General features: G+C 42.9%; 5 protein-coding genes across 10 annotated transcripts; 1 reads left to right on the top strand and 4 right to left on the bottom strand.

The window, feature by feature from the left end:
• Positions 1-2,364: 2,364 nt before the first annotated feature.
• Positions 2,365-10,692, bottom strand: LOC129812836 (adenylosuccinate synthetase isozyme 1 C-like). Its single transcript, XM_055864750.1, has 13 exons — positions 10,372-10,692; positions 8,430-8,532; positions 8,276-8,338; positions 8,130-8,180; positions 7,912-7,978; positions 7,393-7,500; positions 7,136-7,217; positions 6,922-7,048; positions 6,644-6,798; positions 5,104-5,228; positions 4,847-4,944; positions 4,538-4,687; positions 2,365-4,132 (listed from the first exon to the last, which is right to left on the bottom strand). The coding sequence occupies exons 1-13, from the start codon at positions 10,567-10,569 to the stop codon at positions 4,080-4,082; spliced, it is 1,380 nt and encodes a 459-aa protein (XP_055720725.1). The 5' UTR covers positions 10,570-10,692; the 3' UTR covers positions 2,365-4,079.
• Positions 10,693-10,767: 75 nt separating this feature from the next.
• On the bottom strand, positions 10,768-37,302 carry LOC129812834 (inverted formin-2-like). 6 transcript variants are annotated; one of them, XM_055864744.1, is made up of 23 exons: positions 36,894-37,241; positions 28,990-29,401; positions 27,453-27,568; positions 26,808-26,967; positions 22,593-22,626; positions 22,200-22,341; positions 21,931-22,063; positions 21,268-21,759; positions 20,951-21,093; positions 20,776-20,837; positions 20,582-20,684; positions 20,359-20,444; positions 20,059-20,159; positions 19,685-19,755; positions 19,483-19,590; positions 19,255-19,325; positions 19,023-19,143; positions 18,703-18,867; positions 18,469-18,571; positions 16,553-16,705; positions 15,464-16,228; positions 15,089-15,142; positions 10,768-14,397 (listed from the first exon to the last, which is right to left on the bottom strand). In XM_055864744.1, exons 2-22 carry the CDS (start codon positions 29,384-29,386, stop codon positions 15,090-15,092), a joined length of 3,579 nt encoding a protein of 1,192 aa, XP_055720719.1. In that variant the 5' UTR covers positions 29,387-29,401; positions 36,894-37,241; the 3' UTR covers positions 10,768-14,397; position 15,089. The 6 variants fall into 6 exon arrangements, with proteins under 6 accessions (XP_055720719.1, XP_055720720.1, XP_055720722.1 ...); XM_055864745.1 differs by lacking the exon at positions 15,089-15,142 and having other exon boundaries at positions 36,894-37,236; XM_055864746.1 differs by lacking the exons at positions 10,768-14,397; positions 15,089-15,142; positions 15,464-16,228; positions 16,553-16,705 and having other exon boundaries at positions 18,482-18,867; positions 36,894-37,277.
• Positions 37,303-39,289: 1,987 nt separating this feature from the next.
• On the top strand, positions 39,290-91,950 carry LOC129812837 (dnaJ homolog subfamily C member 17-like). The gene is made up of 11 exons (XM_055864751.1): positions 39,290-39,511; positions 49,521-49,590; positions 51,198-51,256; positions 51,390-51,477; positions 51,578-51,654; positions 52,874-53,000; positions 54,896-54,945; positions 57,255-57,332; positions 59,523-59,603; positions 60,190-60,327; positions 91,516-91,950. Exons 1-11 carry the CDS (start codon positions 39,428-39,430, stop codon positions 91,633-91,635), a joined length of 972 nt encoding a protein of 323 aa, XP_055720726.1. The 5' UTR covers positions 39,290-39,427; the 3' UTR covers positions 91,636-91,950.
• LOC129812838 (cdc42 effector protein 2) lies at positions 67,050-70,521 on the bottom strand. The gene is made up of 2 exons (XM_055864752.1): positions 70,155-70,521; positions 67,050-68,147 (listed from the first exon to the last, which is right to left on the bottom strand). Exon 2 carries the CDS (start codon positions 68,087-68,089, stop codon positions 67,466-67,468), a length of 624 nt encoding a protein of 207 aa, XP_055720727.1. The 5' UTR covers positions 68,090-68,147; positions 70,155-70,521; the 3' UTR covers positions 67,050-67,465.
• A 2,379-nt stretch (positions 91,951-94,329) lies between the features above and the next one.
• LOC129812839 (GTP cyclohydrolase 1 feedback regulatory protein-like) lies at positions 94,330-99,664 on the bottom strand. Its single transcript, XM_055864754.1, has 3 exons — positions 99,495-99,664; positions 95,644-95,738; positions 94,330-95,191 (listed from the first exon to the last, which is right to left on the bottom strand). The coding sequence occupies exons 1-3, from the start codon at positions 99,528-99,530 to the stop codon at positions 95,053-95,055; spliced, it is 270 nt and encodes an 89-aa protein (XP_055720729.1). The 5' UTR covers positions 99,531-99,664; the 3' UTR covers positions 94,330-95,052.
• Positions 99,665-125,993: the final 26,329 nt, after the last annotated feature.

Raw genomic sequence — 125,993 nt, forward strand, 5'->3', positions numbered from 1 at the left:
ATTAGGTATTTGTTGTGAAATTGTTAGATATTACTTGTTAGACATTGCTGCACTGTCGGAATGGGTTTTATCCATCTATTACTGTATTACTGCACTGTTGGAGCTAAAAACAGGCATTTTGCTGCACCTGCGATAACATCTGCAAATACACTATATATAAAATAGTATGTGGACACTCCTTCAAATTAGTGGATTCGGCTATGTCAGACACACCCATTGCTGACAGGTGCATAAATTGAGCACACAGCCGTGTAATCTCCATAGACAAACATTGGCAGTAGAATGGCCTTACTGAAGAGCTCAGTGACTTTCAATGTGGCACCATCATAGGATGGCACCTTTCCAACAAGTCAGTTCGTCCAATTTCTGCCCTGCTAGAGCTTCCCTTGTCAACTTTAAGTGCTGTCATTGTGAAGTGGAAACATCTAGGAGCAACAACGGCTCAGCCGCGAAGTGGTAGGCCGCATAAACTCTCAGAATGGGACTGAGTGCAGAAACGCAGTGCATAAAAATCATCTGTTCTCTGTTGCAACACTCCCTACCGAGTTCCAAACTGCCTCTGGGAGCAACTTCGTCGGGAGCTCCATGCACGAGCAGCCGGACACAAGCCTAAGGTCACCATGCGCAATGGCAAGCGTCGGCTGGACTTGTGTAAAGCTTGCCGCCATTGGACTCTGGAGCAGTGGAAACGCTTCTCTGGAGGGATGAATCATGCTTCACCATCTTGCAGAATCTAGGTTTGACGGATGCCAGGAGAACGCTATTTGCCCGAATGTATAGTGCCAACTGTAAAGTCTGGTAGAGGAGAAATAATGGTCTGGGGCTGTATTTCATGGTTCGGTCTAGGCCCTTAATTCCAGTGAAGGGAAATCTTAACGCTACAGCATACAATGACATTCTAGACAATCCTGTGCTTCCAACTTTGTGGCAACAGTTTTGGAAAGGCCCTTTCCTGTTTCAGCATGATAATGCTCCGTGCACAAAGCAAGGTCCATACAGAAATGGTTTGTCGATATTGTTGTGGAAGAATTTGACTGGCCTGCACAGAGCCCTGACCTCAACCCCATCGAACACCTTTGGGATGAATTGGAACGCCAACTGCGAGCTAGGCCTAATCGCCCAACATCAGTGCCGACCTCACTAATACTTTTATGGCTGAATGGAAGCAAGTCCCCACAGCAATGTTCCAAAATCTAGTGGAAAGCCTTCCCAGAATTAACGCCCATGATTTTGGAATGAAATGTTCGAAGAGCAGGTGTCCACACACCTTTGGTCATGTAGTGTATGTGTACCCAACCAATAAAATTTGATTTGTGTCACGCCCTTTGCTTTGTATGTTTCTATGTTTTGTTTGGTCAGGGTGTGATCTGAGTGAGCATTCTATGTTGTATGTCTAGTTTGTCTATTTCTATGTGTTTGGCCTGATATGGTTCTCAATCAGAGGCAGGTGTTTGTCGTTGTCTCTGATTGGGAACCATATTTAGGTAGCCTGTTTTGTGTTGTGGGTGATTGTTCCTGTTTCTGTGTTTGTTCGTTTATTTCGTTATTTTGTTTCAAGTATTCGTATTAAAATGGATACTCACCACGCTGCATCTTGGTCCGACATTTCTTACTCCTCATCAGAGAAGGACGAAGAATATCGTTACAATTTGAATTAGTCTTTTATCTACTGTATAGCGGTAAATTCTCACTTGGTTAAGAACACATCATATGTCGTCCATTTCTTATGATATGTTGCGTCCTTTTTTGTATGCAATTCTTAAGATCATACAATATGTTCCAAATTTGTCAGTGCTTAAGATCCCGGACAGCATCTTTAACAAGGATTACAATTATTTATCGCACTCTTTCACTCCTGAACTTGTTTATTATGCAAACAGACAACTTGGTGATACAAAATATATGTTGTCTGCGGGTGTAATAAATGTGTAAGGGAGTGAACTTTATTTTTAATAAGGGTTACATGGAAAAAATCGAACCTCTCTGAAATTACAATTGATGGCCCTCCCTTAACTCTACCTGAACGCTTGAAAAAAAGTGACCCTCCCCTAAACCCAAAATAATAATTAAAACAAAGTGGATAGCTGAAAACATGTCTACAATTTACCCTCACGTTTGGACAGACCAGCACCTTAGATATCCATTATTAGAAAATATTCTTTCTCCTGTAAGTCTTACATGGCAACGCAGGAGATTTGATAGCGTACAGGGCTGCGGGCCAGAAGGTTTGCAGACCACCGTGGACAAGAGAAGCGGTGGAAAGATCCCCTTCATAGTGAACACATTGCATGAATCTATCATCTTACTTGCAAGTCAGAGAAAAAAAATTGCCTTTTGTAAAAAATGTCATGCAATTCTACATCATTTTACATATTAGCAAAATCTTTTTTAATACACACAAATTACCAAAATTACAGGCTAAAAACAGACAGAGAGCTAAGCCTATGTGATCATTTTATGTTTCTCCAATGTCAAAACAGTGTGTCTTGTTTACAACGAAACTGTCCCTGTTTGCAAATAATAAAATCTGAGACATCAAGTTGTAGCCTGGTCTTGTAGACTAAACATAACATAGTAAATGTAAACCCGAGACACACAAATTAGTATGATATTTTATGTTCGGTATGGTTACATAAAACAGATGGTTAGTTACGGCAAAAATGAAAGTAGGGTGGTTGGGTAGGCTTATAACCTGAACGTCTAGCAATCCAAAGGTTGTGAGTTTGAATCTCAACATGGACAATTTTACCTAATTAGCAACTTTTTACCTAATTAGCCTAACTTTCCACCCAAGACAGAGTAAGCCTGCAGACACAGAAAAATTTAATCTTTACTGCCGTCTACTCTTCCCTAAAAGCTGTCTGGGATTAAATATCTTCTATTGTACAGAAAGTGAATAGCTTAATTGATAGTGACAGAATTACATTTCTTCCCAGGCATACATTTTTTGTCTCCTTGGCTATAGAAGGTTGCAGCTCAGGGTCTGAATGTCAAAGAAACTAAACAACTAAACAATGATATCCCCATATATAGTAGTACAAACCTATCAAAGTTGACCTCTGGTCCTCCTTCTCATCTTCAAGCTCTCCTTCTCAAGCTGAACAGAACATAGGTTATAGGCTAGTCTGCACTCAAGATAGTACATTTTTTGGACTAGGCCTAATATAAAATATATGTATATTATTTTTGCAAAAGACCTTTGACTCTCCTTTTAAACTGCCACCATAGTCCTACACTGCACAGCCATTGTTTAGGCAGCACACAAACACGTTTTTGATCAGCAAGAGCAGAGCATGCCGGGGCTCAGGGTTGGAAAATCCATTGCAGTGTGTAATGCAGCCTAGTTTTATTTACACCATCCCAGCAGCTTTCTTAGAAATATAACTTTGCTCTGTGCTTCTCCAAGCATGCAATTCATAGCCTATAGCCAATAAGCTATGGATCTTTTGATTGAGACCACACTAAATAGCGTATAGACGCACTTGATATTGCGCCACAAGCGGAGAATCAGGGTTGAGGGGCAGCATCGGGCACACATCGATATATAGCCTAACAAGCAACTCATTATAAAACACTGAGAAATATAGACATTTCATCAATTACAAATAACATGATCCTCCCCTGGACTAGATAAAAAAAAATACAAAGCCCTCTCCTTGACTGAAATTGAAAAAGCATTACCCTCCCCCATTTTCTCCAGGTACACATGATGTAAATTTTGATCCATCCCTAAAGAAGACCGAAAACATAAGGCAGTTAACATTACTCAGGAGGAAAAGTTATTGGATGTGTTTTTTCTTTCAGGGTTGCTGTGTGGCACAAGGTAAGATTTACACATGGCTCAGTCATACTGTAAGACTTTCTGGCAGACATCATTACAAGGCAATTTACTGATGCAACACAGATAGATGTAAAGTTACCAACGTTTCCACTCAACATTGTTTCAAGGCTACACGTATCTGTTGGCAACAGGTTTTTACAGAATATTAGATAGTTTGAGGGTTGTAAACATATGTCACATCAAGCCACATCTCGTCCATCCATGTGCATCCATCTTGGGGAGAGAAAAGGAAAAGACTCTAGAACATCTGGATCATGCACTCTCTGGACTTTCCGACGCCGACCCACTTAACTGTAGAGAAATTACAAAGGACATGTCAAAAAACACTCACAAATCCCAAAAACCTTTGCACTAGACTAGTATCATCCTTTCAGAATTGGGTACTTGTTATAATATAGCCAATACTGCCCCCCACTGGCACATTGAAGCCATGTCCCTTTACCAAGGCTCTTCAGTTTCCCATTTAGTGGTCAGTATGCTGGACTGTGGTATGGTTGTAGCTGGTAAAACTGGGTCACCTTCAGTAGGCATTCCACTGAAGAAAATATTTTGAAATGTGTTGAAATGGAATAGATACTACTATGGCCTATATGCCTATTTGTTCAATAAGAAGGCTTATTTTTGTTTTCAGTTTGTGCCCTACTGAAGATTAGCCTGCTGTCAGCAGGAACTCCCTGTATCCTGCATGTAACTTACTGGGTACTCCAATGTGGTTCTCCACAAAGCGGATGTAGTTCTGAGCCTTCTGGGGGAGATCATTCCACTTCCTGGCTGCAGACGTATCACTCTTCCAGCCTGGGAAGGTCTCATACTCTACCTCCACTTTGTGCAACAGCTCCATGTTAGCTATGTGAATGAAGGTAGACGATAATTAATCATCCGAAGAGAAATCAGATGTTTGTTGAGATAATACTTCATGAATGTCTCTCTTACAGTGTCGGCCTAGTCTGGTACAAGTAGGCCTACTTCTTAATCAATCAATACAGTTGAATGTAGAGAGCATACCTGGGAAATGGGGAATTCTTTTGCCATTGATTTTGTAGGCCACTCCTACTTTGATCTCATCCAGCACATCAAGGATGTCAAGTTTTGTCAAAGCAATGCTGTTAGGAAACAATGTTATTTGTTTAACACATTTGAGAAAAGAGAGGAAAACTACTACATGAATTACATTCAGACAAGCAGTCACAGGCAGAGACAGTACATTGAACCAGTCAGATAAAGACTTCCTAGAGGCTGATATTTTAGTCCTATCAACTCACGCAGTGAAGCCATTGATCATGTGGGCGTATCTCAGGATGACCAAGTCCAGCCAGCCACAGCGACGTTTCCTGCCTGTTGTCACGCCCACCTCATGACCTCTCGTCTGCAGCAGCTCACCTGTCGCCTGCACAAAACAGACTCAGTTATCTAGAATCAAATCAAACTTTATTTGCCACATGCGCCGAATACAACAAGTGTAGCGCTTACCGTGAAATGCTTACTTACAAGCCCTTAACCAACAGTGCAGTTCCAAGAAGAGTTAAGAAAATATTTACCAAATAAATAAATAATGAGGCCCTATACAGGGGGTACCGGTACCGAGTCAGTGTGGTACAGATTAGTTGAGGTAATTTGTACATGTAGGTATGGGTGAAGTGTAATAGTCTGGTGGCCATTTGATTAACTGTTCAGCAGTCTTATGGCTTGGGGGTAGAAGCTGTTAAGGAGCCTTTTGGTCCTAGACTTGGCGCTCCGGTACCGCTTGCTGTGTGGTAGCAGAGAAAACAGTCTATGACTTGGGTGACTGGAGTCTCTGACAATTCTATGGGCTTTCCTCTGACACTGCTTAATATTTAGGTCCTGGATGGCAGGAAGCTTGGCCCCAGTGATGTACTGGGCCGTACGCACTACCCTCTGTAGCGCCTTGCGGTCAGATGCCGAGCAGTTGCCATACCATGCACTGATGCAACCGGTCAGGATGCTCTCGATGGTGCAGCTGAAGAACCTTTTGAGGATCTGGGGACCCATGACAAAACTTTCCAGTCTCCTGAGGGGGAAAAGGTTTTGTCGTGCCTTCTTCACGACTATCTTAGTGTGTTTGGACCATGATAATTCGTTGGTGATGTGGACACCAAGGAACTTGAAACTCTCAACCCGCTCCACTGCGTCGAGATCACTTGGTTAATCAATAGTAATTTTTGGGTACTAATCCTAATGGTTTTCATTAATACAATTTTATAAAATGCTTAGTAAACCAATAGATTTACAGTTGGAGTGAGAGATCAAGCTGAAACATGTTGAACAGCAGCCCCATGGACAGTTCTCATGTTAGGTAACATAACCCCAGACCAGACAGTAAATCTATCTTGAACCCTGACTCTGGCCTAAATTTAGGCCTTGAACATGTGATCAGCATGATAGCTAAATAGTGTTTTAACAGGCCTCTCACACAATCTGACAGCTGGCCACAGAGGCAGCGCATTTTGAGACCAGGCTTCCTACATGTGTGAGGGTCATGTGACCTTAAACACTAGGCTTACTATACATATCCAACTCTACTTGTACCCCAAAAGAAAACAACATGTCTAAACAAACTGCAAGAGAGTGACTTAGGCACGGTAAATATCAAACTGCAAAATTCAGTATAACCTCTGCTAAGAGGCCTTCACCTTTATGGCACAGGTGATAGTGGACACTCTCACTCAAGGTCACTGGTTCAAGTCTTGCTCTGGCTGTGCCCCTTTAATCGTTACTCTCAGTAAGGAGATGCTACTGTAAGGCAAGAGTCAGAAATGTCCAGATAGAGGAAAGAGATCTTACATTGAGCTGTTCTGTGGGGAAGGCACCAATGCCTACCCTGGTGGTGTAGGCCTTTGATACACCATACACTTCACCAATATTCAGGGGAGGGATGCCAAGACCAGTGCATGCCCCACCAACAGTGCAGTTTGATGAGGTCACAAAAGGATATGTGCCTAAAGGGAAGAGAGAAAGTAGGACTTAAACTTACATACAGATGAGTTGTCCATTTAACCATCAAACTTTCCTGTCCATCTCATCATTGGCACGATCCTCAATGGGTCTATGACATGTCTTACCAAAGTCAATGTCGAGGAGGGCAGCATTGGCCCCTTCCACCAGAATTTTTTTGGGGGGTCCATGAAGAGCCTCATACATGTAGTAGACTCCATCCCGTACCATCGGCCGCAACCTCTCTCCATACTCCTGCACAATACAAGACAAACAACAGTCTCATAGATCTAATATATCCGTAGCCCATGACTATTCATTCAGAGGGGATTTACCACATACCTTCAGTTTTTTCAGCTGAGTATCAGTATCAACTGTCAGGGATGAGTACATGGACTGGTACTGCGCGACAAGGTTCTTGAATCTGAAAGAAATCCCCAAATCATCTCACTCTTTATTACTGCTCACTTCAGTGGGTCAATTTAGTTCAAGAGCAAAGTCTCAAGAGAGACACAATCATATACTGTTGGACTCTAAAAATGTTTGTTGTATGTGAGGTTTAGATGTTTATATTGTGTACTGTCTGTCAGTAAGCATACTTGGTAGAGAACTCTTTAAAGTCTCCCAGCAGGTCACAGACACGCAGTCCAATGCGAGATGCTTTGCTGGTATAGGTGGGTCCAATGCCTTTCTTGGTCGTTCCAATACTGTCATGAGGAAAACACCCGTTTTAGCGGAGGGGATTACAAAATAGAATCTGCAATTTTTCATCAGCTGTGGAAGTGATTATAATAATCATTTGGTGGGTGCTTATTTGTCCTATTTCACACATGTACAAGTGTGTTTTAATATGCATGAGTGAATTGGAAATGTGTTTTTTGCATATTCCATCTCCCCCTGAAAGTGGGGTCAAGTCCAGAGTCAGCCATTATCAATGCTCAAGGGCACATCGACAGATTGTTCACCTTGACGGCTTGGGATTCAACTAGCGACCTTTCGGTTACTGGCCCAACACTCTAACCGCTAGGTTACCTTCCACTTGACTGAAGTCTCTATTGACAGTGACACATTGTATTCCCGTCCCCTATGTAAGCAACCATTGCCTTCCCTACCCTTACATCTTTCCCTCTGTTGCTTGTCGCTGGGTCTCCTGAATTCCATCCACAACCTGGTGGAAATCAAACACTGTCGAAAAATCAAAGCAAAATAAATGTCCTCCTTTCTCTAAGCACAATACAAAGATATACATTATGCAGATAAACACACACTACTAAAATAGCACATATAATGTATATATCTTCGCTTCATTTGTGAAACCAGAAAAATACAAACATACCGAGGTGAGCTCTGTCAGAGACAACTAGTCTCTTCTCCCAACCTTTGAGACCTGGTCAGAGAATGGAGAACAAAAATTGACTGTAACGGTTTCCTCGAACTTGACAATTACAGTATTGACTGTTTTTCTAAAAATACTTGATTTACCTTTCTTCTCATTCTTCTCCGCCTCCTCAAACAATCCTGGTAGGTGTATGACTACGCCATTACCTACAATGGACCATATGCTGGATAAATGAGCACATATAGACAGTTGCCCATTAGGGTCAGTGTAAATGGTGATAAAGATAGAAACACTCACCAATGACACATATGCTTTTGGGGTTGATAATGCCACTGGGGAGAAGGTGGAAGTCATACTCTGTGCCTTCTACTACCACTGTGTGGCCTGCATTATTACCACCCTGGAAGATCAAAACAAGATTGTGTTTGGCAATCCAGGCACTTTCAACAAAGTCTAGTGGCATGATATCACCAAAGGACAGTTATTGAGTTGATTAATGTCTGTTACTTATAATGGGATAGCAAAATGTGGACATAAAACAACCAGGACATCCACTGGCCATACATCCAGAGCAAATTCATAATCCTATCTGAATCAGTGGATAATACAGTCTAAGCCCCCTCCCCTGTCAGCAAGCTACCCCCCTACCAACTATTTTAACATACTTGGCTGCCAGACCCTCCACTCCTTGCCCCCTGGCTAAGACCTGGCCTTCTCACATGTCAAGTCACCCTGGGAATGTGACCCTTCACCAGCAGTGGGTGGGGCTGGCTGAAGGAGTACACAGAGTGCTCAGTGATGTGACTTGTTGTCAATGGAGAATACAACACAACTGTGTAATGGCCTTTACACTGCAAGTGTCCCAAAATATTACTTCTGAGCAAGTTTATTTTTTCCTTGCTGGCCAAATAGAAACTTTGCCTATGAGTCTCTCTATCTATCTATCTCTCTCTCTCTCTCTCTCTCTCTCTCTCTCTCTCTCTCTCTCTCTCTCTCTCTCTCTCTCTCACCACCCCTCGAAAAACCTGGCTCCTCTCAAGGTTTCTTCTTAGGTTCCTGCCTTTCTATGGAGTTTTTCCCAGCCACTCTGCTTCTACAGAAGCGTGCATTGTGCATTGTATACTCTTTGGGGTTTTAGGCTGGCTATACGTATAAGCACTTTGTGACAACTGCTGAGGTAAAAAGGACTTTATAAAATACATTTGATTGATTATTGACATAATTTTCATTCAGGTTAGTCTCGGAGGAGAAAAGGTGCTATCTAGAACCAAAAAGTGTTCTTCGGCTGTCCCAAAATAGGAGAACCCTTTGAAGAACCCATTTTGGTTCCAGGTAGAACCCTTTCCACAGAGAGTTCTACATGGAACCCAAAATAGTTTTACCTGGAACCAAAAAGGGTTCTTCTATGGGGACAGCCGCAGAACCCTTTTGTAACCCTTTTTACTAAGAGTGTAGTTATAACACCCTCTTTATGTTAATAGACCTTTGTAATAATATGATTATTGATCCGTGTGATCTTATGCTACCTTTCCCTGTCATTACTGTGTGATTTTAGACTTTAATTTGTAAGAAATAGTTATCATTTTTCCATATTGTTGGTACTATGGTCTATTTGAGCAGTTTACTATAGGTCAGATAGAGAAAATGTACAGCTACAGTAGGTGATGTGTGAGGAATGGATTCCCCATTGAGAGAATATGCTTCCAAGTTCTTAATAATCATGTTACAAGTCTCAAAAAGGGACAATTAACCAGTTAATAGTATTCCAAGTTAAAAAGTTTCATTTCAACTCCAGTCAAGTCAACAATTCAAAATGGTGTTGAAGAACTGGTAATATCACCCTGTAACACCACTCTAAATACATGATTTAATTATTCAAAATAACATTTAAACTATTTTCCTGTATTGTTAAAATAGAAAACAAGATTTATCCTAAATTCCATTATAGCCTACTGAGGACATCGCATGAAACATTAATGTGCCAAAAAACGTTCTGAAACATTACTCCACTGGACAAAATAATAATAACAGTAAGCTATTTCAAGGTTTTTCCAATGCCTGCCACACACCTGTCACACGGTTGTAATGTACAGTGACAGTCACTGATTCCGATATGTTGAGACATTACTTTTCTAAAGACGCATCATGAATTTCACACAATCAACAATGCGTTATAACTTTTGTCAGTTCAAGCATGTCAAGGTTACATTAATATCGCATTATATGCACACGATATTACCTGACATCTGCAAACAAGGTCAGACTCAGTCGCCAGTAAATCGACGACTTTTCCTTTGCCTTCATCTCCCCATTGCGCACCGAGCACCACTGTCACTTTGTTCCCTGTGTCATTCCGTGGCCGCTTCAGCCCTTGGGTAGGGTTGGAGGGTGAATTTGTATAACTCTTGTGGTCTTTTGCTGACCAGCTCAACGACATGATGTTGCTTAGGCTGTCTGTCTGAAACAGACTAGAATGTTTCTAACGGTAGCATTGCCATATCAGTGTCTCCATGATGTCAGAGCAGGACGCACGAACGCAGTAGGCAGATCTCGAACCGCGCCTGGCAGCACTGTCGCCCAAGTCCACGTTTCCATAAAGACTTGTTTGATGTCAATAAAGAGAAAGGCAATCTCATAATGTGAATTCATTTTTTATTATATTCCAGAATCAACATTCGATACTAATTATGTTACAGTCTACTTGCTAACATGGCACCGTCTAAGCTATCACATTCCTAGAGATAGTAAACTTCCAGAGCTTAACTTACTTAAAATTGCACCATACATTTTTAATTGATGGCTTAAGTGTTCATATTTTATACTGTCTGTGTGTTTGTCCTACTGAAGAACACTGTCAGTCCTGAACGAATTGCCCTTCGGGGTTTAATACACGTGTATTGTATTGTATTGTAAATGATAATTGTAGAAATAAGTTAGTTATTGGTAACAGCAGGAAGAAGCTGCTATTTTTTTCCTATATGCCAAGTGTGGAATCAAAACGTTTCAAAAATGTTCACGACATTCACAAAAGACTGGAATACTATTTTCAGCACAACTGTTCCAACCAACACACTATCAAAGCTTATTGTGAAATAGACACGAATTTGGTTCCAACTGTGCTGGAGGTTATTTATAGCTTTGGAAATGAAGCCTGTGTTTTTATATTCAAACAAATACAAAACAATAACAAAATGTACATATACTTTTTATACTTCAATATAGAACACCTAAAGTGACAGAATGTTGACACAGCCTGGTCTCATGGACTAGACGTAACATAGTACATTTAAATCCAGGACACTCAAATTAGTATGGTATGGTTACATAAGACAGACGGTTACTTTGGTCAAAAACAGGATGGTATAACACAAACGTCTAGAAACCCAAGAGGTTTTGAGTTCTAATCTTATCACGGACAACTTTAGCATTTTAGCAACTTTTCAACTACTTACTACATTTTAGCTACTTTGCATGTTAGCTAGCCCTCCCCCTAACCATTTTAGCTAACCCTTCCACTAACCCTTACCTTATCCCTTTAACCTAACTCCTAAACTTCAACTTTACCCTAACCCTAACACCTAGCCTAGCTAATGTAAGCCAGCTAGCTAACGTTAGCCACCTAGACAGAATTTGTAACACATCATATGTTTCGCAGATTCGTAACATATTGTACATTTCGTAAATTTGTAACATATAATACAAAATTGTAATTTGTAAAATATCATACAAAATGGGTAATGGACATCTACAAATTAATACATACAGTATATCACAAAAGTGAGTACACCCCTCACATTTTTGTAAATATTTGAGTATATCTTTTCATGTGACAACACTGAAGAAATGACACTTTGCTACAATGTAAAGTAGTGAGTGTACAGCTTGTATAACAGTGTACATTTACTGTCCCCTCAAAATAACTCAACACACAGCCATTAATGTCTGAACCGCTGGCAACAAAAGTGAGTACACCCCTAAGTGAAAATGTCCAAATTGGGCCCAAAGTGTCAATATTTTGTGTAGCCACCATCATTTTTCAGCACTGCCTTAACCCTCTTGGGCATGGAGTTCACCAGAGCTTCACAGGTTGCCACTGGAGTCCTCTTCCACTCCTCAATGACGACATCACGGAGCTGGTGGATGTTAGAGACCTTGCACTCCTCCACCTTCCGTTTGAGGAGGCCCCACAGATGCTCAATAGGGTTTAGGTCTGGAGACATGCTTGGCCAGTCCATCACCTTTACCCTCCGCTTCATTACCAAGGCAGTGGTCGTCTCAGAGGTGTGTTTGTGGTCGTTATCATGTTGGAATACTGCCCTGCGGCCCAGTCTCCGAAGGGAGGGGATCATGCTCTGCTTCATTATGTCACAGTACATGTTGGCATTCATGGTTCCCTCAATGAATTGTAGCTCCCCAGTGCCGGCAGCACTCATGCAGCCCCAGACCATGACACTCCCACCACCATGCTTGACTGTAGGTAAGACACACTTGTCTTTGTACTCCTCACCTGGTTGCCGCCACACACGCTTGACACCATCTGAACCAAATAAGTTTATCTTGGTCTCATCAGACCACAGGACATGGTTCCAGTAATCCATGTCCTTGGTCTGCCTGTCTTCAGCAAACTGTTTGCGGGCTTTGTTGTGCATAATCTTTAGAAGAGGCTTCCTTCTGGGACGACAGCCATGCAGACCAATTTGATGCAGTGTACGGCGTATGGTCTGAGCACTGACAGGCTGACCCCCCACCCCTTCAACCTCTGCAGCAATGCTGGCAGCACTCATACGTCTATTTCCCAAAGACAACCTCTGGATATGACGCTGAGCACGTGCACTCAACTTCTTTGGTCGACCATGGCGAGGCCTGTTCTGAGTGGAACCTGTCCAGTTAAACCGCTGTATGGTCTTGGCCACCGTGCTGCAGCTCAGTTTCAGGGTCTTGCCAATCTTCTTATAGCCCAGGCCATCTTTATGTTGAGCAACAATTATTTTTTTCAGATCCTCAGAGAGTTCTTTGCCATGAGGTGCCATGTTGAACTTCCAGTGACCAGTCAGTATGAGGGAGTGTGAGAGCGATGACACCAAATTTAACACACCTGCTCCCCATTCACTCCTGAGACCTTGTAACACTAACGAGTCACATAACACCGGGGAGGGAAAATGGCTAATTGGGCCCAATTTGGACATTTTCACTTAGGGGTGTACTCACTTTTGTTGCCAGCGGTTTAGACATTAATGGCTGTGTGTTGAGTTATTTTGAGGGGACAGCAAATTTACACTGTTATACAAGCTGTACACTCACTACTTTACATTATAGCAAAGTGTCACTTCTTCAGTGTTGTCAGATGAAAAGATATACTCAAATATTTACAAAAATGTGAGGGGTGTACTCATTTTTGTGATATACTGTACATATGAAACATACAACAATAAATGGTGCTTCGGATTTACGTACAGAAAAATACGAAATGCTCTGAGACCAGGTTACAGCGACAGAGTAAATTTGCTGGGATTGAGGCTGTGCAGAGACTACAAACAGTAGCCTTGTGGAACACAACAGCCTCTTGGTAGAATACAAATCAACCTGGCCAGGGAACCATAGCAGTTTTTCCTGTTTATTTCACAAATGTTTCAAGAACTCAAAATTATCAAAGGAAGGTAGACCATGCTGATATCTTCCTGGAGGAATCAATTTAGTTCAATATAATGTAGTACTAAATCCTGGTCCTGGAGTGCCACAAATTTAACCGACCTGGAAGACCAGGTGTGATAAATTGGGGGCAATCACTAAATTGATCAATTAGCTCAGTTGGTCAGGGCTGTGTTGAGTACATAAAAACGTAACAGATCATTAAATTGAATGGAAACGATGCTGTACTGAACAACCAGTTGACAAACGGGGAGGGTTTGGTTGTGGGTTCAAACGCACAGCATCCCTTTAAATACATCACTTGTTGCTTCAAGCCACACCCCAGCACACTCACCGAATGGAGCAAACGGATCTCAAAGTCTGTTCAAGAAAGTACAAGAACATTTTGGAAAAACGTGTCGTTCAATACAAACCGTTCACAATGTAGCAACCGTTTAAGCGAACTGAACGCACCCCTGGTATGGTGCCTGGTTGGAACAAAATCCTGCAGTACCTGCGGCACTCCAGGAACAGGGTTGCCTACCCCTGATGTAGTCCATTACAATGTGTAGAAACCATGTATGGAAAAATCAACAACATTTTCTTTTCCCTCTTGACTTCCTTTTCCGGGAATTGCCTAGGGAGAGTAAAGAGTCAAATTAATAGATTGAAGGAATCAAATGACATACCAATGACTTAAAATAGTATGCAGATAATATCAAACAAAGTGGGAGACCAAAGACTGCATTTGGTGGATCTTGGCATTGAAGAGAATGAACAGTTTTATAATGTTTCTGATGAATACTATTATTTTGGAAATTAAATTACATTCAGTGCTGTTGGTTCCATCAATTTCAAGATCATTAAAGCTTTCAGCAAAGTCAGACTTACAAAGGACACAGTTTACAGGAAGCACAAAAAAGGCATTGCATTAGTAGTTTAACTCGGTTGTTGTGAAGGTGGACAGTTTAGTCACATAGGGGCATGGAGGAACAGAAAACAAGACAGCAAAACTCAACAACAAAAAAATTGTGCTGAGCAAGGTCTTCCCGGTGAGGCCATCACAAGTTGAAAAGCTCAGTATGACAGTGAAGTTTTTTACAGATTTTTTTTTTTACAGATTTTTTTTTACTGTTTTTTACTTTTTTACTGAAGATTTTTACTGAATAAGAGAGTGTTAAAAGCAGGACAAGACACAAATCAGGTCAAACCAGACCCTGTTTAGGCCAACACACGTCTGTTAATTAAAATCATGGCTTGGTGCTGATGGGTTGATTAAAATGTTCCTGCTTGCACCAGTTAGTTTTCAAACCAGTTGTTTGACCTACCTCACTGCAACACACACCCCTTTTTACATTTAGTATGTCCATTTCCAGTGTTACCTGGTGTTTTAGAGAGTCAAAGAAAAAAGACAACACGAAAAACAAACTACTTGATGATCATGACAGGACTCAAGGTGTTGTAAATGGGAGGCTTTTAAGATCGGTTTTCCAAAAATTGTACATTCATGCTAAAATGTTAAAGTTCACAACTAAAACAACAGCACGAAATGATCAGACACTGTATAAAACATGTAATGTAAAATGCAACAAAACCATATACCAAAAAAACTGGAGAAATCTCCCTATCAGACACTTCAGTAGACCACAGTGATCTGGATCACCCAGACACATGATCTTTATTAGAATGAATGAATACATTACCTTCAATACTCTTCTTTTTGTTTCTTGTAAAGAGCTTCTGCTGTTTTTTATCCTCTGGTTTTAGAGTTTCAGATGCAGAGGCAGGCAGAGCTTTGGATACTGATGAGAGCAGATCTTCAGAGTCCACTCCATCGGGCACATCGTACGCCGGTCCACTTTCCGCAGCACTGACCATAGGTACGTTGCCATTGGTGTTTGTGTTGCCATTGGTGTCTGTGCTGCCATTGGTGTCTGGGTGTCCATTAGTTATACCCTCATCCTGTGCCACCATCTTCACCATCATGTCATCCTCAGTCTCATCTTGTCCAAAAGTCTTTACCATCATGCTGCTGCTCTTACCTCCAACTTCATCTTGGCCAATGGTTTTTCCTATCAGGTTGCTTTCACCATTACTCTCTATCATCATGTCCATATCAGTGACAGGAAGTGTGCAGGCTCCATTAAGGTGACTCTCTCTATTGCTCTGTGGACATTCAGGCATCAAGTCCTCCGTTACCATCAGGTTGATTTCAGGCAGGTCTGCATCTGTGAAGGTAGAGATGCTTGGGGTGTTATTTAAGACACCCATTCCCGGGACCTCCTGTGTTGGTGAATTGGTTGTGGGAAGGCTGGAAAAAGCAGGGTTTTCTTGGGGTTTGCTGGGGCATTCGTTCATTCCTTCTCTTGGGGCCCTCTCCTCTGCCTGGGGTTGAGTTTGACTGGGAGCGCTGGAGGCTTCTGAGACAGAGGCTTTGGCTTCTTCTATTACAGGCTTGACACTTGACCCTGCAGTGGAGAAGGAGGTTCTGTTAATGTATGAAGACAGATAGGAAGAGCAGGTCTACTGTACCAGGCATTCCAAACATGTCATCATTCAAGCAGGCAATGTTTGAATCTAGCAAGTGGTGTTTCTTAAGAAAAGACACAAAGAAGCATGACCAAGCACACATTCTTGATGAAATTAAGCAAGTGTAATTGGTAGTTGTAGTGGCTGCACAAAATCACAAACGGAAGCACAGAGATGGAGCGGCAAAGCCTGTTTATGGTTCAATGCAGGAGAGTAGGAGTGGATTTGGAGACAGGATGGGGTCATAGTCGTCTTGTCCTTACCAGGCTGGCCCTTTTTCCTATTCATTTCACTAGAGGGGGGGCTTTCCGTATCGCACCTGGGCCGCGTCTTCCTGAGATGGAAGCCTTTCCGGATGTCAGCAAGAAGGTGGTCGATAATACAGCCATCGTCCTGTGGCGAGGGTCCTTTCCGGACTGGTGACAGAGGATAGAGAAAGAGACATATCAAGATACCACATGGCTCGTTATGCTGTATCATCTTAGTGTGAATACAAAACATAGTTGGACTCATATGACAGAGGAGATACAGTGCCTTGCAAAAGTTTACACCCCCTTGGCGTTTTTCCTATTTTGTTGCATTACAAGCTGTAATTTAAATTGATTTTTATTTGGATTTCATTTAATGGACGTACACAAAATAGTCCAAATTGGTGAAATGAAATGAAAAAAATGACTTGTTTCAAAAAATGTTTAAAAAGAAAAAAAAAAGAAAAGTGGTGTTCAGCCCCTTTGCTATGAAGCCCCTAAATAATATCTGGTGCAACCAATTACCTTCAGAAGTCACATAATTAGTTAAATAAAGTCCACCTGTGTGCAATCTAAGTGTCACATGATCTGTCACATGATCTCAGTATATATAGACCTGTTCTCAAAGGCCCCAAAGTCTGCAACACCACTAAGCAAGGGGCACCACCAAGCAATTGTCACTAAGAAGAACAAGGAGCTCTCCAAACAGGTCAGGGACAAAGTTGTGGAGAACAGATCAGGGTTGGGTTATAAAAAAATATCCCAAACTTTGAACATCTCACGGAGCACCATTAAATCCATTATTAAAAAATTTAAAGAATATGGCACCACAACAAACCTGCCAAGAGAGGGCCGCCCACCAAAATTCACAGACCAGGCAAGGAGGGCATTAATCAGAGAGGCAACAAAGAGACCAAAGATAACCCTGAAGGAGGTGCAAAGCTCCACAGCTTATCTGTCTATAGGACCATTTTAAGCCATACACTCCACAGAGCTGTGCTTTATGGAAGAGTGGGCAGAAAAAAGCCATTGCTTAAAGAAAAAAATAAGCAAACACGTTTGGTGTTCGCCAAAAGGCATGTGGGAGACTCCCCAAACATATGGAAGAAGGTACTCTGGTCAGATGAGACTGAAATGGAACTTTTTGACCATCAAGGAAAACGCTATGTCTGGTGCAAACCCAACACCACTCATGACCCCGAGAACGCCATCCCCACAGTGAAGCATGGTGGGGGCAGCATCATGCTGTGGGGAGGTTTTTCATCGGCATGGACTGGGAAACTGATCAGATTGAAGGAATGATGGATGGCGCTAAATACGGGGAAATTCTTGAGGGAAACCTGTTTCAGTCTTCCAGAGATTTGAGACTGGGACGGAGGTTCACCTTCCAGCAGGACAATGACCGCAAGCATACTGCTAAAGCAACACTCAAGTGGTTTAAGGGGAAACATGTAAATGTCTTGGAATGGCCTAGTCAAAGCCCAGACCTCAATCCAATTGAGAATCTGTGGTATGACTTAAAGATTGCTGTACACCAGCGGAACCCATCTAACTTGAAGGAGCTGGAGCAGTTTTACCTTGAAGAATGGGCAAAAATCCCAGTGGCTAGATGTGCCAAGCTAATAGAGACATACCCCAAGAGATTTGCAGCTGTAATTGCTGCAAAAGGCGGCTCTACAAAGTATTGACTTTGGGGGGGTGAATAGTTATGCACGCTCAAGTTTTCAGTTTTTTTGTCTTATTTCTTGTTTGTTTCACAATTAAAAATATTTTTCATCTTCAAAGTGGTAGGCATGTTGTGTAAATCAAATGATACAACCCCACCAAATTTTACATTTTCTATTTTAATTCCAGGTTGTAAGGCAACAAAATAGGAAAAATGCCAAGGGGGTGAACACTTTCGCAAGCCACTGTATATCATAAGAACTCACTTATTTTTCCATTCTCCCCCTTCTGTCTTTTGGATTCTTCCTCCTCAAGCTGCTTTTTCCTTTTCTCCACCTTCACAGCCTGCTCTTTTCTGGTTTTGTTTTCCTGTGGGTGTAAATGGGAAAATTGAGAAAGAGATTACACCAAGCTACTCCTTAGAAAATCTTTATCTTCAGTTTTCTAGTGATGGAAATCAGTATTCATTATTTGCAGTTATCTAAACTTGCTCCTCTAACTTTTAAGGCTTTGATGAAAAGTCCCCTAAAGGTCTTGATGGTGCCAAAAAGCTCCTCCAGGGAAAGATTGTTGACATCCTCACACAGGTAGAGGGCCAGGTCACCCTTCTTCCTCACAATCTCCAAAAAACTGTCCTCCAAATCTCGGCAGGCCTCCAGGTTTTTCTTGGGGAGGGAAACAAACAGTTGAACCATTGCCTCATTAAAGAACACATTTGTATAGTTGATTGACCTCCTCCAAAGAGTTTTAAAACAACCACAAACTTGTCAATATTGTGATGCATTGAACCACAATAGAATCTAATTCACTGGTTTCATACCTCAAATACCTCTGTGAACTGCTGCTTTACATCGTCCACAGAGTTATAGACTTTCTTTGATGCTTCTTTCACTCGATTGAGTAAGGCACTGGCCTCTGCCTGAATGGAGTCCAGGTTGATTCTGAAGGATAAAAATAAATATTCAAATGTTTTAGTATGTAATTGTATCATGTATGTATCAATTTCAGGGCTTATAATACATGTCTTTTTTTAAATAAAAAGGGTGTTATACCCAGCTGCTTTTTCACAAATCTCAATGTCGTCAGGGAGGTACAACAGCTCTGGGTGGTTCAGCTCTACTTCCTGTAAACAAAATGGTCAGTCATGAGTTTATTTATGATTTCCAACTTTGATTTGATTGTCCATGTGAAGTCTGTTTGGTTTATGTGAGGAGCACTGACCACACAGTTGTTTTTCTTCTCAGAAAAGCACGTCCTTATTTACAGTAGATTAGTGTTACCTCCAGAATGTGATGGAGCAGGGTAATGCGGCTCTTGTTGGCCTTAGTCTCAGTCAGCATCAGCAGGGAGCTGATCTTAAAGCCCTCAGCGTTTCCTGTGTGACATCCCTGTGAACAAACAGAATCAGGAGCTCTTCAGACTGCATAGTGCTGCATGTTTTTGGGTGAGTAGAATGCCATCCTTTGGAGAGTCCTTACTTACGTAGTTGAGGAAGTTTCCCACATCAAGGATGAGCCTGCAGAAACTGGGCATGAGAGTGCTCACTCTGAGACCTGGGGGGGACATTTTTTTAATGTTGAAATGTTCGACGCAAAATGTTTGACAAACCAACACAAAACAATGATTCGATAGACCTGCTTCTCCAACTTGAATAGATAAAACCTTTCCAGCACAAGCAACAATTTGGTCTACATAAAACAACATAGTTAGTCTCGCTCTGTTGATATTTCCAACAAACAAAATAGTTCATAATGAGCCTTACAGTGTCCTCTGATAGCTTTCACAAATATTGAATTGATGAATAGGGCAGTCAATGTAACATGAGTGTTTATACATGGAAGTTGGTGTTGACTTACACTGGCATGCAGCTTCAACCACCTCTGCTTTGGACTTGAGCATGTCCAGTACGGAGGCCGTCTCTTCACACAGCAACATGCAGTCTATCCTCAGCTGGTAACTGTGGGGAGACACGAGAGAAAGAGAGGGAGAGGGGATACGAAGTAGGGATGGTACAGCGAGGGAAGAAAAATGCCATAGGGAATTAAGCAAGACAATACAAGGAAGTGCCAAACAAAAACATACACCAGAATCATCTCCACATAAAGTATCCTGTGAGGTGCCAGAAATATTGAAGCGAGGAGAGGAATAGCAGTTACCATGGTACAGCCAGGATAGAGATGTAGAATCGGTCAACATTGGCCAACTTGTCTTTTTCACCCTGGAAGGATTTCAGGTTTTCTATCTAGATAGAGAAAGAAAAGAGAGTACTTCAGATCAGTCATTACCCTCAAATTGTTCAATGCTTAACTTATACAAAAAATTAAACATTACCCTGTTTTATATATGAAGATAAATGAGGAAAGTACTACTTATACCAACCTCATGTTTCTCAGGTAAGAGTTTAACAAGTTGCTTCAACACCTCCACATCAAACTTAGTCCGATCCCCATTCTGAATCAAGGACACAAACTCATCATGTGAGCTAGATAGAGGAGCATGGAGAAAAAACATCAGCTCAATGGGGTAAAAACAACATTGAAATCAATACCAACTTAAATGATCAATTACATTACCATTTGAATTGCTTGAGAAATATGTTCAAATTCAAGTTCTTCTTTACGTCAATAAAGGATATCTGTAGAGAGAAGAGGGGAACAAATATGGAGGTTGTTGTTTTAGGATTCATAATGAGCCATGTTTTTGATGTGCTCCAGATATGAGAGCTGTAGTGAGTGTTAACCAGTGCACCTCTTTAGGCTCCTTCTTGACAGGAGCAGCTGCCCCCTTGTCCTTGTGTTCGGTCACCGGGAGACAGAACAGCTGCTCAATGCTGGAGTAGTTGGGCTCCCGAGGAACGTCTTTCTGAGCAGAGGTCCACATGGAATGACCATCTGTGTGTTTGTGAAAGGAGGGAGAGAATAACCACAACACATCTGGAATGATCTAATACAATTATTCTCTATGCTGTACTATCAGACAATATTTTCCCCTCTGAAATAGAGCAGACTGCCTCTGTAAACAAAGGGGAGGTACATTAAAGAGAGATGCCAAGGTTATTCACTCACCAGTGACAGCTCTGAGCTTCTGCCAGTTGAGCTTCTTCATCCTCAGGGTGGGGCAGCGGCCTGCCTTGGAGGAGGCAGAACAGGCACACCCCAGGGATTGGCTACTTTGGGCCACCCCCATCCCACCCATGCCAGGAGGAGGTGGTGGTGGTGGAGGCATGCCTGACATAGCGGGGTTCGGTGGTGGTGGGCACCCTGGGGACACCCCCATCCCTGGTAGAGGCGGAGGTGGTGGGGGTACTCCACCTCCTGTGTGTGGTAGTGTCGGAGCGGGGGGTGGAGGAAGGGAAGGGGGTGGGGGTGGTGGAACAGAAGACACTTGGGAGGTTGTGGGGCATTTGGTCAGTCTTTCTTGGTCATTGTCCACCTTATCAGTCTGAACAGCCTTATCAATCTTCTTGGGTGGCAGACCATCCACAGCATGGACACCAGCAGTCCTGCGCTTGGAGAACACCAGGCGTTGCATAATCGTCTCACAGGAGTCCATTGGAGCTGGAGCACAGAATCATACACAAACACTGAAATCTACAGAATTTTGCCTACATGTAACCCCCCCAAAAATATTCTATGCATTTTTGCTCTTAGTCTACATTCACCCAGACTCCAGTCCTTTGCCCATAATGTCCCCTCTTAGGGGACAACTTATTGCCTCAGAGGACTCACAGTCTTGATCCAGCAGTATGGCCCTGTTAGTGAGGGCCTCCAGGGTCTGCCAGATGTCAGCCCTGTCGGGCCCCAGCAGCAGCAGGGCCTGTAGGATGGACAGCAGCTGGAGGGATGACGGTGACCTGCTCACCTGGAGGTGGACCAACACACAACCAAACCTTATTAAAGTGCATTTGTAATTCAATTGTTTACAAGACTTGCCATGATGTTAATTAAGAGAAGGTGGCCTGCAGTGTTATGGTAGTGCAGCTGACGGCTGTGCTCACTTTGTTGAAGAGGGTGGTGAACACCTCCTGGTGACTGCTCATGTCGATGCCTCCATAGACCCTCAACAGCTCCTCCTCATCCTCAACCATAGCCTCTTCAAACGCTTCACACTGAATGATCAAGTCCTCATCCTCCTCATCTCTGGAGGTCACACACACACACCAAGTAATTTATTCAAAAGGGCCTATTGAGCAAGTAGGCTACGTTTACATGTGTACTTCCCACTTGCACATCAAATCAACAAGTAAATTAACAAATGTTGAAGTAAATACAAGTTTTGTTGAATATTTCACTCAAATGTTATTGTGTTTGACCAATGCATTGGCATTTAATTTACCTGCAAATGACAAAAAAGTCACAATGAAATTGAGAAAGTCAGTCAAGGCACTCACCTCAGTTTGGGCAGTATATCAAGTAACTGTAATCCTGGAAAAAAGAAACAGTGCACTTAATAAGGCAGTGACAAAAACAAAGATCCACTTTCAAATGGATCAGTTTCGTACTTTGTACTATTAAAAAGTTGGAACACCACGGAATGTAAACATTAATTTGCGTGATGGGAATCAGCGTGTGATTTTGATCACAGGTGAGCGATTTAGGATATAATTAATCAATCCGCAGGGGAGCGGGGATGTGGAACAACTTCGAACAGATCACACATTTTCCGTGAATGCCAAATTCACAAAAGGATGCGAATGGCTACTTGACAGACTTCAGACCAGCTTCTGTTGTTGGCTTCTGATTGCAGCCAATTTGCCATCATAAAAAGGTAGGCAGGCCTACATCGAAGCCAGTTCCTGGACAATACTGTAACCTGTCAAGAACCATAATATTGTACATACAATGTTGACCGGACTACTATGCCCATATTTCTACAACAAATTCAGCACACATCTCTATAGGCCTAATCTTGATTTCCCAGATAAAACAGATTCTCCCAAAACAAAAAACGATTCAGGTACCACCATCTATGTCAAATACAAATGAATAGGCCTACTTTCAAACCTAAATATGTGAGGTTTGCCAAAGATTCAAGTGTTTAGGGACGAGATAGCCCAGTGAGCACCATTCCGACACCGAAGTTTGTGCAGTTGAAAAGATCTTAAAATTTGGTCTGTCCGTCCTGGCCTTTATTTCAGCGTCCACAGACGTCGTTTTTTGGTCTGTGGATGTAAAAAACTCAGGGCCAGGGCGGGGACGGACATAGACGTCAATAACTTATTTAGATTTGGTCCGGTTTGGACCGGAATTGATTTCAACCTCCTCAGACGCCCGGCCCGAACCGACCTCGATTTGGCCCGAACATAGACGTCTATGATTGGGTCAGATTTGGTCTGGTCCAGTCCAAACCAAATCTGAACCAATCATAGACGTCTATGATTCACAAGTACAGTAGAGTACAGTAAAGTAGAGTTTTTTTTCAGTACAGTAGAATACAGTAATGTACAGTAGAGTATAGTCCAGTACAATACAGTAGAGTACAGAATAGTAGAGCACATTAGAGTATAGTACAGTATTCTGTGTTCTACTGTACTGTACTCTATTTTACTGAACTCTAATGTACTGTAATATACTCTACTACACTGAACTAAACTCTGCTGTGCTCTACTGTATTGTGCTGCACTGTACTGTGCTGTCTCAACTTGTAATACATAGACGTTTGGTCCAGACTGACCAAATTTGGTCTTCTTTGAGGCGGGGTTCATTGGAATAATACCCAGCATGCTTTGAAAGTGTTCTTTTTTACATTTACATATTGGGCGGTTAGCAGATACTCTTACCCATAGCAATTTACAGTCAGTGCATTAAACTAGGGCAAATAAACAACCCCTATTCACAGTCATAGCAAGAAAAACGTGTCTGTAACCGTTATTGAGAATATTATTGTTGTTGAAGTGTTCTGTTTTTTTTTTTTATTGTTTAAGACTGTAATATCTAAGCATGGTCACTGCCTGTTCTAAAGCTTTTGAAACAGCTAAAATAGAAAAAGCTAAAGTGATAGAAGGGAGGAATAATAAACATTCCATTCTGCACTCTTCGGTTTGCTCCAGTTTCCTATTTTAATTGTAGTTAAAAATGTTATAGAATGCTTTCTTCATTGATATGTAGATACACAGTACCGGTCAAAAGTTTGGACACACCTACTCATTCAAGGTTTTTTTAAATGTATTTTTTATTATTTTCTACATTGTAGAATAATAGTGAAGACATCAAAACTATGAAATAACACATATGGAATCATGTAGTAACCAAAAATGTGTTAAACAAATCAAAATATATTTTATATTTGAGTTTCTTCAAAGTAGCCACTCTTTGTCTTGAGGACAGCTTTGCACACTCTTGGTATTCTCTCAACCAGCTTCACCTGGAATTATTTTCAAACAGTTTTGAAGAAGTTCCCACATATGCTGAGCACTTGTTGGCTGCTTTTCCTTCACGCTGTGGTCCAACTCATCCCAAACCATCTCAATTGGATTGAGGTCGGGTGATTGTGGAGGCCAGGTCATCTGATGCAGCACTCCGTCACTCTCCTTCTTGGTCAAATAGCCCGTACACAGCCTGGAGGTATGTTGGGTCATTGTTCTGTTGAAAAACAAATGATAGTCCCACTAAGCGCAAACCAGATGGGATGGCGTATCGCTGCAGAATGCTGTGGTAGACATGCTTGTTAAGTGTGCCTTGAATTCTAAATAAATCACTGACAGGGTCACCAGCAAAGCACCCCCACATCATCACACCTCCTCCTCCATTCTTCACGGTGGGAACCATACATGCGGAGATCATCCGTTCACCTACTCTGCGTCTCAAAAAGACACGGCGCTTCGAACCAAAAATCTGAAATTTGGACTCATCAGACCAAAGGACAGATTTCCAGCGGTCTAATGTCCATTGCTCGTGTCTCTTGGCCCAACCAAGTCTCTTCTTATTGGTGTCCTTTACTAGTGGTTTCTTTGCAGCATTTTGACCACGAAGGCCTGATTCACACAGTCTCCTCTAAACAGTTGATGTTAAGATGTGTCTGTTACTTGAACTCTGTGAAGCATTTATTTAGGCTGCAATTTCTGAGGCTGGTAACTCTAATGAACTTATCCTCTGCAGAGGTAACTCTGGGTCTTACTTTCCTGAGGCGGTCCTCATGAGAGCCAGTTTCATCATAGAGCTTGATGGTTTTTGCAACTGCACTTGAAGAAACTTTCAAAGTTCTTGACATTTTCAGGATTGACTGACCTTCATGTCCTCTTAAGGATCGGATCCTTTTTTTCAATTTTTGCCTAAAATGACATACCCAAATCTCACTGCCTGTAGCTCAGGGCCTGAAGCAAGGATATGCATAATTTTGATACCATTTGAAAGGAAAAACTTTGGAGTTTCTGGAAATGTGAAATTAATGTAGGAGAATTTAACACATTCGATCTGGTAAAATATTATACAAAGTCAAAAACATGCATTATTTTAAAAGCAAGAGAAAGGCCATAATGTACTATTCCAGGTTAGGCACAATTTCGATTTTGGCCACTAGATGGCAGCAGTGTATGTGCAAAGTTTTAGACTGATTCAATGAACCATTGCATTTCTGTTCAAAATGTTGTATCAAGACTGCCCAAATGCGCTTAATTGGTTTATTAATACATTTTCAAGTTCATAATTGTGCACTCTCCTCAAACAATATCATGACATTATTTCACTGTAATAGCTACTGTAAATTGGACAGTGCTGTTAGATTAACAAGAATTTAACCTTTCTGCCCATATCAGATGTGTCTATGTCCTGGGAAATGTTCTTGTTACTTACAACCTCATGCTAATCACATTAGCCTACATTTCCTCAACCGTCCTGAGGGGGGACACCGATCCTGTAGAGGTTAAAGTAATGATGGACTGTCGTTTCTCTTTGCTTATTTGAACTGTTCTTGCCATAATATGGTCTTTCACTACCTCATGAAGCTGGTTGAGAGAATGCCAAGAGTGTGCAAAGCTGTCATCAAGGCAACGGGTGGCTACTTTGAATAATCTCAAATATAATATATAAAATATTTGTTTAACACTTTTATGGTGACTACATGATTCCATATGTGTTATTTCATAGTTTTGATGTCTTCACAATTATTCTATAATGTAGAAAATAGTAAAAATAAAGAACAACCCTTGAATGAGTTGGTGTGTCCAAACTTTTGACTGGTACTGTATGTGAATTTATGTACGGTTGAAATTTGGCCATAGAAACAATGACGGGGGGAAAAAGTATTCTCAACGTCTGTAAAATAAGTATTTTTAACATACGTTAATGACGTCTTTTCAAAGTCCGGAAAATACATATTTTCAACGTCCGCAAAATACATATTTTCAACTTTCAATCAGAACTGTAAATTAACCTAATTTTCACCGTCATTTCACTCACTGGGAGGGGACAGATTGCAGGCAGGCATATAGCTAAAATGACACAGTGACAGATTAGTAATGGAAGTGTTGCCAAATGGCCTATTTTCATTCCCATTTGTCTGGTGTTTCTCAGTAGGGAAACTACCTTTTGTTATTAACAATGTGCCACTGTGTGACCTTGCAGATGAACTGAGTGGCTGAGTAGTGAAGATAAACAATGCGCTGTACCAATAAACTCCTTGCGCATCTTATCTCGCTGTCGCAGGGCATCTGTCCCAAAGATGATGGCGTTGATGACACTGAGGAGGGTGACCATGTAGGGCACATTGTCTGTGGCCTGCAGCTCGTTCATGATCACACTAAAGCGATACTGCTGGGTCTTCACACCCTGGGAGCCAAAGTAACACATTAGTCATTCTGTATGTCATTTCCTCCTGCTGTGTGAGGACAGCTTCTATCCCCATAATGCTCTAATATTGATCAGTGAGTAACATTTATCAAAGTATTGACAACTATGGACATTGCTAGATAATGCAAAGAGGTCACTTAAGCAGTTCAACACATGTACACTCGAGGGCATTTCTAGGTGCATATGGTTGTTCAGTAATGTCTGGGTTGATTAAAAACTACTTTAATTAGCCTATTTAATGAGATTCCTTTGAGCTGAAATAGCATGTTACAAAAAACTTGTCATATCTGATTTCAGTACATTTTCATCAAAAGCACACAGATTGTTACTTATAATTTTCCCCGAGCATTGTTAATTTTCTCTCATGATACTTCCTAAATCAGAACTAGGCCACTTATTCTGTAGGTGTATGGTACATAGCCTCTGTCCATCTGTGACAGCTTGTCTGGCTGTATGACACTTGCCTTGTAGTGGTCCAAGGCATCCATAGCCAGACGGTACCCATCAGAGGAGAACATGCTCAGGGCAGCAAGCAGCTCAAACACCTGCTTCTTCACCATGGTATTGGACGTGTCCAAGGCTGTGATAAGACAGATAATCACAGACATCAGTGTACACATGGTCATTGTCCTCATATTCCTTCCTACCTTTCCCCTTCTCCCTTGTCTGGTGTCCTCTCGGATGTTATGGCTCATCTTAAGACAACGTAACGTGAACTTACCTTTACAAAAAAGTGTTTTGTTTGTGATAAGTTTGTCAGTGTGTGTGAAGATGTTGCAATGCACTGTAACCTCCACACAGTATCCCCCTCCATACACTTTGTCTGACACAATGGCCTATATCTGACCTGAATTCTGTTGCCATGGTACTTCTTTGAAATTCCTAAATCTACTTAGGTATTTTGTGGGGTTGATTTTATATTGGATTACAATTATGTACAACTGAATACTAATTCTTAAGTATTATTCATATATACACACACACACACACACACACACACACACACACACACACACACACACACACACACACACACACACACACACACACACACACACACACACACACACACACACACACACACACACACACACTCAGTGGCCATTTTATTAGGTACACTACCTGTTCATGAAAATGTTTCGCTCCTACAGACAGTGAGTCACGTGGCCGTGGCTTGCTATATAAAGCAGGCAGACAGGCATTGTGACATTCAGTTACTGATTGAACGTTCGAATTGGCAAACCGAGTGACCTAAGCAACTTTGTGGTATGATTGTCAATGCCAGGCTCGCCATTTCCAGTATCTTAGAAATGGCCGGATCCTGGTCTTTCACGCACGACAGTGTCTAAGTCTAAGGTTTACCGAAAATGGTGCGACCAACAAAAAACATCCAGTCAGCATCAGTCCTGTAGGCGAAACAACTCGTTGATGAGAGGTCGAAGGAGAATGGCAAGAATCGTGCAAGCTAACAGGTGGGCCACAAACAGGCAAATAACGACGCAGTACAACAGTGGTGTGCAGAACGACATCTCGAAACGCACAATTCTTTTGTCCTTGTTATAGATGGGCTATTGCAGCAGACGACCACACCAGGTTCCACTCCTATCAGCTAAAAACAAGAAGAATCGGCTCCAGTGGGCTCGCGATCCCAAACACTGGACAATTGAGGAGTGGAAAAGCATCGCTTGGTCCGACGAATCCCAGTTCCTGTTGTGTCATGCTGATGGCAGAGTTAAGATTTGGCTTAAGCAGCATGAGTTCATGGCCCAATCCTGCCTGGTGGCGGTGGTGTAATGGTGTGGGGAATGTTTTCCTTGCACATGTTAGGTAACTTGATACCAACGTTTCCATGCCTCAAAGTACCTAATAAACTGACCACTGAGTGTATATATATACTGTGTATGTATAAGGCTAATTCGTGGAACCTCTCGTGGAAAGTGTGTGTGTCATGCCATAGCTTTAAAACACTGTATATCTCCTCAGTCCTAGATGCTGTCGAACCTTGGGAGAGTTTGCGGATGTAGCCCTCATTCTCCACGATAAAGTTGATCCCAGACGAGGAGTTCATGACAGCCCGGACACAGCTGACACAGGTGAGCTGCAGCAGGGCGTCTGCGATGCGGGAGCAGCCCCTCCCAGACAGCCTGTCCAGGGCCTCCAGCAACAGGTCCAGCCCACTCAGCTCCAGGAACTGGACCATCCAAGACTCCTCGCTGCCCTCCAGACGACGCTTCAGCCCAGAGTAGTTGACCACACTGGGCACCTGGAGCATGCGGATGCACAGCTCTGGGTCTGCACTCTCCAGGTTGGCCTCCAGCTGTGTGTCTGAGTCCTGGGAGGAGCCCAGATGGCCCCTCACCGCAGCCCACTTCCTCTTCTCGTCCGACTTCAATGACATGGCGATGGAAAGAGTCTGTGGAGGGAAGTTAAGGTAGTTTAATTAATTAATTGACATGGTGATGGGCAGAGGGTTTGTGGAGGGAAGGGAACGAGGTTCAATTCAGTGTCGTGGTGAGACTTTTGGTTTGCTGGACTGCAGTTTTGTTCGATAGAGTCTAATGTAAACATAAATCTGTTTTCTATAAAGTGCTGAAAGTGGTGGAGAGTTCATTATATTTTGATGGTCAAAATGTTATTGGGATGTTTTTTTGCAAACAAGCCAAATACTATTTGATGGGCCTTTGAATAAATATTATGTAGGATGATCAGTACCCATTATAATTGTATCAGGGATATCCTGGCTAAAGGATTCATGCCTTTATCACAACATAGCACATTCATAGGAAATGACAGCTCTGCACATTGGGGGACAAGTGAAAGTTATGTCAGCAGTCCTGTCATTACTAGTCCTGCCAAACATTCAAACATAATCCTGTAGTAAAAGGGAAGGGACTCGCTGTCAGCTAATCAACAGCAAACACAAAGACAGGCACATGACACTCAGTGTATCTTTATGGGAGATATATTATATTCTGTGTAAATACTTTATTTTCAATTACATCCAACTGTGAACAAGATTTTGAGTAGGGTTGCAAAGGGAGGGTATATTACTGGAGACTTGAGAAGTTTACCAGTAAACTACCAGCATTTTCGGTATCTTTGAAGAATTGTATGTAATCTATCACAAGACATCTAGCGGCCCTATTGGGATCAAACTGGTGGGAGCTGAGAAAAAAAGTAAATAGTTGGAAGAGTTGCAGAGTTCATTGAAAATTATGCCATTGTTGATTAGAAGCATTTTTTCACTAATTAGGCTATTTTCTCTTGAACTATATGGTCTATCTACTAGAAACTCATGGACAATATGGACACAGATATAAAAAAGGAATACCATATTAAAAGTGATTCAAGTATAAATTACCAAAAGTTACAATAGATTTAACTTTAGCAAATTACCAGTAGCTTTGCAACCCTAGTTTTGAGTAATATGCTGCAAAACAAAAGTATCATTGTGAAGCGAAAAATATCACCCAGGATATACTTTTAAACTCGGACAAAACAGAGATGCTTGTTCTAGGTCCCAAGAAACAAAGAGATCTTCTGTTAAATCTGACAATTCATCTTGATGGTTGTAAAGTTGTCTCAAATAAAACTGTGAAGGACCTCGGCGTTACTCTTGACCCTGATCTCTCTTTTGACGAACATATCAAGACTGTTTCAAGGACAGCTTTTTTCCATCTACGTAACATTGCAAAAATCAGAAATTTTCTGTCCAAAAATGATGCAGAAAAATTTATCCATGCATTTGTTACTTCTAGGTTAGACTACTGCAATGCTCTACTTTCCGGCTACCCGGATAAAGCACTAAATAAACTTCAGTTAGTGCTAAATACGGCTGCTAGAATCCTGACTAGAACCAAGAAATTTGATCATATTACTCCAGTGCTAGCTTCCCTACACTGGCTTCCTGTTAAGGCAAGGGCTGATTTCAAGGTTTTACTGTTAACCTATAAAGCGTTACATGGGCTTGCTCCTACCTATCTTTCCGAGTTGGTCCTGCCGTACATACCAATACGTACGCTACGGTCACAAGACGCAGGCCTCCTAATTGTCCCTAGAATTTCTCAGCAAACAGCGGGAGGCACGGCTTTCTCCTATAGATCTCCATTTTTATGGAACAGTCCGCCTACCCATGTGAGAGACGCAGACTCGGTCTCAACCTTTAAGTCTTTACTGAAGACTTATCTCTTCAGTAGGTCATATGATTGAGTGTAGTCTGCCCCAGGAGTGTGAAGGTGAACGGAAAGGCTCTGGAGCAACGAACCGCCCTTGCTGTCTCTGCCTGGCCGGTTCCCCTCTCTCCACTGGGATTCTCTGCCTCTAACCCTATTACAGGGGCTGAGTCACTGGCTTACTGGTGCTCTTTCATGCCGTCCCTGGGAGGGGTGCGTCACTTGAGTGGGTTGAGTTACTGACGTGATCTTCCTGTCTGGGTTGGCGCCCCCCCTTGGTTTGTGCTGTGGTGGAGATCTTTGTTGGCTATACTCGGCCTTGTCTCAGGATTATAAGTTGGTGGTTGAAGTTATCCCTCCAGTGGTGCGGGGGCTGTGCTTTGGCAAAGTGGGTGGGGTTATATCCTTCCTATTTGGCCCTGTCCGGGGGTATCTTCGGATGGGGCCACAGTGTCTCCTGACCGCTCCTGTCTCAGCCTCCAGTATTTATGCTGCAGTAGATTGTGTCGGGGGGCTAGGGTCAGTTGGTTATACCTGGAGTACTTCTCCTGTCTTATCCAGTGTCCTGTGTGAATTTAAGTATGCTTTCTCTAATTCTCTCGTTCTCTCTTTCTTTCTCTCTCTCTGAGAACCTGAGCCCTAGGACCATACGTCAGGACTACCGGGCATGACGACTCCCTGCTGTCCCCAGTCCACCTGGCCTTGCTGCTATTCCAGTTTCAACTATTCTGCCTGCGGTTACGGAACCCCTACCTGTCCCAGACCTGCTGTTTTCAACTCTTAATGATCGGCTATGAAAAGCCAACAGATTTATTCCTGATTATTATTTGACCATGCTTGTCATTTATGAACATTTTGAAAATCTTGGCTCTCTCTAACTTTCTCCTTCTCTCTTTCTTTCTCTCGGAGGACCTGAGCCCTTGGACCATACGTCGGGACTGCCGGGCATGGTGGCTCCTTGCTGTCCCCAGTCCGCCTGGCCTTGCTGCTGTTCCGGTTTCAGCTGTTCTGCCTGCGGTTATGGAACCGCCACCTGTCCCAGACCTGTTGTTTTTCAACTCTTAATGATCGGCTATGAAAAGCCAACTGAAAATTATCCATGATTATTATTTGACCATGCTTGTCACTTATGAACATTTTTGAACATCTTGGCATAGTTCTGTTATAATCTCCAACCGGCACAGCCAGAAGAGGACTGGCCACCCCTCATAGCCTGGTTCCTTTCTAGGTTTCTTCCTAGGTTTTGGCCTTTCTAGGGAGTTTTTCCTAGCCACCGTGCTTTTACACCTGCATTCTAGCTGTTTGGGGTTTTAGGCTGGGTCTCTGTACAGCACTTCGAGATATTAGCTGATGTACGAAGGGCTATATAAAATAAACTTGATTGATTGATTGAGGATATCCCTTAGCTCACCTGGTCTTTTAGCATAACTGGCTGAATTGGCACAAATGCACACATTGATCACACGACTGACCTTTTCTGGCATAACCTTAGCTCAGAACACTGTTCTATCTATCAACCTGTCCCACCCTCAACTACGCACAACATCCCTTGCAAGCTCCCACACTCACTCAGAAATAACAGTGTAGGGAATGAGCCTAAGAAAGGGGGACAAATCTATAAATACTTCATCTATAATCGCAGACATCTGATCAAATGAATAACTGTAGGGGTATAATTCTCCTCCCAAAATGAGTTACTTATTTCAATAACATTAGTTATTTCACACTTGGCAAGACTAACCTATACAGATGGCATTGGAAAGGCAAATACATATAAACAGCAAAACTGCAGCTCTGCACGCACTGCAGTACTATGGATGGTTCTAAGCCCCCGTCTGCCTCTCTCTATATCTACACAACACATGGCTTAGCTCAGGAATCCGGGCTATTTCAATTATGTTTCTGTGTGGTGTTTTATGTAAAAGTCTCATGAAACTCACTGAGCAGAATATCAAGAGAGTAAAAACTGGCTACTGATGACAAGATTCCACCACAGTGGTTATTTACATGGAACTAAAGTCAACTCTAAAATGTAACAAACTGTAAACTCCTTCAACTTTCCATTCAGTTCTCAAGTTCCCAATAATTCAACAGGCCGAAAAAGGAGCTGCTCTGTTCCAGACACATTTGGCAAATCATTTGTCGGGTTCAACTTTGGCGGGGCTGATTCTCTCTGACTTGGACTGCAAGTGCGACAGTGTTACCGAGCAAGCCAGGAAGACAATTTCCTTTCACAATAGGCTTTCTCATCCCCCATCAAAGAGCTCTGTTCATTAGCTACAGAATGGGAGGAATGTCTCCTGCTACACTGGCTGCTTTCTGACGACTAATGGGTTTTATACTCAGATTCGTACAAGGATTTACAATCTATTCATCTGCACAGAGTGATGTACTGTAAGGTCACTGGTGAATAGAACATTTTAGTCCAGGTGAATTCCACCACATTAGTCATGGACACAGTCATGGACACAGGGGAAGTACATTAAAAATGCATTGACATTAACATTAGGTAGCAGGACAGTCAGCAGGACTTTCCAACATGGGTCAGGCGCTTTTCAGTAGGAACTAAGGGAAGGACTTTCCTGAGACAGGAAACACAAGACAAACATGGTGTAACGGTTGTCTAATTCCTAAGGGTCGGACCAAAATGCAGCATATGTTGAATCCATAATGATTTATTTAAACAAAGCGACGAAACACGAAAACTCTTTAACAAACTACAAAACAAATAAACGACGTAGACTGACCTAAAACATGAGAACTTACAAATACACGAAGAACGCACAAACAGGTACAGACTACAAACAAACGCTACAGTCCCGTGTGGTACGAACATACATACAGACACGGAAGACAATCACCCACAAACAAACAGTGAGAACAGCCTACCTTAATATGGTTCTCAATCAGAGGAAACGTCAAACACCTGCCTCTAATTGAGAACCATATCAGGCAACACATTAAACCCAACATAGAAACACAACACATAGAATGCCCACCCCAACTCACGCCCTGACCAACTAAACACATACAAAACAACAGAAAACAGGTCAGGAACGTGACACATGGTGCCACAACAACATTAATTTTTAAAATGTAATTTCTCACACAATTCTGACCTGACCTCAGTTATAGAGAGAGAGAGCATCTGTTTATAAACAATCAGCTGGCTCTCAATGCAGGAACAACCATGGATCATCTGAATAAAAAGGATGAAAATGACATTCTTTATTAGCTTGTTGCTTCATGTTTCTACTTTAACCAATATTAACATGAGCTCAGTGACAGCTCCCACATACCACAACTCACATTGGCTTACTTACTGCATGTCAGGAATACACTCCTCCTGTACTCAAGGGAAGCTGCCTACATTCAAACAACCCAACCCACCAACCCACTGTTCTACTGTAAAAATAGAGTGCTATTATATAAGAAAGACGATTCCCATTTATTTTCTTGTAAGAACTCAGCCAACATATACAGTGTAGATATGTCTGCATTTGCCATGGATAGAGTCTCACAATCTATTAGTTTATTCTTACCACCTTCAGAGCAGGGGGATTTTGTGTAAGCCAAACAGAAGAGAGTAAATAAGCAGCAACATGTACTGGGGCTGGGATAAGAATTGAGCCAGATGAAGCCCAGTGTTTATGGAATCTTATTTGTTGTCCTTTAACTGGAATGCCAGACTTGGCCATGAGAGAGAGAGACCCATGATGCCTCAGAACTGTCTCTGAACAACATTGTTGCCTGCAGTTTAGCTGACTGTGTAACGCTCATCGGAAGGATGAGACCAAGGTGCAGCGTGATACGTGTTCATGATTCTTTATTAAATCCAAACTCCAACCATAACAACAAAAGACCAACGAACATCACGTTCCATAGGCTACGCAGAGCTAACAAAAAAACAAAACATCCCACAACCTAAGGTGGCAAAACAGGCTGCCTAAGTATGATTCCCAATCAGAGACAACGATAGACAGCTGTCCCTGATTGAGAACCATACCCGCCCAAAACATAGAAACACAAAACATAGAAATAAAGAACATAGAATGCCCACCCAAATCACACCCTGACCAAACCAAATAAAGACATAAAAAGGCTCTCTAAGGTCAGGGCGTGACAGACTGTCGTGTTTTTATAATGCAGACATAAGCCATAAGAAAATATTATTTAAAAACAGAGCTCCCTGGAACTCTTGTAAAAATCTTGAATTGTCATTGATAACATCTCACTTTCATTTCTAAACATTCAATTCAGCATAATTGTATCTGTAACTTATTTGCCCAAAACAGCCAATGTGTTGGCCATGTCCCTCTCTTCACATCTGGTATTCATTTTCTAGAACTAGTAGCCTGGTATGAATTCCTCGCTTCACTTGCTATCTTCATTGATGTTTCTTCTTTGAAGTGGTTGAATTTAAATCCTGTTGATGTTATTGACTGACAATGTTTTAAGACCTATAAGTTCAGACCTTTGAGTTCACCAGAGCAGATGTCTGACGGAACTATTAGGAATAATTTCTTATGGTCTTGATTCTGGTTTTTATAGTCTCAGATATTTGGCCATGGACTTTAAGACATTATGCCCATGTTGTTATGGCAATGCATTTGAGGGCTGCAGTATAGCCTAGTGAATACTGTTGCAATCCACAGCTATGAGGGTATGCTGTGAGTCACAAAGCCCTGAGGGGGTTGCTTTTTCTTAGTGGCAATTATACAGAGTGATATTTCAGAGCCCTCTCATCCTGGTTCTAATGATGACTTTGAGTGTGCCTTGCCTTGAACAATAAATCCGTAGAGGTACCATGCGATACTCCTGCACTCCTGCTTGGATGAACGGGCCCCCAGAGACTGATGTAAAGTATGAACAAAGTATGTAAATGTCTGCACTCACTACTAATTTACTAAAATGTAAAAAATACAAAAAAATAAGCAGAGACTAATGTAAACAGGGCTGAGGTCTCCAACATAATTTGGGCAGTGTATCCCAACCTTGTTACTGTTAAACAGTTCAATGCAACACACATGATGTTATTAGCTGGATGTGAATATGTAACAAATGTATTATATTTATAATAACTTTCATTTATATTCTATTAGACCACATCTGTCTGTGTTTCTGTCAACAGGGAGCAGCTGACTCCACTGATGTAACCTGTCCTGCATCACATACAAGCAGTCCTCCTTTCTATGGGAAATACTAAGAGAATGTTTGACAAATTCCAAAAAGATTAACATGCATTATGTCAGGATATTCACTCCTGTTGTAATAATATGTTATGATAAATAGGAGATAATGGGGATGTGATGCCAATAAAGATGAACTGCCATCTGTTGGATAAATGTTCAATAGGCCCACACAGGTAGTTCATGTTTTGTCAGTAGCCTTAGATGATTCTTTGGAAGAGATGTGAAACTATGTTTCTGCTTGATAATCATGTGAAGTACCCTACCCTAGTCCGGAGGATTCCAATGTTTTAGGACCGTCTTCATTTTGCGCTCCTGTCCGCTCCCATTTTTATGGTGCGAACGTAACGGGAAAACCTGTCACCGGTTTATAATGGCGAATTCCGATAACTCGTTTAGATTGCCTAATGGAATGATTGCCTTCAAAACACTCATTTCACTTTTAAGACATCGAAACAGGTCGTTGTCTGAAGTTCTCATAAATAGCCTACCGATGGGCTAAAATACATTTCCATTTAAACCGTTTCCAGTTGCGCTGCCTTACCTGAGGTTATGCCATAAATAACCACTTGAAGAATCGCGTCCCCCGATTGTGGCCAGATAACGAACGTCCCTTTCCAGCCTCCAAGCGCCGTTTTCTTTCGTACGTTACCAGGATACCTCTCTGCAGTGTATATAGTGGAAAAGGGATGGGGATGGTTAGGAAGATTTCAGTTTGGACCTGGACCTCCTTGCAGTTTACACATGAGTGTGACGATGTTGCAGGCACAGCTGGATGGCCCCTCCCACGCCCTGAACTCAGCTGGCCAGCATGCTTTATTGTGGCATGGGGTTGAGATAGGTAGAAGACAAATGTTCCAACAGGTTGCAATAAAGTAGCCAATATATCATATTCTATTTTGTAGCCTACCATTCTGTTGTATTCTATTCTGTTGTATTCTATTTGCATAGGAATCTTGTCTTTCAAAAGTCTCCATGGGAAAAGGTGATACCAGGCAGGCCTACCGTTTCTTATTGGAATGTCACTTAGCTATGCTTACAAAAACGTTATCTGCCTCAGGATTATAGTCTTTTAGGCTGATTACCCTGACCACGTGGTAAACCCAAGCGGCCAGGCCTAACATAGTTTGAAGATTAAAGATAATAATCTTTAACCAAGGGCCAAACCAGGCTTAATTAGTCTATCCATCATTGTGATGAAGACTGCGTCGGCAACTTCCATAAAATAAAATGATTTCACTTTTATTTAACCAGGTAGGTCAGTTGAGAACAAGTTCTCATTTACAACTGCGACCTGGCCAAGATAAAGCAAAGCAGTGTGACAAAAACAACAACACAGAGTTACACATAAACAAACGTATTTGCTTCCTGACGTTCGAAGTTCAGAGTAATGCTAATTTAGGTTGGGTGTCTTGAATCCTGTTCCTGATGGTTCAAATTGAGACCTTGTTTGCAAGCCTCCTGTGTGTACAGACATACATAGATTTTCTCTATTAGAGGTTATTCTGAAGACGTGTGTTACGTCTTATTAGTTCATAGTCATTTACTCTGTTTTATTACATATCATGTCTTCCATGTATGCTGTTACTGTTTTGAGTGTTAATTCATTCATAACTAATAAATCTATTAGTTGGTTTGAGTAAATGCATTTCTCGTTTATAGAGTAACTCTTTGATTGACTACTTCATCATTTAGAACTGGTAAATTATCAATCGTAGAGTTAATTACACACACATTTGTATGCTTTGCGGACTGGGATCAGAAATCGGCTTTGGCATTTCTAACCCATTTATTTCCTTGAGGCCCCCATTACTAGCCAGATAATGATCATAAAAAAAAAAACATATGGAAATAAATGGAGACAGTACAAATAAGCCAAAAATGGACCAGCCCATCTTGCATTTGACCGAAATGTTAGATGACCAGTCTGCCCCTGTCTCTGTGTGGGTGGGTGATTGCTGTTCTCTTCTCAGAAAGTTCTAAATCATTCTAGGAACTGGACAGACTGGCATTGTTTACAGGGCCGGACTAACTCATTTGGGGCCCCAGGGCACCTACCTCCAGGGGTCCTACCAGCCTCTCAGGGAATGCTGCAATAATGGGCTTCCTGTGAAACTCGCTGCATTATCTCCTCTGTAAGCCACAAGCCCACATCCAGACATCCAGAAGTAAAACCAGAGTGTATTATGCCATAATAACCCATATGAAATGTTCATGAATGTACCCCCTCTTACCCTTGTTTCAAACATTGTTAAACATTTTTTTTTTAAATGATGTCCTAATATTACTGTTATATCTAGCGTAGCTGTAGACGAACGCACATCTTCACGGTTTCACATTTTACATCACTCTCTCGTTTAATGACATGTACACTCATTCTCACAACCCATTCATCCTTAAAACAGCACACTGTCGTAAACCATAACAACATACAGTAAGACTTACAGCACGTCGTTCCATACATAACAATTACCATATTATAATGGCCAGTCTGGTACAGTTTGTATAGGTAAATAAATATTACACTTTGACACCAAAAAGTTAATATTTGTTAATTATTTACAACATTTTCATATTTATTTATTTATTTTATTTTACCATTATTTTACCAGGTAAGTTGACTGAGAACACGTTCTCATTTGCAGCAACGACCTGGGGAATAGTTACAGGGGAGAGGAGGGGGATGAATGAGCCAATTGTAAACTGGGGATTATTAGGTGACCATGATGGTTTGAGGGCCAGATTGGGATCACAATGATATCCCAAATGGATCACTTTAAAGTCAGCAAAAACTATTTGAATATGCTACACTAGACCAAATAGATCAACATGCTTGCAAATATCATTGTAATTCAATACGTATCATTTTAAATCCACAATATCGTGCAAGTTCAATAATAAATGACGTGTAGTGCACTTAAACTACACCTCCCATAATGGTATGTTTTCAGGAAGTGAATGAGTCCGAATTGGAAGTTCGAAACGTTCAACCCATACGTGCTACAACAACAAACATCTTTAGGACGTTGATTTAACGTTTGTTTTGGTAGCTATTATATTGTACGAAAGAAAGATAACATGACAGGAAAGACAGCGAAAGACCTTTTACAGATGGACCTATATGGTCTACTGGGTATTAAAGACACAGCGACAGCGAAAGAGGTGAGTGATGGCTAGCTAGCAATACGGAGCTAGCTTGCTAACTAGCTACTTTAGATAACTAACGTTAACTAGCTAGTTTACAAACTTTGACGCCTTGTGTAACTTAGCAGTAGGTTAGTTAGCTAGTTGCTTTGAAGTTGGTACATAATAACATAGCTAAAGACCTATCTCTGCTCTTCCAAAAGGTGCTAGCACAGACGGGAGTGGGTTGTTATACTTAAGCCAGCTAGCTCTGATCCAGTCACGCGACGACAACAACGAGTTGCCTCTGCTGTGTTAGAGGGACGAGCACTTAGCCCTGGACCAGAGCTACTAGCTAGGTTGGTTATGAACAAAGCAAGCTAACGTTAGTTACCTAATAATTTTGTTTGGTCAGAATTTGTACGTCATGGATAATGTCATTAGCAATATTTTTACCAAGCCTGTAGGTCTTGTGTGTTCTAAGTAAAGTATCTTCAAATGGCCACTAAGTGGCGGCATAGTACTGTTCAAAATTATATGTATCTAGTGGTCCTATGACAGTTTTTATTAAGATAATACAGAGCCAGCCATTTTTTTGCCATTTCTGTAGATGTGGGTTATATCTGAAGGAAGCATGCAGATGAAGTGCAACACCTGGAGCAGATAAGATAAATCAGACTCATAAGCCAATGCATCATGTTGCCAAAATTAGACTGTGGCTTCCTTGTCTAGCACTATAAGAAGGTCCTGTTTGATTCTCCCAAGGGATACCAAGAAGTACTGGTTGAGCCAGTATTTGGATAAGTTCAAGAAACATATTATCTTCCTCAATATCTCTTATTGTTTGCCAATCAGAAATTGTATTGCAGTCTGCATGTTAAACAAGTATGCTTGATTGCTTGCTCAAACAGAAGGCTGCTCCACCTAATTGAAACAGAATGTAATGGGTTAGTCTGAATGACATTATGTGCAGACATGGGTATTTGGTTTGCTCTGGGAAGATTCCCCTTCCCTTGTCCTATTTTCCCTGCCCATGCTCCATGGGTGATAAGCCTGCTACATGTGTGTCCCCAAATCCAGTCATTTTCACGACCACCTCCGTGCTAAATTTCCAGCTCCTAAAATCTGCAGGCCAGAAGGAAATTAACATTGCTGCCAAATTGTGGGAAGAATTACATTTCTTAATTGGATTTCAAAGTCTCATCCACCCCAGAGGAGTATTTTAGGGAAGTTAGTGGTTGTGGCTTGGACAGAAAGAGTCCCTGAAATGGGGAGCTGAGTTTTGTGAGGTTTGCTGATGGTCAGGAAAGATAGTGAGCAGTAGTGCATACACCAGTGCGTGTGTGGGGACTGGTAGAATTTGTGAAACCAAGTGGTGTAATCTACAATGTCAGATGTCACAGTTGTTTTCTCCCACTGTTACACCAGGAGGACTGCTGTTTATCATTGAGAGAGGAAATACTCTTTCAAGATCATGTTAATGTGGGCTTGTAAACCATTCCCTGATGAATCTCGGCTTCCTGTTACTCCTCCTGGTTTGAATTACCTCTGTCGTTATCTCTGGTTTTGAAATTCCTCTCATTTTGGATTGCAGATCTTTTAGTTAGGGAGCTGGTGGCTTGGAACCTGTGGTTTATGCACATCACTGAGTGAATCATTATCTGGAGTCATTTTTGCCACAGAGTTCTCCTGTAGCTGACAGTTAAACAGGCCAGCTATCATTTTTCAGCCACATGCTCCTGCATATCAGCAGGGATAAAGAAGTGGCTGTTTTACAGGGGAAGGGAATAGACCGAACACAGTTTAGGCACCACAAATTCAATAAGATTCAGCAATGTGGCTGCCTGGTGCTATTTCTGTTGGCTAATAAAGACACAATATAGCCTACCTATAGTGTGACTGTTTAAAACGGCTAGGTTGTATACATATATCTGAGTTATGTGCAGACATTATTCACCAGCAGATGTCTTTATGGACTTTATCATGACAGCGCAGCGTTTACATGTGGCGCTCCTTCCTCTCCTTCTCATTGCTCTTCGTGTCTGGCTCCCTGACTGCAGTAATGTTAGGCCTCAGTGGCTAAAACAGCTCATGGTACTGTAGCTTAGCTAGCTGTGGGACTGAATAGAGTGACCCTCTGCCAGGCTGGCTGCGTTTCACTGTGCATCCGACCGTTGCACTCTGCTGCCTGCATCCATTCAGAAGACACTTTCCTCGGGTAGGTGAGTAACACAGCTGGCCCTTGGCAGGCCCCACTCATGCTAATTGTGTCACTGTCCCAAACAAATGTTCTTGTCAGGCGAGATATGTTCAGCTCAGGGTGCATTTTGGAAGCTGAACCGCAATTTCATCTTAGTAGACGTAGACACACACACACGTTCCGCTTTGTACGTCCGACCTCTGTACATATTTTATAATTTCCTTTTCCTTCTCCCCCTGCACCACCCCCTTCTCCTTCTTTCTCTCTCTCTTTCTTCCTTGCATGTGTTTTCTCCAGTGGATAATTTTCTAATAATGCCAGATCAGTGTAATTTAGGAGGATGGCCCAATTGCAGAGCAGGTAGTTAATCAGCCACCCATGTGGGTCCTGCTGTGGCTGTGTTGGGGCCAGTTGTCAGCTGTAATAGGCACTACAGACGGGTAATGAGTACAAGATGTGGGCATGCAGTAAAGACTGTGGCAGGCAGCGGGTGGCAGAGAGAGCCTGATTTCACCAGGCACCAACCATTAGGCTACTGTGTGCCTGCTGGTACTGTAAGTAAGTAGCCCACTGCTAAGGAGGGAGGGATGGGCTTGATTATCAAATCAAATGTCATTTTATGTCACATGTCCGAATACAACAGGTGTAGATGTTACCGTCAAATGCTTGCTTACGAGCCCTTCCCAACGATGCAGAGTCGAAAAATAGTCACACAAAAATGGCGTTATATACAGGGAATACCAGTACCACATTAATGTACAGAGGTACGAGGTATTTGAGGCAGATATGTGCATGATGGCAGGGTAAAGTAACTAGGCAGCAGTATAGTGTAAAAGTGTGTGTTTGTGTTGTGTGTGTGTGTGCGTGTGCGTGCGTATGCAGTGTTTGTGAATGTGTGTGGGTTCTGTGTGAGAGTGTCAGTGTAGTGAGTGTGTGTATAGTCTTGTGAGTGCATGGAGTCAGTGCAAGATAGGGTCAGTGCAGATAGTCCGGGGAACCATTTAAAGTAATTTCCACGTAAAATTACCCATGAGCACCAACGTGAAGTTCATAGGAGCCTGTTAAATTGGGTGTCAAATGAAAGATAAGAGTCTAACCATTATCCATCCTAAAAATAAGGAATAGACAAAGGCTTTGATTTCTGGTCAAACAGATGGAAAAGGGGTCTTAGAAAACATCTAGCAGAAAAAGTCTTAAATTCATTTACCTAAAACCCACATATTTTAAAGATATTTTCTAATTTCTCTCTCTCATGAGGGAGGTTAATGAAAGTTCACAGAAGTAACAAAGTAAAGGTAGATTTATCATAGTTAGTGTTTTTACTAATATACATTTTGTTTAGTAATTATTAAGTGATTAAAACTAAATTCTGTTTCTAAATCAGTAATTTCATTTCTGCAGTTGAATTTGCTACAATGGGAAAATCATAGTAGTCACAAACCGCAATGGGGTTCACAAGTTTAGTCAGCGTAGCACAGTAGTATAGTGTTGTCACAATACCAGAATTTTGACTTTGATACCGATATTACAGTAGGTTTAGTATCACGATACTCGATACCATCATGATACTCAATACCAAAACGGTGCCATGGCAAAAAAAGGCCTATTAGCCGAACTCCCAGAATGGCACTTTATCCAGACAGATCTTTTGAGTTCCATATCATCACATTTGAAATGTTGGATTTTTGTATGTATGCATTAATGTATCAATTATACAATCATGCAGTCAATTTGACTTTTAAATATTTTTTTTTACCAATCTTTCGACATAACATAATAGTAATAATTGATTTGAATGGTCGGTCTCTATTGATAAACTGGACAAATCAAGATGTAGCCTAGGCCTATTCACAATACAGGTGAATTAATATTCAATAGGAGTGTGTGCGTGCATTGAGTTAGTGAGATTGTTTTGGCTGATTTCACGGGGCTACAGATGAAAAACAATCTGTGTCCCCTCCATTTGGGACTTATTTTATTGTACTGATCAACAACATTTGCATAGAAGAAGCAATCTCTTATTTTATAAATGTGCGTGCTGTCTCACTCACAGTTTGAGGCTCGAGCAAAGATGATCTTGACTGGGAGTGATGTGAGGTGGGAGAGACAAAGGTTTTTGGTCACAATCAGCTTTGTAATCATCAATATTTTGTGTTATGGTTACCATATTATCACAAACAAGGTACTAGTGTAGTAAATTGATCTTAGCTTAGCTGTAAGTTAGCTTGGAAAGTTAGCGTACAAAGCTGGAAGCTACCTTTATCCTCTTGCTTTGTAAAGTGTTCTAGCCTGTAATGGACATTTTGGCGAACAGTAATTAAGTTGCGACATTTCTACATGCCGTGTTGCATTATTCAAGTGTCTTAAAGCTGCAATATGTACTTTTTTGGGCGACCTGATCAAATTCATATGGAAATGTAAGTTATTGAAAGCAAGTCTAAGAAGCGGTAGATCTGTTCTATGTGTGCTATTTCTATGCTTCCTGTTTTTTAAGTTTAGTTTTGTACACCAGCTTCAAACAGCTGAAAATACAATATGTTGGTATATGGAAAATATATTTCAGTGGTTTAGATGGTACAATGATTTTCTACACTATACTTGAAATTAGGAGAACTATTATAATTTTAGTGCATCTTTAACTTCTTGGTTTTGTTTGGGGGCAGAGTTCATTAAAATTATAGCCAAAAACAGAGGGAGATTTTACCGAAATTCTGTTATTAAACTTTGCATCTGCGCAGTTCTTCCAGTAAATGTGTTTTTGTAAAATGAAATCAATGTTTTTTGTTTGGCTACATTTTAAGTGAAAAATCCGTTACGGTGCAATTACCCTTAACAATTTAGTGGTCTTATGGCTATTTAGCAGTCTTATGGCTTAGGGGTAGAAGCTGTCTCTGAGCCAGACGGTAGCAGAGTGAACGGTCTATGGCTTAGGTGGTTGGAGTCTTTGGCAATTTTCTCAGGCCTTGCTCTGATACCACCTTTATATAGAGGTCCTGGATGACAGGGAGCCTGGCCCCAGTGATGTACTGGGCTGGCCGCACCACGTCCTGTTAGTCTTATGGTTAATTTGCCCCTTTAAGAAGTCTCATTCTCATAATTTATTTAAGATATCCAGCACTGGAAAAACAGTAATGTTTTTTTAGTTGCCACTGCTATTGATCCTCCTTACTCAAGAGGACCTGTCCCGATTTGAGATTTCTACTTTCCCTTATCACTGAATTAGCTCACTCTTTAGTTGCCACATTGGCATGTACAGATGACCCTGGGTCTACCTCAATTGGTGCTTGCGTGTTACATCAGTGATGGGACCAATGATGTATTTAACTAAATTCAGGGCTAAGGGAGCAGTATTCACTTGCCAGCAGTAGATGGGGGAGATGGGGGGACCTGGCACTGGACTGGTCTGGCTGGTCTTATGGAGCCCCAGTGCCGAGCACAGCACTATGAAACCCACAGTCAGTAATCCCCAAGAGGGTGTCCTTCTGCTGTTGGAGTGCTTGCACGCATTTACCAAATAGGCTGTTATTAACACAGAGGGGATCTCTCCCCCACCCCATCCTCCAGCCCCTGAGCCCAGTTCTTCTCAAGGCGATGAGAATAAGGGCCTCTGTGGAGCTTGTTAAAGGGAGGTGAGGTAACCACTCTGAGGGATTTGATTTACTGACGGTGTTACAATTACTAGCGTGGATGTTTTTCAGCACAGCGTGCTTGATGACAGGTTGCTCTTGTTCAAGAGCTCGGTAGATGTCCGGGCAGCTGGAGAAACCTACTTTGACCTTACAAAATGACATAGACACGTAAACTTATCAGATTGGTCTGGTGATGGCCAAAGCCACTATGTGAGTTGAGGTCACAACCTGACCTCTCAACCGGCTGATGTGTTTCTCTTGGGCAGTGGCAGTAACTCAGGAGCTTCTCATGACGTTCAGCTCGCTGCCAAACAGGGCATACACCGCTGACTCACTCCTCGGCTGAGGTAATGTGCTGAACTCTGGGGGGGAGATGAAGAGTAGGATTAGGAGGTGGTCCAGGAGAGGAGAGACAAGAAATGCAGCAGAGCAGAAAGTGATTGGATAGTAGAGGTGGTAGGAGGCTGAGGGGGAAGTGTTGCTGCTTGAAATAGTTCTACTGACCTGAATGTTACTGTATGTAGGAAGCTCTCTGAGTGAAGGGCTGTAATAATGTGTAGCCTCAGAGCGATCCCACCCTGTCTATCCCTCTCTGGACAGCACACCAGGTCCAGACCAGGATAGGCTCATCCCCAGATAGTTAAAATGTCTTCTCTGACTGCTGATGCATTACCACATCCTCTTCAGTTCACTAACAGCCAGTCAGTAAGCCGGTCTGCGCTGTCTATTTTGGCACATTCCTTAGATACAATAGTGCAAAAAAAAAATAGACACGCAGGGAAACGTTGCCCGGAGTAGATGGCGTCCTATGCAAAAGTTCCAGACATGCAGAACAGAAAGGGTCCCTTGATCTATCCAGTTGTACTGGACAGGTTCTGATTGATTGGCAGCACGGGAGAGATGAGGTTGTGGTGAAAGGGGCGGGGCTGGGAATTGCCAGGGACCTCAAAATACGACATTATCATGATTTAATTTTTGTATTTATTTAACCTTTATTTAACTAGGCAAGTCAGTTAAGAACAAATTCTTATTTACAATGACGGCCTAGGAACAGTGGGTTAACTGCCTTGTTCAGGGGCAGAACGACAGATTTTTACCTTGTCAGCTCGGGGATTTGATCTGGCCCAACGCTCTAACCACTAGGCTACCTGCCGCCTGATACTTAGCTGCTGATACAATCAGAGGTCGACCGATTATTATTTTTCAACGCCGATACCGATTATTGGAGGAGCAAAAAAGGCCGATACCGATTAATCAGACAATTTTTTAAAATGTATTTGTAATAATGACAATTACAACAATACTGAATGAACACTTATTTTAACTTAATATAATACATCAATAAAAATCAATTTAGCCTCATATAAATAATGAAACCTGTTCAATTTGGTTTAAATAATGCAAAAACAAAGTGTTGGTGAAGAAAGTAAAAGTGCAATATGTGCCATGTAAGAAAGCTAACGTTTAAGTTCCTTGCTCAGAACATGAGAACATATGAAAGCTGGTGGTTCCTTTTTAACATGAGACTTCAATATTCCAAGGTAAGAGGTTTTAGGTTGTAGTTAGTTCTATAAATACTATATTATCTCTCTATACAATTTGTATTCCATATACCTTTGACTATTGGATGTTCTTATAGCCACATTAGTATTGCCAGTGTAACCGTATAGCTTCCGTCCCTCTCCTCGCTCCTACCTGGGCTCGAACGAGGAACACGTCGACAACAGCCACCCTCGAAGCAGCGTTACCTATGCAGAGCAAGGGGAACAACTACTCCAAGTCTCAGAGCGGGTGACGTTTGAAACGTTATTTGCGCGCACCCCGCTAACTAGCTAGCCATTTCACATCGGTTACACCAGCCTAATCTCGGGAGTTGATAGGCTTGAAGTCATAAACAGCGCAATGCTTGAAGCACAGTGAAGGCAAAACACACGAAACACACGAAAGTGCTGTTTGAATGAATGCTTACGAGCCTGCTGCTGCCTACAATCGCTCAGTCAGACTGCTCTATCAAATATCAAATCATAGACTTAATTATAACATAATAACACACAGATATAAGAGCCTTTGGTCATTAATATGGTCGATTCCGTAAACTATCATTTAGAAAACAAAACTTTTATTATTATCGCATATACCCTGACTCTGCGTGCAATGAACGCACGAGAAGTGACACAATTTCACCTGGTTAATATTGCCTGCTAACCTGGATTTCTTTTAGCTAAATATGCAGGTTTTAAAAATATATACTTCTGTGTATTGAGTTTAAGAAAGGTATTGATGTTTATGGTTAGGTACACGTTGGAGCAACGACAGTCCTTTATCCACGAATGCGCACCGCATCGATTATATGCAACGCAGGACACGCTAGATAAACTAGTAATATCATCCACCATGTGTAGTTAACTAGTGATTATGATTGATTGTTTTTTATAAGATAAGTTTAATGCTAGCTAGCAACTTACCTTGGCTTCTTACTGCATTCGCGTAACAGGCAGGCTCCTCGTGGAGTGCAATGAGAGGCAGGTGGTTAGAGCGTTGGACTAGTTAACCGTAAGATTGCAAGATTGAGTCCCCGAGCTGACAAGGTAAAAATCTGTCGTTCTGCCCCTGAACAAGGCAGTTAACCCACCGTTCCTAGGCCGTCATTGAAAATAAGAATGTGTTCTTAACTGACTTGCCTAGTTAAATAAAGGTGTACATTTTTTTTTTAAATCAGCCAAATCGGTGTCCAAAAATACCGATTTCCGATTGTTATGAAAACTTGAAATCGGCCCTAATTAATCGGTCGACCTCTAGATACAATATATATTGAGATTCTTACGATGTATTGCGATTTAATACTGCAATTGTATTGCGATTTGATGTTCCAAACATATTGCTCACCGTATGTCTGCTGCAGAGAGATGAGAGTGCATGAGAAAATTAGTTTTGATCAGTCAAGGAAATAAGTGCTGAAAACATGTTGGCTCACGTGAAGAAGGAGAACAAGCTTTAAGAATAAGTATACCAGTGTTTTGGTACAGATACAGCTGACTAGCACCAGCTAATGCTACCTAGCAACAAAAAAATATTTGTAGTCAAAGTATCAATATAATTTTGCAATATGTAACTGTATTGATTTGTCCCGCATCACTAGAAAGGGGGGAGGTGAAAGCATGCAGAATGCTGGCAGGGCTGATTAGGACGGGAGGTCTTCATTGGGCATAGAGGAGCGGTTTGAAAAGCTGGGCACTGTCTCTTCAGAGAGCTGCTTTCTCTCTCAGTGGGTCCTGCTTCCTCTCTGGAGAAGTAGACATCGCCTAATGAAAAACACATTGTCATTAACTCGCCCAGAAGAACCCAAGAAATGCGGTTAACATTCCAGAGAACAACTGAGTAAAAAAAAAGAAGCGGACTAAAACCTGATTTTTAAGATTGCAATGCTCCAAAGTATTTTTCCCCCCTAAGTTTGTCGCTCATATTTTAAAATGTTTTGGCTTGAGACACAAGATATTAATGGCTGCCATCCCAATTTAGTGACTGACAATGGTTCACTGTTTGTGTGTTATTGTAATTTTTACATTTTACATTTTACATTTATTTATTTTATTTTAATTTATTTCCTCTGCTGTCAATCCATATTTATCCTTCTTGAAAAAGTTGTCAGCATTAAGGTGACAGCAGTCAAGATGTGGCCCCAGTGAAACAGAGCCTAAACTCCCTATCAACTACTAAACACGTTTCCACCCCCTGTACTGTCATATCAAACTTCTACTCATATTTTTGTTATGTTTCCAGGAGACCATCATTTTTATACACATTTCACTTTTCGGGCCAGTGATGGCATGAAAAAGAATAATCGTGTTGGAAATATATTTCAGAGATTCTAGATTGGCAAGATGCATACAGCGGTTTTGGAATATTCAGCAAAAACAACTCTGAAGGCATTCTTTCGAAACAACAACCTAGTACAGTCTCTACCACAAAGTCCAACCAAGGTGCACAAAATGAAGAACTAACTGCATGCATCTACAAAAATATTCATCCACTCTGGGGGCAGTTAAAAACAACAACACAGTGATAGAGGATCTGCCCATTGCAGGTTATTGGTTTCAATAGAGAACTGAACATAGTGGACTGGGACATAATGTGAATAACAATGTGCTGACCTAAGTCCATGCATACTAAAAGAGTAAACACTCTGACTCTGATTTCATTCTCCCCTTTTTTTCTGTAGATCAAGAAAGCCTACCGACAGAAGGCCTTGACATGCCATCCAGACAAGAACCCAGACAACCCTAAAGCAGGTGAGTGAAAATGACATGGCACGATGTCCATTTCTCCTCACCTCGTATATCGGCCTTCTGCCTCTGCAGCAGATTGTAAAACCTGAACTTCATCGACACTAGCTACGTCCATCATTGTGACCTGACACGCTGAGAGAATATAGTGTGTGGGTATTTGGTGTCTTGTATGACTGGGAGGTTAAGATGGGTATTCATGTGCAGTGTGGCCCTGTCAACAGGCACCATGCTTGCATCTCCTCTCCTAACCCACACCATTACATGCTGACATCTCCTCCACGAAACCCTCTAGAGTCTGACCTTGCTGCCAGATGGACCTCCATGGCTAACCAGAGCAGAGGCTTCCCACAAGCCCTCCAGCCATGCGGGCCAGCCCAAGCCAGACAGCATGACTAGCATTTCCCCAGTCAGCCCCTTTGGCACTCCGCGGCTTGTCGCCAACAAACGTCAACAATCAGTTTCGGAAGGTTCAGTATAATTCTGCGTCAGGGGAAAAAAATCACTGTGGCAAAGGCCCATCGTAAGGCATGTTTTAAAGTGAGGTTTGTGCGGTTGCTGGATTCCTCTTACTATTCCTGATTAAGTCAAAAATGGGAAACAAGGGGGTAATGGGGGGGCTGAGTGGAATAAAACAATGAAATTTACCAGAAATGAAAAGGAGACGTTGAAGAATGTTCTCTTTCACATCTCATGCACCCACTCACACGAGAGGTTAAGAGCCCTGACACTGTAGCCCCAAGGGATGGGGGGGTCAAGTTCCACCCCCCCCCCCCATTTTGCACCCCCTGTGCTGTAATAGTCTGAGCTGCTCCGGCCAATGTGGCAGTCCAGCAGGCTTTCATTCAGCCAGCTCTGCTCCATGTGCGTAGGTAACTTGACCCTTCCACTTCCACCACAGTCTCTAGCCTTCTGTTTGTGTGCTGCTTTTCTCACAGGGAGTAACAGTAGAGGTTCGTTATATAGAAGGGAAAAAAACTCCCGTGAGTGATTTAAGCGTGCAGTAGTGGGGCTGTTATGAGCTGGGGGTTTGCGGTGCTGGGGGGGTGGATAGAGGCGAGCTCCGGGGATTTGTGTGGTACTTTTGATTGACTCTGTGGCCCCGTAGGGCTCGCAAATGTGAGATGGATTGAGAGGTCTGGGTGGATTTATGTGGGGAAAAGTGCGATTGGATCATTGGGGAACCAGGTTTTGTCAGACTCCAGGCACATTTTAACGCAGGAAATGTCTCCGTTTATGTCAGCCCCGGGTCCTGCGTTGGCAAGGAGACATCACAGAGCACACGCCTGCTCGTTTTTTGAACCTTGCCTCATTTCGGTCCTCTCCTCCACACGCAACACACAGCCCCCCTGGTCTCTCCTTCTCTCTCCTCCCCTCCTCTCACCTCCCCTCGCGTGTTAGCAGCTCACTAAGGTATCATTACCTTGTGTTGTTAACCTTTGTCCCATTTGGTTGCTGTTTTAAAAGCTAACATTCTACACATGCACTATGGTCCCCTTAACCACATCTTAAGTCCCCACTGAGCAGGTCTATGAAAGAGTGTATGTTTCTATGTATTGTACAGTATTTATTATCTCTAGAACATGACAGTGTCCTTGGTGTTTCCTCCCCAGCTGATCTCTTCCACCAGCTGTCCCAGGCCCTAGAGGTGCTGACTGATGCTGCTGCAAGGGTAAGACTCTCTGTCTGTCTGATACTCACCCATTATCCATACCCCCCCCCCCCCCCCCCCCCCTCCAGGCCCTCTTTCCCTCTTCTCTCCAACTGTTCATCACATCAGACTGTCCTCCTCTCTTCTGTGTCAGGCTGCTTACGATAAGATCTGTGCTGCCAAGAAACAAGCGGAGGAGAGGAATAACAAGCTAGATGCTAAGAGGAGGAAGATCAAGCTAGGTGAGACCTCAAACCTGTGCCATCTCAACAAGCACTTCCCTCAGTTACACAAAACTGCCGATTTAGGATGATTGTGTGTGTGTGTGTGTGATTTTCACAGACTTGGAGGCCAGAGAACGCCAGGCTGAGGCCCATAGTGCAGAACAGTTCCAAAACACCAGAACTCTAGAGGAGGAGGTAAGAAAGATGCAACCTAGTTTCCTACTTTGACCCTAGAACAGATCATACAGGCACGTTTCACTTGAATGCTAATCCCTCATCTACACAGTCAGGTGGCTAAAACAATCGGCATCCAGGAGGGTGGATGATGCAGAATATACAACACATGCTCAGCTCACCTGCTCAACCTCCTGAATGCTGCACCGCACACAGTCAGCCCCAGAGTACAGCTGTTCCAATCACTGGCTTAGTGAAGGTAGCACACACAGCCACCTCTCTATTCTCGGTCCCCACACCCTCTCAAACAGCTGAGCCTACCACTGTTATTATAACGCACACTTTCCCGTGTTTCTCTTGATTGACCTTGAAATTCACTAAAGACGTGGGCAAACAACAAAGCTGCAGCCATATCTCATATCTATTATTATGAATTCTTTTTTTTTCTTTACTCGCCCCAATTTCGATCTTGTCTCACCGCGAGGTCACAGGTCGACTCACAGGTCGAGTCACGCGTCAACTGAAACATGACCCGCCAAACCGAGCTTCTTAACACCCGCCTGCTTAACCCGGAAGCCAGCCGTACCATTGTGTTGGAGGGAAACACCGTTCACCTGATGACCGAGGTCAGCCTGCAGGGTCCCGGCCTGCCACAAGGAGTCGCTAGAGCGCGATGAGCCAAGTAAAGCCCCACCGGCCAAAACCTCCCCTAGCCCGGGCGATGCTGGGCGAATTGGGAGTCCCATAGGGCGGCGCACAATCACGGCCGGTTGTGATACAGCCTGGGATCGAACCCGGGTCTGTAGTGACGCCTCTAGCACTGCGGTGCAGGGCCTTAGACCGCTGCACCACTCAGGAGGCCATAGAAGTGTTTTCATTCCTTGCCATATCATTATTATTTCCATTAGGTAACATTGCATGACTTGATACACTTTGCTCATAAAGTCAATGATAAATATAAGGTTTGGGATACTTTTTGTGTGAGTCATGATGACTTGCACTCAGCCTGTTAAATGCATGTAGTTATGGGTCGTGTGTGTTGTGACTGACTGACTGGGAGTGATCACCAGTAGGTGGTAGTATTCTATTGAGCTGATGGTACTGCACCGTAGCTGGTCTTTCAAAAAAAAAAGATCAGATTTTATCACTGGTACTCTAAGACGCTTTGTGAATATCGGCCCAGAACCCATCCTTGGGAGAATGATGTTCCTTGTTAACCCTGGGGTTATTGTTCTGTCAGATTGCACGTCTGAGGGAGGAGGGCTCCAGGCAGCTGCAGGAGGAACAGAGGCTGATCAAGGAACAGATCCAGAGGGAGAGAGAGACACAGCTCCACCACACAGGCACATCAGACTACACATCTACAGGTACTGCACTCAACCACACTATGTATATATAAAGGCGGAGGTAGCGGTCCTGCTGCTGGGTTGTTGCCCTCCTACAGCCTCCTCCACGTCTCCTGATGTTCTGGCCCGTCTTCTGGTAGCGCCTTCATGCTCTGGACACTACGCTGACAGACACAGCAAACCTTCTTGCCACAGCTCGCATTGATGTGCCATCCTGGATGAGCTGCACTACCTGAGCCACTTGTGTGGGTTGTAGACTCCGTCTCATGCTACCACCAGAATGAAAGCACCGCCAGCATTCAAAAGTGACCAAAACATCAGCCAGGCAGCATAGGAACTGAGAAGTGGTCTGTGGTCACCACCTGCAGAACCACTCCTTTATTGGGGGTGTCTTGCTAATTGCTTATAATTTCCACCTTTTGTCTATTCCATTTGCACAACAGCATGTGAAATTTATTGTCAATCGGTGTTGCTTCCTAAATGGACAGTTTGATTTCACAGAAGTGTGATTGACTTGGAGTTACATTGTTGTTTAAGTGTTCCCTTTTATTTTTTTGAGCAGTGTATATATATATATATATATAAATATCACAAAAGTGAGTGCACCCTCACATTTTTGTAAATATTTGAGTATATCTTTTCATGTGACAACACTGAAGAAATGACACTTTGCTACAATGTGAAGTAGTGAGTGTACAGCTTGTATAACAGTGTACATTTGCTGTCCCCTCAAAATAACTCAACACAGCCATTAATGTCTAAACCGCTGGCAATAAAAGTGAGTACTTTACAAGTAAGTGACCCCAAACTTCTGAATGGTTGTGTGTGTGTATATACACACACACAACCATTTAGAACCATTTATATATATATAAGCATAGGGCGCCAGTGGCGGGGTCACGGTCCACTCCTCATATGCACCCCCTGTGCTTTAACAGTCTGAGCTGCTCAGGCCAATGTGGTACTCCAGTGCCCGTAAAGAACTTTATTCTTGAAATGTTGGTGATGTAACAATACGAGAGGGCCTCTGACAGTTCATTCTCCTTCTCTAATTCTATGCTTCTTTTTTTTGCCCCTGGTGCTGTCTGTCAGACCCACTGCCAATCCTGTCTACTGAACCAGGCCAGTCAACAGGGCAATGAGCGGCCAGTCGGACATATTTTATACAGTACACAGCCCGCCTGGACAGAACAACAATGGCCTGTCTTTGACTTAGAATTTGTTACACTATGTTGCTTAGGAACACAAAACTGTTTGGAATATTAGTATGAAATACCTATTTTTTTCCTTTGGCAAAGAAATGACTGAACTACATAATGCAGACCTAACAGAAACATATACAGCTTCATCATCTGGTCGTCTAGTATTCTACCTCTTAATATCATATTTGCATTTGGGGGGAAAATATGCTGGTTCTGGGCTGTAGCCATGATAAACCGTTGTCTAAATGTCTAATAAAGGGATTTGATGGAAGTCAAGGTTGTGGGAGATGAGGTCTTGGCCTGGCCCCTCTTTGCGGCTACACACTAAGTCATGCAGGGTCAGCATGTCTTCACCAAGACCCTCTCTGCTCGCATGCTATTGGGCCTCTGCGGTGAGGCCTTCCTGGAACAATGCCCTGTTATGGCTCCAGAGGTGCCCGGCGGGTCAGCCGGCTTGGGACCAGTACAGTACGGTGGGGAGGATGAACAACCAAAGGCTGATCATGTATGACCTGCGGTGATGTGAGACAAGCGGTCCTGTCCGTCTCCCAACGACGGGACAACACTTTCTTGACCACTGTGACAGAGCCCTCCCCAACCAACTGCACTTCTCATTTGTCTCTTTAACATTTTTTTTGTCTGTCTGAATAAATAATAGTTTCTTTGTCTTTCTCTGTGTCTCTCCCTTTCCCTCGCTCTCTCGCTCTCTCGCAGATTCAGCTGTTGGAAGGCATTCCAAGAGCAACGTGACCCCCAAATTAAAAGTAAGTTATAATATTGCTTTTAGTCGGCATTGGAAGAGGGGTCAGCGTTTTAGGGTTGAGATTTTTGAAGAAGGAATGGGGGAGGAGAGGGAGAAGAGTCTCCGTACTGGTGTCCTTTTGAGGAATCTTTGACGGGAGTTAAACCATGGCCAGAACCTCCAAGGTATTTCATTAGTAAGGGGTTTATGATGGAAACCAAGACATTTGGGATATAGTAGAGAGCACATACGCGCTTGGGGAGGAGTGTATGTGCCCTGTTCCTGTCTGTTCCTCTCTGTAGTCCATCGTCAGGAGAGCTATAACGACGTAAATAGAGGGTTATTATATTTCCTTTGGAAACCACTCAATCCACTTCTATTAAAGGACACGGGGGATGTTAGCTAATGTCTTTATATATTTCATCTTGTTAAAACGTCTGATACCCATCAAGAGCGGTGTATCCCCTAAAGAATCAGGTTGTATTAGGAAAACAAACATCAGGGTTGAGGGCTGAGTCTTGCTACGGTATTAAACATATCATATTCACGTACTGTACATGTGAATATTATTCCATGCATTGCTCTAAGGGGCAGTTGTATCTGATAGTTGGTAACACGCAAGAAGTCAATATCAAAGTCAGTCAGATTTTGCAGTATTGTTAGATGTAAATTAATGATGTCTGTATAATTTTTATATTACAACATTCAATCCGTATTGTTCCTGGCCCTATAGCGTTGTTCTTTCCTTCAGTATTCTAATACAACAGGCTCAATTTTGGGTATCTTATCAGTCCTTCATCTTTCAATCTGACAGAAATTGAATCATTTTGTTGATGTTATTTCGGTGTAGAATATATTCCAAAACTACTGGGGGACATTGACCCTTACATTTCTAATAGTCCTCATTGATTTCAACAGTGCTATTTGGAAGTTCATCATAAACCATTGTTGTCCTCCCCACTGTGGCAGATTCTTTGACAGACTGTTATTTTTCGTGTGAGGGTATTTGTTTTTGTTCTAAAATATTTTGTTATTTGCGGCTTCCAAGCGTGCGTATCAAATGTACCAGAGCAGTTGGGAACTGCCAGGGAACTCCAATCTCTTTAGAGTTGTTTAGACTGCCAGCAACATATACCACAGCAATGTGCTGGAGCAGTCTGAAATTTGGGTATCACCCAAGATCGGCTCCGCCTTGTTAGAAGATTAATGGGATACAAGGTTATCGTTGGGTAGAGGAGAACTGCCTTGGAAGGAGAAAGCACATTTTCAAAATAATTGTTTGAAAAAGAATGGTGTGTAGAAAGGGCAATTCCCAGAAAGGCTCCCTCTGACAGTGAACAGAGTGTTGGTCTGGACCTAGTCTGGCCGCTTGCCTTTGATAATTCTGCTCCAGGTAGTTAGCGAGATAGTCTTGACCCTGCAGTGTTATGAATGGAATTAGCCTGTTACATAACATCTTACTCAGAGAGCTAAGCACTGGGAAGAAGAAGCATTTGCAACTGAAATGATGTACAGTTCAGATAGGTTTATGTACAGTAAATTGAGTCAACTTTTAGCTGTCAGCCAACATTATAGAGATCATGGCTTCATTACATTGTATTTGCTAATAATGTCCAGAGCTAACAAGGGCTTTTCTCAGAATAACTCTCACATATTTCTGTGTGAATGAGTGACCCTCATGTTAGATACATGCCACACATATATACTTCTCTGGATCCATCTGTTTTGCATTAGGTGCTCATTAAAAGGCCTGGTGATGTGTGTTGTGTTGTGGCTAGCAGCAGGTGAGTCAATGTGCTGTCTCCGGTCCAGGGCCCAGTAAGCCCTGTGTTAATTTCAGCCCTCTCGAAGGCACGTAAAGCTGAATGGAAATTGACTGCAGGTCTCCCAGGTGGTGGTGGGTATGCTCCAAGACCTGAACAATGTCCCCCTGGAGCGCCACTCTGCTCCTTGGCCTGGTGCAGAGGCTATTTCCTGCTTAATCTACGCATGTCATTAGAACGTGACAGTGTGTTCTTGCCACACTCTTCTCTCAGCTAGGCTGGAACTCCATTACTCCAATATCTGCTGGTTAGACAGATACTGAGGAAATGAAACTTCAGTGCGGATGTGTTCACATGGGTTCAACAAGTTTTGTGACATTCATGAATTCTCTCCGGTGATCCATAACCAGCTGCTCCGTAACCCAAGACTGGCAGGGTTGAAACACTTTAGTACAGGCCCTATGTTCCTCCAGGACCCAAGAGGATTAAGTAAGTTAGTTCCATAACCAAAGATGGGTTATTTGTCTTTCTGTTTTTCTCTCCTAACTCTTTATTTTTCTCTTTTCAGTTAAAGTGGAAGTGTAGTAAAGAGGATGACACTAACGGGGGCTACTCTCAAGACTTCATTTTTAGCCTTCTATCAAAGGTGGGTGCCCTGAACGTGAATCACCAGATACCACCGCATGGCTGAGATTCCAAAGGCCACCAGCTTTAAGTTGGCACACAGTTATTACGAAAAGCAACAGTTTCTCACACCTGCATCTTTTGGAGAGAGCTGTGACTTATACCGTATGTCTCATGTCAGATGTTCCAATTTGAATGTGTAATGTAGCAGAAGAGACACTGGTTATATAATCATACTTGTAGAATATTTATTTGAGGGCTTGTCCCCTGCTGTATCACAGACCTGTATCTCACCCCAGCTCTCCTGTAATGAGACCTGCCTGGTGCCCAGCTGACGTTTGAGCTCTGCATGACATCAGTGTTATAGATGGTTTATTTTCCACTTTATACAAGCCCCATTTAAGTTTAGTAGCAGTGAAAGTGCTGGGGGCAATGCAGTGCCCTCTTAAAGTGGTGCACGCCATTGTTAGTGCCCCTGTTACTGGGCAGGTTTAGCAGTGCCAGGGGAGTCGCTAGGAAATGTGCTTTTCTCATGCAACCGTGTACCACCTCGAACTGCACCCAGCTAAGGGGCATTTTGGTGGGGCTTAGGTTGGGCAGGAATGAGGATAGGGAAAGTGTCACTGACGTCAAAAGCTCGAAAAAAGGTTGAACTTTCAATTTCTCCTCCGCACGCAATCAGTCAGGCGTGGGAGACTGGGTCAAAGGATTGTGGGGAAACAAATGTTGCTTTTTCTTAAATAAAGGGAGTGAAATTTAAAAAACAACTTGATGCTATTTGATATGGCAAGCTGCTCTCATGAGTGGCAGGTAATGCTTGAGTAGGAGCAGCCGCCCATGTGTGGGAATGGGGACTGTGTGTGTGTTGGACTCACACAACCTTACGTCTACTCTGGAGGGAAACACATTTGGAGTTATGAAATAGGGGTCTACAGAGACTCCTGTTTGTCACTTGGCATGCTGTGGAGTGTCCTCAGTGTCCATTAGCATCCCAGGCCTGTCCTTTTCCCAGAGATACAGATTCCTGGGAATGGGATTCTTAGAGGCTTTCTTGCTGGGACTGTGCTCTTTAGGAGTGGGCTTAGTGAAAGAAGCCCTGTATTTCAGGTGACATACTGTATCAGCCATCGGCCTTCTCTCTGCTGCAGGCCTTTACCAAGAGGAGCCCAGCTTCCATCAGCCAAGAGCCTCTCTGTAATTATCAGTGCAGCTGAGAGGGATCAGCTTTTACTGCAGTCAGAGACCCAGTCCAAGTCCTGTCTCCACTCTCCAGCTCCTCTGTGTGTGTGTGTGTGTGTGTGTGTGTGTGTGTGTGTGTGTCAGTGGTTGACCCAGGCTGAACTCCTCCTACCCTGTACTCCCCTGTCTCTGACTTGTTCTGGCAGGCAGCTGGACAAAGGCCACAGCTAATTTCAGCTCATACCAGAACATGATGTTTTATTGAGTTTTCTCACCACATATAGAGCAGGCTAACTGAAGAAGTAAAAGTAGCAGTTTATGAGGAAGTGTCCCAGTTGATTGTATTCAAAATGTTACTGAGGTTAACGTTTTTCTGTAAATGAATAATAAAACAGATACATTAGGGTAGGGTTCATGTCATTTTAGAGCCACATTTAGGGATAATGTGATGTTTCTCATTCTCTCGAACAAAATGTGTCCCTCCCACTCTCTCTCAAGGGCCAAATCACAGTATATCCCCCCCTTTGTTTTTCCACTGCTGTTGCTTGCTGTTTATTATCTATGCATAGTCAGTCACTTTACCCCTACCTACATGTACAAATTACCTCGACTAACCTGTACCCCCGCACATTGACTCGGTACCGTTACCCCCTGTAGATAGCCTCATTATTGTTACTTTAGTTTATTTTGTAAATATTTTCTTATCTCTATTTTCTTAACTGCACTTGGTTAAGGGCTTGTCAGTAAGCATTTCACAGTAAGGTCTACACCTGTTGTATTCAGCGCATGTGACAACTTTTGATTTGATAGTTCATTTGTAACTTAAACTCAGCAATTAAAAATGCATAATCTAATGTTGCCATTGGAGGTGGCGTTCTGTTGTGATACACTGTAGAATTTAAGGTTTTACAGTCCCGGCCAGTCATCTATTGTTTTTATAGCTGATTTTTAAATTATTCAAATTTTGTGTGATCTACTTTCAGAAAACATTGTGTACTAACTCTCTCCGTCTCTGTTTCTCTATCTCTTTCAGTATGGCGACGTTTTAAATGTTCTCATATCAAGTAAGAAGCGAGGAAGTGCTGTGGTAGAATTTGAAACCGTCAAAGCAGCTGTAAGTATTTGGTTCAGAAATTATACACTCATTTAATCTCATCTCATATTGAAAAGTCCCTGAAATAAATCAATACCCACCAGCTTATTGTTTTTTTGTACTATTTGGTTTGCACTGAGCACTATGCGTCTCACCAACTTCCCAGCCCAAGGCCCCACATGATGACATTTTGATGAGTCTCTCTGGTAGTTGACAGAACAGAGGAGTGTTCTGATGGGAACCAGGAAAACAGGACGGCTGAGCCGCCTCATTGTTCAGGCCGTCTGAGTCCTCTGCCCCTTTGTTGTCGCGTGCTGTTTTGTTGTGGGCTCTGGTGTGCCGTGTGGTTCCCCTCAACAGAACATATCTGCTGTCCCCTGGGGAGCCAGACTCGGGGCCTGTGGTCTCCGTCTCTCTGTCTGGAGATCTCAGGGTCCCTGCGCTGGTTGGGGTATCCAAAGTTCACATGTGTGTTTCAAATACACAACACAAATCCCCACACAAACTTGATGGAACTGAAAGGAGTAGAGAGGTTGATGCTCCATAAGTGGTGCTGGGGCAGGTCATGTCACACTGGGTCTACCGTTACTCTGTTGTTTCTCTCCAGGAACTGGCATGTAAGAACGAGAGTGGCCTTACAGCAAACCCACTGAAGATCTCGTGGCTTGAGGGACGTCCTGAAGTCATCACCCCAGTGGTGTCGCAGGTTCAGCAAACAACTGGACAGTACTTCCCACCTATACAGGTATGTAACCAGGGGCAACCTTCACCACGAGCAGGGCAACCTCTCCCCAATGTGCTTAGTCCTAATTCTCCTTCTCTCGAGTCAACGATAAAGTAAGCCGTATGTTACCAAATACCCCCCCCCAAATGTATGTGGCTTCCAATAAAAATAAAATTTCTTAAAACGATCCCGCCAAAGACAGGTATGTAAACGTCTACAGTTTTATCTTCATATCAGCGGGCAAGTATTGCCCAGGCACTTGTGCTCTGGCTCAGGGTTTGGTTAAATGGGCTTAAGTTTGTCTGGCTTGGAGAAGCAGTGTGTTGTCCTGGCACTGGCCTGTTCCCCAGCACATGGCCCGCCTCTCATTAAGGGCTGACCCACCAGGGAGACCCATGGAATGCCTCGCTCCTTCAGAACCACACAGTAACTCGACCTGACCAGCGTGTCGTAATAGCAGGCTGGCACAAGAGGTTGACTACCTCTTTCTCTCTCTACCCAGAGTGGTGCCCAGCCCAGCAGTCCGTCTTTTTGCTAACCTCCTGGTCGGCTTTCATCTCACACACACGCACGCGCACGTGCACGCGCACACGCACACGCACACGCACACACGCAGGCAGGCACTGGCACTTTGGAGGCCTTTGCCAGTCAGAAATGTTGCAGCACAGTTGGAAAATGTAGGTGGAGGATGAAGGTGATCTGAGTCAGTTTGAGGAGTACAGGAAGTTTCAGCTCCTCTCTTGTCATGAGCTAGACATGACTCGGTCTGTTTCAATGTCCATAATCACCATTACTTAGTTTCAGTGCTGTGGTCGTTTAGGCCTAATGATGTTAACATTGACTTTGTTTATAAAGAGATTTTCCATACATTTCCTTTAAGCTGTGCTGTATTTGTGTTTGGGTCTGCATGGTTTGGGACCAGTAGACTATACCTCCCCAGAGCTGCTGATAAACTGTGTTTCACCTCTCAATCCACCACAGCACAGCGACTCGGGCCTCTTGTCAGGCCCCTCGTCCGGGTTAGCACGGCACGCAGGGTTCACAGCCTGGCCCGCGCACTTGGATTTGTCAGAGTAGTATGTTATTATGGTAACCGGTTTCGTCTTACGCATATCCGACGCAGATTGCTTCATCTCTCGCAGAGCTTTTCAGGGCAGAGAACGAAAACATGATTATGGTAGTGTAATTTCCCCATTAGCCTTCAGTGAGAACGCTCCTCACTAAAGAGGCCAACATGACATAATGGGATCCAGTGAATATTAGTAATGTTGTCCCATCTGGCCCTGGTCACTGGAGACTGGGGAGAACCATGGAGGTCCTGAGGAGTCTGTCTGGGTTCCAGAACACTACATCTCTTCCTCTGCCTCCTCTCTTTATTTCTCATCCTCTCTTTCTCTGTCTCTCTTTCTTTCTCTCCCTATCGCTCCCCCCTCACTCGCCCTCTTCTTTTCCCTCTTTCTCCCTTCCTCGCTCCCTCTCCTTCACGGTGATAGTTGCGATCACAGAGGATCAGCTGTGCTGATACCTGCTTTTTAACCTCAGCAGTCCAGCCCCATCACAGCAGGGAGCCCAGGGACGCTCACGCATGATTTCGCACTCTGCTCCACTCCGTTTAATAAGAGAATCTGCTTACACTGTTCTGGAACCTGCTGCTACACTGGTCTGGGACCTGCTGCTGCACATGGCCCCCCCCAAGTCACCAGAGGCCCCTGGGGGCCTCTAGTATCACACTGGACTGTAGCAAAGTTTGACAGACAGAGCCTGAAGTGATGCTCCCTGTTGTACTGCTGTGCTGAGTGATTCTCTAAGCCTGTGAATGATACAAGGCTCTCTGTAAGACATGTGTTGGGTCAGGCATTTCACCAGGAGGGGACACCATGCAGAAACAATACTGTAGGGCCGGTGGTCCATTCAGTATGTTGTTCTTAACATAAATGATCAAGCACGGTAAGGAACAGAGGCCCTGTCCCGGCCAGGCCATAGTGCAGAGATTGCTCCCCATGCTCCTTACTAGTTCAAATCCCTTGTATTGGGATAGGATTTAGTTTCACCTGCTGGGTGTGCTATGTTTTGTATCACTGCCCTGTGCCATAATTACATTTGTATTTATTTATTTAACCTTTTATTTAACTAGGCAAGTCAGTTAAGAACAAATTCTTATTTACAATGATGGCCTACTTGTAAAGCCCCCCCCGGCCAAACCCTACCCTAGCACGGATGATGCTGGGTTATTTGTGCGCCACCCTGTGGGACTCCCGATCACGGCCGGTTGTGATACAGCTCGGGATCAAACCCGGGAAGCGTAGTGGTGCAGTGCCTTAGACCGCTGCGCCACTCAGGATAATACATTCTCATAGTGAGAGGTTGTGAAATGAGTAGGTTTATGAAATATATGTACAGTAAATCATTCTGTGGTATAGTGCTGTTTTTTTAACTGTCAGCTTTCTTCTCTCGGTCTCTGTTGGCGTTTTGATGTAAAGTTTTATTGAATGGCAGTGTGATGTACACAGCTACGTGGATTACGTAGATCGAAACAAAGAATGAACTATACTGTAACTACATGGATGTAATGCCAGGGACAACTGTGGGATGTGTGTTAATGGTGGTTTGCATGACAATGGAAAGTATTACGGAGGTAAATTAAGTGTTAGAGCTGTCCTCCAGAACTCCTCACATCTGTTGTCAGACTACAGGGATTCACACAGTGTCCATATGATTCATAGTTCAGCCCTTACCTCCCAGAGTCTTTGGAGTTTGATGTCTACATTCAACCATCTGTATCCTATTCCCTATCAGAAGGACTTGTAGCATAATCATGCATTTTTTTAAGTCATTGTGTCCCCAATTTAGAACAATAGTTTAGCATATTGTATTTTTAGAAGGTTTAGTCTGATAAAGCGTTATCTCAGTGCTTGATACAACTCTGTTTATTTAATTTTCGAGGAATCTTCGACTTGGAGCCTGTCACGACATGAACCAGATCTAGCGTGTCATCTATTCTGGGATGGTTTTTCCATCATATCAGAACGGCTAGCTTCCTTCTGCTGAATAAAGTGCAGGCTCACCTAAAATAGCCCTGCGTCTGTCTGGGCCCTGGTATGCTGAGTGTAGTCTTGCTGCAGCTGGCTGTAGTGCTGGGCTCTTTCCGGACGGAGATAACAACTTCTAGTATTCTGACTTCCTGGAAGAGGCCGTTTAGAGATCAAAAGGACTAGTGTAACAGATTGGTTAATTTACATCTGTTGCCAGCTGTTATCAGCATGAATTCATTTAACTGAGTTTTAGCTTGGACAGGGAATAGAGAAGGAGGTGGCGAGAGAACTATCTCAATGAGATCTGGGAGCACTGGAAACCCCTGCATTCTTCTTCATGGGACAGTTAAAAAGAGGCATGGGAGAGGGGCATGTTTCTACGTTGCTGACTCAGTGTTTTTCCTCTGGACTAAAGTTGCGCACTGTAGCACATTGCATGTGAACTTGATTAAATCTCTTGCTTGTTTTAATCACTGGATGTTGAACTTTTGAGATCTTTGATGGTTTTGTCTTCATCCTAATGTCTTACGATGCCCAAGTGTATCATGGATATCATGTGAAGCAGTGGTATTGTGTTGCCTTGGACCTAATTGATCTTTAAATGGGGGTGAATCGGTAGCTCTGTTGTGTGTCCTGACACTATGCAGTTTCTGAAACGGTCCCCCACGCTGCGTACCCCAGTGAAGCATGTTGCATATTTTCAGTAGCATTAGGTTGCACTGCCAGATGCAATTTCAACAGGAGTAGGAATGTATCAGTCGGCAAAAACAATATTTCCCCCTGAAAAAATGTGCAGAATAAAAATAAATAAAATCCACTGTCTTTTGGAAGATGACAGGCTTTCGTTGTGTTCTGTATGATGGCAAGTTTGGAATTTGGGGGGAAAGTGGTTCCAGATGGGATGGGGTACCTCAGTTTAAACTGTTTGGTCAGCGATGCACAGCGCCAACGTAATGTGTCTTCCAATTACAGACTCTTTCTTCTCACATCAGCCGTGTGAGTTTGGGCGTTTTGTTGAGAATACCTTTGAATCCTCGTGCGGAGAAGCCCATTGCAGACGATGGGGTTGTCGTACGGTCTTTAGACGTTCTGTTTGTGTCTGATTACTATGGTATGATGGAGGAAGAAGACAGTATGCACACTGTCCCAGAGGCGTGTTATACCATGGCGGAGAGTCTGGGTAAGTGGCCATGTAGATCTGGGCACCAGGTTTGCTCATTCTTCTCCTGAGCAAATTATATCAAAGTCCTTAACCTAGAAAGCCAAGATGTGACATTTAGCCTAATAAGGCCCAGGTAAACAGTCACAGTTAACATTCATTATGAATGGATTGCTTTTTCTGTTGATCCAGGATAAGGAGAATAAAGGTTGACTTCGTCAAGCCACACCTTAAGCTATTCAGTAACCTCTCTATGATGTAGGTGTGATCCGCACTGTTCATCATAGCAATTCAGTGCTTCCCTCTAGTTCCAGTTTTATATAATAGCAGTAACTTTCAAAGTAAACCCGTCTGAATGAATGAATGGATGGTTCAGTTGGCTTGGAATGTCTGTCTAATTTGTGTTTGACATGAACTAGCTACCTCTAGTTGTCTCATGTAATGTAAGGTGTAATTCCTCTTCAAACACTAAGTGTAAAGTGAGACAGACAGGGCTTTAATGGCAGCTGCTATGGCAGCTCATCACTGTTAGAAAACCAAACATCTCTGTCAGTCCATCAAAGTGTCTAAACAGTATTATACAAGCCATCTAAAATGTTGATGCGAGCAATTCCAAACCACTGGTCTTCCACACAGTTAAGTTACAGTACACACTGGTCTAACAGTCTTACACAATGTGTTATTATTCTCATAAAACATACACTGAAAGCCATAACAATTGGTTTTCCTGAAAGATGCATGGAACGGATATAAAGTACAGATGTACCCACAAACATCAGTGCCTCCATTGGATTGTTAACATGCAAACACTGTTTAACTGCCTGCCAGCAGCAGGACACTCATGGCTAGTGAAGTTCTCTGTAGCGCCTCAGGGACCCCTGGAATGTGACTGCTTTTGGCTTTGCCCCACTGCTTTCCTTTCCTGACAACCCCCTGCTGTGGTGCTGGCTGTGGCTCTCTCCCAGCTTCCCTGGCAGGTGGGTGAGTGGGCCCAGGACTGGGGGTGGTGAGGGGTGCGTCAAGCCCTGTTGGTTCAGCAGGTATTGTTTAAACTCTCATCAGGAGCCTTGCTGGTAATGGATGGCTCTGGTCCCCAGCCTCCTTGGCCCTAACAGCACATGTGGAAGTATCACATTACCCCTCGCCACTTTCCCCTCTCGTGCCACTCATCAGAGCTAGGGACTCTGATTTACAGCTAAGAAAACAGTGCTGGGGTTTTGGGGCTCGGACCTGCGGCCTGGCTGAGGTTGCAGCCCGCCAACCCTCGGCTTTATTAGAAGCAGAGCTAAGTGTTTGTTTTCACTGTGTTGTTGGGAAAGAGAGACGGGGCTGCCTTCGTGCACCTTCGGGTGGGGCCTCTGAGATGCGTGCGGAGGAGAGATTGCCCTCCCCACACAACGGAATGGCAAGGATGCCAATACGTCACAGCTTCAGGACCTTGAAAACTAAGCCTTCGTTCTTTTTTATTTCTTTAACATTACACTCTAAAGTCTAACATTAGTCTTATCAAGAGATCCGAAGAAAGGAACTGGCTTTTAAACTGAGAAAGGACAAAAAGCAGCCATCTGAAGATGCCTACTTTACTTTTTTAACAGATTAAAGGTCCAATGCAGCTGTTTTTATCTCAATATCAAATCATTTCTTAGTAACAATTAAGTACCTTACTGTTATTTGTTTTACATTAAAATGGTCAAAAAGAAACAAAAAGCAAGAATTTTGCTTGGGCTGTCTGGGAGTGGTCTGAGTGGGAAGAGGAAAACTAGCTGTTATTGGCAGAAAGGTTTGGAACTATTTCTTATTGGTCTATTAACTAATTTACCACTTGGTGATGTCCCCAGGCATGCCCAAACTCCATCCAACCAAAACAGGTTGAAATTTCAGGCCCAGTGAATGCACTGGGCCTTTTAAGATAAGGTGCTAAATTACTAACTAAACTATGTAACATTTTATCTAACGCTGCAACAGGTAATGCTAGAAGAACATGAACTTTGCCCCATAGAGTGGTTGAGAGGAGAGGGAAGAATTCCAACGTTAACCCTTAAACATCAATAGACACTCATTCTGACTTCTATTACTGTATCATAGAAACAACAGATACAGTCAAGAAATGTTCAAATTAGCGTACAACTCCATCATGAGTAGCGTTCTGTCATAATAATCTACTGTAGATAGCAAACATTTTTCTAAGTAAAATGAGAGGAGTAAGTTAGTGGTAGTCCATGTATACTCTTATTCTTGTTGATGACCTCACGTGAAATGGAAGAGATCCCTTTGTAGGTTATATCCCCATGGTGTTTCAAATGCCCTGACACTGGAGTGTGTTTACATGCACTAATATGTTTACATGCACTAATAATTCGATATTAAACTAATTGGCAGTAGGCAGATTATGCATTAAGCAGAGTAAGGTGTTTACATGACTATCTTAATCGATGTAAGGTCGTAATTGAAGTAAACGTACGACGATTAAAACATCTTGTTTTCTGAGCAATCTTTCAAAATATTAGGACATGTAATGCCTTAATCTGTGTTCTAGCGGTGTATTTGATCTGTGCCAGCACGAGCTTCCTTCTTTTGCGCGAGTGAAGTGACTCCGGGAAAAACTGAAGAAACTATTAGAAATAGTTTTCACGTATAAACTCAGAATCAAATACGCTTCACAAATATAACATGGTCGCTGTGGCAGAACGTTTATTTTGATTGGTGATTTTCTGCGTTTATTAAAGGCCCATCAAATAGCCTGATTTCAGATGGGTCTGTCAACAGTATTATTAGGGAAATTGTTCTTCTTGCAAAGCATGTAAACGTTTATTTGAACTATTATATTAATCTGACTATTCACAATAATCATATTGTGTGCATGTAACCGTACTCTATTTTATGTCAGCCGTTCATCGTCTAATGACAGTCACAATGATGACGTTAGTAAAGTCTTTTGCTGAGGACCCATGTCAGTCTGGCTGTTCCTCTAATAGTGGAGCCTGTCCATGACCTGCAGCACGTCATCCAGGATGGATGGGCCCAGGTCCAGGCTGAAGGAGAAGCTGTTGTCCACCTCATCCAGCTGCTGCGTGTCCTCAGAGCAGGTCTGAGTGGAGTCTCCATCCCGGCCAGAACTCAGGCTGCCCCGGCCAGGACTGGGGCTGCTGACCATGACCCTGTGGCTGGGGCTAACACTGCCTTCCATCTCCCCATTCCCCTCACCCTCCTCGCTGTCCAGCAAGGGCAAGGAGCTGCACTTCTTCCTCCTCTCTGAGGCACTGTGGCTCATGTGGGCCCTGGTCCACTCGGGGCTCTCCGTGGCCTCGGCCTCGTCCAGGTTAAGGCGTAAGGGTTTGGGTGGAGGGTAGCAGGCCAGCAAGAGGTTCTGCTCACTCTGAGAGCTCTGCAGCACCAGGCTGTTGCCCCTCTTCAGAAAGGACAGGTCCCCGAAGCTGTCGCTGTGGTCGTTGTTCCCGATGTGGGAAACATGGCGGAAGTCGGCCAATGGGAGGCTGATCATGTTGACAGAGAGCACCTCCCTGCGCTTCTGTGTCCTTCTGGACCAGCGGGCAGAGGCTGGCTTACGGTACAGAGACGTCGTCAGTGGCATCTTACCAGGTCCTGTTGAGATGTCCTTTGGTTCACTTCTGAGATGAACTGAGACAAAGCTTAAAGGCAGTTTACAAAAAAAACAAAGAAGAAGAAATATTAAAATCGTTTCACTTCGAGGTTAGGTTCATGTCAGATCATGTGGTTTCCCATCAACAACACATCATACATCTCTGATATGATTATCCAGGCTTACTTTCATCATGCTGCAGCCTACTGGATGGGCATTATTTGTTTCCCTCTGCTTTCCAACACCAGATGTAACCCTTGGATTATGTCAAGTTTAATGTGACAAGGCAGCAGCTCTGCCTGGTTTTGTGTTAATACGATTCGGCGTCATTTGTCTCCTGGGAGAGGGTCCAAGACATACTTAGAAGGGTTTTGATTTTAAATGTTTACTTTTCAAATCCAGTTTATTCCCATAAATGCAGGTCTGGTCTGCTGAATGCACCAAAGGAATGGCTAAGCCTGATTCTGACTTCCAGTAACCATGCTCCAAATATGCACATTCTAAGCAGACACAGCATCCTCTATATCTATATAAGCCATGTCACCATACCCTCTGGCCCCCTTTCCTGTCAATTTGTCAGGCAACTCCAGGCTTTGCTCTCACTTCTTAAACAGTAGTTATTTTATGAATGGGTTGTAATTTGTTACGTGTTGAGAGACAAAGCTCAGAGACACAGTATGTGCATTCGTCTTTATTTATTTCTCCTCATGTTTAGATCTTTCCTGTTATGTTGGATCCAGATAAGATCAAATTCTACAACTCTTGATTAGAGAGATGTGTGGCAATACCTGACATTGTTATGATTGTGATATATGTAGAATTGAACTGGAATATGCCTTTCACCTGCTATAAATGGCGTCAAACTGTCTTTTTTTTCCTCAGACAGCGCACTTTGTACAATGGTAATTTTAGAAGTTAATCTGTACATTATCAATCTGTTATCTGTAAACAATGGGCCTTGAACAGCTACCACCATTTTAAAAAGCAAAGGCATAAAATATATTACATAAAACAACTGTACAAACTGAGAACGTGTTGCTCTGAAAAGATTGTTTAAATCCATTATAGTTTGTGTAAGAGCTAGGCCCAAAGCACAAAATAAAATGCACCAGTAATTTAATGTTTTGTGAGTTGTAATCATTTTATTGAGTAACACAGAATGCAGTTCATCTCTGGCAGGTCAAATGGGCGATCTCAGTGGTCTCTGTGATTTTACAGGATCCCAACAGCTTTGCCCATATTAGATTTGCGTTCGTGACTTGAAACACTCACTTTGTAAATTTGTAAGGCACTACGGCAAACGGGTTTTGTTGGCCTGTAAAGGTTTTATCGGTACTTTAGTAGCAGCGGGAGATGGGGAGAGTGTGGACACAACAGCATTCCTTTCCAAACATGTCAGTTGGACGAAGGAGGAGTGTTAGAATTGCAGCGGTGAGGATCACATTAAGGAAACACTTCTCTTCCAAGTCCAAATGAAATAAGCCTAGTAAAAACCGCTTTGCCAAGACAATTTACAGTTACCAAATAATCTTCCTCCTCCAAACTTCCTCTAGCTGAGCACCTTTTTGAGGGAGATGTCTAAAATATATTCTCAAGAGCAGGTGTTGGTTATGATTTAAGAGTTGGCATATGCTTGTTTTATAACCAATATTTTTAATAAGTTGATGGATACGGTTTGTAACAACAGAATGTAGTGTGATATATCTGTTAGTTCTTTTCTGTACTGCTGTGTACACAGGGTGTCTGTATCCCACACCCACGTGTCTGTCTCTATCAGGGAGCCAGGCTGGGGCTGGTACCTGGAGACTGTGACACTGTTTCTCCTGACATGATTGGGCTTGTTCAACTGCATCGGGAGAAGCACAGTGAACATCACTGAGGGAGAACTGGAGCTACTTCACCCCCCCAAATTCTCTAAATCACAGATTTAACAGCCCAAACACTGTTTCAAGTGTTAATGTCACGTGCACAAGTACAGTGAAATGCCTTTCTTGCAAGCTCCAAACCCAACAATGCAGTAATATCAAATGTAGCACAAAAAATAACTCTCTCTTACCCGAGTCTTAGAATCCTTCTCAGTAGAGGGTACCTATCATGTCCTGTAGACCTTGCCAATTTGATCTTGTGCTTCCCTCTATCTTCTCAAAGTTCAGTTCAATAGTACAAGTATATTCCTTCTAGGACCCAGCAGGTGTGTTGTTTGAGAAAGTCTCCTCTGACGAAGTAACCCAGGTGAGGTGAGTGTATAGAGACGACCAGGTGGAGTTTTGTTTCCTTCTTTCTTTCCTCCACCTCTCCCTACCTAACGACAGAGAGTGTGTTTACCCTCGGATGATGTCACTCTCCCTGTCGTGGGAGTCTGAATCATGGGCGTGAATCCTGCTTGCTGCACCCACTACCTGAGTGAAAGGACAGAGCAGAGTAGTCCCCACTGCTGTTGTAGTCCCCACTGATTTACTGCTTAAATCACGGAACAAGATAAATCTGAGCTGGTGAAAGAGCACAGCATATTCCTCACACACACACACACACACACACACACACACACACACACACACACACACACACACACACACACACACACAGACACAGACACACACAGACACACACACAAAAAAACAGGACCACAGTGACTTGTCTGTGTGCTAGTAATCTTAATTTCATTGTCTCTACTCTGCTGATTTCCTGTGCTTTGTTAACTTGTGTAAAGCGCTGGGCCCAACGCAGGCCGTTCTGGCAGAGTAGAGGCCAATAGACTGTGGTATCGGATAAAGCCACTGACTCACACACAGACATGTATGTGCAGGCTAAATTGCACAACATAACCTGTTTCAGTTCCAATTCTCACGCCTTCAGCGTTAGGGCTGTGACAGTCATGGAATTTAGGATGACGCTTATTGGCCTACTGTAGTAACCATTAGGCTTATCGATAATCGGTGTTTGTATATGCTGTATGATGATGCCCACAGACCTACTTTTCCCTTGAGAGCTAAAGCTTTAGCAGTGGCCACCCCACTCTGCTCAACGCCTAGCGTACACATCTAACATTATGTCCACATCTGGTCTCCGCAGCAAAGTCACAGTCCACTCTGCACACCAGCATCCTCTGAAACATTTTGGTGCCTCCTAGCAATGGCTTTGACCTTGAGAGAACGTTAGTGGTCGTCTGTCTGGCTCCAGACAACATAGCACTCTGCTCCGGGGTCTCTGAAGTGGAACATCTACGGGATTGGCTGGATTCATTCTCTAGGATTACTGATCAGATTCTTTCAAATGGCTCCAAAAAACAAAGGCCAGCCGCCATTCATTCCTCATTCACTCCCCAACACCAGAACAGACCTGTCTGCTTTTAACAGATGCAATTACAAACGTAATAATTGCCTTGTCATAACATGTATCCAAGACTGGAACTGAGCTTTTGAACAACTCCAATTCGATAATTGTTTTCTCCCCCCACCACTCCACTTCATAGCCTCCACCTCGACCCACATGACTACACAGCAAGGAAAAGCTTTCGAGAGCTGGTGTCAGTCAGACTATCCACCTCACACTATTTTGTTTTGTTGGGAAGCAATCTGTTCATGCTAGCAGACAGTCAGGGGAGGGGATAGCGTGTGTTATTTGTGGTGATGTGGTCACACAGGGCCTATTTGACCAGGGGTTCGAGGTGGGCTTACTCCCGTGTTTGTGTTGGTACAGTATGTTGTTCAGAATCTGGGGTGATTACGTTGGCCCTGGACCCTGACCGTAGGAGCAGAGTAGGTGTCTGATTGCCTTCCTCTCCCGTCTCAGGGCAGTGCTGGTACTGTGGTCTGGGCCGACTATGTTCTCCCTTAACCCTAGGATGCTGCTTGTTTTTGTTGTTGCATGAAAAAGTGCCTCCAGATACTGATTTCTTTGACTGGCTTTAGAAGCCCAAATTGAGCTTTTTGTAGAATATTAATTTGGCCTTTTGTTGTGTGTTCTTGTCTTGTGGACAACAGACAGTGGTTTTTCGCTGTTGTAGGAAGTTTCCACTGACATGGAAACACAGAGGTTCGGTCGTGACCCTGATAGTGTATGATGATCTGTACAGGACTGAAACATTGGACGCAAACCAGTGTTGTGCATGTCCATCAACAAATGAAATCCGTCATTCGACAGTGAGAGAGCCCGTGTCGTCACTGTCTCTCTACAATGATGAGTCAGTCAGTCAGACAGACAGTGATGAGCCTTGTGGCAGAGCGCCAACTGAAACTCACCTGTCTGAATCGATATACTTCTGTCTCTGGAGACGTTTCATTGCGTGACATGACAAAGTGCTCTTGTTGTCTTGATTTATTAGTGTGGTCTTCTACCCCCTTCCCCTCCCCCCCAGACCTTTTGGGGATCTTAACAGATAAGAGAGGTAACTGATGTCAGGCCCTCTGATGAAACACACCGTTTGTTTCATTTCAAGTCCTTGTATATTGTTTTGATTGGAAGGAACACACGGACCTCTTCCCCACTGTGTGATTTGTAGAAGTAATGTTTAATTGCTGTGTTTGTAGACTAGCAGACCAGAGGTGTGTGTATTTGTGTGTGTGGTGTTCTCGCTGGACGTGGGAGGTCAGGGAAGTCTGAGAATGTTTACTTCCTTGTGTCTCCTGGCACTGAAATATTTGTAATTATTAAATTATGGGTTTGATATTTTGGTTTCTTTGAACGTCTGGGCTCTGAAATAAACAGTGTGTGGAGGGCTGCATTCCTGTTGCTGTTTGTGCCGCACATTAGGCAGATAAAGAACTGTTACACATGTTAGAAGCAGCAGCACAGACCTCTCCTCAGGCCCTATACCAGACACATACACAAAACACCAGCTTGTTCAGACTCATGCACGCACAGTAGAAATTAGCACATTGTTTAATTTGTGTATTTGAACTTTAACCTTCGGTTCACTTTCTTTTTTGGGAATATTGAGGGTTTAAACTACATTATTGCTGGTTCTGTGGCCCCAGTGTTTTAATAGAAAATCTGTTGCAATCAGAGGGCTTTTCCCAGAAGGCCCTGATGTGAAATACATAATTCTGGTATTACAAAGATGTATTGTTGAATATTATTATATAGCTGAACAGCCGTCTCCCCCATCTATCTATTATATGAACCCCCAACACATCCATCATACAGAGAAATGCCAGAACACAGGGAGTTCACGTCTCAACTTCCATTTCTCTTTCATTTTGTCTATTTCCTTTCCTTTAAGGGTTTACAAAGGCACTCTCTCGATCCAGCAGGCTCAAATCCAGCATTTTACACCCCCTCCCCTCCCCTCGCCCCCTGAACCCAGTGCTGACTAGCTTTTCCTTTACACTAATCTACCTCACTGACCAGAGCTTTCAACCAGACACCAAGACCTCTGCATGTAGCCTACAAACACCTGCACACAGCTTACTCAGTCAGTTGTCACCTGCTGCTCCTGTAAGTTTTAGTTGCTATTTTTACATTCCTCGTCAATCATGTTTGTGATTGTGTGGTTCGGCCCTGTCAAAACTGTAAAACCTCATTCAGAGAAGTCCATTGTTTTCTGCTCGCTACATTCCAGCCGTTATTACACTGGAAAAAAATATTAACGCAACATGTAAAGTGTTGGTTCCAAGTTTCATGAGCTGAAATAAAATATCCCAAAAATGTTACATCTGCACAAAAAGCTTATTTCTCTCAAATGTTGTGCACAAATTTGTTTGCATCCCTGATAGTGAGCATTTCTCCTTTGCCAAGATAATCCATCCACCTGACAGGTGTGGAATATCAGGAAGCTGATTAAACGGCATGATCATTACACAGCTGCGCCTTGTGCTTGGGACAATAAAAGGCCACTCTAAAATGTGTAGTTTTGTCACACAACACAATGCCACAGATGTCTCAAGTTGAGGGAGCTTGCAATTGCCATGGTGACTGCAGGAATGTCCACCAGAACTGTTGCCAGAGAATGTTATGTTCATTTCTCTACCATAAGCCGCCTCCAATGTTGTTTTAGAGAATTTGGCAGTATGTCCAACCGGCTTCACAACCATAGACCACGTGTAACCACACTAGCCCATGACCACATCCAGCTTCTTCACCTGCGGGATTGTGTGAGACCAGCCACCCGGACAGCTGATGACACAGGAGTATTTCTGTCTGTAATAAAGCCCTTTTGTGGGGGAAAAGCTCCTTCTGATTGGCTTGGCCTGGCTCCCCAGTCGGTGGGCCTATGCCCTGCCAGGCCCACCCATGGCTGCGCCCCTGTCCAGTCATGTGAAATTTACAGATTTGGACCTAATGAATTTATTTAACTTTTTTCCCTTATATGAACTCTAACTCATTTAAATTGTTGAAATAGTAGCATTTTGCGTTTTTTTTTTTTTTGTTCAGTATAGAAATATTAGGACAAGCTGTGTGTATGCACACACACACACACACACACACACACACACACACACAGTAATACATCCTCAAGTCTTCTTGGGTATGACGCTTAAAGCTTGGCACACCTGTATTTGGGGAGTTTCTCCCATTCTTCTCTGAAGATCCTCTCAAGCCCTGTCACGTTGGATGGGGAGTGTCGCTGCACAGCTATTTTCAGTTCTCTCCAGACATGTTCGATCGGGTTCAAGTCCGGGCTCTGGATGGTCCACACAAGGGCGTTGTCTTGGCTGTGTGCTTAGGGTCGTTGTCCTGTTGGAAGGTGAACCATCACCCCAGTCTGAGGTCCTGAGCGCTCTAGAGCAGGTTTTCATCAAGGATCTCTTCGTACTTTGCTCCGTTCATCTTTCCCTCGATCCTGACTAGTCTCCCATTCACTGCCACTGAAAAACATCCCCACAGCATGATGCTGCCACCACCATGCTTCACTGTAGGGATGGTACCAGATTTCTTCCAGATATGATGCTTGACATTAAAGCTAAAGAGTTCAGTCTTGGTTTCATCAGACCAGATAATCTTGTTTCTCATGGTCTGAGAGTCCTTTAGATACCTTTTGGCAAACTCCAAGCGGGCTGTCATGTGTCTCTTACGGAGGAGTGGTTTCTGTCTGGCCACTCTAGAATTAAAGGCCTGATTGGTGGAGTGCTGCAGAGATGGTTGTCCTTCTGGAAGGTTCTCCCATCTCCACCGAGGAACTCTGGAGCTCTGTCAGTGACCATCGTGTTATTGGTCACCTCCCTGACCAAGGCCCTTCTCCCTTGATTGCTCAGGCGGCCAGCTCTAGGAAGAGTCTGGGTGGTTCCAAACTTCTTCCATTTAAGAATGATGGAGGCCACTGTGTTCTTGGGGACCTAAAATGATGCAGACATTTTTTTGGTCAACTTCCCCAGATCTGTGCCTCGACACAATCCTGTCTCGAAGCTCTACGGGCAATTACTTCGACCTCATGGCTTGACTTTTGCTCTGACATCAAAACTGTCAACTGTGGGACCTTATATAGACAGGTGTGTGCCTTTCCATATCATGTCCAATCAATTGAATTTACCACAGGTGGACTCCAATCAAGTTGTAGAAACATCTCAAGGATGATCAATGGAAACAGGATGCACCTGAGCTCAATTTCTAGTCTCATAGCAAAGGGTCTGAATACTTATGTAAATAAGGTAGTTTTGCTTTTAAATGTGCAAAAATGTCTAAATGGTTTTCGCTTTGTAATTATGGGGTATTGTGTGTGAAATTTTAGAATAAGGCTGTAACGTGAGAAAAGTCAAGGGGTCTGCATACTTTCTGAATGCTCTGTGTGTGTATATGTATGCATGAATGTGTGTGTATATAAAGATAGATATATATTTAGTGTGCAAAGCTGTCAAAGGCAAAGGGTGGCTATTTGAAGAATCTCATATAAAATATATTTTGATTTGTTTAACAGTTTTTTGGTTACTACATGATTCCATATGTGTTATTTCATAGTTTTGATGTCTTCACTATTATTCTACAATGTAGAAAATAGTAAAAATAAAGAAAATCCTTGAATGAGTGGGTGTGTCCAAACTGTTGACTGGTACTGTGTATTGACAGTAGATGGATAGATTATGTAGTATATATCAAGAATACGTAGGATACAATAGTATAGGTATAAAAAATGTTAAATAGGATAGTCCTTGACTAGAATACAGTATATACATACGAATTTGGTAAAAAAGTATGCAAACCTTATTAAAGTGACCAGTGTTCCATGTCTATGTACATAGTCAGCAGCCTCCAAGGTGCAGGGTTGAGTAATCAGGTGGTAGCCAGCTAGCGGCAGTGACTAAAGTTCAGGGCAGGGTATTGGGTGGAGGCCGGCTTGTGGTGATTATTTAACAGTCCAATGGCTGAGATGGAAGCTGTTTTTGAGTTGCTCGGTCCCAGCTTTGATTAATCTGTACTGATCTCGCCTTGTGGATGGTAACGCCGTTAACAGGCCGTGGCTTGGTGGCTGACGTCCTTGATGATCTTTTTGGCCTTCCTGTGACACCGGGTGCTGTAGATGTCCTGGAGGGCAGACAATGTGCCCCCAGCTGAGCAGACCACACCACCCTCTGGAGTGCTTTGCGGTTGCGTATGGTGCAGTTACCATACCAGGCGGTGATACAGCCCGACAGGATGTTCTCAATGGTGCATCTGTAAAAGTTTGTGGGGTCTTGTGGGGCCAAGACTCATTTCTTCAGCCTCCTGAGGATGAAGAGGCGCTATTGCGCCTTCACCACACTATCTGTTGGGTGGACCAGTTCAGATTCAGTGATGTGTACGCCGAGGAACTTTAAGCTTTTTGATGTGGATGGGGCGTGCTCCCTCTGCTGTCTCCTGAAATCCATGATTGGCTCTTTCATGTTGTTGAGGGAGAGGTTATTTTCCTGGTACCACTCTGCCAGGGTCCTCACCTCCTCCCTGTAGGCTGTCTCGTCATTGTTGGTAATCCGCTGTTGTGTCATCTGCAAACTTGATGATTGAGTTGGAGACGTGTGTGGCCATGCAGTCATTGGTGAACAGGGAGTACAGGAGGGGACTGAGCACGAACCCTTGTGGGGCCTTTGTGTTGAGGATCGGCGTAGTGGAGGTGTTGTTGCCTACCTTCACCACCTTTGGTCGGCCCGGCAGGAAGTCCAGACCTAGTTGCACAGGGTGGGGTTCCGGCCCAGGGCCCCAAGCTTAATGATGAGCTTGGAGGGCACTATGGTGTTGAAGGCTGAGCTGTAGTCAATGAACAGCATTCTTACATACACCATATATTCAAAAGTATGTGGGCCCTTTAAATGAGTGGATTCGGCTATTTCAGCCACACCTGTTGCTGACAGGTGTATGAAATTGAGCACACAGCCATGCCATCTCCAAAGACTAACATTGGCAATAGAATGGCCTTATTGAAGCGCTCAGTGACTTTCAACATGGCACCGTCATAGGATGCCACCTTTTCCAACTAGTCAGTTAGTCAAATTTCTGACCTGCTGGAGCCGCCCCGGTCAACTGTAAGTGCTGTTGTTGTGAAGTGGAAACAGCTCAGCCGCGAAGTGGTAGGCCACACAAGTTCACAGAACCGGACCGCTGAGTGCTGAAGCGCAAAAAAAATGGTCTGTTCTCGGTTGCAACACTCACTACAGAGTTCCAGCAACATCAGCACAAGAACTCTTTGTCGGGAACTTAATTTCCATGGCCGAGCAGCCGCACAGAAGCCTAAGATCACTATGCCAATGCCAAGCGACTGCTGGAGTGGTGTAAAGCTCGCCGCCATTGCACTCTGGAGCAGTGGAAACTAGAGTGATGAATCACACTTCACCATCTGGCAGTCCGACGGACAAATCTGGGTTTGGCGGATGCCAGGAGAACGCTACCTGCCCGAATGCATAGTGCCAACTCTAATGTTTGGTTGAGTAGGAATAATGGTCTGGTGCTGTTTTTCATTGTTCGGGCTAGGCCCCATAGTTCCAGTGAAGGGAAATATTAACGCTACAGCATGCAATGACATTCTAGACTATTCTGTACTTCCAACTTTGTGGCAACAGTTTGGTGAAGGCCCTTTCCTGTTTAAGCATGACAATGCCCCATGCACAAAGCCTGCACAGAGCCCTGACCTCAACCCCATCAAACACCTTTGGGATGACTTGGAATGCTGACTGCGAGTCAGGTCTCATCGCCCAACATCAGTGGCCGACCTCACTATTGCTTTTGTGGCAGCAATGTTTCAACATCTTGTGGAAAGCCTTCCCAGAAGAGTGGTGGCTGTTATAGCAGCAAATGGGGACCAACACCGTCTCCATATTATTGCCCATGATTTTGGAATGAGATGTTTAACGAGCAGGTGTCCACATACTTTTGGTCATGTAGTGTAGGTATTTCTCTTGATCAAATGGGATAGGGCAGTGTGCAGTGCGATGGTGATTGTGTCATCCATGGATCTATTGGGGCGGTATGCAAATTGCAGTGGGTCTAGGATATTGGGTAAGGTGGAGGTGATACGATCCTTAGCTAGCCTCTCAACGCACTTCATGATGACATATTTGAGTGCTACGGGACGTTAGTAATTTAGTTCAGTTACCGTTGCTTTCTTGTGTGCAGGAACAATGGTGGACATCTTGAAGCAAGTGGGAACAGCAAACTGGGATTGGGAGAGATTGAATATGTCCCTAAACACTCCAGCCAGCTGGTCTGCGCATGCTCTGAAGACGTGGCTAGGGATGCCGTCTGGGCTGGCAGCCTTGTTAGGGTTAACACGCTTAAATGTCTTACTCACGTCGGCCACAGAGAACGAGAGCTCACAGTCCTTGGAAGCGGCTATTTCTAGAGGCAACCCGGAACATATCCCAGTTTGCATGATCAAAACAATCTTAACCTCTCTGGGGCAGGTGGGACGCAATCGTCCCACTGGCCAATAGCCAGGGAAAATACAGCACGCCATATTCAAATAACATGATATAAAAATCTAACTTTCATTAAATCACACATGTAAGATACCAAATTAAAGCTACACTCGTGAATCCAGCCAACGTCAGATTTCAAAAAGGCTTTTCGGCGAAAGCATAAGATGCTATTATATGATGATAGCACAACAGTAAACAAAGCGAGTAGCATATTTCAACACTGCAAGCACGACACAAAACGCAGAAATAAAATATAAATCATGCCTTACCTTTGACGAAATTATTTTGTTGGCACTCCAATATGTCCCATAAACATCACAAATGGTCCTTTTATTCCATTAATTCCGTCGATATATATCCAAAATGTCAATTTATTTGGACCGTTTCATCCAGAAAAACACAGCTTCCAACTTTCGCCACTTCACTACAAAATATATCAAAAGTTACATGTAAACTTTACCAAAACATTTCAAACTACTTTTGTAATACAACGTTAGGTATTTTTAAACGTTAATAATCGATCAATTTGAAGACGGGATGATCTGTGTTCAATACAAAAAGAAAACAAACTGACACAACTTTTTTTGTAACGTGCCTCTCTCAAAAAATTTACTTCATGTGACCCTCATTTACGATAGCCCTACTTCTTCATTACACAAAGGAATAACCTCAACCGATTTCCAAGGACTGGTGACATCCAGTGGAAGCGGTAGGAACTGCAAGCAAGTCCATTAGAAATCTGGTGTCTCTAAGAACTCATTGAAAAGACAGTAACATCAAAAAAATAACCATTCTGAATGGTTTGTCCTCAGGGTTTTGCCTGCTACATAAGTTCTGTTATTCTCACAGACATGATTCAAACAGTTTTAGAAACTTCAGAGTGTTTTCTATCCAAATCTACTAATAATATGCATATCTTATATTCTGGGGATGAGGAGCAGGCAGTTGAATTTTGGCATGCTATTTATCCGAAAGTGAAAATGCCCTCGAAGTTAAAGCATGGATTCCGATTGGTCAGACCAGCGTTGAACAGTCTTTATCACGGGTACTTCCTGTTTGAGTTTCTGCCTAATGGAGGCGTGATCTGATTTGTCGGGTGAAGCCCTTGTAGCCATCCCGGAAGAGAGAGTAGCAATGGTCGAGAATTTTTGATGTATGAGTAGCGTGTGTTGGTAAAACTTCAATAGCATTCTCCTCAGATTTGCTTTGTTCAAGTCCCCAGCTACAATAAATGCGGTCTCAGGATATGCGGTTTTCAGTTTTCACAAAGTCCTGTGTAGGTCTTTGAGAGCCGTCGTGGTATCTGCTTGATGGGGAATATACACGAATGTGACGACGACCAAAGAGAATTCTCTCGGGAGGTAATGCGGTCGGCATTTGATTGAGGTATTCTAGGTCGGGTGAACAAAATGACTTGAATTCCTGTACATTACCACAATCACACCATGAGTAGTTAATCATTAAACATACACCTCCATCTGTCTTTTTCCCGGTGAGTTCTTTATTCTTGTACTGAGAACCCAGCTGGCTATATGGACGGAGACCGTATATCCGGAGAGAGCCATGATTCCGTGAAACAGAGTATGTTACAGTCCCTGATGTCTCTCTGGAAGGAGATCCTCTCTCTGAGCTTGTCTACTTTATTGTCAAGGGAGTGAACATTAGTGAGTAATATACTCGGAAGCGGTGGATGGTTTGCATTCCTCCTGAGTCTGACTAAAAGTCCACTCCAAATTCTTCTTCCCGCCAGCTACGTCTTGGAGCAGCCTCTGGAATAAGTGGAATCGCCTTGTGGGGTACGAACAAAGAATCCAATTTTAGGGAAAGTCGTATTTCTGGTCGAAATGCTGGTCAGTTACCACTGCTTTGATATCCAAAAGTTATTTCCGGCTGTATGTAATAATGAAAAAAACATTCTGAGCTAATAATGTGAGAAATAACACACAACAAAAAAATACTGGAACATTGCTGGGAAGCCAGAAACCAGATGACCATGTCTATCGGTGCCATTTTGAATGATACTGACTGCTTTTCTGATCCACACCCCTACCTTTTTTTAAGGTATCTGTGACTAACAGACGCCTATCTGTATTCCCAGTCATGTGAAATCCATAGATTAGGGCCAAATGAAATGTATTTCATTTCACAGATTTTCTTATATGAACTGTAACTCAGTAATATCTTTGAAATTGTTGCATATTGTGTTTAATATTTTGCTTCAGCGTACATAAATACAATATGTTCGTATTTCTATAGCTTAGCTTTTCTTTAGAGGGGAATGGGCCTTTCCCTAAACTCTGTGAATGGCATTAAAAAACTAGGTGTTCATTTCTGATTGTGGCCTTAACTGAATACACAAGAAGTAGACTTGGGGCCCATTTCTGTAGAGGTTACTGCAGTATTATGATCTAGTATTTGCTCCATCATTACAACATCTGTCTATAGACCTGGATTCCTTTTGTGTTATGTCTGTTCTCAAAAATAATGATGATGATTGATCTTCTCCCATTTATAAAGTGTGAATTTACACTTATGAGGAATCGCAGTTTGTGGCATATGCGATCCTCCTGCCCAGTGTGTGTTTGTTTGAGTATGCCTAATGATCTCTACATAAGTAGTTGGCTCTCATAAATCACCGGGTCCATAGCCCACTGACACACATGCATACACTCACGCACACACATGCACTGAAGAGAAATGGCCCCTTGATTAGTTTCACCAGACTGCAGTGCAAGTAGAACATTTTATCCTGAACCACAGCATGGCCAGAAAGAGACCAACTTGGCAGAAATTCAACAAATCTTACCCCTTTGTGTTAATTTAATTACATTTTTTGAAATACCATATGTATGTACTGTACAGTTTTTTTGTTTTAAGGATGAAATCCACATCTAGACCTAGCAGTAATTTACCTGTACAACCCCTATGGTGTGGTAGTTCTGTGGTAGAAGTACCGTAGTCTATAGGAGGAGATGTCTGTTTGACCTATTTGTCTCAGACACATTGGAGGAGGATGTGTGTCTCATTGTTTACAGTGGATCTTGGAGAGAGGGAAATCAAAGCAAACTGAAGCGAGGCAACGTTGATCGGAATGTTCTGAAAGGTGATGGCTTCAAGTCTTTTCAGTCTTGTCCAAATCATTCAAAGACTTCTATGTTTATCAACGCTGTACACAAACACATCTCTCCTCGTGATCTCTCTCTTTAGGCTAATGAGGGCTGATGGCTTCCAGTCTGTTTCTGGACTGCCAGTTAAGGAGGCAGACAAACTCCGTCTCATGTCCATGACGCAGTGCTGTCAAAATTCAGTTTCCCTTTGTTTTATATCATATTGTACAACAGCTGATGAAACTAACACTGGAAAAGTGTGATACATTTTTTTTTGTATCAGTTATACTATCAGTTAGTTGCTGATTTTGAAAATACAATCTACAAATTACCTTCTAATCAGAATGTTTGCATAGCTGGGAGTTTCAGCTTTCCATGGTGACATCACTGTGGTAAATTGGTGAATAGACCAATAAACAACGAGTTCCAAACCTCTGCCAATAAAAGCGGGGCCGTACTTGTGAACATAAGCAAACATTTAAAGTCAAATGGGTTCTCCCGCAAAAAAATGCATATCATCCAATGAAAAGCGTTTGATTTACTTGCATGTGACCGAATGCTAAATTGTAGCTGTTCCCATCAGATAACATGGTACAAGTTAGCCCTATGCTAACTTCAACAGGTGGCACAGATTATATCCTGGCACAAGTGCATCAACCAATTCAAATAGTTGAATTAGTTGGATGTGTTCCAGCACTTCTTCACAGCTGTCCAACAGCATGTTCTGATCATCAAAGCAACTATCATCAAAGTGTATTTGATTGACTGGTCAAATTTCTCTCTGTGTAAAGTGCCTAGGCCACGTAATTGCCACAGATGTTTTTAGTTTTTTCCCACCTTTTGATATGCACAAAAACGCACTGCTATTTCCTAATAATCATAATGCACAGGCTATAATACATGGATGTGTACACCTAAATGTAGGGCTACAATGGTTTATAGGCTATGTGTTATTATAATCATCCACTTCGTCGCACATGTTTTTAATGGAGCATCAAGGAGCGGCAGTGAAGTTTTTTTCCTCAACAAAAAAGCGTGCTACAAAGGGTTAAAGTGCACTATCAATTGTGAGTTCACCGCTTTAGCAGTGGTGCCACCAAGAAGCAATGATGACAATGATGGCCTACATGACTGCTATTTGACAAATCCATGAGGCTCTTTTTTTATTTTATGTATGATAAACTTGCATGTTGTAAGGACCTCCATTTATATTTTTCAATAAAAGCACATGGATGTGTGTGAAACTGATAAAACATGGGATTTTGTCATATATGAGAAAATGTTGTCTAACGTAGTAGTAGCCTAGTCAAGGATGCATCAGTGCAATATTGGCACACAGCATTTTATTACAGATCAACGGAACAACTAAACCTTGAATTTGTAGGTTTAAAATATCCCTCTAGTGCAAGCATATAATCAGTACCACCTGATGAGGTTAGCATAAGGCTAACGTGTGCCATGTTATCGGATGGGACCAGCTACAATTTAGCATTATGTCACATGCAAGTAAATTTGACACTTTTCAGTGGCTGATATGCATTTTGTGTGCTTTAACTTTAAATGCTTCCTTGTGTTCACAAGTATGGCACCAGCTATAGTAGTTTTCAGTTTTACCCACCCCACTCAGACTACTAAAATTCCTGCTTGAGAATTGTTGTTTGCTAAAAAGCTATTTTTCCCCATTTTAATGGAAATCTATTACAATAAGGTATTTAATTGATACCTAGAAATGATTTGATATAGAAACGGCTGCATTGGGCCTTTAATGACATCATCAGGTCATCACAGCTCGGGAGGCACACATCTGTCATGAGCTGGAGAGAGAGATTTAGGAGGGGGAGAAAATGAGTCTCTTTCTCTTGATAACCCTCATTTCTACCCTGCAGTAGGTTAAAGGAATGAATACCCTTAGACGATACTGCTATGTTTTCAGATCAGTCCTTCTGTGATCGTCGGCCAGATCAGAGACCATTTTTTGTTCTCCTTTCTCACCAACAAAAGTGAGAGATATGTGTAACTCAAGACGCACGCAGACACACACACACACACACACACAGAGAGAGAGAGACCGGTGGGTCTAATGTAGAGCCGACCTTGATCCCATCTGTCTGTGGGGGGAACACACTGCCTGGCCACCTGCAGCATGGCCTGCCGCTTCCAGGGGAGCACCCTAACTCACAGCTCTGCCCGGTGTATGGTGATGTCACGGCTGGCCTGGGGTCAGGTTGTTGGGTCCTGTTGGGAGGCCTGGACCGTGAGTGACATCAGCGCTGTAAGTCCGGCCTAAGCAAGCGAGCGAGGACCGGGGCAGTGTGTGTTTGTCATCCTATCTCTGTGCTGGCCCTGTCCTCTTCTCCTGGCTTTGTTGTGGGTCCTATTGTTTGTCTTCTGCGGTTACCCTAGACTCCCTCCGGCCCACACACACACTTGTACATACAAACACATCTCCCCAAGTGTTTGGTTAGTGTGAGGCACAGGCTAAACATGTACGTTGAGTGTAAGTCCCCAAGCAAGGAAACAGCTCTCAGCTAGAGAAGTGCACCACACCACTCATAGACACCTGTTTGTGTTCTGAGCTCATCTCTACATGGGAAGTGAACCACTAGATTCTCTATTGACCATACATGGGAAATCAATGGAGACCACTCTGTCATATAGGCTAATTTTTTTTATATGAGCATTTCAGAGAGTGGCCAGTAGAGGCCAGTGTGGAGTAGAGGTGGAAAAGGGGGACTGCATTTCCTCCGGCCCACAGTTACACCCTTTGTTTTGTTTAATTGAAGATGCAACAGTTAATTGAGCTTGCGTGGTATTTCATAGTTACATGTTAGTCAAGGGCTTGAGCTCACATTACTGGAATGATAATCACAGCCCTCTATCCAACAGCAGGGCGAGGGAGCCTGCATCCGCACACCATCCCTCCATCTCTCCTATCTTCTTTCCTCTCTCTCGCACACATATGGTTGGATGCTGGAGTCCCAGTGATCTTTTCCAGATGGTTTACCTCGCCGAGCCACTCTCTGACCCTCCCTCATTCTCTTCCTCTCATTTCACTTTTTCTCTCTCCCCCTTTCTCTTCTGTCTCCCACTTTCTCTTCTGTCTCTCACTCTCTCACACATCCACAAACACTCCCTCTCTTCTCTCCCCTCACGGTCTTAAGGAGATACTTCCTTGGCACAGTAGACTTCCTCGATCTAATCCTATAAAACAAAGGTTTATTCTGTGGACACTGAGCCTCCTTCTCCCTCCATGTCAGGATTAGGGGCAATGTGTGTGACTGACTGTGTGTGTATACATGCATAAGAGTGTGTCTTTGCATGCTTTTGTGTTTGTGTGTTTTAAAGTGTGTCGGCACCTAGTGCTGACTGTGCAGCCTAAGCTTCCCTGTGTGTGTGTGTGTGTGTGTGTGTGTGTGTGTGTGTGTGTGTGTGTGTCAAATCCAAAAATCAAATCAAATGTTATTTGTCACATGCGCCGAATACAAGAGGTGTAGATTTGACCATGAAATGCTTACTTACAAGCCCTTTCCCAAAAATGCAGAGTTAAAAATGAACAAAATGAACAAAAAAAAGTAAATAGTAACACAATAAAACAACAATAACAAGACTGTATACAAGGAATACCGGTACCGTGTGTGTGTGTCTTTCTCTCTGTGTGTATGACCGTACAGGGCTGGAGTGCAGGCTGAGCTGAGGCTAGCCTGCGTCTGTTCCAGCCCGGTTGATTAGCCATTAGCTGGTGGCTGGCTCACTCTGGCCTCTCTAATTTCCCTCAGTAAGGGAATCCCTGTACAGCTCTCCCACCCCGTCCCTTCAAAGCAATCACACAAGGAAAACCACGACCACGCAGGCAGCATCCCAGCCCTCATTTTTGGGCTTACTGACCTCAGGCAGGGAATTATTTTGTCATAGTTCCTCCGGCCCATCTAATGCATGCTAACTCGCTGTCATCCTATTTGTAACTAGGTGGCTTAGCAGTTCAGACGTCTTTTTCCGTATTGTCGTGTCGTGTCCTGTATATATATATATTTACACCTTTTCTTCACATATCTTTAATTTATTTTATTATCCAAGAACTCAACTACAAAAGCTTTTCTGCAACCCGCTTCACCAATTACAATAAGTATTATTTACCTCAATCTGAAAATCCATCGTGGAAGATAGCCAGGGGCTAATTCAGAAGCTAGCCTGAAAGCTAACCAGAAGCTACTCCGATAGCTAGCCAGAAGCTAATCTGTAGCTGCCCCGAAATTAGCCGGTTTGCTGGCTAGCGTTGGTGTTTCAGCTGCCCACGTTTTGCGGTCATCAGCTATTCCTTTAGCTCGATAATCTACCGGCACTTTTGTGCAACGCGACTCGGACCGGAGCATTCCGGGACTTTTTTTCTCTCAGTTTCCCCGGATTCCAACCGCAGGCTCTGGACACTTGCACCTTGATTTCGCAGCTAGCTAGCTGCATACCGTGTGACTATTGGCTTACGTCGACCCCGGAGCAAACTCAAATCATGCTGGAGCTAGCCAGCTGAGGAGTTCCATCACCATCCGGACCCGTTTCTTTTGTTGCTGCTGCAGATACGGAACCCCACCGGGCCTTCACGACTGACTGCCGACGTTATCTGCCCGAGGGATCTATCCAACCGGCACCTCCGTCCCGACGTTACCTGAACGCTCATCTGAGGCCCGCTAATCGTTAGCTGTCTTATCGGCTGCTATCTGAACAAAACCCCACTACACGGAACCTACCGACGGAAACGCACGAGGTATCTACAAACAGACCTCCATCCTATGCTGCTACCGATAGCCATATACCCGGCCAGCTGTCTGGATCGCCACGACCCCAACCAACCTCTACTCACTGGACCCTTATTGATCACTCGATTAAGCATGCCTCTCCTTAATGTAAATATGCCTTGTCCATTGCTGTTCTGGTTAGTGTTTATTGGCTTATTTCACTGTAGAGATTCTAGCCCTGCTCTCTATACCATATCCAACCTCTCAGTTCCACCACCCACATATGCGATGACATCACCTGGTTTCAATGATGTTTCTAGAGACAAGATCTCTCTCATCATCACTCAATACCTAGGTTTACCTCCACTGTATTCACATCCTACCATACCTTTGTCTGTACATTATTCCTTTAAACTATTTTATCGCCCCCAGAAACTTCCTTTTACTCTCTGCTCTAGTAGCTCTAGGCGACCAATTCTCATAGCTTTTAGCCGTACCCTTATCGTACTTCTCCTCTGTTCCTCTGGTGATGTAGAGGTGAATCCAGGCCCTGCAGTACCTGGCTCCACTCCTATTCCCCAGGCGCTCTCTTTTGATGACTTCTGTAACCGTAATAGCCTTGGCTTCATGCATGTTAACATTAGAAGCCTCCTCCCTAAGTTTGTTTTGTTCACTGCTTTAGCACACTCTACCAACCCGGATGTTTTAGCCGTGTCTGAATCCTGGCTTAGAAAGACCACCAAAAATTCAGACATTTTTATCCCCAATTACAATATTTTCAGACAAGATAGAACGGCCAAAGGGGGCGGTGTTGCAATCTACTGCAAAGACTGCCTGCAGAGTTCTGTTATACTATCCAGGTCTGTTCCCAAACAATTTGAACTTCTACTTTTAAAAATCCACCTCTCTAAAAACAAGTCTCTCACCGTTGCCGCCTGCTATAGACCACCCTCTGCCCCCAGCTGTGCTCTGGACACTATATGTGAACTGATTGCCCCCCATCTATCTTCAGAGCTCGTGCTGCTAGGCGACCTAAATTTGAACATGCTCAACACCCCAGCCACCCTACAATCTAAGCTTGATGCCCTCAATCTCACACAAATTATCAATGAACCCACCAGGTACCACCCCAATTCCATAAACACGGGTACCCTCATAGATATCATCCTAACAAACTTGCCCTCCAAATACACCTCTGCTGTTTTCAACCAAGATCTCAGCGATCACTGCCTCATTGCCTGCATCCGTAATGGGTCAGCGGTCAAACGACCTCCACTCATCACTGTCAAACGCTCCCTGAAACACTTCAGCGAGCAGGCCTTCCTAATCGACCTGGCCGGGGTATCCTGGAAGGATATTGATCTCATCCCGTCAGTAGAGGATGCCTGGTCATTTTTTAAAAATGCCTTCCTCACCATCTTGAATAAGCATGCCCCATTCAAGAAATTTAGAACCAGGAACAGATATAGCCCTTGGTTCTCTCCTGACCTGACTGCCCTTAACCAACAGAAAAACATCCTATGGCGTTCTGCATTAGCATCGAACAGCCCCCGTGATATGCAACTTTTCAGGGAAGCCAGAAACCAATATACACAGGCAGTTAGAACAGCCAAGGCTAGCTTTTTCAAGCAGAAATTTGCTTCCTGCAACACAAATTCAAAAAAGTTCTGGGACACCGTAAAGTCCATGGAGAATAAGAACACCTCCTCCCAGCTTCCAACCGCTCTGAAGATAGGAAACACTGTCACCACCGACAAATCCACTATAATTGAGAATTTCAATAAGCATTTTTCTACGGCTGGCCATGCTTTCCACCTGGCTACCCCTACCCCGGACAACAGCACTGCCCTCCCCTCTGCTACTCGCCCAAGCCTTCCCCATTTCTCTTTCTCCCAAATACAGTCAGCTGATGTTCTTAATGAGCTGCAAAATCTGGACCCTTACAAATCAGCCGGGCTAGATAATCTGGACCCTTTCTTTCTAAAACTATCTGCTGAAATTGTTGCCACCCCTATTACTAGCCTCTTCAACCTCTCTTTCGTGTCGTCTGAGATCCCCAAAGATTGGAAAGCAGCTGCGGTTATCCCCCTCTTCAAAGGGGGACACACCCTTGACCCTAACTGCTACAGACCTATATCTATCCTACCCTGCCTTTCTAAGGTCTTCGAAAGCCAAGTCAACAAACAGATTACCGACCATTTCGAATCACACCACACCTTCTCCGCTATGCAATCTGGTTTCAGAGCTGGTCATGGGTGCACCTCAGCCACGCTCAAGGTCATAAACGATATCGTAACCGCCATCGATAGGAAACAATACTGTGCAGCCGTATTCATTGACCTGGCCAAGGCTTTTGACTCTGTCAATCACCACATCCTCATTGGCAGACTCGACAGCCTTGGTTTCTCTAATGATTGCCTCGCCTGGTTCACCAACTACTTCTCTGATAGAGTTCAGTGTGTCAAATCGGAGGGTCTGTTGTCCGGGCCTCTGGCAGTCTCTATGGGGGTGCCACAGGGCTCAATTCTTGGACCGACTCTCTTCTCTGTTTACATCAATGATGTCGCTCTTGCTGCTGGTGATTCTCTGATCCACCTCTACGCAGACGACACTATTCTGTATACTTCTGGCCCTTCTTTTGACACTGTGTTAACAACCCTCCAGGCGAGCTTCAATGCCATACAACTCTCCTTCCGTGGCCTCCAACTGCTCTTAAATACAAGTAAAACCAAATGCATCCTCTTCAACCGATCGCTGCCTGCTCCTGCCCGCCTGTCCAACATCACTACTTTGGACGGCTCTGACTTAGAATATGTGGACAACTACAAATACCTAGGTGTCTGGTTAGACTGTAAACTCTCCTTCCAGACCCACATCAAACATCTCCAATCCAAAGTCAAATCCAGAATTGGCTTCCTATTCCGCAACAAAGCATCCTTTACTCATGCTGCCAAACATACCCTTGTAAAACTGACCATCCTAACAATCCTCGACTTCGGTGATGTCATTTACAAAATAGCCTCCAAAATCCTACTCAATAAATTGGATGCAGTCTATCACAGTGCCATCCGTTTTGTCACCAAAGCCCCATATACTACCCACCACTGCGACCTGTACACTCTCGTTGGCTGGCCCTCGCTTCATACTCGTCGCCAAACCCACTGGTTCCAGGTCATCTACAAGACCCTGCTAGGTAAAGTCCCCCCTTATCTCAGCTCGCTGGTCACCATAGCAGCACCTACCTGTACCTGTAGCTCCAGCAGGTATATCTCTCTAGTCACCCCCAAAACCAATTCTTCCTTTGGACGCCTCTCCTTCCAGTTCTCTGCTGCCAATGACTGGAACGAACTACAAAAATCTCTGAAACTGGAAACACTTATCTCCCTCACTAGCTTTAAGCACCAGCTGTCAGAGCAGCTCATAGATTACTGCACCTGTACATAACCCATCTACAATTTAGCCCAAACAACTACCTCTTTACCTACTGTATTAATTTATTAATTTATTTTGCTCCTTTGCACCCCATTATTTCTGTCTCTACTTTGCACTTTCTTCCAATGCAAACCAACCATTCCAGTGTTTTTTTAGTTTTTATTTTACTTGCTGTGTTGTACTCACTTCGCCTCCATGGCCTTTTTATATTTTTATTTATTTATACATATATCTGTTTGCCTTCACCTCCCTTATCTCACCTCACTTGCTCACATTGTATATAGACTTATTTTTATTTTTTTTTCACTGTATTATTGACTATATGTTGGTTTTTACTCCATGTGTAACTATGTGTTGTTGTATGTGTCGAACTGCTTTGCTTTATCTTGGCCAGGTCGCAATTGTAAATGAGAACGTGTTCTCAATTTGCCTACCTGGTTAAATAAAGGTTAAATAAAAAATAAAAAAAAATAAAAAACTGAGATCGGATGTAAACTGAGTGTACAAAAGATTAGGAACACCTGCTTTTTCCATGACATTGACTGACCAGGTGTAAACTATGATCCCTTATTAATGTCACTTGTTCAATCCACTTCAATCAGTGTAGATGAAGGGGAGGAGACAGGTTAAAGAAGGATTTTTAAGCCTTGAGACATGGAATGTGTATGTGTGTGCTGTTCACAAGGTGTATGGGCAATACAAAATATTTAAGTGCCTTTGAAAGGGGTATGGTAGTAGGTTCCAGGCGCACCAGTTTGTGTCAAGAACTGCAACCCTGCTGGGTTTTTCACTCTCAACAGTTTCCCATGTGTATCAAGAATGGTCCACCACCCAAAGGACATCCAGCCAACTTGACACACATGTAGGAGGCACTGGAGTCCACATAGGCCAGCATCCCTGTTGAACACTTTCGACACCTTGTAGAGTCCATGCCCCGACAAATGGAGGCTGTTCTGAGGGCAAAGGGGGACATTAATATTAGGAAGGCGTTCTTAATGTTTTGCACTCTGTACATCTGAAGCGGTTCTCTCCCCTCTCTGGTCGTGACAACAGACAGATACACAGACAGCAGCAGTGACAGACAGTGTTATCATTTGCTCCACTTATGTAACATTGTATTTTTGCATTTGTACTCTTTACCCATGTTATCCCATTATTAATGCAATGGCTTAGCAGATGGGTTGTTCTTCATTTTGAACATTTTACACTGGTAACTGAAGTAAAGCCTTTCATGGTAAGGATCACTGGTTGTAAAATCTGTGTACCTGTCCTTCGTCTACCTGCCTGTCCCTGTGTTAACCTGTGTCTGTGTCTGTCTTCCCCTGCAGGGCGCCCTGAGCAGCGAGCGGGACTACGAGAGTGTGGTGCTGATGAAGATGAGACAGGCAGCAGAGAGACAGAGACTTATAGAGGAGATGCAGAGAGAGGACGAGGAGAATGCAGCTTAGTACCAGGCCCAGGCCGCGATTCAATCCAAGGTGTGTCGTCTATAAGCGCACAGTGCTTGACATTTTAAAGGTAATTTCCATTTGAGCCGACATCTGTGACCTCCGCGAACGTCTGGGAAATTGCCTTTTTAAAAGAAACGTTGTCGGTAGTGCAGGGCACAGCGCTTTAACAAGCCTTTCAATGAATCCTGGTCCCAGTCCAGCTCTGCCCAGCCACAACCCAACTCTACTACACACTTGATGCTTTAGTTTCATAAAGCACATCTCGTAGTTTTATTATGAATTATCTGTTGAATAAACATCTCCTTTACAGAATGTGTTTTTCCTCGTTTGTCATTCACTGAATTACTACTGGTATGGCTCCGTTGGTAGAGCATGGTGCTTGCAATGCCAGGGTTCGATTCTCGGGGCCACCCATATGTAAAATGTATGCACGCAGGACTGTAAGTCGCTTTGGATAAAAGTGTCTGCTAAATGGCATAGTTTATATTATATGTTGCTAGTTACAACTGTAATGTAATCTCAACCAGTGTACTTTTTCATCCAAACCTCTTCTAAGACAAACAGGGGAACACGATTTATACTATGAAGTGGTGTTATCGTAACATATTTCAAAAGACCCCAAAGAGTTGAGCCATCCAACACAACTACACCAGATCTAAATGCTGCAACCATGTGATTTGCGTCTGTCACCATCACTCCATCTTTAACTGTGAAACATTCTTTCATTACCATATCTTTGCAGCCAAGAGACTTGAGTCGTTTCCCTTGAATGCAATTTTTGTTAAATGCAGTATGTGTGTCTGTGAAACTAGTTGAGTCTTCCAACAGTCCAAACCACAACCATGTGATCAGAAGATGGGAAGGTCATGGCTATTCCATGTTTAATCGGCAATTAGCCTGGATTGGAGTGGTAGTACTGTAGGCAGGTTTTATGGGAATGCTTGTGGTCTCACGTGATAATGGGAATATACTATGGAGGCCCTTATAGCAGCGGTGGTTATGATGATTGTTCCTTGGATTTTGTATATCTAAGGCTTTGCACCAATTTACAGAGGCAGTACTGTACAGTACTGTACAACTTCAAGGCTGTAAACTGTACTGTTGTATTTAGTACTCAAAAAAAAGTTTGATTCACCCTTATGTTTCCTTTGTCACATGTTTATGGCTTGTGTTATAGTAAATACATAAGTTCCTCGAAAGTACCTGAACACTGAAGGTCAATGGATGACTGGTTGGCCCACCTATGGCAGTGAAACCAACTTCAGTCCCTAAAATCAATAATATAATTTCTGTACATCAATGGCATTCATGAACAATATGCTCATACAGTGTCATGACCATTGCACTAAGTTGCTCTCTTCCGATTTGTTGCGGTTCCAATTTCAGATGAGTTTCCCAATAGAGGCTATTAAAGGAGTTGCTCATGGAGGAAGAGGTTTCCTGATTTGACAGGCTACTGCTGGGAGCTCTGGTCAGGACCTGTCACTCTGAGCCAGACTGTGGTCACTCTGATGGGGAAACAGGCTTTTGTAACAGTCTCCTCTCTCCGTGGAACATCCCAAATACAAAATGTATTTATTTTGTTGTCTTTCGGGGGACTATGGCGTAATGGTGTCTCAATTTGTGGGGTTGTGGCGTTTCCTCCTGTCATCGTGTTATTTAGGAGCCAGGCGGTCCATCCCAGTGATCTATCTTCCCGGCACTCCGCAACTCTCTTACACAACATCCAGCTGTGGTGTGGCATGGTGTGGTGTGAGCCATCTGGTCCCTACGCTGCTCTGTTCCCCCTCCTCTCCTACTGCAATATATACGCTCATCAGATGGTTCTGTTTATGCATTTGACGGTCTGCCTTTCATATCCCGCCTTTCATATCCCGGAGAGAAAAAAAGCCCAAACATTCATTGTCCAAATTACAACAGAGGAAATACAATTACAGTTCCCTTTCCAGAAACACATCCTGACCGTGCCCTGTGCCAGCAGACTGTGCTGCATGCAAATTAAACGGGAAGACACAGCGTCCCAACAAAGTCCATCCAATCAACAGGAGACCCGGCGGCATCTTCATAGCATTCTCTCCTCCTCTTCCTAGGATTCTCTGTCCGTGTGGAAACTGGCAGCTTCTCAGACGCCAGCGGAACCTGGAACTGTCATAGTCACGCCCGCATGGAGAAATTAGGGACCTTTTGATAGTTAAATGGTGGCCAAGTCACGGCAGAGGCAGCAGGCCCGGTGAAGGCTCAGTGATCTGGGGTTAGCCTCAGACACGCGCTGGCAGCCCAGGAGCTGCAAATGAGCCTCTAATGAAACCACCCAGCAGCAGAAGGGCTGGCTCACACTGTCTCTCTCCGCCAGGCCTCGGACAGGCCTCCTGCAGCACTCGTCACACTCACAGGACACAACCTGACTCTAACCTCGCCCTATATACTGAGCTTTGACTGGCCCACTTTGAGTCTCAGAAACCACCTAAACGGGTCTCAGAAACCACCTGGGCCTGAGGCGAGAAGGTATTGTTCTTACTGTTTTCTTAGGAAAGAGAGTCTCTGATGTATCCAACAAGTGTAATGCTAACCATATTCTACTGACAGATGGCAGATGGGGAGATCAGACTTCCAACCTGTCCTTTTAGTATACTCTACCTCCTTGAGAGTTGAGACGTGCCTCGGAACAAATCGGATACAAATGACATCAAATAATATTAATCTTTTATTATAATTGCCTCACATGCATCTCATTAATTTATATCACCAATGACAAGAAAACTACATCAATAGCTCTAATGGAATAGATTGTGTGCCATGATGGAGTCAGGATAAAGGAATGTTTGTAGACTGGTAAAAGTAAAAGGTAAATATTTGCTTGGCCTAAAGGCAAAGTAAAATAAACTTTGAAACTGATTAATCTCACACTTGACATTCAGGTTCAGTTACAGATAGGTACAAGTTGCAATGACATGAACTATACTCTACTCAGGTAAAATGAATCTTGGTCATTTGAGCTGTAATTCTTTCTGGAATGTACATTGTCCTCTATTTCCCTGAAGTCTGTAAACCCATTGGTATGATAGATTATGAACAAGCCACTACTCACATATCTATTTGGTAGCTGCTCCAAAACATTGTAGTGCGTCTGAACGGGAGTACAAATGTTTGACAAGTAGCGTCATTATACAAATTCGCTCATTTAAGGTCCTTTTATGTCAAATTCTGTACTTTGCTCCCCTTGCTCAAAAATGACTAGAAGGTAGAAAGAACCATTACATCACTGAGAGAACAGTAGCAGAATCAATGTATAGAATCCTCCGATTTGTAATGTTAAATGTATAGTATAGGTTTTCTCTGTGGCCCCTCATTGGACGGAGGACACTACAACCACAACCTCGTGGCCCAGGAGAACACACTCGCACTGACCCCCGGTCAGGTTATGCAGTCTGTCTCCTTGTACATGCACCACACCAGCGTCTGTCCCACGCCAGTCATGGTCACCACACGGAAGCCAATCTTCTCCAGCTTGTCCAACACCAACCGTGGAGAGTCGTCCACGTGGTACTCCGAGCTGCAAGAGGCACAAAGCATTGTTTTTCACGACTTGTAAACTCTGTCGTCTGGAACGCTAACACACGCAGGAGGACTCAATGAGCCAGGATTTTGCTTTTGTGATTAGTCCCTCAACACCTTTGGTTAATTTCACAAAAACACTCGTGGCAGATCGGCAACGACAACACTTCCCTGTTCTGTGTTCCATCAGCTCTGCTGGTCTGTTCCCAAACTAAAGAACAGCAGTCTCCTTTCTGCTCTGGTACAACTTATCTTTCACTGCTACACCATTGTTCCATGGCTCTGTGACTGGCTCAAAGGTTTGTCATGATCTTGGGATATGAAAGTAAGAGCCATTTCCTGACACAGTAAGGATGGATTTCGCTACACCCGCAATAACATCTGCTAAATAAGTGTATGTGACCAATAAGATTTGATTTGATGTCACTAGTGGACATACTGAACACTCACAAATTGTTCCCCAGCATGGTGGTTTTCCTGGCTCCCAGGTAGTTCATTATGGCTGGGTCAGAGTATTCATCTCCTACCATGGTTGGCCCAGTCTCCTGAAAAACAACACCTGCAGTTGAAGTCGGAAGTTTACATGCACTTAGGTTGTAGTCATTAAAATGAAGTTTTCAACTACTCCACATTTCTTGTTAACAAACTATAATTTTGGCAAGTCGGTTAGGACATCTACTTTGTGCATGACAAGTCATTTTTCCAACAATTGTTTACAGATTTTTTTTCACTTATAATTCACTGTATCACAATTCCAGTGGGTCAGAAGTTTACATACAGTAAGTTGACTGTGGCTTTAAAACAGCTTTGAAAATTCCAGAAAATTATGTCATGGCTTTAGAAGCTTCTGATAGGCTAATTGGCATAATTTGAGTCAATTGGAGGTGTACCTGTGGATGTATTTCAAGGCCTACCTTCAACTTCAGTGCCTATTTGCTTGACATCATGGGAAAATCAAAAGAAATCAGCCAAGACTTCAGAAAATAATTGTAGACCTCCACAAGTCTGGTTCATCCTTGGGAGCAATTTCCAAACGCCTGAAGGTACCATGTTCATCTGTACAAACAATAGTACGCAAGTATAAACACCATTGGACCATGCAGCCGTCATACCGCTCAGGAAGGAGACGCGTTCTGTCTCCTAGAGATGAACATACTTTGGTGCGAAAAGTGCAAATCAATCCCAGAACAACAGCAAAGGATATTGTGAAGATGCTGGAGGAAACGGGTACAAAAGTATCTATATCCACAGTAAAACGAGTCCTATATCGACATAACCTGAAAGGCCGCTCAGCAAGGAAGAAACCACTGCTCCAAAACAGCCATAAAAAAGCCAGACTACGGTTTGCAACTGCACATGGGGACAAAGATCGTACTTTTTGGAGAACTGTCCTCTGGTCTGATGAAACAAAAATAGAACTGTTTGGCCATAATGTCCCTCGCTATGTTTGGAGGAAAAAGGGGGAGGCTTGCAAGCCGAAGAACACCATCCCAAGCGGGGGGTGCTTTGCTGCAGGAAGGACTGGTGCACTTCACAAAATAAATAGAATCATGAGGAGGGAGAATTATGTGGATATATTGAAGCACCATCTCAAGACATCATTCAGGAAGTTAATTAAAGCTTGGTCGCAACTGGGTCTTCCAAATGGACAATGACCCCAAGCATATTTCCAAAGTTGTGGCAAAATGGCTTAAGGACAACAAAGTCAAGGTATTGGAGTGGCCATCACAAAGCCCTGACCTCAATCCTATAGAAACTTTGTTGTCAGAACTGAAAAAGTGTGTGTGTGAGCAAGGAGGCCTACAAACCTGACTCAGTTACACCAGCTCTGTCAGGAGGAATGGGACAAAACTCACCCAACTTATTGTGGGAAGCTTGTGGAAGGTCACCTGAAACGTTTGACCCAAGTTATACAATATAAAGGCAATGCTACCAAATACTAATTGAGTGTATGTAAACTTCTGACCCACTGGGAATGTGATGAAAGAAATAAAAGCTGAAATAAATCATTCTCTCTGCTATCATTCTTAAAATAAAGTGGTGATCCTAACTGACCTAAAACAGGGAATTTTTAATATGATTAAAAGTCAGGAATTGTGAAACTGAGTTTAAATGTATTTGGCTAAGGTGTATGTAAACTTCCGACTTCAACTGTACATTATTGCCACTATGTCTCTTTTTTTACAGCATTCAGTGTGGCAGACATACTAAAGAGAGATGTCCTTGTTGGCCTGAGGATCCCTTTGTATCCCAGCTCACCTGCATCAGCCTCAATACATTTTCATGCAATTTCGTTCATTAATTAGATATTTATGACCATAGACGTAACTACATATGAGGACACCGAGGTCCAGACCTCTGTAATTTTTGAAACCTCGTCCCCCAAAAAAGAAGAATACAAATAGATTTTGTACACAATAAAGAAGATCAATTACGGGTCAACATTTTAAATATTGCTCCCAAGCTCAGAACGCTTATATTCTTGATCTGACTGACTTCTAATTGTGCCAGCCTCTTCGAACGACTGGAATCCTTAACAGTGGGTAGCTCGTTATGTCCGGAGGAAGCAGGCGATTAACTATGAGAGGGCAGTCTCGCGGTACAGGCCGGGGGCTGGAGACATGAAACGAACTACCCCAACTCGGATGCGGCTCAAGTAGACACATAGAGACGCTGCTGGCAGTGTTTGCGAGGTGCTGGACAAAAGGCAATTTTAAAACCGTCCTGCGACTCCTGCCGAGCCTACACACATTCCCCAAACAAAACAAAAAACGACTCTCGGAGAATGAGTCAGTCTGTCGGCAGAGACTTTTATTGCCGTAAAGTTGAAAGACTCCGGCCAGCTAGAATGATAAAGTAAGAAGCTAACGTTATTAAACGGGGTCTACCTCAGCAGGAGCAAGTAATATGCTAATAAGTTCTCAACTTTGCTTTACAGAGAGTAGGCGTTTAGATAAATGTGTATGCTCAATGGGATACATTGTGCTATTATATTCTAACAATGATGTGGCGCTCAGTGCTGAGGCAGGCTGCAATGCATTCAGGAGAAGGCAGAGGAGACAGAGGTTAGTATGTGGCTCCCAAACTTGGTGTCAGGGCCCCATGTGGGTCCCCTGAGAAAATCTTTGCTAATCTTATGAAAGCGAACTTTAATAAAATATGTTTTAACATCTCCATGGCCTATCTTCCCTATAGGCCTACAGTAACATGCAATCAAAAAGCAAACAAAGTTCTAAAAATGTCATGTTTTCATTGTGTAGAAATGTAGAACTAAACTTTTCTATACCAAACACTCAAACTGAACACAATTAATTGGTTAGAGAGGCCTGAAATATCACTTTAATTTGTAGCTTTAGAATGTGCAAAGTGTGTTGACATATAGTGCCTCCCACAATGCAGGTGGTGATGGCTGCAAGGTGCAGTTGGTGAGAAGCAGTCCCGTGTAGCTCAGTTGGTAGAGCATGGCGCTTGCAACGCCAGGGTTGTGGTCACCTTCATTTCTGTTACGGCTATACACGTCTGGCTCCAAAGGGCTACAAGTATGAAAATAATATGAACATGTATGCACTCACTACTGTGTCGCACTGGATAAGAGCATCTGCTAAATGATGTCAAATAAAGTGCAGTGACTTCATCAAAAACTACATGACCTTTGATCACATGATTTTTATCAAGTTCATGCAGTCGATGACCCATCAGTCACAATTCGGACAATTTTGAAAACCTGCAATACACTTTGAAAGGCGTGACTAAATAATAAGAGTAATCCACTTGAACTCGCCCACAGACAGAGCACTTTCATGCCATTGTCTCTTCAAAAAGTTGCAAGAAATGCGTTCTGTTGATGTCTTTCTTATAATAAACTTGTGCAGATTAATTACATTTCAATACATTTTTTTATATTGTTGAATTCAGATTAATTGTCTGGATTCTGTGATTGAGATTCTGTCCGCATCGCGGATTTTATAGGGCCCAGATGCATGGCAGGCCATCCACAATCTCAAAAACAATTGACCCAATATGCACAGAAATAGGCCTATATATTTGACTGAACAGCGAACATGTGTTTTTAATTTGGGGCACAACATTGCCCCGTAGTTAGACTTATTTGTTTTGCTTCCACGTTTGAAAATGCTACAATGTTGCATAACAGAACATGGGTTGCAATGTAATAAGCGAAAATGTCAAATCGGCTACATTGTTGCAGAGCCATTGCCTGCCTTTACAGCATATTTTGAGTCTAACATTGCGTGCGTCAACTACAAGCATGCATACTGTATGACGAGAAGCGGAATACTAACCAGGCGGATCTGAGTACTAACGAGTACATAGGGCATCGTGGATCTCAACCGTTTAACGGGTAGTCCCCCGGGAAAGGATGATTAGACGGTTACTTCAGAGACGCGACAGTCCCCTTTCCAAGTTGCTCTCGCACTGACAGCGAATGCGGAAACACCCATCGCAATGGACAAATCACAACTCACTCTCAACAGCTGTCAACAAAGCTGGTGTATGCACAGTGTGCTCGCGTGTCCAATATAAAGAGCAAAATAAAGTGTTAAAGCTATTAATTTAGACACGCAATGAAACCTATTTACATGACAAACTGGACTTAATGTGAACATGCTTTATTTTAAAATAATATCTGATGTCATATTTACGGATTTTTGTTAGACCTATTAAATCAGTGGCAATCATAAATGTAGCACGACTATTTGTTTACAGATATAGGTTTGTTTACATTTCATGGAGGTGTTATCTGGGAAGTGAACTCTGGTCATGTTGCAATCAAGGCTACCCGTCTGACTGAACATATTGCCATGTTCATGTTTTTTTCTCAGTTCGACTAAAGTTGTTTATTTTAATTATGTGGCTTTGAAACGGTGCATTATTACCCACTGTTGCTTCAGCCAAGACATGCATGTGTAGCAATCGTAGTGGTTTCGTATGTGAAGAGCTTCTGTAGGCAACAAGTAAATTGACTCGCATAACTACAATAAAAACCCTCTCTGTCAAAGTTCTAAGAGGTCGACCGAGTTCTTTTGTTTTTCTGACGTGTCTCCTGGATTTCTTTGAATTGTGAAATATGAACTTTCAACTTTCCATAGTCAAACACTAATTATCTTTAGCTATAGCCTACTCCAAATAATATATATTTAGCTCCTTTCAATATCCTCACTGTATTGATGAATGGTGACAGTATTTACAGGTCCTAAATATTAGGCTATTATATTGTCTTTTTAGTTTTGTTACAAAATACATTTTGAGCCAATATACATCAAGGTGCTGCTACTACACAGCCTGCACTGTGATTTTGTCTGCATGCAGTACTCAACCATATTTTTACTGTCTAGAACTCTAATTTCCTTTTCTGAGATGTATTAATTTCTCTTTAAGAGCAGCAAAAACTAATTTGGATTAGTCTTCTAAGGCAGTGGGGGAAATGAAAGACAACCTAATAGCCAAAGAACAATGGATGGGGACATTGATCAAATCAGCAATATGAATGTATTGTCCTTTTGATGACAAGAGGACTTGACAATCCGTTTGGCTTTGCATGTCATGCTCAGTAGGGCTGGTAATTTATAGTGTGATCCCAGCTTGATATTGCTCTGATGGGAAGAGATGAATGGCAGTGAGCCAGACTTACATGTGGTTTTGGCTGTTGTTATTGTGAAAAACACATTATTAAAAAGATGTAACGTGTTGTTTTGCAATTTTATACATTTATTTGAACTCAGTTTGAACAGCATGTGTCACGTATGATATATCACTGACAAATTATAACCATGCTGTCTCCAACTTAGTTGATGTCTTTATCAAAGAATGTTTTCTACACTGCATTACACAGTGCATACTAACCCTAACCCAAGCTGATGAATACAGGCTATGCATTCCCATTGACACAGGTGGGAGGTTTGGTGAGAAGATTGCCACCTGCTGGCTTTGTAGACCAATGCCATCGGTAGGCTTATTCTAGTATTAGTAGTAGTGTTAAAGGGGAAAGGTGGTTTCCCAGAAAGTGTCTTTTTCGTCTTTTTATCGCCCCCTGAAGAGAAGAGGAGACTTGATTCAGGAAGGAAAACAGGAAACCAGTGGGGATGTCGCTGCTGTAGTCCAAAAACAAATGAAAGACTCCTGCCAAAAAAACTGTCTCTTAGAATGTGTTCCTGGGGCCCTCTGAACATCCTGTGGTTCTCTGAGGAACTTCCTGATCTAGCTCTTCTGTTGTGCATTATTAGAGCCCAGGGTCACCTTTACTGTGACCTGGAGGGACAGCAGGGCTCATCCTAAGAGCAGCCTACCCAGCTGTAGGAAGCAGTTGACTGCTTTGACAAGGATCTCTTCTTCACCTTCTCACCACTGAGAAGCAGTGATGAGGGGAGAGATATTATTTACTGTCTGAAGAGTATTTCCCCACAGACGGCAGTACGAAGAGAATACTGCTACATGATGAGGAAATGTGAGGCTCCCCTTGGCCCCAAAACAGCAGTAGCTCAGTCCATCTTTATGAATACCACAAACTCACACACACACATTCTCCCTCACACACACTCAATCATGTTTCTTTGCTGAATGCAGAGGAAGCCCATATTTCACAACTTTTTGGCTTGCTACGTCCTGCCACCTACAATGCCAATTTCTAGATGTTTGCTTACTTTATGGTTGCAAAAGACACATTTATGTTTCCTGCTCTTAGGATGAGAAAATCCAAAATACACATGCTTGTCCTTTGCAGAAGTATGATCTGTACACAAGGCATTGCACTGATAATCGGTCAATAGTCGGTCGCCTGCCGTTTCTAGTGTGCGGTTTTTACTTGATTTTGATAATGGCATTGTATTTATCATTACATTGTTATTGATATGTAAAACTATTGCAATACATGCTTATTAGAAGGCTTTGCCTTGAACCATATGATGTCTCCAAATGAAAAGTCACAAAGATTGGGTATAGGAAGCACTTTCTGTATAGTTTTTTTAATAACCTACCCTTAGAATGGACCAAACCCAAATGAATGATTCTACATCTGCATAGGCTGGGTTTCTATATAACACTTTGTGACATCTGGACATGTCAAAATGGCTTTTTAAATATATTTGATTTGATTTGTTTCTTTCAGAAGCTTTCACTGTTCATTGTTCACAAGTCAATGAGACATGGAGGAGTAGTCCTCTTTTGGAAGAGTTTAACAGTTCTCTTTAATTGATTGGCTTCACCCTGACATCTCACAAGATGTACCTTTGGAAAGAGGGAGAACTTTTCACATGATACTTATGAGGCCCCAGCATCCCATTGAGCAATGCAGGAAGCCAATGGCTGAGGGATTTATTTGCTGTGAGGATCAGTGGGTGGGGACCAGAGACGAAGCTATCATACTAGACCTAGATGCTAAAGTGATCTGTTTAAATCATGGCCGCTTTTTGTGGGCTGGGATGAATTATACGAGACAGCTAAGGACATGAAAGATGTACACTAAGTGCTTACTGAAAGAGAAATCAAATAGTCAGCAATAAGCATCCAGCTGCAAGATAAGAGATTCAATTATAAGAGAACATAAGCAGGCAAACCTCCACTTGTATAGTGAAAGAACATGGTGTAGACACAGCTACAGTCTCTCCTTAAACCCCACATGACATTAGCGTCAGCTCCATTCAGTGTTTGTCATAATTCATATCTAAAAGCACGGTTATTGTAGCTGGAATAGAAATGAACAGTTACTAAATGGCATGGGGAAATCTCTTTATTGAGACATACGTCTACTTGCTTGGCAAAGCCTCAGCGAGTGACTGTCCAACAGCTTTAAATCGAACCACGCTGAAGTGTAGATATAAGAGAAAAGTGTGGTGAACTTTATACTTTACAGTGACATTGTTGCATGGGGTCTTTAATAAAAGCAGACCAATGTGTGTGTGTGTATAAGTGTGTGTGGTTCCCCTCGGGCCTGCGCCACAATCCCTGTGCTGTCCGGTGCTTCCTCCTATCTGACATGTGGAGCGGCTCTGAGAGGAGATTTATCCTTGACCTAATTTCTGCTCAGTAACTTTCCTAATTATGCTCAACAGCTTACATAAAGTAGCCCTCTGCCATAAATATTACCCAGCAGTCTAGTAACACCCTTGGGGACTCCTGTCTGCTACAGACCACTGTGCTCTCTCTCCTGTGGCTGTTCAATGTATCGTACCTGGTTTTTGTGTACTATCCGTAGACTGAGATTTGTTTTGCACTGGACGACAAAAGAATGTATTTTTTTTTTTTTTACAAGATCTATCCTCCTCCATTGCTATACTGTTATGGTATTGGGAATAATGGCTGGCATATAGATTTTTGGAGAACGGGCAATTTATAGTATCATTCTCCTCCTTCAGTATCTGTTCCCTCAGTATTCTGGGCCTGTGTCTGACCTCGGGTCTGGTCTGCATTCAGCAGGATTCATTATCAACAGTCTGCTGGCCTGAGGTGGTTCTGGATGCTTCTGAGAGCACAGAGCACTCCTCTGATCCTCTGTGTTATTTCAACACAACAGTCCCGGCAGCCACTTGCTAGTAATTCATAAAAAATAAAAAAATCTCCTCTCAAAAATACAGAATGAGGGAGTTGTATCGCAGAAGACAATCATAAAATAGAAAGAACATATTTTATAAAAATACATATTTTGACATGATAGTTTGAAAGAGGGGGAAATGAAACAAAAACGAGGTCAAGTAATTATGTACAAGTAAACATTTCCTTTTGCTTTAATGCCTTAAAAATGTAGGAAAGATCCAGTTAAAGTCTTTATTGGGAGCAGTTGGTTTCATTGAAGGCTAGGAAGTGGACTATACAGTATGTCCTCCACATCTTTCAATTGAGGATTGTGAAGGGGTTTTAGTATAGGGCAATTCCATGATAAAGGAATTACGTTGAGACTCAGATTTTTCACTTTAAAATGTATACCAAACAAAAATCATTCATTTCAAAGTTTAACAAACTCTATGCACAATGACTACTTTTAACAATTTCCACTGAACATTTTACAAAAACACATTTACAGGAAGAAGTATGCAGATACAAAGTTTGGTAACAGAATAAAACTGAGGGAGATTTTACCAGGAGATTTTTCCAGTAATTTTTTTAATGTATTATGTAAATTGTTCAAAGTACTCATTTATGCATGGAGTTGTATAGGGTTGTTAAACTTTGAAATCAATGTTTTGTTTGGCATACATTTAAAAATGAAAAATGTAAGTCTCGGTGTAATTCCCTCACTGTAGAATTGCCTATGATACATTTAACAAGCTGATTAGACTAGATTGTCTCTTCAACACCTCAGCATGCCCAAGACTAGATAAAAAAATAAGTGCCACAAGTGGTTGAAGCCTTTATTCCAAGTTATTTAGCCACCACAGGATATTGGCATTAGACTTCAGTTTGTTGAAGAGGAAAAAGAGCATCTCAGAGGAAGCCTTTGATTCAAGGAAATATCAGGGAGCACATGACCGTTTGACAAGTGTGTGTTGATAGTGGGAAACATCCAGGCCTCTCATCCCCTTTGTGAAGTTTTGACCCCGTAGTGCTCTAGTTTAGCTTCTCCTCCATCAAGGAGCAGATGAGACAGAGGATGAAGCAGGACAGCCTGGACCCATGCATAATGCCATGAGTGCTGATTCCCATAAAGCGCTGGCGTTGACATCATGGTTTTTATTATGGTGCAGCATGTGGTTGTTGTTTATTAACCAGCCTGCAGAGTTCGTCTGTTCAGTGCATCGTCTCTGGATAGAAAATGGACGCTCTAAAAAACAGCAACAACAATCTGCAGAGAAACCCAAAGGGACAGCTTGATTTTGTTAAACGTATAACAACAAGATGGCAAAATAGTTGTCCAGACACCTGGCCTTCCACAGCACAGGAAGCAGGGAGAGGTCCCCTGGTTTACAGTGAAAATATGTCTGGCTGGCCACCATGTTCCACACTTAAGGTTATGTGAGGTGTTTTTGCATGACGCCATTTTGGACAACAGCTGGAGCAGCTTCGCTCCAACAGAGCGTGAGAAGAGGAACAGTAGTTTGAACAGAGGACAGAATAAAGAGGGGTACAGGCAAATTGAGATGAAAACACATTCTATCTTTGTGGGAAACCTCTTCAGGTCTGGTCTGGTGACGTCACCTGACCAAATATTGTCATACTCCAGATACTAATGTCTGTGATAAAGTCTTGCTTCCCCTTGAAGAGCCATGTAAGTGTTTGTGATTTATTAAGACTGATAAACCAATAACTGATTTGCCAGCTACAAAGGCTGACATAAAATGTTTCTTCTCAACATAGCCTGCCTTTATTTTCCTTTAATAAATCATTGTGTTCTGGAGTCCATTGAAATAAATGGCCTCTGGTTCATCTCCACTTAACAAAGACACCACTCAGTCTAACAGTGACCAAGTGGAAAAACAGTGGTGGTTGGTGAATCCAGATAGCTGTGGCCCTGCACTGTGTGACATATCAGACCACAGAGAGAGAAGCCCTGTTTATACCTGGTTCTAACATGCATCCTTTGTCCTGTTCCTGTCCACTATCTGATTGTGCACACATTTTTACTGACAATTAAAAGATGCATTGTGATCTGATTGTGATCAGATCTTCCTGACCAGCTATGGAGGTAGTCAGACATGCATTGTGTCTGGATGACTTACAAGTGTAGACAGATCTTGGCAGTGAAACCATTTAAATCCTCATTATCCCGCCCATTGACAAATGTCACCATTCACTTATGCCATCAATATGTGTCTTAAAATTATTAAGTAAATATTATTTGGAAAAATAGCGGTGAAATAATTTACTTAAAGGGAGGGACATGAAAATCTGGTCACAATGCGGACACAGTGGGTGGATAAGAGACACGTTTTAATACCATGTGTAGACACATTGCTGAAAATGTGGGCACAATCAGAATGTGGACAAGATCAGGGCAAAGGACCCATGTTAGCACCAGGTGTAAACAGGGCTAGAGAGAGAGGGTCACAACAGCATACTGTATTATGAGGTGAAAAAAGGCTTGAAGGGTTGAAGCCTTACTGTAGCTTCAGCTCTTGATTTAGAGGCGTAGAGGATAAAATGAGTAAATTATGTGACAATGATGTCATTGGACTACTGGCTTTGATGAAGTCCATATGTCTGGGGGGTTCTCATGGAACAAGTTCTCTCTGGTACCTTTCAAATGAGGAACCATACGTTATACCCCCTCTAGAAAGAAAGCCCAGAGAACGTGACCACAGCACCGCTGGAGAGAACTGACCATTACCAAGACCTTTCAGCATTATACGTCTTTATGAGATTAGGCTAGAATGTGCAGGAGGTACTGTAATAGTTATCTTCTGAATGGGATTTTTTGTAGAATTTCGGAGACATGAGATGTTTAGATTGCACAACTACGGTGTGTAGAATAGAGGTTCCATTCTGCATTGCACTATACAGTATAGGCTGGGATTACTGACAATCTGTCAACAATTCTGTTTCATTACGTTTTTGTGGTAGGTAGATATGATTTATTGTTGCAATTTTATTGTTGCAAAAACACTTCCTTGAACTGACCATTAACACATTGGAATACTTGGGAAGTACGTAACTCATGAGATAGTACTGTAACTCATTTCACTTCCAGGAAAATTTGTATTTTCTATTTGGTTTCAAAACATGATTCATGCTGTTGAGGTAAGAGTCCCATTCTTCACTGTGTTGGGAGGGCTGCACTGTCCCAACTGCTCCAAGACCAATACCTCACTGACACTTATCTAGTTCATCATTTGCTCCCATTTTACAAGCTTTGAGGTGCAAGGTCATGGAAAGCACACATACGCACACACACACACGTATTGTAATAAGTGTGTAGAGGGACTGGGGAGGATGACTAACGAGGGCCACAATACATAGCCTCCATTTATTTTGTCGGCCTTACCCCCTCTTTTCTCCATCTCTCACTCATGGGAGAGAAACCACATGCATAAAACTCCTCTTGTTGCGTCAGACAGCAATGCATTCCAATGTTTCATCGTTCAAATGTTGCATCTTTTCCTTGCTCCATTTAAAGTATTCACACCCCCCCACAACCTTTATAACAGGAACCATAGGGTGATGAAATAACTCTGCCATGCCTCCACCAAGCCTAGAGCCAGAGATGGCTTTTCTGACCATGTGGTCTGGTCTATCTACTATCCTGACCAGCAACAACAGCGGGCCCACGTTTTAAGACTTTAGGACCTGTTGTTCTGTTGTTCTGGTGAAGTAAGACTCCTGTTCCTGAAGCATGCAGAGTATTTCTGTGGCTTTCCAGGAAAGAGGAGTGTGTCCCTGAGTTTAGAGAGAGCTGATATGTAGTTGACTCAGCGCCATAGCAGGCCCCCTCTCCTCTTCTCCATTCATTCTTTCCTCATCCCTCGCTTCCTCCATCCACTCATCACAGAACACATGCACCAGCCTGGGGTGAGCGGCTGCTTCTGATTCTGGGTAATAGCCATCAAAACTGGGCCACAGCCTAATGAATAATTTCCTCCAACATACTGTGAGAAAATCACTTTCAGAGTTTTGGGGTAGGGGACTGATTCAGTGTGGAGCGTTCTCTCTTCTTCGCCTCGCCTCTCTCCTCTCCTTCTGTGAGGATGAGCCAATCAGCCAATCATGTGGTGAAATGCAGTACAGAGCCAGCAAAGCAGAGAAGGTTGTATAATGTATTTTCTTGTGCTGTGTTGTTTCTTTGATGCCGCAAACTTGTTAAATACGATACTCAAGAACCAAATGAGCATGTGAGTGTGGAAATCAGATGTGAATTAAAATGTTTACGCTTGGTCCTCTCTAATGGTGTGCCCCCCTCTTCTACACCCCTGGGGGCTACAGAGGATCACGCGGCCCAGGTTACCCTCCTTACCCCCCCAACAAACACACATGCCCCCCCCCCCCCCCCCCCCCCACACACACACACACACACATACACACACACATACGGCAGCAGCTTGCTCTCTGTCACGTACCATCTCCCCCTGGGTTCCTGGACCTCTCTGCTTCTCAAGCTGTGTGACTTGGCAGCTCTCTCTCCACAGCACAGTACACAGCACCCGGGAGGTCACCATGTGTGTGTGTTTGAGTGTGAGTGAGAAAGAGAGAGAGAAAGAGGAGGAGAGATATGATGGGGTTACACGCTACAGCACAGCTCCATGACACAGGTATACTGTATATTACTGTGTAACTAGACTCAAACTCCCCGCACGGGTGGAATATTCCTGAACACTGATTCCCTCCTCAGATTCTCATTGATGCTGTAATGGTCCCTGTTCCCCTGCTGTTCATGTTAACTCCCCTCCACAGCTATGTATGGCTTCCCCACACACAGTCCCTCATAGGGGCCTTGTCCTCTGCCCCTCTGGGCTGTTTGGCTTGGCAGCCTGCCCTGATCTGTCCAGATTCATGTCCCAGTCGTCACGGTGCAGTTTTAGGACTATTTTCATGCATGTTGTATGTTGATGCCTTGGAACCCCTCATTTACAATCCCCAGCCCACTCGTCTAACTCAGTGTCAATGTGGTCCATGGCAGGCAGCTGGGCCTAAGGATGAGGCAATAGTGAAACTGAATCCCACAACAAGAGCTTTGCTTAACCCTGATGTCCTGTTGCTTACCACAGCCTGAACCTGGACCCCACTGCTCCAATCGGAGAGTCAGTGTCATGGTCCAGCAGGAAAATGGGCCTGTAATGGGCCTGCAGTTATCGCTCTTCTCCCCACGTGAACAAAAAAACAACCAGATGACTTAACCCTGTCAAGTCACAGATTAATGTATCTGTTTCAGTAGAAAAAATACAATATTTTCCTCTACATTTGTTTGACTCTATCAAAATAAATAAATATAAATAATAAATAAATAATAATAATAAATAATAAATAAATAAATAATAATAATAATAAATAATAGTGTTTTTGACTAAAAGCTTGAAAGCAAGTATAGGGTTGTATTCAATGCCTTTTGGATTTAAATCCAAACACAAGAGCAGACCAGCGCAATCTCTCCTGGAATTTGCCGTGCAATTGTTGTCTTAACTGTCAACTACTTAAGAGCACTGCATAATTCTTCAGCTTTTTGAGCATTCTTACATTACCAATATGAAGATCTGCCAACGTTCAGTGTGCTTTAAGTTTTTCTTATTTCCCCCCTGCATGCGAGTTTTCTTCCAATGTCCTATGCCACAATAACTTGCCTAGTCAATTAGTGGTTTTGGCAGCGAACCTTCCTTGTATTCAGTCTGGCCACCTCCAATAATACATGTCCTCAGCACACATGGATTCCCATCAATAACAGGGCAATTTCCTCAATCTGTGTGTACCAGTTACCATGGGGGCTGGCACAGCTGACAGATAGCTTTCCTTACTCCAACTTTGTTATAAATGAGGGTCTGCATGTTGCCCAATCCCAGCCCTGCCTAGTACCTAGGGCGTATCATTTCTGGATGCAGACACAGCTGAGGATTGTGCTGACTCTCTCTCTCTTGTTCTCTCTGACATGTTGAACCCAGCTCATTCTCTGGCCAACACACATGCAGTTATCCTAAATCTCTGTGTTTTTCTTTGATTGACTGTCCTCTTGCCCATATTCCACTACTTTTCACTCTGAGATCTCTCTTTATCCAGGAATCTGTCCTCGTGAAGAGCGTTTCTCATGTCATTCAGTTGGAAACGTCTCCAGAACTAAGAGGACGCCATCAGTCTAGATAATGAGATGATTGAGCACCTTCCACTTTGAAGGAGCCTTTGTTGCAAGAATATTTGGATTGGTTACTGTTATGGATTATATAACTGTCTCCCATGTTCCCTAAACTGAGCCCTAAACTGCCATCTACTCATGTCTCTTCTCCTCTTTGTCTCCTCCTCTTCTCTCTCTTGTAGGGGCCCAAAACTGTATTTTGGTCATTCCACCAATTCGGTGCCTTTTGAGAAGTTTAACTTGGGTCCAAAAACATTTGATTTCACGTAATAAAAAAAAGTGTCCAGCTTCATAAAAAACATCTCAAGAGGTTAAATAAAAAAAAGACTATAGTGCCTATTAAGTTACAAATAAAGTAACAGGGTTGACGGTAACAGGGTTGATGATTTCATCATAAATCAACCATAAATCCCCTTGTGAGGAGCCTGTCTATCTTTGGGTAATAGGTTTGAGGTGTTATGCTCGACCCGTTCAGTTTTTCACCACAAAAAGGCCAAAAAGGGTAGAACCAGCTCACCTGGTTTTACACTATGATTTGACTACTAGATGTTCAATGTTTCTTTTGAAAAATATATTTAAGAAGGAATAGTTTCACCATATTGAAAAGAGTTTAGTACACGTAACAGGGGTGACCTTAAAATGAAGGAAAGATGTAAATGAATCACTAATCACATTAAATAAATAATAATCTTCAGAAATGACTTTGTCAAAGCAACAAAATAGCTAGTGGTTGAGTGGGTTAAAATCTTCCTAGAAGTCAGAGGGTGCAGGGAGGGACATGAATTTGACATTAAACAAGTCTTTATTCATAGAAAAAAATCGGATTTATTTAATTCTTCATGTGGTCTATATTAAAAGGCACTACATTTAATATAACAGGCTTTTAAAATTCAATATTGGCGCACAATTATACTTAAAATATCAAAGGCAAAAGGCACTATTTTCGTGGAACGAACCACCTGTCGTTATAACCATATCTCTCCTCTTCTTCCCTCACTCCAACCTCTCTTTCTCTTGTTTCTCGCTATTTCTCTCTCCCTCTATCTCCCTCTCTCCCTCTCTATCGCTCTCCTCTCTCTGTGGCCAGGGACAGCAGCTGGCTGCACTTTGTTAAGCGACCGTGAGTGTGGACGGGTGACATCACTAGGGGGAGATATCTTTGAACAAGATCTACAGGCGAAACATTACGGGCTTAATGCCCTCATTACCATGGACATGGGATCATGATGCAATCAGGGTCACTCAGAGGCCTTCTGGCTCTTTTATCTACCTCTTATTTTCCATTATCCTCAGTTATTATCTAATCCCCCTAACTATGTTCCCTGCAGCCCATACCTTGGAGTTCTACCGCAATTCTGGACATGGAGCAACAATCAGAGGGTGTTGGGTGACTTTTTCTTTGTGTGCGTGTGTGTGCATGCAAACTGAAGTGCGTGTACGCTTCGTTAATGTGTGTGAATAGGTTGGTGCACGGCTCCAATGCAACTTTTACTCTCTAAATTAATTTAACTTTTATTTTCTTTGGCTCAGAGCCATTAGGATGTTTTCCATTAGCATGTTTTCCCCTAATTCTGTTTACGTTTAGAAACGTCACTTCTAATTGACAAAGATTGGGATAGGAACGCTCTCCTCATGTACTCTCTGTTCACCCACGACTGCATGGCCACGCACGACTCCACCAGGTTTGCTGACTACACGACGGTGGTAGGCCTGATCACCAGCAACGATGAGACAGCCTACAGGGAGAAGGTCAGCGATCTGGCAGTGTGGTGCCGGGACAACAACCTCTCCCTCAATGACAGTAAGACCAAGAAGCTGATCGTGTACTACAGGTAAGGGGGAGGGGGGCACGCCCCCATCCACATCGACAGGGCTGAAGTGGAGCGGGTTGAGAGCTGTCCAAATCACTAAGGACTTTAAATGGTCCACTCACATGCGCACAGTCACGAAGAAGGCGCTACAGCGCCTCTTCCCCCTCAGGAAGTTGAAAAGGTTTGGCATGGGCCCTCAAATTCTCAAAAGGTTCTACAGCTGCACCATTGAGAGCATCTTGATTGACTACATCATCACTTAAGACTCCAGCCACCCAAGCCATAGACTGTTCTCTCTGCTTCCGCATGGCAAGTGGTACTGGTGCATCAAGTCTGACACCAACAGGCTCTTGAACAGTTTCTGTCACCAAGACTGCTAAATAGCTAACAGAATGGCTACATGGACTATCTGAGTTGACTTGAATTTACTTTTTTTTTTTTTTTTTTTGCACAAAACACACAATACCCCATAATGACAAAGTGAAAACATGTTTTTAGACATTTTGGCACATTTATTGAAAATTAAATATAAAATGTCTCATTTACATACAGTAAGTATTCACACCCCTAAGCCAATACTTTGTAGAAGCACCTTTGGCAGCGATTACAGCTTTAAGCCGTCTTGGATATGTCTGTATCAGCTTTGCACATCTGGATTTGGGGATTTTCTCCCATTCTTCCTTGCAGGTTTTCTCAAGCTCTCTTAAGTTAGATGTGGAGCTGCAGTGAACCGCCATCTTCAAGATTTTCAATGTGATTCAAGTCTGGGCTTTGACTGGGCCACTCAAGGACTTTCAAATTCTTGTTCTGAAGCCATTTCAGCATTGCTTTGGCTGTATGCTTGGTGTCATTGTCTGTTGGAACGTAAATCTGAACAGGTTCTCATCAAGTATTTGGCTCCATTTATTGTTCCTTCTATCCTTACCAGTCTCCCTGTCCCTGCCGCTGAAAATCATCCCCATAGCATGAGGCTACCACCACCATGCTTTACAGTAGAGCTGGTGTTAGATGGGTGATGAGCTGTGCCTGGTTTTCTCCAGACATAGTGCTTTGCATTCAGGCCAAAGTAAAAATGTTGTATTATTAGACCACAGAATCTTTTGTCTTATGCTCTGTCTTTCACGTTCCGTTTTGCAAACTCCAGGCGTGCTGTCGTGCCTTTTTCTCAGGAGTAGCTTCCATCTGGCCACTCTCCCATAAAGCCCAGATTGGTGAAGTGCTGTAGAGACTATTGTCCTTCTGGCAGGTTCTCCCATCTCAGCCAAGGAACTCTGTTCTGTCAAAGTGGTCATTAGGTTCTTGGTCACCTCCCTGACCAAGGTCCTTCTTGCCCAGTTGCTCAGTTTGGTTGGACGGCCAGCTCTAGGCAGAATCTGGGTAGTTCAATATTTTTTCAATTTCCCAATGATGGAGACCACTGTGTTCTTGGAAACTTTCAACCCTCTAGAAATTGTTTTATACCCTTTCCCAGATATAAGCCTCATCACAATTCTATCTTGGAGATCTACAGACAGTTCCTTGGACTTCATGGTTTATTTTCTGCTCTGAAATACAATACCAACCTTATATAGACAGGTGTGTTTCTTTCTAGATTATGGCCTATTGTGTGTAGATGGGTGAGAAAAAAATCTATTTAATCCATTTTGAATACAGGTTCTAAAACAAAATATGGATTAAGTCAAGGAGTATGAATACTTACGAATGCACTGTATCATCCAATGTTACATTACATACTTAAACACACCCTTAGAGGGTTGCAGGAAGAAGGTGTGATGTCAACTTAAGGCCATGCCAAACCGAATAAGTGCTGTGGGATATGAGTTATAGGGCTCCATCCATGTTTGGGAATGCTGCTCTTCTGTGTCGGAGAGCGTCGGGATGCGGAGCGGAGAGCCGGGAGTGTTTTCTCAGCCGTTTCAGTCAGGAGGGGGATGCAGCTAGAGCTCTCTGCACTCTGACATCTGCAGATTCTTCTTTAATGCTCAGGTTTTGCATGAACGTCACCAAGCCTATCTAAACTGACAGTACTGCTGGCATGCACTTACACCCATCCTTGAACATCCACACACGCACTAGCTTACATACAAGCGAATCCTCTAAACCAGATCGATCCTTATTTGCAGTGACTTGCAGAAATCAGGCACATAGAGACAGTGAAGTGGTGAAGCATGGTTTTGAGAGACTAGGAGGTGAACTGTCTGTATACAACCAAACGTCATGTCCAGAAGCTGTAAACTGCTCTAAGGTGGGGCCTTTTCCAAGGATACAACTTAAATTGCCAGACTTGTAAGTGGATTTTGCCCATTTTAATTGGAAAGTTACTCAGTCGATATAAAAGCCTATAAAGTTTACAGCCTTTAAAACGCCAAACAAGTTATGATAGAGCAGGATTAGTGGTTGAGCTCATGGTTAGAGTATTGGTAGCCTGGTTGAGAACCAGGCTTCTCTAATCGTAAAGGCGGTGTGATAACAATGTGATTTGGTTTGAGTTTTGGTAATGCTGATAAACTGGTCTGGTAGCAGGATGCCAGATACCAAACAGTGGCAGTCATCCCTCCGAAACCACTTTACGTTATTATGAAAGCATGCCACAAGTGTGTGTTGATCTGTGTGTTTCAAGTTTTTATTGTCACGTGCACAAGTACAGTGAAATGTGTGTGTGCGTGCGTGTGCTTTATGCTGGTAGATTTCAAGAGCTCTCGAACTGGTCCTTACTATTTTCAAACCTGTGGCCGAACAAGGATACTCCAGAGCCCATGTAACTCCCAATTTCTAATAATTGAACAATACAATAACTGCAACAAGTGTATTGCTCGTGTGTAAATAGTAACCTATCTCGGTGTGTACACATTTCCTCTGAAACTGGCAGCCCACTATCCACATACATTTTATTGGGTAAAGTAAATCTCTGCCTGAGAGAAAAAAAGGACAAGACAGAGTGTAGCTGTTGTCAGCAGCCCCTGGCAGTTCTCAGACCTGTGATTCAGGCTTCAGTAGTGGAGGAGAGAGCGAGAGGGAGGAGGGCTGGCTGGGTTTATTTATACTGGCGTAGAGGAGAAGCGCTACCTTGGAGGTAGTGGGCTGTGGAGGCCTATACATCTTACCTCCTGGCAGCTAATTTGGCAGGGGGTGGGGGGTGGGGGGGTGGGGTGGGGGGGGGTGCAGCTCTGTGTAGGGGGAGACTGTGGAGGGGGCTGTGGTGGGGTGGCTGGGGGGTACGACGAGGGAAAAGGGGCCTACTCTGCTGGGGAGTCAGCCAAAGTGCAGGCCTCCCTTAATGGGTTCTCCACTGCTATGTGATCCCAGCTCGGAGAATTGGAGCAGACAACCTGACTCCTGTCTTCCTTGCTCTCTCTCTGTAGCAATGGGCTGGACTGTGTGAGAGAGGGGGTGGGAGTCATCCTTGGCTTCTGATGCCTCTGACATGAGGAAAGGTGATGGTGAGTAAACCACAGCCACTTGTAGTTCTACAGTGTGATTGGAGTCGCACACTTAGTGTAACATGCTCACAGTACACGGAGGGAGGAAGTGCTTTATAACTGGAGCAGCATCTTCTCAGTGACAACTGGCCTGTGAGTCACTTTAGGCTGGATACGCACCTGTTCCAGAAACATCCTGATAAAGTACTGTGGTCTTTGTGCCATTGTGCTTTGGCGGGCTAGAGAAAGAACAGCGGCACAGAACCACACTGTTCATGCTATTTCTGGAAGCGGAAACATGGTAAAATAGTTTTATCCTAAATTCCCCTTAAATATGTTAAATATGGTTTCCACTTTTTACGATTTGCATGGGGTTTCGTGGGGGAACTGGGTGTCATTTGCACGCACTAGTAATTACCATATGAAAGGGGCCATAGTCAGTCAGGTTTAGACAGAGGTAGTAGACTGAACTGCAGAGATGTTGTTAACACGTTTTCTGCCTGTCTGTCCTGAGTGATTACGTAATAAACTAAAAGTGCTGAAGATAATGTTGTTTCCATTAGATTTTCATGTCGTGATTTGAGATGCTGCTGCTCTTCAGCCAACAAAATGTTGATTTGATTTTGCGTCACACACACACACACACACACACACACACACACACACACACACACACACACACACACACACACACACACACACACACACACACACACACACACACACACACACACACACACACACACACACACACACACACACTATAGCAGGGAGGGCTGCGTGATCAGTTGCATGCACCTGGCTGTCTCACATGCACTCTTCCTGAGGTCTGGCATGGGTATAACTGTCTTATGTAATGCTATGAGATCCCTCAGGAACAAACAATACTATAATAGCTGTTTGTTGTCATCAGATGCATTGCATAGCTTTGCAGAATTGTTATTGCTTTGAGTGTGCTTAAAATAACAAGGCTCACATGAGGGCCCTACCAAAATATCCTGACATTTCCCCATCTGCTAACCTGAGGGCATGGCTTTATGTGAGTCTACCGTACACAATATGTTATGCAATAGATTCAATTATTCCCTGTAAAAAAGGCATTTTGCCAATGTATCACAGTATGACCAGTTACTGAGTCAGATCAGCGTTCACTTCCCACTCCTTCTCTGTATTACACGGTTACATCTACAGTACTATCAGCGAGAGGAACTTCAGTCAGTAAACGGAGTCTCCGGAACCCTGTTTTGTTAGCCGGGTCCATTCCCGTAAGCACCCTTCATCCCCGCGCTGTTATTCTTTACAATTTGCACCTCCGCAACGGCTCAGCCTACCTTCCAGAGCCCTCTCTTTGTCCCCAGGCGGCCCCTGGATTCACTCAGACCCTTTATTACAGCAGCGCCACACGAGGTCTGTCAGACATAGGTTTACTTTACTTACTGCACACTACACTATACCACACTATACTACACTATACCACACTATACTACACTAAACTATACCACACTATACTACACTAAACTATACCACACTATACAACACTATACCACACTATACTACACTAAACTATACCACACTATACCACACTACACTACACTATACCACACTATACTATACCACACTATACTACACTATACCACACTATAATACACTAAACTATACCACACTATACCACACCATACTATACCACACTATACTATACCACACTACACAACACAACACTTCGCCACACTACACCATACCACACTATACCACACTACACAATACTATGCTATACTACACTATACCACACCATACTACACCACACAGCACTATACTACACTATACCACACTATACTATACCACACTATACTATACCACACTATACTATACCACACTATACTACACAACACTACACTTCGCCACACTACACCATACCACACTATACCACACTACACAATACTATGCTATACTACACTATACCACACCATACTACACCACACAGCACTATACTACACTATACCACACTATACTATACCACACTATACTACACAACACAACACAACACTGCATTACACTACACTACACCACACTACACTACACTACAGCATGCTATACTATACTACATTACACTACACTATACTACATTACACTATACTTTACTACACTATACCATATTACGCCAAACTACACTATACAGCACCGCACTACACTACACAATACTACACTGTACTACACTATACTATAATACACTACACAGTACTACACCACACCACATTACACTGCACTATACTACACTATACTGTATTACACTACACTATACACTACTACACTACGCTATACCAAACCCTACTACACTATACTACACCACACTATACCACCCTATGTTACACTATACTGCACAACACTACACTATGCTGTACTACACTTTACTACACCATACTACACTATATTACACTGCGCTATACTACACCATGCTGCATTGCACTGCACTATACTACACGGCACTGCACTATACTACATTGCACTACACAATACTACACTGCACTATACTACACTACACTATTCTACACTATACCACACTATACCACACTACACTAGACCACACTATACTACACTATGCTACATTGTACCATACTACACTGAACTACACTATACTATTCTACGTCGCACTATACTACACTACACCATACGATACTGTACTATACTACACTATCTATATTACACTACACTATACTACACTAAACTGCACTATACTACACTATATTACACTACACTACAACATGCGATACTGTGCTATACAACACTATCTATATTACACTACACTATACTACACTAAACTGCACTATACTACACTATACTAACCCGCACTACACTGTTACACAGCACTACACTGCACAACACTGTACTACATTACACCATGCTACACTATACAATACTACACCACACTATACCGCACTATACTACAATACACTATACTGCAATATACAGCACTGTACCACACTATACCATACTAAACTATACTGTGCTACACTGTACTACCCTATACTACACTATACTAAACTACACAGCCCTATACTACACTACACTATGTTACACTACACTACACTGCATTGTACTATACTATGCTATCTACATTACACTACACTATACTGCACTAAACTGCACTATACCGCACGATACTACAGTACACTATACTGCACTATACTATACTGTGCCACACTATACCATACTATGCTACATTATACCATACTACACTACACATACTATACTACACTACATTATACTATACAATGCTACACTACACTAAACTACTCTGTGCTATACTACACTACACTGCACTACACTAACTAGCCTGCTAATGTAGCTCAGCCTCATTGAGAGACACTATACTAGTACAATCATACAGGCAAGCAAACTACACACTCATAATTATACAGACAGGCAGCTTGCATCGCTGCGTGTTTGTATTGTCCCCACCTGTTCCGTGTCACCTGGTTGTCAGGCTAAGCGGGGGGCCCTGCTGGCACACAATGTGCTGTCATGAAGCTAATGAGTGTTGAATTAAATATGGGACACACTGTGTCCCTGAATGGGGACCTAGCTGCCTGAAAAGGAGCTCATCACCAGGTACTGTACGCTGCACTGACTCCCGCTGACGTGTCATAAATATTTATCTGCTGCCGCCTGCCCACCCAAATTAACAGTGTTGACTTGCTGAAATTTTTATCAGACCTGTAGCCAATGTTCACCAGGGAGTTTGTGTTTGCAAAACAAACCTAAGTCTGAACCTTACAGAAGAAATTAGGTTTACAACAGTTCTACTGTGAAACACACTGCTTGACGATGTGCACAACAACACAGGTAGGGAGTGACTATGGACCAAGTAATTGTCTGTAAAAAAAAAGAAGACATATACAACACAATGTATATCACTCACTCAACACACTTAAATGTGCAGAACCCCAAAGAAAATGGCAGTGAGTATTTTAGTGTTCAGTGATTGTTTCAGAGACCAAGACTGTTTAAATTGGAGTCGGTCCTTGACAGGAACAATCCCCCCTCCAAATTGAAAATATAAAAAAACAACTGAAAATGAATCCCTTCGAACACAAATAGCTTATTGCTAAATTATTTAAGTCTGGCTATGAGCGTTACCAAGAAAATAAATGGCTTGAAGTTGGATGGAGGGTGGGATGAGTGAGGGGAGGATGGGGAGTGTATGGTGCAGTGCAGGGGAGAGATGCAACCTTTGGCCTCTTGTCAGAATCAGCCACTTGTGACAGGTCATTGTTACTGAGACAATGTCCTGCTATCCTGAGCAGAGGACTGACCAAACACACAAGTACAGAAAGTCTATGGATGAACATCTGGAAGGCAAATTTGCATTCTATTCTATGTTTATGGTTATTCACCAAAACAACATTTCTGTGATTGTCATTTACTACTATTTACTGTGTTTAACTGTGTAGAAAAGCATCAAACCACCTCATTTCCACTTCCAGAAGACTGTGGTAATCAGCAGTCTTTCTGATGAAGCTCCTAATTCTAAAACTCAGTTATAGGTCTCTGTCACACCCTGATCAGTTTCACCTGTCCTCGTTATTGTCTCCACCCCCCCAGGTGTTGCTTGTTTCCCCCAGTGTATTTATTCCTGTGTTTCCTGTCTCTATGCCAGTTTGTCTTGTATGTTGGTCAAGTCAAGTAGTGTGGTTTTCCCATACGTCTTTTGCTCTTCTCTTTTTGATAGTTCTCCCGGATTTGACCTCTGACTGACTCTGGACTACTTTCCCACCTGCCTGCTCATCCTGCCTGCCCTGACCTTGATTCTGCCTGCCCTTTGGTACCTTTTGCAGTCTGAACTGGTTTTGACCCTTTTGCCTGTCCATGACCTTTTGCCTGTCCATGACCATTTATTAATCCCCTATTGGATTAATAAATATTGTAAGACTCCAAACATCTGCCTCCTGTATCTGCATATGGGTCTTGCCTTGTGTCATGATAGTCTCAGTCAATCTGCAGAGCTGTGGACCAGTGCTTTTCAGCCTGGTTTATTAAGACACGTTGACAGTTGGGAAAACTAATGCTAAGATGTTCCCTTTAATTCCAGGAGCATCCTTAATCTACCTGTGTTTATATTGTTATGATTTTCCATGCAATCCAAAGGAGTTATACCCAGGCTTCTCATAGACGCAGTGGCTTTACATTACCATAATAACAGACAACTTTGCTCAGTGGGCCCTAATGCTATGATTAGTTGCCATGCATGTATCCATGCGAAACAGAGTGTGGCTCTTGCCAAGATCGAATGGCTGGGCAAGTTGGACCACTGCATGTGCTATCTCCTTTTCTGTTTTTCTCCCTATCCATAGCACCAGCGGTTTGGCTCAAAGTTTAGTGAGGGTTCAATGTTATGTAGTAGGCTGAGGATAGTTATTTTCAATCTACACATAAGGGGTACATTAGGGTACAGCAGGAGTCAGCAACAACCTGTCTGTGTGCCAAAACCACCCCGCAAGTGATTATTTTGACCCCCCCCCCCCCCCCCCCCCCATGTTTTAGTAAAAAAAAAGTTGTGGTCAGTTTGCAGGCAACAAATAATAATAATTTTCCGCCCCCCCCCGACAAAGATCTAGTTGCCTACCCCTGGTGAATAGTATGTTACATTTTACATCATATTATTCCCATGCAGCTGTGCTGAAGATGAATATCTTCCTTCATGTGTTATTATTGAGGATTGCTGTTATACACTGAAGATGTGTGACTGTCACTGCGTTGCCTTTGACAAGACACTATCAGCTATGTACGGATTGAGCTATAGCTACTAAAATGTAAGCAATAGGCTTCCATTGGGCTGTATTCCCTTTAGTTGTGTTTTTGCAGTAAAATACATTTTTCTGCCAGCCCTTTAATTAAATGTAAAGATCTATGCAGTTGATACTGGAGAAGCCATTGTTTTCCCCTCTGATATATTACCCATATGTTGGATAGCGCAATCTCTTCCGCTTCCAACCTTCTCTTGGTATTTAAAACAAATACACAGCAATAATACAATTTACTTTCTCCATTTCAAAATGGACAGTTATGTCTTCAGAAAGTAATTCATACCCCTTGACTTATTCCACATTTTTTGTTGTGTTACAGCCTGAATTCAAAAGTGATAAAATATATTTTTTTCTCTCACTCATCTACACACAATACCACATAATGACAAAGTGAAAACATGTTTTTAGAAATGTTAGGAAATGTATCAAATTAAATACAGAAATATCTAATTTACATAAGTATTCACACCCCTGAGTCAATACATGTTAGAATCATATTTGTCAATGATTACAGCATGAGTCTTTCTGGGTAAGTCTCTAAGTGCTTTCCATAACTGGATTGTGCATCATTTGCCCGTTATTCTTTTCATAATTCTTCAAGCTCTGTCAAATTGGTTATAAATCATTGCTAGACAACCATTTTCAGGTCTTGCCATAGATTTTCAAGCAGATTTAAGTCAAAGCTGTAACTCGGCCACTCAGAAACATTCCCTGTCTTATTGGTAAGCAACTCCAGTGTAGATTTGGCCTTGTGTTTTAGGTTATTGCCTGGCTGAAAAGTGAATTCATCTCTCAGTGTCTGGTGGAAAGCAGACTGATACAGGTTTTCCTCTAGGATTCTGCCTGTGCTTAACTAAATCATTTTATTTTTATAATGTAAAACTCCCCAGTCCTCAACGATTACAAGCATACCCATAACATGATGTATCCACCACTATGCTTGAAAGTATGGAGAGTGGTACTCAGTAATGTGTTGTATTGGAACTCTTTGTATTCAGGCCAAAAAGTGAATTGCTTTGCCACATTTTTTTGCAGTATTACTTTAGTGTCTTGTTGCAAACAGGATGCATGTTTTGGAGTATTTTTCACACTGTCAATTAGGTTAGTATTCTGGAGTAACTGCAATGTTGTTGATCCATCCTCAGTTTTCTCCTATCACGGCCATTAAACTGTTTTAACTATTTTAAAGTCACCATTGGCCTCATGGTGAAATCCCTGAGCGGTTTCCTTTCTCTCTGGCAACTGAGTTAGGAGGTATGCCTGTATCTGTAGTGACTGGGTTTATTGATGTACCATCCACATTGTAATTAATAACTTCACCATGCTCAAAGGGATATTCAATGTTAAAATGTTTACACGTCTACCAATAGGTGCCCTTCTTTGCGAGGCATTGGAAAACCTCCCTGGTCATTGTGGTTGAATCTGTGTTTGAAACTCATTGCTTGACTGAGGAACCTTAAAAATAATTGTATGTGTGGAGATCAGAGATGAGGTAGTCATTCAAAAATCATGTTAAACACTATTATTGCACACAGTTTGAGTCCATGCAATTTATAATGTGACTTGTTAAGCACATTTTTACTCCTGAACTTATTTAGGCTTGCCAAAACAAAAGGGGTTGAACACTTATTGTTTTAAGAAATTTCATTTCATTTGTAAACATTAAGAAAAACATAATTCCACTTTCACATTATGGGGTATTGTGTGTAAGCCAGTGACAGCAAATCTCAATCCATTTTAAATTCAGGCTGTAACATAACAAAACGTGGAAAAGGTCAAGGGGTATGAATACTTTCTGAAAGGATGGCCAATTCCTCCACTCACAATGCACTCTTTAAATAGCCTTCCTTTGTGTCAGTGAAGGGCTGTTAAGTTAAAACCAGGACTCGAATTGAGGGGTTATGAGAGGGGTATGCCATAGGACTGACTGCCTTTTATGAAAGAAATTGTCAAAAAGCACCCTTTGTTAACTTAAGATTCGGAAGAAAATTAAACAGATCCGATAATATAAAGTGATCTATAACAACGCTTTGGTCCGCGATGCTTTATGCTAAAAACAAACAGCAAAATAACCTTGAAATTCATGACTCTGATGCATGTGCTGATATCATTGTTTAGTTTATTTGACATTCAGAGCCTGAGCTGTAACCTTCTATAGCCAAGGAGACAAACCATTTACTTTGCTTGGGAAGTAATCCTTCTACACCTGCAATGCAGGTGTAGAAGCACGGTGGCTAGGTAAAACTCCCTAAAAAGGCGGAACGTAGGAAGAAACCTAGAAAGGAACCAGGCTCTGCGGGGTAGCCAGTCCTCTTCTGGCTGTGCCGGGTGGAGATTATAACAGAACATGGCCAAGATGTTCAAACGTTCATAGATGACCAGCAGGGTCAAATAATAATAATCACAGTGGTTGTAGCGGGTGCAACAGGTCAGCACCTCAGGTGTATATGTCAGTTGGCTTTTCATAGCTGATCATGCAGAGTTAGAGACAGCAGGTGCGGTAGAGAGAGAGTCCAAAACAGCAGATCCGGGACAAGGAAGCACGTCCAGCGGTAAGGTAGGCCTAACTTTTTAAAGTACCATGCTCAGATTCCTAATGACGTCTCAGATTGAATTATTTGCCAACAGGGACAGTTTCATTGCAACCAAGACACACTGATTTGACATTGGAGATATGATAAGATTAACACTCGGAAAAGATTAACAATCGGAAAGTATTCAGACCTCTTGACTTTTTCTACATTTTGTTATGTTATAGCTTTATTCTAAAACGGAATAAATAAAAATAATCCTCATCAATCTACACACAATACCCCATAATGACAAAGCGAAAACAGGTTTTAGAAATGTTAGCAAATTTATACAAAAAAACAACTGAAATACCTTATTTACTACCAAGCCATGAGGTCGAACTCAGAGACAAGATTGTGTCGAGGCACAGATCTGGGGAAGGGTACCAAAACATTTCTGCAGCATTGAAGGTCCCCAAGAACACAGTGGCCCCATCATTCTTAAATGGAAGAAGTTTGGAACCATCAAGACTCTTCCTATAGCTGGCCGCCGGCCAAACTGAGCAATCAGGGGAGAAGGGTCTTGGTCAGGGAGGTGCCCAAGAACCCAATGGTTACTCTGACAGAGTTCCAGAGTTTGTCTGTGGAGAAAGGAGAACATTCCAGAAGGACAACGATCTCTGCAGCACTCCACCAATCAGGACTTTATAGTAGAGTGGCCAGACAGAAGCCAATACTCATTAAAAGGCACATGACATCCTGCTTGGAGTTTGCCAAAAGTCACCTAAAGGACTCTCAGACCATGAGAAACAAGATTCTCTGGTCTGATGAAACCCAGATTGAACTCTTTGGCCTGAATGCCAAGCATCATGTCTGGAGAAAACCTGACACTGCTCATCACCTGGCCAGTACCATCCCTACGGTGAAGCACAGTGGTGGCAGCATCATGCAGTGGGGATGTTTTTCAGCATCAGGGACTGTGAGACTAGTCAAGGTCGAGGGAAAGATGAACGGAGCAATGTACATAGAGATCTTTGATGAAAACCTGCTCCAGAGCGCTTAGGACCTCAGACTGGGGCGAAGGTTCAGCTTCCAAGAGGACAACGATCCTAAGCACACAGTCAAGACAACGTTTGAGTGGCTTCGGGACAAGTTTCTGAATGTCCTTGAGTGGACCAGTCAGAGCCCAGACTTGAACCCAATCGAACATCTCTGGAGAGACATGAAAACAGCTATGCAGCGATGTTCCAAATCCAACCTGACAGAGCTTGAGGATCTGCAGAGAAGAATGGGAGAAACTCCCCAAATACAGGTGTGCCAAGCTTGTAGCGCCATACCCAAGAAGACTTGTATACACGGGGACACACATGTAAATAGTGCCAGACATGCACTCAAACATATACATATACCTTGCTGTTATGATTTTAGTTGTCATTGATGTCCTTTGTTTTTTGCATAGTTGTTTTTGTGTCTTTTTCTTTTTTTCTTTAGTTCATTTTCTTGGTTGTTAGTGCATTGGGGGGGGGGGGGGTTCTTAGGGGTGGGGAATTGAATTATTATTATTATACATTTTCTCTTAGGGGGGACTGTGGGAGGGGTCTCGGATGGTTGAGGGTCAGCTCTTGGGGAACTTTGGGGGGATTTTGTGTCGCTCTGTGTGTCGCTCTGGATAAGAGTCTGTTGGATGACTGATGTGGTGTAGTTGTTGAGCGGCTTCACTGCAAGTATATTGTACAGTTGAAATCGGAAGTTTACATACACTTAGGTTGTAGTCATTAAAACTAGTTTTTCAACCACTCCACACATGTTTTGTTAACTTCTTATGGCTGGGGGCAGTATTGAGTAGCTTGGATGAATAAGGTGCCCAGAGTAAACTGCCTGCTACTCAGTCCCAGAAGCTAAGATATGCATATTATTATTATTATTACTATTGGATAGAAGACACTCTGAAGTTTCTAAAACTGGTTGAATGATGTCTGTGAGTATAACAGAACTCATATGGCAGGCAAAAACCTGAGAGAAAATCCAACCAGGAAGTGGGAAATCTGAGGTTTGTAGGTTTTAAACTCATTGCCTATCGAAGATACAATGGGATATTGGTCATATTGCACTTCCTAAGGCTTCCACTAGATCTCAACAGTCTTTAGAACCTTGTTTGATGTTTCTACTGTGAAGTGGGGGTGAATGAGAGGGGATTGAGTCAGAGGTCTGCCAGAGAGCCACGAGCTGGCCACGCGAGTTCACGTGAAAGTTAGCTTGCTTTCCATTGCATTTCTACAGACAAAGCAATTCTCCGGTTGGAACATTATTGAAGATTTATCATAAAACATCCTAAAGATTGATTCTATACATCGTTTGACATGTTTCTACGGACTTTAACGGACCTTTTTGGACTTTTCCTCTGCTCGCGTGTCATGAATTTGGATTTGTGAACTCAAGGCGTGAACTAAAAGGAGGTCTTTGGACATAAATGAAGAACTTTATCGAACAAATCAAACATTTATTGTGGAACTGGGTTTCCTGGAAGTGCATTCTGATGA

Source organism: Salvelinus fontinalis, chromosome 16 (genome assembly GCF_029448725.1).
Source record: "Salvelinus fontinalis isolate EN_2023a chromosome 16, ASM2944872v1, whole genome shotgun sequence".
NCBI lineage: Eukaryota > Metazoa > Chordata > Actinopteri > Salmoniformes > Salmonidae > Salvelinus > Salvelinus fontinalis.

What these genes read in the sequence shown, in the direction of transcription:
- LOC129812834 (XM_055864744.1), bottom strand. Translation starts at nt 29,386, where the DNA reads ATGTCATTGAAGTCGGACGAGAAGAGGAAGTGGGCTGCGGTGAGGGGC. An exon ending in ATGCCTTGGACCACTACAAG is followed by an intron (nt 26,968 to 27,452) that starts GCAAGTGTCATA and finishes TTTGGCTCCCAG; the next exon opens with GGTGTGAAGACCCAGCAGTA. An exon ending in TCACCACCCTCTTCAACAAA is followed by an intron (nt 22,064 to 22,199) that starts GTGAGCACAGCC and finishes GTCCACCTCCAG; the next exon opens with GTGAGCAGGTCACCGTCATC.
- LOC129812837 (XM_055864751.1), top strand. Translation starts at nt 39,428, where the DNA reads ATGACAGGAAAGACAGCGAAAGACCTTTTACAGATGGACCTATATGGT. An exon ending in ATCAGACTACACATCTACAG is followed by an intron (nt 53,001 to 54,895) that starts GTACTGCACTCA and finishes GCTCTCTCGCAG; the next exon opens with ATTCAGCTGTTGGAAGGCAT. An exon ending in AGTACTTCCCACCTATACAG is followed by an intron (nt 60,328 to 91,515) that starts GTATGTAACCAG and finishes CTTCCCCTGCAG; the next exon opens with GGCGCCCTGAGCAGCGAGCG.
- LOC129812839 (XM_055864754.1), bottom strand. Translation starts at nt 99,530, where the DNA reads ATGCCCTATGTACTCGTTAGTACTCAGATCCGCCTG. An exon ending in TTAGTACTCAGATCCGCCTG is followed by an intron (nt 95,739 to 99,494) that starts GTTAGTATTCCG and finishes GTTGTTTTTCAG; the next exon opens with GAGACTGGGCCAACCATGGT. An exon ending in ACCATGCTGGGGAACAATTT is followed by an intron (nt 95,192 to 95,643) that starts GTGAGTGTTCAG and finishes TGCCTCTTGCAG; the next exon opens with CTCGGAGTACCACGTGGACG.
- LOC129812838 (XM_055864752.1), bottom strand. Translation starts at nt 68,089, where the DNA reads ATGCCACTGACGACGTCTCTGTACCGTAAGCCAGCCTCTGCCCGCTGG.
- LOC129812836 (XM_055864750.1), bottom strand. Translation starts at nt 10,569, where the DNA reads ATGTCGTTGAGCTGGTCAGCAAAAGACCACAAGAGTTATACAAATTCA. An exon ending in CAAGCAACAGAGGGAAAGAT is followed by an intron (nt 7,501 to 7,911) that starts GTAAGGGTAGGG and finishes TCCTCATGACAG; the next exon opens with TATTGGAACGACCAAGAAAG. An exon ending in TCCCCACAGAACAGCTCAAT is followed by an intron (nt 5,229 to 6,643) that starts GTAAGATCTCTT and finishes TGTTTTGTGCAG; the next exon opens with GCGACAGGTGAGCTGCTGCA.